The following is a 144179-nucleotide window of genomic DNA, read 5'->3' as shown; positions in this document are numbered from 1 at the left end:
CTGATACATCTCTGAAAAATGGGTAATCAATCAATCTTGAAACAACCAAAATTTAGGAAAAAAGCCTATCGTTGGAATCTTCTTCCTTCCAACCATTGAGCCCATCACTGCTGTTAGTTTCCTACATTGCAACAGTGACTACACTTCAAAAAGTACTTCATTGGCTGTAAAGCACTTTAGGACGTCCGGTGGTTGTGAAAGGCGCTATATAAATGGAAGTCTCTCTTTCTTTTAGTAAGGGAGGTTCACAATGTATCCACAAAGTAATGAGGCAGAACACCTTTATTCCGCACATGCATAGCACCAAATCACAGCTTCATTTAGAATATCTAATTTCCTTCAGCTTTTGCCCGACTCCAGTAAGGACTTTGCCGCTTAATGCTGGAAATAAGTCCTGTGCGAGCAATATCCAAAGTTGAATGCCATTTTCATTCTTAAGCAAAGTAACTCTCTGCTGGAAAAGGCCTAAAAACTGACAGCAGTATATAAACATGAACTGAAGCTCCCTTCAGAACTTTTCTTTGAAGTAAACTAGGGAATAGGGGATAACTAAGCATGATCTGGACTCAGTTCATAGAGTCACTTTGATTAAACGAATCTAAGCCCAACTTGGAACCTGATCAGAATCATTAAAAATTATATCCCCTCAAGGAAATCAGTGACATACTGAACAATTGTCTCAGATCCAAGTTTCTTGCCAAAACATGTACCTTTCTCCCATTGTAAAAGAAATCTAAATGTTTCCAAGTCTGAACTAAATAAAACTCAATTTAAGGCTGATCAAGCCAATCAAATTCACATAAGCTCAGTCTTTAAGACTAGAATTAGTTACTTCGCAACATGCTATTGGGTACCATAGCTTACAGAGACTTTGTGCTAAAGTTAAAACTAAAAGAGGTATGTGATAAATCCATGTAGTGGAACAAGAACTCGAAGAGGCGATATCTTGGAACTAGTACGAGTATTTTATTAAACAAACAGAGTAACAAACATCATGCCTGCATCCTGGCATTCCACCTGTGCTGACCTTGACAGGAAGCAAACCTCTGACCTTAGCAGCAGCATTGGCTACAGCACCACCTGGTGGATAACTTTAATCATAACATCCCAGATTACTATATCCCTCCCCCCTTAAGATTTCAGTATGAATTTCTTAACAGACAACCATTCCTGAGGGTCACATAAGGAGTCTCCATTCATCATGTTCCATACTTGACAAATCTAACAGTTCAGTATCAATCTCTCTGGTGGCTTGCGAGCCCTTTGTGAACGTCTAACAGTAAAGTCCTTGCTTGTTTGTGGTGAAGCCACCAGCTGCTCCTGAGCAGTGCTCAGAGTATCTGACTCTGCAACGATGGTTTCCTCTTGACGAATAGGTTCCTGTGGAATTGTCTCTGTCCCTGGGGGTGGCACCACAGATGCACTTGGATAACTGGGGGCAACCCTGTCTTCAGTTATTGCATCTGGAACCTTCATTTCAATTTCCCCTTGTCTGGGAAGTATATGATCTACATGTCTGCGTACTACCCTACCATCTCCCAACATGACCTTGTATGATACTGGACCTGTCATTGAGTCTATGAAGCCAGGAATCCACTTTGGTCCATAACTGAAATTCCTGGTAAGGACCGCATCTCCTTCTCCAAAACTTCAGCTCTTTGTTCTTTTGTCATGGTTCTCTTTTTGTTTGATTTGTCTGTTTTCCATTTTCCTTTTTAGGTCTGGGTGGACAAGGTCAAGAGTGGAGCGTAGTCTACGACCTAATAACATCTCAGTGGGAGAGAGTCCTGTGGTGGATTGAGGTGTTATTCTGTAGCTGAACAGAATCCGTGACACTTTGGCTGCTAATCTCCCTTCTGCACTTAATTTCATCATCTCCTTAAATGTTTGTACGGCTCTCTCCGCAAGTCCATTCGAGGATGGATGATATGGAGCCAAGGTCACCTGCACTATGCCATTTTTTCTCAAGAACACTTTTGTCTCTGTACTCACAAAACAAGTGGCATTGTCACTCACCACGATCTCCCTTGATTACTGAAGCTCCGACGCAGGCAGTCTATAGTAGTAGTGGCGGAAGCAGAATTTACAGGATAAACATCCATCCATTTGGAATGTGCATCAATGATTATGGTGTGGAGATGCCGGAGTTGGACTGGGGTGGACAAATGTAAGAAGTCACACAACACCAGGTTATAGTCCAACAGCTTTATTTGAAGTCACAAGCTTTCGGAGTGCTGCTCCTTCGTCAGGTGAAGTGGAAAGATACATAAAGACACAGCTTATATAGTCAGAGAATAATGTCAGATGTTTACAGGTAATCTTTCTAACTGCCATTTATCACACCTCAGCAGAGAGATAATCACAGCAATCAAAGGTGTGAACGGTGTCCAAATAGGTCAGTCAGGAAAACATTACATCAAAGAACAATGAGGTGGGGTCACAAGGGGTCAAATGTTGCAGATGCTGGGGTCTGTGTGAAAAACAAAAAAAGACAAAAAACATTTTTTTTGCTGGAAATCACAGCAGGTCCAGCCGCATCTGTGTAGAGAGAACAAGCCAACGACGACTCAAGTCTGGATGACCCTACGTCAGGTGGGGTTACATGTAGCGTGACATGAACCCAAGATTCCGGTTCAGGCCATCCTCATGGGTGCGGAACTTGGCTATCAGTTTCTGCTCGACAGTTAGAAAGATTACCTGTAAACATCTGACATTATTCTCTGACTATATAAGCTGTGTCTTTATGCATCTCTCCACTTCACCTGACGAAGGAGCAGTGCTCCGAAAGCTTGTGACTTCAAATAAAGCTGTTGGACTATAACCTGGTATCAATGATTATGAGGAACATCTTCCCCATGAATGGGCTCGCATAATCTAAGTGCAATCTTCTCCATGGTTTATCCGGCCACTCCCAGGGGTGGAGAGGAGCCGCTGCTGGTGCCTTCCAGTGTTCCTGACAAGTGCTGCATGTCTTGACTAGATTTTCTATCTCCTCATCTAGCTTTGGCCACCACAAGTAACTCCTAGCCAAGGCTTTCATACGCGAGACCCCAGGATGACACTGATGTAGTTGATCTAGGATAGACTGTCGTGCTGGCAGTGGAATAATCACTCGTGCTCCCCACAACACGCAACCATCCTGCACACTCAGCTCTGTTTTCCTGACACTGTGTGAAGTCAGCCCCTTCCAGATGCTGTGGCCATCCCCTCACCACATATTCTCGAACTCTAGGCAGTACTGGATCTTTACCTGTCCATGTTCTTACTTGCTCTGCAGTCACAAGTGCCATGTCAGTGTCCTCCAACATCAAAACTCTGTCCTCTGGAGCTGCACGGATAGGTGTGCCTGGCAGTGGAAGACGGCTCAAGGCATCTGCGTTCCCAAGGTACTTGCCCGCCTTGTAAACGATGACATACTCATATGCCCTCAATGTCACTGCCAACCTCTGGATCCGGGGTGACACCATCTGTGGAACTGCTTTCATTTCATTGAAAAGAGAGAGAAGACATTTATGATCGGTGCATATGGTGAACTTCCTGCCATATATGTACTTGTGGAACCTCTGTAACCCAAACATGACTGCTAACCCCTTTTTGTCTAACTGGGAATAGTTTTTTTCCGCTGGTGTTAGAGTTCGGGACATAAACCCTATTGGTCTTTCAGTTCCATCTTCCATGCAGTGTGAAAGAACTGCCCCCACCCCGTAAGGTGAAGCGTCACAAGAGAGAATGATGTCTTTCTCTGCATTGTAGTGAACCAGCACATCCGACGACAGCATCAGTTTCTTGGACTGTTCAAATGAAACCCCCTGCTCCTCTCCCCACTGCCACTGTGTCTCCTTGTGCAGTAGTTTGTGAAGAGGTGCTAACACAGTTGACAAGTTTGGTAAAAACCTGTTATAATAGTTCAGAAGTCCCAGGTAAGCTTTTAATTCAGCCACATTTGTAGGAGCAGGGGCATCCTGCAGTGCTTGTATCTTCTCCTTGAGTGGATGGAGCCCGGTGGTGTCCACTCTGTGTCCCAGGAACACTGCCTCATTCCCCAGGAAAGTGCACTTACTCCTCTTGAGCCGGACCCCTGCCCTCTCCAATCTCTGTAGTGCCTCTCTCAGAGTGCTCAGATGCTCCTGGTCGGTTCTTCCCGTCACCAGAATGTCATCCAGATAGATGGAAACATGTGGAATCCCTTGCAGTATACCTTCGATTGTCCTCTGGAAGATAGCTGAACTAGATGAGACACCAAACGGTAAGCGGTTATATGTAAACAAGCCCTTGTGTGTATTTATGGTGACATACTTCTTTGATTCATCATCCAGTATAATTTGCAAGTAGGCATGACTCATATCCAACTTTATGAATTTCTTTCCTCCAGCCAGGTTTGCAAAGAGATCCTCTGTTTTGGGAATCGGATACTGCTCTAGTTTGGACACCCGATTGACTGTCAATTTATAATCTCCACAGAGTCTTACCAAATTGTCCGGTTTCAAAACAGGTACTATGGGAGCTGCCCATTCCGAACATTTCACTGGCTCCAGTATGTTCTCTCTCAATAGACGGTCAAGCTCAGCCTCTACCTTTGGCTTCATGGCATAAGGCACAGGTCGTTGTTTAAAAAACCTTGGTGGTGCCTCCTTGTCTACATAAATCTTAGCTGGGGGGCCATTAAATGTGCCAAGTTCCTCCTTGAACACATTCTCATGTTCACTCAACACTTCTTGCAAAGTCAACTGTTTGCCCGCATCTATTTGATTTACTGCTCCCCAGTCTAATTTAAGTTCTTTTATCCAGCCCCGACCTAACAGGTTTGGTCCGGTACCCGATACTATAACTACAGGTAGCTGTTCCACTGTGTCCCTGTGTTGCACAGTTACATTAGCTGTACCTAATGTTGCTACTCGTTCACCTGTATATGTTTTAAGATGCAGGGGGCAAGGCTTTAACTCTGGAACTTTTGCACGGTTCCACAATTTTGAGTACTCTGCCTTGTTCATTATGGTCACGCCGCACCCTGTATCCACTTCAAAGTTTACCTTAGAGTCATTTACTGTCAGTTGCAATGTGATCGGAGCCACTTTTGGAATGTTCTCTAACATGCTATACATTATGAACATGTTTCTTCTTCCTCAGCTTCCCCACTGATGTGGTGTGCTCCATGTTTTTTCACTTCTCTCCCTTGGTTTTGCTGTCCTCCCCCTTTTGGTTTGGATTCCTCCACAGGTGATTTCGCCCTGCAAGCTCGTTTTATGTGTCCTTGTTTCCCATACTTGTAGCACTTTTCCTCCAGAAACCGGCATTCACTCGCCAGGTGATCACCCTTGCATCTACAACATGCCTTCACATGCTCACGTTGTGGTTTCTGACGCATGTTCAACTTGTGCACAACAACCTGACCTGCAACTTGCATAGCATTAGCCCTGTCTGAATCCTATATTTCTTTTACATCTTGGTTCGCTGCCTCTATGGCTTGAGCAAGTTACAATGCTTTTTCATAAGTAAGCTCAGTCTCGGATAATAATCTACGCTGCATTCGGTCGTCCATAATTCCGCAAACTAGCCTATCTCGCAGCATTTACTTCAGGTTGTTCCCATAATTGCAATCTTGTGCTAATTTATGCAACACCGCTACATAGTCCATTATGCTCTCTTCCTCTTTCCTGTTCCTTGAATTAAACTTGAACCGCTGTACAATCTCACTAGGCTTAGGGTTGAAATGTTCTTTTAGCAAAGCCACTAATTCAACAAATGATTTGTCTCCAGGCTTTTCAGGACTGAGCAGATTCCTCTTCAAACTGTAGGTCTGGCTTCCCACTGAACTAAGCAGAATGGCTTTCCTTTTTCCGGCATCATTTATTTCATTTGCTTCGAAAAAAATAACCCAACACTTCACAGTATTCTTCCCAGGTTTGTGCTTGACTATCAAAACCGGATACCATTCCTACCGTGGCAGCCATGCTCTCTTCCAACTGGTAGCTAACTTCAGCTCATGATTTTGTTGTTTAAAAGTCCTGGCAGACTTCTCTTCTTTATCCAGGGTCCTTTTTACCTCGTCACCAAATGTGATAAATCCATGTAGTGGAACAAGAACTCGAAGAGGCGATATCTTGGAACTAGTATGAGTATTTTATTAAACAAACAGAGTAACAAACATCATGCCTGCATTCTGGCATTCCACCTTTGCTGACCTTGACAGGAAGCAAACCTCTGACCTCGACAGGAAGCAAACCTCTGACCTTAGCAGCAGCATTGGCTACAGCACCACCTGGTGGATAACCTTAATCATAACATCCCAGACTACTATAAAGGTAGTTATTAAATTAGGCGATGAGTTGATAAGAATATCATCAGGAAACATACAGTTGTTATCAATGTTAACAATTCCACTTGGACAACTGTGATCAGCGGAATCTCCAGAGATCAGTTTTGCGGTCTCTGTAGTTCATAATATTTATTAACGACCTTGATTAAGATATTGTAAGTTTACAGATAGCCCTAATTTCATCGCCCACCCCCAACATGCTCAATGGGATAATCTAATCACAAGTGATAATTCAGGACATTTCAAGGTGAATGCTATTTACAGAGATCTGCAGATACCTAGAAACTGGCTAGAAGAGGAGAAAATTATATTTACAACAACATTAATTATATTTAATATTGACAAATACAAGTTCATGCAGATTGTTATCAAATGAAAGAAGATCGAACAAGAAAAGATTTGGGTGAGGCAGTTAACGGTATTGCCCTGTTACAGAGCAGCATTTGCATAACAAGTAGAATCTTAGGCCTAGAAATTCAGTTGGGCGCGCCAGCCGTTAGCGCCTTAGGAGGAGTAGATCTCGAGCGCTAGGCGCTTAGCGCCCGGGCGCAGCGCGATCTGCGCCTCGCCCCAACTTCAGTACACATTTAGCGCCGGCGCAAAGTCTTAGCGCGCGCCCTGCTGCGTGCGCAGATCATGACGTCATTTCCTAGTGCAACGCCCTTTGTGCGGCCCGAACCAGAACTTCACTCGCGCCGGCCCATTGTGCGCCGGGCGGCTCTAACGACTGTGAAGTGGAACGGTACACAGCCGAGGCGGGCCGCGGGGAGCGCTAATTAAAGGGCACTTACCCTGCACTATAAAGGCCAGCCATTTTGCAGCATTCACTCTTGTGCAACGGTTTTTTGGAGAGAGACCAAGGAGGAGAGCTTACTGGTTTGGACCAACACTAGGACAGGTATTTTTGGCTCAGGCCAGAGCTTAGCAATTATCTTTGCCTTCATTGAGAGCTCAGTGTTTGCCAGCATATAATGGGGGCTGCATTGGGTGCCAACGCTGACTTTCAGCCTTATGCCAGAAGGGCTTACAGACACCGTGAGAGAGTGGCAGCCCTGGCTAGACACAGAGGGGGCAACAGGCGTCGCCAACTGAGGCCTTACCCACCCAGGGTATACCGCCAGCAGTCCTCCTATCTGACCATGTCTGCCGCAATGTGTGTTAGGAGGCTGCGATTCAGAAGGGAGGTGGTTGCAGACATCTGCCAGCTGCTTCACAGAGATCTGCAGCCACAGCTGATGCGCAGGACGTCTCTGTCGGTGGCAGTGAAGGTGACGGTGGCTCTCAACTTCTATGCCACCGGCTCCTTCCAATCCGCTGCTGGGGACATCGCTAACATCTCCCAGTTCGCCGTGCATTGCTGCATCCGCCAGGTGACCGATGCCCTTTTCAGAAGGAGACATCAATTCATCTCCTTCCCCATGACCCTGGACAAGCAGCAGCAGCGTGCAGTGGGATTTGCAAGAATAGCGGGCTTCCCCATGGTGCAGGGCGCCATTGACTACACGCATGTGGCTTTGCGGGCACCTCTGGAGCATGCCGAGGATTACCGCAACCGGAAGGGCTACCATTCCCTCAACGTACAGCTGGTGTGTGACCACAGGCAGCGCATCCTAGCTGTCAATGCCCACTTTCCAGGCAGCAGCCACGATGCCTTTATCCTGCGACAGACAACTGTGGCTGACATGTTCCAGGCACAGCCTCACCCAAGAGGATGGCTTATCGGAGACAAAGGCTATCCTTTGTGTACCTGGCTCATGACCCTGCTCCGCACGCCCACGACCCCTGCTGAAGAGGCATACAACGAGAGCCATCAAGCGACTAGGAACATCATAGAACAAACAATCGGCGTCCTGAAGCAATGGTTCCGCTGTCTCGATCGCTCCGGGGGAGCCCTCCAGTATTCGCAGGAGCGAGTCTCCCAATTCGTCGTCGTTTGCTGCATGCTGCACAACCTGGCTATCCGCAGGACTCAGGCACTGCCACCTCACGTTGGACCACCACCTCAGGAGGAGGAGCAGGAGGAGCATGAGGAGGAGGAGGACGAGGAGTACCAGCCCAGGAGGGAGGCAGAAGGTCCAAGGGCCGCCCGTCGGCGGCTTATTGAACGTCACTTCTAGGCCCCCTGTCAGGGAATGGCTTGTGCCAATGAAAGAACATGATTGCAGCCGCTCCGCAAGCCCTCAGCCGGTTAAGGCAACAAACACTTCAAAGATCAAACATGGACAATGTTAATAAATAAAATGCTTTATTGTACAAACTCAGGGCCCTTCCCACATGAAAACCAAAAACAGACGAAACCCCCAAAAAACACTCAAACACATTACTCGCTCCCACAACCTGGAGAGGATTAACAAAACAGTGCAACTAAAATGGCCGTCATCCTCGGCCTTCGTAAAAAACAAACATCACATCCTCGGCCTTCAAAAAACAAACATCCAATTCTCGGCCTCAAAAAACAAACACAACTGGCCACACATTCGACTTTTTGGCCCGCTAGGGCGATGCCTTGGCCATCTTTGTGTGGCCCCTGCCCGCCCTGCTGCTCCTCCTCAAAGTAAGGCCATTGGCTGCTGCAAGGCTGGGGGCAGGCTCCTGAGGGGCACATGTCGTGATGGCAGATGCCCTTGGGGGTCGGCCTAGTCGAGGTCTGGCCGTCAAGCGGGCGGCTGTTGAATGCTGCAGCTGTGGCTGGCCAGCATCAGTCGCTGCAGCAGCTCCTGGCAGCTCCACTGGGGGAGTGGCAGTGGCGGCTGGAGGAATGGGGGCAAGCTGGCGGATGGCAGGTGCTCGCTGGTCGCTTGAGACACTGGCACTCGCCCGGGCCAGCACTGCAGCATGCGCACCAATCTGCCGAGGGACAGACCGCTGTGCTGCTGCAGCGCGCCGGGTGCCCTGGCGATGCCTGGCTGACACAGCGAGTGTGGCAGCAGTGAGTGTAGTGTCCGTGTGTAGATAAAGACACTGAAGACAGGAGTTGGTTCATAGGTATTTACTAAGCAAGTCTGGGGGTGGGGGGTGGGGGGTGGGGGGTGGGGGGTGGGGGGTGGGGGGTGGGGTGGGGGGTGGGGGGTGGGGTGGGGGGTGGGGTGGGGGGTGGGGGGTGGGGTGGGGGGTGGGGGGGGGGGGTTTCTAAAGGATATACACAATACACAGGCTTATATATAGCCCAAGTGGCAATTACCGGCATTACGCACACCTGGGGCTCTTAAAGGCACATACACCATAATTGCTCTTAAAGGCACATACACCACAATTCCTCCCCTTCTAGCTAACTAGTACATCATATTTTAAGTAATTATTAATTACATGTTATATGCAAAATAATATACATTGCTGTATTAATTAATTATAAGTTAGTCTCTCAGGAGGCTTCCTGACTCGGTCCGGATAACGCCTCGGGGGTGTAGTAGTTTCTGGTGGTGTAGTAGGTTCTTCTGGCAAGGCTGATTCGGCTTGAAGGCCAGTGTCGGGTTCATCGGGCTCCAGTATCACCGGATCGGAGGTAGATATGGGTATCTCTACTTCATCGTTAGATGTATAGAGTGGTGGTGTAGGTTGTCCCTTTTCGGATGACTTGATGATTTGGTCAGCATGGCGCCTTATTATGCTGTCTCTAATGTCCACGGTATACATCAGTGGTCCTAATCGTGTGCAGATAGTTCCAGGCTGCCATTTCTCGGTACGGTAGTCCCGGGCCAAAACCGGTTGGCCTATCTGGAAGACCCTAGTTGGCCTTTCATTCATGCCCTGAAACTGCCGGTTCTCCACGTCCCTTCGGATGTTGGGCTTGACCAAATCCAGCCGGCATCTTAGGTTTCTATTGTAGAACATCATGGCGGGAGTTTGGTTAGTAACCATATGCGTTGCATTCCTATATGCAAATAAGAAGTTATCCACCTTGTGCTGAAGTTTTATGTCTTCATTACCCATGGCCTTGATGGCCTTCTTGAAGGTCTGGACAAACCTTTCAGCCAATCCATTGGTGGCGGGATGGTATGGGGCGGACGTGTAGTGCTTTACCCCATTGTTCTTTAAGAACTTTCTGAATTCTTCGGACACAAATTGCGGTCCATTATCAGAACATATCTGCTCCGGCAGCCCATTCCTGGCAAATATGGTCCTTAATACTGTGATGGTTTTTTCCGTGGTGGTGGAGGACATCTTTATTACCTCCGGCCACTTGGAGTGTGCATCAACTGCGATTAAGAACATTGAGCCCATAAATGGACCAGCAAAGTCGATGTGCACCCTTTGCCAGGGAGATGAGGGCCACTCCCATGGATGTAGAGGGGCCTGTGGCGGAGCATTTTGGACCTTCTGGCATCCTAGGCAGCTCTTGGTCATGTCTTCGATGTCTCCATCGATACCTGGCCACCATACAAACGCCCTAGCTAGGTTCTTCATTTTCACTCCACCCAGATGCCCCTCGTGAAGCTCCTTTAGCACTTTATCCTGGAGTTTGGGTGGAATCACCACTCTGGATCCACACATCAAGGTTCCTCGGCACACTGACAGCTGTTCTCTTCTTTGCGAGAATGCTGGCAAAAGTGGTTCGCCATGTGCTGGCCATCCCTTCACTGTTAAATCGTAGACCCGTGAGAGAGTAGGGTCATTTCTTGTCTCCCTTTCAATGGCAGAATTTGTCACCGGTAGACATTCCACTATGGTAGAGTGGAATATCTCTACTGGGTCTACTGTAGGTGCCTCTTCTATCGTTGGCAACGGTAGGCGTGATAAACCGTCAGCATTCCCATGCTGTTTTGACCCTTTGTATTCAATGTTGTATTGGTGTGCCCCTAGAAAAAGGGACCACCTCTGTAGTCTTTGTGCCGTCATAATGGGGACACCTTTTTTAGGGTTGAATATGGAGATGAGGGGTTGATGGTCAGTCAGCAAGGTAAATTTTTGTCCGTGTAGGTAATGGTTGAATTTCTTCACTCCCCAGACCAGGCTGAGTGCTTCCCTGTCTATCTGGGCATAGTTACGCTCAGCTGAGTTCAATGAGCGTGACGCAAAAGCTATCGGCCGTTCCGAGCCATCAGGGAATCTATGGGACAATACCACTCCTATGCCGTAAGGGGATGCATCGCACGCCAGTCTGATTGGTAGTGATGGGTTGTAATGAGCCAAAATTTTCTCGGATGTGATTAAGTCTTTACATTTATGGAAGGCACGTTTACAGTCTTCGTTCCATTTCCAAATCACTCCTGTCTGTAGAAGATCATTAAGAGGGTGTAGAATAGTTGATAAGTTCGGTAAAAATTTATGATAGTAATTTATTAATCCCAGGAATGACCTTAATTGTGAAACATTTTCAGGTGCTGGGGCTTTTATAACTGCTTCAATTTTCTCAGGTGACTTATGCAACCCTTCCTTATTAATTATGTGGCCACAATATGATATCTGATTTTGGAAAAATTCGCACTTGGGGCGATTTGCCCGTAGGCCCCGTTCTTTCAGCCTAGTGAGCACCTGCTCCAAATTGGCAAGGTGCTCGTTGTCGTTTTCTCCTGTTATAAGGATGTCGTCTAGGTAGCATTGAGTCCCCGGAATCCCTTGCAGGACCTGCTCCATAGCTCTTTGCCAGATAGCTGGAGCTGATGCTATTCCAAAAACCAGTCGATTGTACTGGTACAGGCCTTTGTGTGTGTTTATTGTGAGATACTTTTTAGAGGTCTCCTCAACCTCCACCTGTAGATATGCCTGTGCCAAGTCAATTTTTGTGAAACGTTTCCCTCCGGATAGTGAGGCGAAAATATCTTCTATCCTCGGAAGAGGATACTGTACCGTGTGAAGGACCGGGTTTACAGTCACCTTAAAGTCCCCACAGATGCGAATTTTTTTCTGTTCCTCAGAGTTATTTTTCAATGTTTTTTTCATGACTGGAACGATGGGTGTTGCCCATTCGCTCCAATCTATTTTGGATAATACGCCTGCCTTTTCCAAATTCTTCAGCTCTGCCTCGACTGCCAGACGTATTGTGTATGGCACCGGTCTTGCCTTAAAAAATTTTGGAATTGCTGTATCTTCCACTTTTATTGAGGCGGTGATGCCTTTCAAGGTTCCTAGTTTCTCTTGAAACACTTCTTTGGCGTTGGCCAAGATGTCTTTTAAGCGTTCAGGTATGATGTCATCATTGTTTTTTTCCTTACTGGTCACCGTCAGTGCCTGAATGGAGTGCCAGTCTAAACGTATCTTCCTTATCCATTCACGTCCCAACAACGGTGGACCACCATCTTGTAGAATGTATAAATACAACTTTTGTATTTCTTTGCCGTTGTATACCACAGGCACCCTTATTTTTCCTTTGGGGTAGACTTTCTGCCCCGTATATGTTTAAGATAATGGATGTGTCTTTTAGAGGTATATGCGAAAATAGCCTCTCGTAATCTCGTCGATTTATTACGGTTAGAGCTGATCCTGTATCTAGCTCCATTTTAACTGGGGACCCTGCTATTGTGAGGGTAACCCAAATGGTTTGGTAATCCTCTTTGGCAAGTACATTATGTAATTTGAGACAGCTTAGTCTCTTGTTTCCGGAGTCGCCATCGCTATTCTGGTCTTCGGAGCTACTGTCCGCCATCATTTGTACCTTCCTGTACTTTTCTTTATTGATTTTTTGTTTTCTGTCAGTGGATTTATTTTGTCCAGATTGGCATACCCGTGCAATGTGTCCAATCTTACCACATTGCCTGCATGCTTTGCCCTTGAACCAGCAGTCCCTCTGGTTATGGGTGGATCTGCCGCAGCGATAACATCTTCCGAACTCCTGTGTCATTTTATGGGTGCCGAAGTCCTGTGTCTCTTGTTGTATCTCTGCAGCTCCTTTTGCTGCTGCTTCGTATGATACAGCCATACTGAAAGCTTTGTCCAATGTTAAATCTTTTTCAGAAAGCAGTCTTTTTTGTGTTGCTTCATTTAAGAGACCGCAAACAAATTTGTCTCGAAGATAATCCGATAGTCCTGCTCCGAATTGGCAGTACTTTGATAGCTTTCTTAATTCGGTTAGGTAATCAGCGTTACTTTCATTCTTGTGTTGATTTCTCTTGAAGAACTTGAATCGTTCCGCTATCAGCAGCGGTGTTGGGTTTAAATGCTCCTGCAGGGTATCAACAATTTCTTTAAAAGTCTTGTCCTTTGGTTTGGCTGGAGTGATTAAATTTCGTAACAGCCCATATGTCTTCGCGCCCATTAAGTTCAGAAGTACTGAAGTTTTTTTTCATCTGTTATTCCATTTGCAGTGCAATAAGCCTCTACTCTTTCCACGTATGTGGTCCAATCTTCTATTTCGCCATCAAAAGCCTCAATATTACCAGATTTAGGCATTTCAGAAAAGATATGGCGCTTCCCGTGCTTTTTTTTTTTTTTTTTCTCTCTTTCTCTGTAGAAAAGATATGGCGCTTCCCGCACTTTCCCGCCGCTGCTACCGATAACAATGCTGTTTTACTGTGGTTTCCGTTTATTCACAGTTGGAGACTCGTTCCCGACGGAGGTCTAAACGCTGACCTGCTTGCCGCGGCGGCCGTCTCTCGAGTGCACCCTCCCAGTCCGCTATTGCTTGCCTCCGATTTCGCTGCCTGTCTCAGCTGTAGAGCCCGCCGCTGGAGCTCCAGCATGACGCCCAGGAAGGATTAGCGCAGTACCTGTCACCAGCTTGGCCAGCTGGTGAAACCACAGTTTCTCTTACTTCCTTGAGTCTTCTGGACGCTGGAGGAATCGATGTCCTTGAGGTGCTGCCGAATTGCAGGTAAGTCCGTTTCCACTTCGTCGCCACTGTAGTGTCCGTGTGTAGATAAAGACACTGAAGACAGGAGTTGGTTCATAGGTATTTACTAAGCAAGTCTGGGGGGTGGTTTCTAAAGGATATACACAATACACAGGCTTATATATAGCCCAAGTGGCAATTACCGGCATTACGCACACCTGGGGCTCTTAAAGGCACATACACCATAATTGCTCTTAAAGGCACATACACCACAGTGAGTGCCCGTGTTGACCTGTTCAGTGACCTCATCAGAGTACCCAGTGACTGCACGGCACCACTGATCAGCTGCCCACTCGCTGCCTGAGCTGCCCCGAATGCCGTCCGACTCGCTGCCTGATCTGCCCCGAATGCCGCCCGACTCGCTGCCTGCTCTGCCCCGAATTCCGCCAAACTGATGGCCTGTGAGGCCCCGACGTCGGTCACACTCCGAGAGAGGGACTCGATGGCCTCAGGCAACCGTGCCACTACCCCCATGAGCTCCGTGTGCCGGCGCTCCGAGTCCGCGGACAAGTCCTCGAGGCGTTCCATCTCCTTGGCGAAGACCATCTCCGGACTGGAGGCCGGACTCTCCCTCTGGGGAGAAGGCCGCCGAGCTGGCCGACCCTTTCTGCGTTGCTGGACGCCGCTGGGCCCAGCAATTGGACTCCCCTCCGACCCTTCCCCCCTCTGGGGAGAAGGCCGCCGAGCTGGCCGACCCTTCCTGCGTTGCTGGACGCCGCTGGGCCCAGCAATTGGACTCCCCTCCGACCCTTCCCCCCTCTGGGGAGAAGGCCGCTGAGCTTCCACCCCCCTCCCGCGTTTCTGCAGGCCGCAGGTCCCATGAGCTCCCCTCCCCTCCGACACTTCCGCCACGCTCCCCTCCAGGGAAGATGTGTCCCCTACATTCGCATGGGTTGCCGCGGCTGAGGGTTCCCCTGATGGGCCGCCTTCCTCTTGCTCCTCCTCCTCCTCCTCTTCTGAGGGGCTGTCACTGGCAAGTTCAGGGACCTCCTCCTCACCATCTGAAAGCAGGAAGGCACAAGAGTAGCTTTAGAGTGAGGAGAGGGCGTCAGCGAGGGATGCATGAGTGGTGGCATTCAGCGCATTGGTCGGACAGTGGCAAAGGATGTAGATCTGATGCGCAAGTGGGACGAGAGAGGTCCAAAAGGTGATGTCCTTACCATTGGTGCCCAGAACAGGGTCGGCATCTCCACATGCAACGGGGCCAATCACCCGGCCACCCATGATGCGCTCCACGCGATGTTGCAGCTCGGTGAGCGGCTGGATCTGGGGTCGGCCTCCCCCGGTCGCAGTCCGGCTCTTGTTATTATTGGCCAGCTTGGCCTGCAAGAGAAAGGACGGCCTCTACGTACAGTGTGTAGCCCTGATCTTGTGTGCACTGCCTCCCATGGTGGAATAGCCTGGCCAGTGTGTCGCCCTGATCTTGTGTGCACTGCCTCCCATGGTGGAATAGCCTGGTCAGTGTGTCGCCCTGATCTTGTGTGCACTGCCTCCCATGGTGGAATAGCCTGGCCAGTGTGTAGCCCTGATCTTGTGTGCACTGCCTCCCATGGTGGAATAGCTTGGCCAGTGTGTTAAGTGCAGAATGTGCAATTGATGTTCATGCCTGTCCCATAGCTGCTGCATGAGGGCTGGCCATTAGGGCTTTCAGATCCCTTTGCCCATAATGTGAGGTGCACATGCAAGGATGAGGAGGACACTGGAAAGGGTACTCACCCTGACAATCCGAGTGAGGTCATTAAACTTTTTGTGGCATTGGACACCGCTCCTGGGGACCTCGCTGTTGGCTGACACCTTGCTGGCGACATGCCTCCAGGCTCTCCGGTAGACGCGGCCCGGCGCCTTCCTGCCATTGTCCGGGTACAAAATATGGCGCCTCTTCTCCACAGCACCAACCAGCACTCTCAGATCAAGCTCTGAGAAGCGCTGCGCTCGTTCACGGGCCTTCTGCATGGCTTCAGGCGCTATTTGGGTCCAGCAGCAGTGTTCAGGCCTAGCTGGAGGGCTCCACTATCCAGGGCGTGGCAGCAGACCAAGTCGACCCTTCCCCCTTAAGAGCTGGCCGGCACCAGGGTGTCTGCTGTCAATCACGAGATGGCCGCACCTGCGCTGCGCCCGGCCTCAGCGCTCTCGCTCAGCACCTCCGGCTTAGCGCCTAAAGAGAGGCGTGCAGCGCCAGTTTTAGCGCTCGAGCAAACTCTTAGGGCGAAGCTAATGAATATCGGAGAAGTGGCCTCGATTTTGCGCCGGGCGCAAACTTTAGCGGCCGCCCGACTTTACCGCCCCAAAAGTGGCTACAATGAATTTCTAGGCCTTAGAGTGCAGAGAATAAGAAACTGATGGGCCATCTCCTGCATTAAAATAATGGGCAGTAGAATGTGATAGAAAAACATTAAGGGCTGAATTTTGCCGGCGCTCAGAGGGCGGGTTCGGAGGCGGATCTGCTGTCAAAATCGAAATGACTGACAGCGGGTTGGGAGCCCGCTCCGAACCCGCCTCCATGTAAGTTCTCGAAGTGTCGGGTCTGCGATTTCAGAACAGACCCGATACCAAGCAGCGGGGGAGGCATTTAAGATAGTTAACTGCTTGTTAAGTGCTTGTTAACCACTATTTTGCCAGTCTATTTCTATTTTACCACATTTTTAACGGGGTTCACATCGTTCAGAGATCACGTCAGGTAAGTAGGTCGGGTTCTCTATGTCTCCCCATTGCTGTGAATAGGTGATAGCTGCAAAAGTGGTGTGAAAGCTGGTCACTTTCCAATGTCAGAAGCTTGAGCCTTCAGGACCTGGAAGACACTTTTGAGCTGTATCGAGTTTGGAAGTGTTTGGAGTAAACTCTCTATCCAGTGTCACCTCCTTGGAGCAAGCTCTCTCACCACTGACAGATCGCTTCTGTCATCTCAGCTTCAGCTGCCATCTATTCCAGCAACATTGGTGCCCTTGAAAAAATCTCACCTTGGTCCTCTGAATCCCTGTATGATCAGCCCCAACACCAACATCACCAGGCACACCAACATCACCAACAACAATACCAACCTTCTCCGCAATCACCTGTTGCTGCACGGGACACAGGGCATCAGCACCCGACAACATTGCTGCCTGGGAGGCCAGGTTTATTTCACTTGACGCTGTACACCCTGGCTGCCACATGATGCGCCAGGTTGACACCATCCCACACCAGCACCGTGAAGCATTCCTACAATGCCCAAGCCATTCCTTTCACACTCACCACCATTGCGGGGGATGTCTCATCATTCACTGCAACTCACTAAGACACTTCCAAAGGTGAGCACAGATCTGTACAATAAGGCAAAGTGTTGAAAATAAGGATTTCAATGTTTAACAACACATTAACAGAAAATTTACATGAACATTGTGTAAAACACCCAAGTGCCTACCCTTGTGTGTTGTTAGTTGTTATGATTGGACTAGGATGAGGATGAATGTGAGAGGTGGCTAGTGAGATGGGGAAGTGATAATGTAGATAGAGAGGGATGGGTGGAGGTGCAAGGTAAGTTGGTGTGAGTAAGGATAGGGAAGACAGAGTGATGGGGATGTGATAAGTGGCACAGCAGGATGAGATTGAGTGTGGCTTTGCAGTAACGTTTCATGATCTACTGAGATCATTGAAAGGTTTGCGCCACTGCAGCCTGGGACCCCTGACCACATCCCTGCTTGGGCCCACCTGTGCAATGTGCAACCAGGCTGCGTTGGTGTCCTGGGGAGGCCTCTTCTGCCCTTGGAGGGGACGAGAACCTCCCTGCATGCTGTGGCTCCCTCCATAAGCATTTGGAGGGAGTCATGTGAAAGCCTGGGTGCAGCCATGCACCTTTGTGCAGTTCTTGTCAGTGTTTGCAGCACCTCAATGCTACAGAACACTGACAGCACAACTGTCAAAATGAATGCGGTTATGGCCCCTTTAAGAACATGCATACGAACATACGAATTAGGAGCAGGAGTAGGCCACTTGGCCCCTCGAGCCTGCTCCGCCAGTCAATAAGATCATGGCTGATCTAATTACTCCACATTCCCGCTTACCCCCGATAACCTTTTACCCCCTTGCTTATCAAGAATCTATCTACCTCTGCCTTAAAAATATTCAAAGACTCTGCTTCCACCGCCCTCCGAGGAAGAGAGTTCCAAAGACTCACGACCCTCTGTGAGAAAAAAATTCTCCTCATCTCTGTCTTAAATGGGCGACCCCTTATTTTTAAACAGTGACCCCTAGTTCTAGATTCTCCCACAAGAGGAAACATCCTCTCCACATCCACCCTGTCATGACCCCTCAGGATCTTATATGTTTCAATCAAGTCACCTCTTACTCTTCTAAACTCCAGCAGATACAAGCCTAGCCTGTCCAACCTTTCCTCATAAGACAACTCGCCCATTCCAGATATTAGTCTAGTAAACCTTCTCTGAACTGCCTCCAATGCATTTACATCCTTCCTTAAATAAGGAGACCAATACTGTACACAGTACTCCAGATGTGGTCTCACCAATGCCCTGGATAACTGAAGCATAACCTCCCTACATTTGTATTCAATTCCCCTCGCAATAAACGATAACATTCTATTAGCTTTCCTAATTACTTACTGTACCTGCATACTAACCTTTTGCGATTCATGTACTAGGACACCCAGATCCCTCTGCATCTCAGAGCTCTGCAATCTCTCACCATTTAGATAATATGATTCTTTTTTATTCTTCCTGCCAAGATGGACAATTTCACATTTTCCCATATTATACTCCATTTGCCAGATCTTTGCCCACTCACTTAACCTATCTATATCCCTTTGTAGCCTCCTTATGTTCTCTTCACAATTTACTTCCCTACCTATCTTTGTGTCATCAGCAAATTTAGCAACCATACCTTCGGTCGCTTCATCCAAATCATTTATATAAATTGTAAGAAGTTGAGGCCCTAGCACTGATCCCTGTGGCACACCACTTGTTACTTCTTGCCAATCAGAAAATGACCCATTTATGCCTACTCTGTTTCCTGTTAGCTAGCCAATCTTCTATCCATGCCAATATGTTACCCCCTACACCATGAGCTTTTATTTTCTGCAATAACCTTTGATATGGCACCTCATCAAATGCCTTCTGGAAATCTAAGTACAGTACATCCACCGGTTCCCCTTTATCCACAGCACATGTTACTTCCTCAAAGAACTCAAATAAATTGGTTAAACATGATTTCCCTTTCACAAAACCATGTTGACTCTGCCTGATTACCTTGAACTTTTCTAAGTGCCCTGCTATAACATCTTTAATAATAGCTTCTAACATCTTCCCTATGACAGATGTTAAGCTAACTAGCCTGTAGTTTCCTGCTTTCTGTCTCCCTCCCTTTTTGAGTTATATTCGCTTTTTTCCAATCTAATGGAACCTTCCCTTAAATGTCGTCATCAGATCCCCTTCCTTTTAATTGGCTGGGAACCCTGCAGGGTGGGCTTAACAAGCCCTATTAATGGAAAATCCTTTTTACAGAGTGGCTGCAGCCAGGAAGGGGACCAGAGCCCGCCAACCACCTCTCCCGCCGTGATCCTACCTCCGCTGGCGAAATCGCGGCCTGTGTGTCCTTCCACTAATATTGCAGACTGTAAATTTTAGTTCAGAAAGGATTTAAAGAACAATGCTCCTGGGCCTTAGATAATTCATCAGTGAAATGAGGATTATGAAATAAAGAAGTGTGGCGACACGCCACCACTGGACATAATCCGCTCACGGCGGCACAGACAGTCTAAGCAGAAGCCCCCAGCCGGGGACCCTTTCCTCCAGCAACTTGTTTCCCGCAGGGACAGGCTGCCAGGAGCACTTCCTGTCTGGGAAGTATTTAAGTGGATGCGCGGGCTTTTCTAGTTCCTGTTTGTCATGTGGTTGGAATAAAGCAGTTGAGTTTTCAATAGCTCTGGTCTCGACTCCCACGTTTGCCGCGGTATCTCAACAGAAGCAAGTTAAACATAACTTAAATAATGATTCCTTTGTACATAAAGCTGTTACTTTAGGGAACAGACGATCAGGTATCATAGGGAATGTCAACTCACTTCAAGCATTAAGAAAGAAATGGATGGATTCAGCAGAGAGAAGAGATATACTAGACACTGAGCCAGCATTGATATGAATATAATATATGTTGGGCATATGCAGGCTTAAATGGTGAAGAAAGCTAGATGGGATAAGTAGTCCTTTTTAAAATTCTATCATCTTATGCTATCCCTTGCGCACAGTTTGGATCCAAACCCTGCAGGGACGCAATCAAAGTGCAGCTCAGACTCAAAGTAAAAAAGGAGTATTTCTTTGCCGTTGAGTTATTACAACAAAAATATTGTTTTGATACCTTTTTGAAAGTGTAATTTGAGGTTATTAATCACCTGATCCTACTGAGCAATTTGGTCCTGAGCCATACGAGATATCTTCGTTACCTGAAAATCCCACATCTTTTAATAGGAAGATAGCTTCAAGGACACTCTGAGGGGGGAGGGTGAACAGCCAGAGGTTGTTATCTATATCAGTACCAATGACATAGGCAGAAAGAGGGATGAGGCCCTGCCGGCAGAGCTTAGGGAGCTAGGAGAGAGATTAAAAAGCAGTACCTCAAAGGTAGTAATCTCTGGATTACTTCCGGTGCCACGTGCTAGTGAGTACAGGAATAGGAGGCTAGAACAGATGAATACGTGGCTGGAGAGATGGTGCAAGAAGGAAGGCTTTAGATTCCTGAGGCATTGGGACTGTTTCTGGGGAAGGTGGGACCTGTACAGGCCGGACGGGTTACACCTTAACAGAGCCAGAACCAATATTCTCGCGGGGAGGTTTACTAGTGCTGTTGGGGAGGGTTTAACCTAGCTTGGTGGGGGGATGGGCACCAGCATATAGGAGTAGAAAAGAGGAATAAGGTGCATAAAAGAGTATGTTGGATAGTACTAGAGAAGAAAGTAGTACTAGAGGCGGAAGTAGCACCACATTAGAAAGGAGCAGAGTAAGAAAGACTACGCAAAAATTCAAAAATGGATTTAGAATGCATGTGTGTAAACACACAAAGTGTGGTGAATAAGGTTGGTGAGCTACAAGCACAATTAACCATGTGGCAATATGATGTTGTGGTAATAACGGAAATGTCGCTTAAAAATGGTGAGGACTGGGCACTTAATATTCAAGGGTACAAGGTGTTCAGAAAAGATAGGGAAGGAAAAAAGGGAGGTGGGGGTATTCTATAGACCTCCAAATAGTGAGAGGGAGGTAGAGGAGCAAATCTGCAGGAAAATTGCAGAGATGTGCAAGAGCTATAGAGTGGTGATATTGGGGGACTTTAATCACCCAAATATCGATTGGGATAATGCTAGGGTAAAGGGAAAGGAGGGGGAGGAATTTCTGAAATGTGTTCAGGAGTATTTCCTTGACCAGTATGTTCTTGGCCCAACTAGGAAAGAGGCATTGCTGGATCTGGTGCTGGGGAATGAGGTGGGCCAGTCGACCAAGTGTCTGAGGGAGAACACTTGGATACAAGTGATCATCGTATCATAAGATTTAGATTAGCAATGGAGAGGAGCAAGGAACGATCTAGAGTGGAACTTTTAAACTGGAATAGGGCTAACTTCAATGGGATGCGAAAGGATCTAGCCAGAGTAAAATGGAACCAAAGACCGACAGGAAAAACTGTAATGGAAGAATGGGTGATCTTTATGGAGATGTTCCAAGTACAGGCTAGGTACATTCCAACAAGAGGGAACCAAAGCAAGGGCTCATTGGATGAGGAGGGAGATAGAGAAGATGATGAAACAAAAATATCAGGTGAATTCTTCAAGGGAGAACCAGACCAAATACAATAAGTTGAGTGGGAAGTAAAGATGAAAATAAGATTGGCAAAGAAAGAATATGAGAGTAGAATGGCGGTTAACATAAAAGGGAACCCAAAAATCTTCTACCGGCATGTAAACAGTAAGCGGGTAGTATGAGGCAGGACTATTAGCGACAAATAAGGTGTTATATGCTTGGAGGCACAGGGCAAGGCTAGAATACTCAATGAGTATTTTGTATCGGTGTTTACTAAGGAGGTGGATGCTGACAAAATATTGGTAGCAGTGGAAAAGGTAGAAGCAATAGAAGGGGTGAAAATTGATAGACAGGATGTACGAGAAAGGCTGGGTATGCTTAGAGTGGATAAGTCGCCTGGTCCAGATGGCATACATCTCAGATTGCTAAGGGAATTGGGGGAGGAGATAGCGGAAGGGCTTGCCATAATTTTCCAATCTTCCCTAGACGTGGGGGAGGTGCCTGAGGATTGGAAAGTGGCAAATGTGACACCTTTGTTCAAGAAAGGGTGTAAGGACAATCCTAGTACAGTAACTACAGGCCGGTCAGTTTAACATCAGTGGTGGGTAAAGTTTTAGAAACAATTAATGGGCACTTAGAGGCTTAAGCCAACACGGATTTGTAAAAGGCAGATCGTGTTTGACTAATCTTCTTGAATTTTTTGATGAAGTGAAAGGGAGGATCGATGAAGGAAATGCAATGGATGTTGTCTACATGGGTTTTAGGAAGGCGTTTGACAAAGTACTGTTGTGTATGTAATATGTGTGCTACTTTGAACCTATGGACAGGACTGCACTACTTGTTGGGCGTAGTGATACGCAGTACCACTCCTGGCCATAGGGGTATAAATAGTACTGTGGGTACTGATCCCCCTCAGTTCCCGCCTGTGGCATGAAGTAAAGACCTATGTATAGTCCCTACCTCCAACCAGTAAAGACCTGTTTGAGTTATACGTTTAAGTCTTTGTGTTAATTGTTCAATACAATACACATACTTAACACTGGCGACGAGTCGGTTCGAACCCTGCGGCAGTTATTCCACGGCGGCTTCGTCCAAAGACAGGACGTTGAAGAGAGGTTCCAATCCTCAACACCCCACTGAAAACTGAAGGGCAGCAGAAATCCTGACAGCTTCCAGCGACTGGAAGCGACAGGCATTAGGACCCTGAAGCCTCCATAACCTCGTGGGTAAGCCAGAGCCCGGGAGGGCGCGAGCGGGTAAGCCAGAGCCCGGGAGGGAGCGAGCAAGAGCCGCCGAGCGGGTGAGCCAGAGGCCGGGAGCCGCTTCAAGCGGGAGGCGCTTAGCGGGCCAGCGATCGCACCGGTGATAAGGGCTGAGAACCGTTTCGGGCGGGCGGCGCACCAGCGATCGCACAGGAGATAAGAGCCGCAGTCGGGCTGAAAGTCAGCGACGAGAAGCGCAGGAAAACCGCCATTGAAGTGGGCGGGGAGAGCGAGAAGCGCGGGAAAGCCGCCATTTTTCGCGGGAAAACCGCTGGGGAAGAAGGCAGAAGCGGGAAAACCGCCATTTTGTGGGCGGAGGACGACGGCAAGAGCGGGAAGCCGCCATCTTGGATAACAGTTAAAAAAAAAATCTGAGAAATTGCAAATCTGATAAAGTACTACAATGCCTAAACACGGGAATATTAGCAACTTTGATAGTGACATCGAAGATTGGGCCATATATGTTGAACGAGTTAAAAATTATTGTAAGGCCAATAAAATTCGTGAGGCTGATAAAGCACTAACATTATTAAATTTAATGGGTGCGAAGACATACGGGCAATTGAAACACCTGTTATCACCAGATGAACCGGCGGATAAGACGTTCGATGAGATTGTTACTGTCCTGAAAGATCATCTAAACCCCACGCCGCTGATGCTAGCGGAACGATTTAAATTTTACGACAGAAGGCAGCTACAGCATGAAAGCAATGCTGATTATTTGCTGGAATTGCGTAAATTAGCGAAATATTGCCAGTTTGGAACGGGATTGACAGAGGCACTTCGAGACAAATTTGTGTGTGGTTTATTTAAACAGGATACACAAAAGCGACTGCTCGAGGAGAATGAGCTGACGCTTGAGAAGGCGGTCACTATGGCAGCAGCACACGAAGCCGCAGCGAGAGGCACGGCAGTAATGCAGCTACGGTCACCGGAGCTCAGTGCACACAAATTGGGTGTGAGTTCTGGCAAATGTTATCGTTGTGGAAAGACAACGCATGATCAGAACCAGTGTTGGTTTAAAAACCAAGAATGTAGAACTTGTGGTAGGCTTGGACATATAGCTAGAGTATGCAGGTCAGGGAAGAAGACCAGCAACAAGAAGTCACCGCAAGGAAAATACGCAAAGGTACACAAGGTGACCGAACAGGAGTCCGATTCAGACGCTAGCAGTAATGAACTGGCTAGCTTAAGCTGTAATGAACTGGCTAGCTTAAGAGTACTCAACGCTGGTAAGGGTGCAGACCTCCAGACAATTTGGGTCACTCTTCAGATAGAAGGAGTCCAAGTAAAACTGGAATTGGACACTGGATCGGCATTGACGGTCATAAATAAGAAAGATTACGGAAAGTTATTCCAGCATATTCCCCTACAGGATACGGGGATTATATTGAAAACATACACGGGGCAAAGAGTGTACCCCATCGGGAAAATAGAGGTTGCAGTGGTCCACAAGGGCGAAGACAGTCAAATAATGGACTTATATGTGATATCTGAAGGAGGTCCTCCACTACTAGGACGGGAGTGGATTAGGAAAATGAATATGGACTGGCATTTACTACAAACAATAACGAGTGAGAACTCGGTGAAGATAGTCGGCCCAGACTCTGGAACGGATGATGGTAAGCCCAACTCAGGTGCAAAAGACAAAGTTTCAGCACAGAATTCCACTGAGCAACAACAACATAGTTTAACTGTGGATTCTGAGTCTGGCAAGTCTACTGATGTGCCCATTTCTGAGGGACACCGGGCTCGAACTCAACTCCATTTCAAACTACAACAGCAATTAGAACAAATGCTTCGCCGTTTTGAGCAAGAGTTGAATGCAACGAAAGAGTTCTTTGATATAGAGTTGGAGAATCTGGAAAGACAACAGAAGCAGCTGATGGAGAAAATGGAGCAGGAGCACACAAAACGTCTGATGTCAGAGGAGTTAACGGTCAGCCAACTCCTGCATATGCTGAAGGACAGGACTCTGAAATGGGAAAAACTTGAACATGAACTTCAATATTCAAACGAAAGGGGTTTGGAGCTCTCAAAGGTTATTGGAAGAGCTGAGGTGGCAACACAGACTGAGATGACTGCAACAGAGCAGCCCTTGGATGCCAAAAGTACGCTGACTCACGTCAACGTAGAACAACAGACCGCTGAAACAGCTGCTCCGGTAGAGGGATTGCATAGTCCGATCAATCAATCTCCAAAGGAAGTTGAAGTATTAAAATCACAAATGAGGTCACTAGTAAACGACTTGCTGAAAGCCCAGAAAAAGCTGGATGCAGAGGTACACATGAAGAAGTCTCTTCAGGAAAGATGTCTGGATTTGGAACAAGAGCTGGCTAACGTCCAGCTGGGTATGGAGGAAATAGACGACCCTCTCACTGGTCTAGCTCAGGACGACACCGAATATTACGATGTCCTGTCCTGCCCAGCTTGTAACTTCGACTCCCAAAGTGCAGAAATCATGGAGGAGCACCAAAAGTCTACGGAACATCGGGAGAAGCTGGCTCTACGACGGAAACAGGAGGAAGAGAAGGAGGAACTGCGCATGCAGCTGGCAGCTGTGGCAGCTGACAATGGAGCCCAGAGAGTCTCCAAGAAGCAGAAAAGGAAAAGTAAAAACAGAAGATGACCCATCTGAACCATTATCACCTCTACCAGATCACACACGTGGTCCCTCCGAACGGAGCCAATTCAGTTCGGAAGTTCAAACTGTTAAATCCATGGAAGGACTATTGAATGAGTCACTCCAGCAACGTGAACCGACTACACCACAGAGATTGAATCTGTGAACTGTTTTCCGCAGAGACTGAATCTGTGATCTGTTTTGACATGAAGTTATCTATGTATCTATGTTATTCTGTTATGTAAACCTGAAGTTATATATGTATATATGTTATTACGTTATGTTAAATGGGGAGATGACTGTAAAGCTAGGAAGGGAGGAATGTTGTGTATGTAATATGTGTGCTACTTTGAACCTATGGACAGGACTGCACTACTTGTTGGGCGTAGTGATACGCAGTACCACTCCTGGCCATAGGGGTATAAATAGTACTGTGGGTACTGATCCCCCTCAGTTCCCGCCTGTGGCATGAAGTAAAGACCTATGTATAGTCCCTACCTCCAACCAGTAAAGACCTGTTTGAGTTATACGTTTAAGTCTTTGTGTTAATTGTTCAATACAATACACATACTTAACAAGTACCACATAGAAGGCTGGTTAACACAATTGAGGCTCACGGAATAGGTGGGTCAGTGGCAGCTTGGATAAGGAATTGGCTTAAGGACAGAAAACAGCGAGTTGTGGTAAATGGCTGTTTTTCAGACTGGAGGATGGTAGATAGTGGTGTTATCCAAAGGTCAGTGCTGGGGCCACTGCTTTTTTTATATATATATATATAAATGACCTGAATATTGGAATACAAAGTAGAATTTCTAAATTTGCCGATGACACCAAACTTGGGGGTATGGCAAACAGTGAGGATGATACCAATCGACTGCAACAGGACATAGAAAGGCTAGCAAAATGGGCAGACAAGTGGCAGATGGAATTTAATACTGTTAAATCCGTGAATCTTGATGTATGGTGTCCTTCAGCAAATAGACAGAGACTGCAGAGGAACAATCAACAGGTGTTTACTGGATGAGGGTCACCCAAAAAACTAACAGTACAGATCCCTACTCAGGGTTTATATACAGGTGTGGTCACTGCCGGTACTACAGTATACAGGAGTTGTAAAAAGTAGTTCTCCCCTTAAAGGTACATACACTACAGTTCCTCCCCTTTTAGATTAACAGTACCATAACATTCATTTAACAATTAACACTTTTAACATGCAACATTAACTGAAAATAGTCCATTTATAAATTCAGTCTTTGGGGCGGCTTCCTGATCCTTTCTGGATAGCGCCTTTCCTGAGTGTCTTGCTCTTGGTGCGGAGGCGATTCTGCCCCCCTGTCGTCGGTTGGTTCATCAGCTCCCGATGCTACTGTTTCTGGGGTAGATGCTACCTGTATGTCGGGTTCATCACCAGGTACGCGAGACATGGGGTTGACTCGTTCCTGTGATGCTAGGATCTGATCGACATGGCGTCTCACAATGTTCTCCCCAACATCCACTGTGTACATTAGTGGCCCCTGCCGTGTGCATATCATTCCTGGTTGCCATTTCTCTGTTCGGTAGTCGCGGGCCAAGACTGGTTGCCCTACATTGAAGCTCCTTGTTGGCTTCTCATTGATGTGCTGGAATTGCTTATTCTCAACATTTCTTCGTACATTTGGTCTGAGCAAATCCAGACGAGATCTCAACCTTCGGTTAAAGAACATCATGGCCGGGGTCTGGTTGGTGACTGCATGTGTCGCATTTCTGTAGGCTAACAGGAAATTGTCCACCTTATGCTGCAGTGGAATGTCGTCATCGCACATGGCCCTTACTGCCTTTTTAAAGGTTTGTACGAACCTCTCAGCTAATCCATTTGTGGCTGGATGATACAGGGCGAATGTGTAATGCCTTACCCCATTCCTTCTCATAAATTTCCGAAACTCTTCGGACACAAACTGTGGTCCATTATCAGAGCAAATCTGCTCTGGCAAGCCGTTCCTGGCAAATATGGTCCGTAGGACTGCAATCGTTTTCTCCGTGGTGGTGGAGGACATTTTGATCACCTCAGGCCATTTTGTGTGCGCATCCACGGCTATTAAGAACATTGAGTCCATGAATGGACCAGCAAAATCAATATGCACCCGTTGCCATGGAGAGGAGGGCCACTCCCATGGGTGTAGAGGGGCATGTGGTGGTGCATTTTGGACCTTCTGGCATCCTGAGCAGCTCTTTGTCAGGTCCTCGATTTGCTGATCGATCCCTGGCCACCACACATAAGCCCTAGCAAGGCTTTTCATTTTCACTCCTCCCAGATGGCCTTCGTGAAGCTCATTGAGCACTCTCTCCCTTAACTTGGGTGGAATTACCACTCGGGATCCACACATCAAGGTCCCCTGGCACACTGACAGCTGTTCTCTTCTGGATGAGAATGCTGGCAACAGTGAGTCGCCATGTGTTGGCCATCCCTTCACCGTCAAATCATATACCCGAGACAGTGTCGGGTCATTTCGGGTCTCCTTCTCTATATCCGCGTTAGTTACTGGCAAGCGTTCAATTATAGTCGAATAAAATATTTCGACAGGGTCCACTGCTGGTGCTTCCTCCGCAGTAGGCAGTGGCAGGCATGATAGCCCATCAGCGTTTCCATGCTGTTTCGTGCCCTTATACTCTATTTCATATTGGTTCGCCCCTAGAAAAAGGGACCATCTTTGTAGCCGTTGCGCAGTCATCACCGGAACGCCCTTCTTTGGATTAAAGATGGAGACAAGTGGTTGGTGGTCAGTCAGCAAGGTGAACTTCTGTCCGTGCAGGTAGTGGTTGAACTTTTTCACTCCCCACACTAGACTGAGGGCCTCCCTGTCAATCTGGGCGTAGTTACGCTCAGCTGAGATTAGTGACCGAGACGCAAAGGCTACTGGCCTCTCCAACCTGTCTGGGAATTTGTGCGACAGCACCGCTCCAAAACCATAGGGTGGTGCATCACACGCCAACCGAATTGGTAGTGCTGGGTTGAAATGAGCCAACACCTCTTTTGATGTGATCAATTCTTTGCACTTCTGGAAAGCTCGTTTACATTCGTCATTCCACTTCCATGGTACCCCCGTTTGCAGTAGGGTGTTCAGTGGGTGTAGTACTGTAGACAAATTCGGCAAGAACTTATGATAGTAGTTCACCAGCCCGAAGAACGACCTCAGTTGTGACACATTTTCCGGTGCTGGCGCCTTGACTACTACCTCAATCTTTTCAGGGGACTTATGTAACCCCTCTTCATCAATAACGTGGCCACAATACGAGATCTGCTTCTGGAAAAACTCGCATTTGTGGCGATTAGCTCGGAGCCCATATTCCTTCAATCTAGTGAGCACCTGCTCCAGGTTGGCGAGGTGATCACTGTCATTTTCGCCCATGACCAGGATGTCGTCCAAATAACACTGGGTCCCTGGAATCCCTTGCAGGACTTGATCCATTGCCCTTTGCCAAATAGCCGGAGCTGATGCTACCCCAAACACCAGCCGGTTGTATTGGTAGAGACCTTTGTGAGTGTTGATCGTGAGGTACTGTTTCGAGGCTTCTTCTACCTCCATTTGCAGGTACGCCTGGGCCAGATCAATCTTAGTGAAGTATTTTCCTCCAGATAGCGAGGTGAAAATATCTTCAATCCGCGGAAGCGGATATTGTACCGTGTGAAGGACTGGGTTCACTGTCACCTTAAAGTCCCCACAGATGCGAACCTTCTTTGGTTCCCCAGGCGTATTACTCAATGACCTCTTCATTACAGGAACGATGGGTGTAGCCCACTCGCTCCAGTCCACTTTGGACAGTACTCCAGAACGTTCCAAACCTTCCAGCTCTGCTTTGACGGCTGGGCGGATCGCATAAGGCACCGGTCTGGCCTTAAAAAACTTTGGGCTTGCATTTTCCTCTATTTTGATCATCGCTGTTATGCCTTTTAGTGTTCCGAGTCCCTCCTGGAACACTTCTTGTGCGTCAGTTAGCATTTTTGACAGTCGACCAGGTGTGACGTCGTCATCCTTTTTGGCATCTACCATCAGTGCTTGTATGGAATGCCAATCTAACTGTATCTTCCGGATCCATTCACATCCTAGTAGTGGTGGTCCTCCATCTGGCAATACATATAGGTCCATTTTTGGTGTTTCCTTGCCGTTGTATATCACGTTCACCCTTATTTTTCCTTTGGGGTAGACTTTTTGCCCCGTGTACGTCTTCAAGACAATCTCTGTATCTCTCAAGGGTATATGTGAGAATAGCCGCTTGTAGTCCCTTCGGTTTATGACTGTTAGGGCTGATCCTGTGTCCAATTCCATTTTCACTTGGACTCCGTCTATCTTGAGCGTGACCCAGATAGTTTGGTGATCCTCCATTTTGATTACATTATGTAGTTTCAGACAACCCAGCTCCTTGCTTCCGGAGTCTGTATCATTTTTCTGTTCGTTTGAACTACTCTCCGTCACCTTATGTACCTTTTTGTACTTCTCCTGTGGAGATTTCTTGTTGCTGGTTTTCTTTCCCGACCTGCAGACTCTTGCTATGTGTCCTACTTTTCCACACTGTCTGCACACTTGGTCCTTGAACCAACAATCCTTATGGTCGTGTGTTGTTCTGCCGCAGCGATAACACTTCACTGCTCCATATGGCATTTCATTTGTGCCATATTCTTGTGGCCTCCGTTGTATCTCTGCAGCACCCCGTGTGGCTGCTTCATGTGATTCTGCCATGCTGAAAGCCTTGTCCAGCGTAAGATCCTTTTCTGATAGAAGCCGTTTCTGGGTTCCTTAACTTTGAAGCCCACACACAAACTTGTCCCTTAAGGTATCTGCTAGTCTCGTTCCAAACTGGCAGTGTTTCGATAGCTTGTGCAGTTCCGTTAAATACTCAGCATTACTTTCGTCTTTATGCTGGTTCCTTTTGTGAATCTTAAATCTTTCTGCTATCAGCAGCGGTGTGGGGTTTAAGTGGTCCTGTAGGATTGCCACTATGCTTTCAAAATCCTTTTCCACTGGCTTCTCTGGGGTTACTAGGTTTCGCAATAAGCCATACGTTTTTGCACCCATGGAATTCAACAATACCAGTGCTTTCCTGGCATCTGGCACTTCATTCGCCTTGCAGTACACTTCTATGCGTTCTACATATGTCGCCCAATCTTTGACTTCATTGTCGAATGCTGTGACACTGCCACTCTTCGGCATCCCTGGGTGTGGTTAGACTGGCTAAAAATGGCGTCTCCCGCGCTCTCCCTTCTTCTCCGCTGGCTCAAAATGGCGTCTCCCGCGCTTTCCTTTCTTTCCGCGCTCTCCCACGGATGCTGCTCAGCCCTTGAACACCGGCCGCACTCTGCGTGTTTTCCTGCGCGCCTCTCTCGTTGACGCCGCTCGGTCCTGAACCCCGGCTGCGCCCTGTGCGCTTTACCCTCGCTCTCTTTTTTTTTCTCCGTCGACGCCGCTCGGTCTTCAACCCCGGCTGCGCCCTCTGCGCTTTACCCTCTCTCCTCTCAGCATCGACGCCGCTCGGCCTCCCCCTGTGCCGTCGGTCGGCTCCAGCCGCCACTGTGCGGGAAGGGTCCGCGCCGTACCTGTTGCCAGCCCGCCTCGCTGGAGTCTCCGCTGGATGGTCGACGCCCGTGCCTCTGGACTCTCTGAAGAAACAGCAGCATCTTCTTCACTATCTCCTTGTCAAAGAGCCGTCCACAACAGAACCCACAGCAATTATGGAATTTCTTTCTGCAGAGTTGCAGGTAGGTTCGAATTTTCTCGTCGCCAATGTTAAATCCGTGAATCTTGATGTATGGTGTCCTTCAACAAATAGACAGAGACTGCAGAGGAACAATCAACAGGTGTTTACTGGATGAGGGTCACCCAAAAAACTAACAGTACAGATCCCTACTCAGGGTTTATATACAGATGTGGTCACTACCGGTACTACAGTATACAGGAGCTGTAAAAAGTAGTTCTCCCCTTAAAGGTACATACACTACAATTACAGTGAAGTGTGAGGTTATGCATTTTGGCAGAAGGAACAGAGAGAGGCAATATACACTTAATGGGACAGTTTTAAAGAGTGTGCAGGGACAGAGGGACCTGGGAGTTAATGTGCATAGGTCCCTGAAGGTGGCAGGACATATTGAGAGAGTGGTTAGCAAAGCATATGGGATCTTGGGTTTCATAAATAGAGGTATTGAGTACAAAAGTAGAGAATTTATGCTGAACCTTTATAAAGCGCTAGTTAGGCCACAACTGGAGTATTGAATCCAGTTCTGGTCACCACACTTTAGGAAGGATGTGAAGGCTCTTGAAAAGGTGCAGAGGAGATTTACCAGAATGATTCCGGGGATGGGGGATCTTAGCTACAAGGTCAGGTTGGAGAAGCTGGATTTGTTTTCATTAGAGCAAAGGAAGTTGAGGGGTGATTTAATAGAGATGTACAAGATTAAGACAGGTTTGGATAGGCTAGACGGGGAAAGGCTGTTCCCACTAGTTGATGATACAAGGACTAGGGGACACAAATGTAAGGTTTTGGACAAGAGATATAAGGGGGATGTGAGGGAAAACTTTTTTACGCAGCAAGTGGTGAGGACCTGGAACTCGCTGCCGATGGAAGTGGTGGAAGCGGAAACACTCAGGGCTCAATTTTGTCAATGGGGAGCTTTTGGAGGCGGGATTCCCACTTTTTGGGTTGTAGTCCCGCCTCCATCGACTTGTGGCCAACCCACGCTATTTTCCCTTGATTGACCTTGTTAAGCCCGCCCAGCGGGCTCAGCAGGCCAATTAAGGGACACCTGGTTACTGGTGACGTCAGCAATTGACATTTCATCTGTCAAGAGCTTTTGACAGATAAAATATGTGAAGCTGTCAAACGCTGACAATCTGTCTTCTAACTTGAGTCCTTCTACTCAGACTCAGTTAGAGAGCTCTCCAGACCAGAAAGCAGAGGCTGCAGCTTTTGACATTTCAGCGGCCATTCTGCTTTCTGTGCCGGTGAGCTGAGGGACTCCCGAGAACTGAAGGAAGCCTGCAGGAGAAAGTAAAGGTAAGTAAAACTTATTAAAACACTTTACACTTACCTCACACACTTACCTCTGCACACATGCACCCATCACTCTCCTGCACAACGGACATCTCGACCCCTCCAACCCCTGCAGACCGACGGTCCACCTCGCTAACTTGGCATGGTTCGGAGCCATCGGACAGCCCACACTTCAGGGCTAAAAATCGGGATTAGGCAAAAAACTGCCTGTTAACAGGCAGTTAATTGGCACTACTCCCCTTCCCGCCTCGGGGAGGAGGATCCCAACACAGGTCGGGTACCCGCCTCCTGGGACATTGGCACGGAGGTGGGTTGGGGGCGGGATGGGTTCCTGCCCCCCGATTCTGCAATTTTCCCACCACTCCCGCCTCCAAACCTGCCTCCTCGGGGCTTGGAAAATCGAGCCCACAATGTTCTCAAGGGGAGACTGGATAGGCGCTTGAGGGAAATAAACTTGCAGGGCTACGGGGATAGAGCGGGGGAATGGAACTGACTGGATTGCTCTACAGAGAGCCGGCACGGACTCGATGGGCTGAATGGCCTCCTTCTGTGCCGTTATGACTCATGACTCTGCAGCACCCTAGAGGTTGAATGAGCTGAGACTAAGCTACTAGGCGCCATAGAACAATCTGGTTATCCATCAGATAGGATTCATAGTTTTAGTTGGATGATATAAAAAGGCACCACAGAAGAGTACAACATACAGCTTGACAATCATATTTCTTTAAAATGACTGCTGTAAATGTTCTCTACAATGTATTTTGGAACCATACCAAAAGCATATTATAGCACAGTGCAGGTTTATTGTTGAAATACCTGTTTTATCTATTAGTGTGAGAGTGCCATAAGCAATGTATGTTCTACCAGACAATGTGATTCATCAGAAAGTATTATAGGCATTTCACCGCTGTGTTATATTTAGTTCAAAGCTCTTAATATTAACTTCAATTCTGGCTGTCACTGCACTGTATTTGAAGATTCTTTTTTTTACTATTTTACTCTCTGCCAAAACGAATTCTATCATTTTATGTAAAGTTTGTGTTTAATTCCAGCTCAAACAAATGGGGGATGGAATTGGTGGCTAGGGACCGGTGTTTGTGGCTTCGATCTTCCCAATGTTCAATTGTAGGAAATTGCTGTTCAACCAGGGCTGGATATTTAACAAGCAGTGTGACAACCCAGAAGCAGTTCGAGAAAGGTCATGGTGAAGTACAGCTGGGTGTCGTCAGTGTATATCTGGACGTCTTTGGATGATGCAGTCTCATCAGTGCCTACCAGACAAGTGGAGAGTATTCCATCACACGCCTTACTTGTGCCTTGTAGATGGTGGAAAGGTTTTGGGGAGTCAGGAGGTGAGACACTCGCCGCAGAATACCCAGCCTCTGACCTGCTCTTGTTGCCACAGTATTTATGTGGCTGGTCCAGTTAAGTTTCTGGTCAATGGTGACCCCCAGGATGTTGATGGTGGGGGATTCGGCGATGGTAATGCCGTTGAATGTCAAGGGGTGGTGGTTAGATTCTCACTTGTTGGAGATAGTCATTGCCTAGCAATTGTGTGGTACAAATGTTACCTGCCACTTATCAGTCCAAGCCTGAATGTTGTCCAGGCCTTGCTGCATGTGGGCATGGACTGCTTCATTATCTGAGGAGTTGTGAATGGCACTGACACTGTGCAGTGATCCGCGAACATCCTCATTTCTGACCTTATGTTGGAGGGAAGGTCATTGATGAAGTAGCTGAAGATGGTTGGGCCTAGGACACTGCCCTGAGGAACTCCTGTAAGGGTTACGGGGAGCGGGCAGGAAATTGGACATGAGTCTGGGTTCGGAATGGTCATGGCCCTGTGGGTAGTGGAGCGGGCCCAGGGGCCGTGTAGCCTTGTTCTGCTCCTACTGTGTTCTAATTCTGTTAGATTTCAGGAGATGGTTTTATTCCTGTTCCTGGCTGGGGTGGAGATCGCCTTTACAGAAGGTAAGTACTGTAGAAAATATAGGGACAGAGTGATCTCCTGGAAGAATTTCGATCGCCTAGATGGGTCGGAGAGGAATTTCCCAGATTTTTTTCTCCCAAATTGGCCATTGGGTCTTTATCTGGTTTTTCGCCTCTCCCGGGAGATCACATGGGTTCGGGTGGATGCAGAGTGATAGAAGATTTGAGGTTAGGATCAGATCAGCCATGATCTTATTGAATGGTGGAGCAGGCTCGAGGGGCCGATTGGCCTACTCCTGCTCCTATTTCTTATGTTCTTATGTTCTTATGTTCTTATGTAGCGATGTCCTGGGGCTGTGATGATTGACCTTCAACCACCACAACCATCTTCCTTTGTGCTAGGTATGACTCCAGCCAGTGAAGAGTTTTTCCCCCCGATTCCCATTGACTTCAGTTTTACTAGGGCTCCACACTCAGTCAAATGCTGCTTTGGCGTCATTCTCACCTCACCTCTGGAATTCAGCTCCTTTGTCCATGTTTGGACCAAGGCTGTAACGAGGTTGGGAGCCGAGTGGTCTTGGCGGAACCGAAACTGGGCATCAGTGTGCAGGTTATTGGTGAGTAAGTGCTACTTGATAGCAATGTCAATGACACCTTCCATCACTTTGCTGATGATTGAGAGTAGACTGATGGGTCAATAATTGGCCGGATTGGATTTGTCCTGCTTTTTGTGGACAGGACATACCTGGGCAGTTTTCCACATTGTCAGATAGATGCCAGTGTTGTAGCTGTACTGGAATAGCTTGGCTAGAGGTGCCGCTAGTTCTGGAGCACAAGTCTTCAGCATGATAGCAGGAATGTTGTTGGAGCCCATAGCTTTTGCTGTATCCAGTGCGCTCAGCCGTTTCTTGATATCACGTGGAGTGAATTGAATTGGCTGAAGAATGGCTTCTGTGATGGTGGGGACCTCAGGAGCCAGCCAATATGGATCATCCACTCGGCACTTCTGGCTGAAGATGGTTGCAAACGCTTCAGCCTTGTCTTTTGCACTCACGTGGCGGGCTCCACCATCATTGAGGATGGGGATATTCATGGAGCATCCTCCTCCCATTAGTTGTTTAATGGTCCACCACCATTCATGACTGGATGTGACAGAACTGCAGAGCTTTGATCTGATCCATTGATTGTGGGATCGCTTAGCCCTGTCTATAGCATGCTGCTTCTGCTTTTTAACTTGCATGTAGTCCTGTGTTGCAGCTTCCCCAGGCTGGCACCTCATTTTTAGGTATGCCTGGTGGTGCTGCTCCTGGCATGCTCTTCTACACTCCTTATTGAACCAGGTTTGGTCCCCTGGCTTGATGGTAATGCTAGACTGAGGGATATGTCGGGTTACAGATTGTGGTGGAATATAATTCTGCTGCTGCTGATGGCCCACAGCGCCTCATGGATACCCAGCTTAGATCTGTTCTGAATCAATCTCATTTAGCATGGTGGTAGTGCCACACAACACGATGGAGGGTGTCCTCAGTGTGAAGACGGAACTTCGTCTTCACAATGACTGTGCGGTGGTCACTGCTACCAATACTGTCATGGACAGATGCATCTGTGACAGGTAGATTGGTGACGACGAGGTCAAGTAGGTTTTTCCCTCGTGTTGGTTCTCTCACCACCTGTCGCAGGCCCAGACTGGCAGCTATGTCCTTCAGGACTCGCCCAGCTCAGTCAGGAGCAGTGCTACCGAGCCACTCTTGGTGATGGGCATTGAAGTCCCCTACCCAGAGTACATTCTGTGCCTTTGCTACTCTCAGTGCTTCTTCCAAGTGGTGTTCAACATGGAGGAGTACTGATTCATCAGCTGAGGGAGGGCGGTAGGTGGTAATCAGCAGGAGGTTTCCTTGCCCATGCTTGACCGGGAAACCATGAGACTTCATGGGGTCTGGAGTCAATGTTGAGAACTCCCAGGGCCACTCCTTCCTGACTGTATACCATTGTGCTGCCACCCCTGGTGGGTCTGTCCTGCCGGTGAGACAGGACATACCCAGGGATGGTGTTGGAGGAGTTTGGGACATTGACTGAAAGGTATGATTCTGTGAGTATCACTATGTCAGGCTGTTGCTTGAGTAGTCTGTGGGTCAACTCTCCCAATTTTGCCACAAGTCCCCAGATGTTGGTGAGGAGGACTTTTCAGTGTCGATTGGGCTGGGTGTACCATTTCCGTGTCCGTAGCCGGTGCCGAGGTCAATGCTGGAGTGGTCCGTCTGGTTTCATTCTTATTATTGCATTTCATAGCGGTTTGTTACAACTGAGTGGCTTGCCAGGCCATTTCAGAGGGCAGTTAAGAGTCAACCACATTGCTTTGGGTCTGGAGTCACACATATAGGCCAGACCAGGTAAGGATGGCAGATTTCCTTCCCTAAAGGACATTAGTGAATCAGATGGGTTTTGACGACAATCCGATAGTTTCATGGTTACCATTACTGATACTAGCTTTTTATTCCAGATTTATTTAATTAACTGAATTTAAACTCCCCAGCTGCCATGGTGGGATTTGAACTCACGTCTCTGGATCATTAGTCCAGGCCTCTGGATTACGAGCCCAGCAACATTACCACTATGCTACTGTTCCCGATATTTGCATTAATAAATAATCTTTTTGCTGATACAGTTTTAGATTAGATTTAAAGCTGAAAACATCAAGAATCCCAGGCTCAGTACTTTGCTTTAAGGAGAGTTGAGTTTGCTTCATTATCGTCTGATCGATATTTGTCTGCATTTTTTAAGCTTCGCACAAGATTAAGAAAAGATATGGTCAATCATGCTAGAAATATGTATGGGAAACCTTCATCTCAGTAATCACTGTGAACCAGTTCTTTAGCGTCTTTGGAGCTAAAGAACCTAATTTACAATTTAAGTCTTGCATTGCTGGTGAATAGGAGCTACACTGGAAGAAGCTACCATGTACACATTGCATAAAGTGTCCATGTGTGTGAGACCTTGCATTTGAGTATCAGTCTGAGTTATAGAGGATTACCCGGGTTTAGGTTACAATATGGTGCAGATTCCTACAGCACCAGCAAACAGGGGCCCATTGGTTAATGGTAATAATTAGCGAGTGGACTTTAACTAACGGCTGGAGAAGGGAACACCACATTGCAGGCCTACAAAATACAGCAGCATTTACTTTTGTTGCCAGGAGCAGTAGTGCTGCCAACAACAACAAAAGCCGCCCTTCTTCCCTGCTTCATTTATTTCCCTGCCTGTGTCAGTTATCGTTTCCAAAAGGGTAATTTAAATGTGGACGGCTGCAACCACCTTTGTATGGGTCAGAATCAATTGCTGGAGAAGTGTTTGCATCAGGAAGTTCCTGTCAATGCGGTTCACCCATGAATTTAGCCACAGGGTGGAAGAAATCATCATCCAGCTTATTTGAGCTTAAACTTAAATGTCAAAAGTATTGCCTCCGACAACCATTTCAGTGGGTGGTGTAACATTGTTCCTGCAAGTAATGAAATCTCAGTTTTGGATTTTTCAATGACTTTACTTTGAAATTGAATAAATATTTCTTCTTTTCACCTCTTTTCAGCAGGTGCTGCTCTGTAACCACAGTTATGTAAGAGTGGTCTGCCCTCGGATTCCTGTCTTCAATTGCTGTCACACTGTCATACCCTAAAACTCAATAGCACAGTGCAAGCACATTAATGTTCTGTGCAACCACACTTTTATCCCTTCAGTTCATTCTGGAAATGTAGCGAGCTGCATTCTCGTGACAGACAGGCTTGAAACATTTTGTTTATTGTACCCTGCAGTGCAACACACTGCTCTCAATCATAAAAATGTGAAAGTCATACAGAGCCTCTGCAGAACGGTGCCGTGCACACAATGTGCAACAAAACATTTTACTTACACGTCCCATTTTGTGGGTGTGGAATGGCCGATTTTTCTGAACAATATGACACATTGCCAGGAGTGTGCAGTTAACGGAAAGATGGAAGACAAAATCATTTTCAGCAGCCCAGGGGCTCATTTGAATATTTTCACCCGCTGGGGGAAAAAAAATCACGGCATTTTATGTGGAAAACTGGGCCTTTTGTGATGGATGTTGGTAGAAATATTGCTTTTCCAGCAGCTTGAATAGCACAGTTTGGCCCATGGCTGCACAACAGAACACTGACAGGTCTGTGCTGAGAAGAACAACTTAAGATAATCCACTACTGACAAAAATGCCCCAGGGAGCGGAATCAACAGAATGAGATAAGACTCAAGACACCCACTCATCTGCTGCCTGAAACTAGCTTAGAAAAACACAGACTTAACAGTATATTGACACCAGTTTTTCTATGTGGAAATATTTAGTCATTGTGCAACAGAGGTTCAATTTTTCATGACAATATTTTGTAATAAAAAGATATGCAGTTAGTTCTTTTTTTTTGCCAGCCCTCCTTTAAGCTATAAACTGAGACAATAATTATAGATATATGATATATTCAGATACAATGCGAAAGCACATTGAGATCTGACGGATGAAATACATTGTTTTTATTTCCTGAATCCAAAAGAATGAATGGAAAGTCAATTGTTTTCACTTTTTTTGAGCCTTTAATAGTTTGATAATGGAAGCAGTGTTGTTGCGACACATAATTAACTATACGACAAATATTTATGCAAAATTAACTTTAATCCACACGTAGACACAGTATTTGCAGTTTCTTCGCATAATACTGCAAATGAATAATGATATTATAGGGGGAATTTTAACCTGGAGGAGTGCGTGGGTTTTGTGTGCATGTGAGGGGGTAAAAGCGGTAAAAATATGAATGTGTCAGGAAGCCAGCTCCAACACACCGACTTCCGTGTTTAACTCGAGCGCATTAGGCTGGTTGCGTGCAACCCCCTCGTGAGAGGTGGGGATGCCTATTAACATATGTTAATCGCTCAATTGGAGCGATATTTCAACACACTTTTAAATTTAACATCGCATCCACGGGTTTCCCGGGCTTCCTGAAACTCGTCATTGAAAGCAAGGTGAGAACACAACAGCAATCAAGGGAGCTGATTAAAACTCATGGAAATACTGCAATAAATACTCAGTACTCACAGCTGCTTTCTTACCTACTAGTGGGAAAGGGTTTGTTGACGCGACTTTTGCAGAGAGTTTACATTCTACACTTTGGAGTTTCCCTGAATTACATCAAGATGGGTGGCGCCTTGACTGCCTTAGATTGGACCTCGGACAAGGAGCAACATGACCAGCACCAGCACCAGCAGAAGCAGCCTGCAGTTCAGAGACCTGCAGCTGGACAGCAGAAAGGGGAGCAGCAGAGAAGGGAGCTGTAGAGGGGTGCAGCTCCCAGGAGGCACTACCCACGACACAGGGTATCCAGGCAGAGGCCGAGTTTGCTTGACATGTTGGGACAGCAGTGCTTCAGGAGGCTCAGGTTCTCACGTCAGGTGGTGGCAGACATCTGCAGCCTCCTAGAAGAAGACCTGCTCTCTGCTGGACCTGGTGGCCACGCATTAACAATGGCTGACAAAGCGACCACCGCCCTTAGCTTCTTTGTCTCTGGGTCCTTCCAGGCCAATGCCAGAGACATATCCCGGATCTTCCAGTCAGTGACCCACAAACTTCAATATGTAAACGGTCAGGTAAATGACTTCAAACGTGACTGATGGGTTTTTTGCCAGAGCCGGCAATAATGTGAACTTTTCCTGCAATGATGCTAGTCAGAATAAGCGAACGTTCAGGCCTGCATCTCTGGCTGGCTTCCCACAGGTGCAGAGCGTCATTGACTGCACACACATGGCAAGCCGCACACCCCCAGATTAACCAGGCTTCCACTCCATCAATGTGCAGCTGGTGTGCAACCACGAAAAGATATTTCTGCAGGTGTGCGCAAGATTCCCGGGAAGCTGCCATGATGCTTTCGTCCTGCGCCAGTCCAAGCTCTCTGGTGTCTTTGGACCTGCAAGCAGACTAAAGGGGTGGCTGCTAGGAGACAAGTGATACCCACTTCAAATTTGGCTGATGACACCCATCAGAAACCCGACCAATGAAACCCAATAGCGGTACAATGAATGCCACATGACCACCAGATGTTTGATCGAATAAGCCATCGGCATGCTGAAGATGTGCTTCAGGTGCCTAGATAGATCTGGAGGTGTCCTTCAGTATGCACCAGCCAGGGTGTCCAGAATGGCTGCGGTCTGCTGCATTCTGTACAATATAACGCAGCAGTGAGGTTTGGATCTGCAGGAGGAAAAAGGTGCAGAGCACAGATCCTCTGTGGACGATTCCGAGGAGGAGAAGGAAGACAAGGAGGAGGAAGGTGATGAGGACAATGCAGCACCAGGTGCTCACGTTGTTGCCAGGCATACCTTTATTAATGCAAGGTTCACTTAGATTGCACCAGTGGATTCATGTCAGAAGCATATACAACAGCCACTCTTCCCGTCCACTCCAATGCCACTGACACAAAGCAGTTCTGCAAACAACCAACCACCCCTTGCAGATCCCTCCATTGGTCTCCGTCAATGCAAGTACTTCTTTCTTTCATCATCTTTATATAAGAGTGGGGTGAGACATCGTCCGGGACAAGTTGAGAGCATAATGAGTAAAAATGGGAAAAATAATTTCTAAAACATTGATAAATATCAAGAAAGCACTCCATCCAATTCCAAGGGAAGAAAGTGAATCACCTTAAATGAAAGATAATGTGCAATGGTCCAAATCAACGTGCTGCACAACAACGTTCCCTCTAAGCTGCATGGCCGCGCAGCTTTCTGTCGGTCCCGCGCAGCTTTCTGTCGGTCCCGCACAGCTCTCTGTCGGTCCCGCGCAGCTTTCTGTCGGTCCCGCACAGCTCTCTGTCGGTCCCGCGCAGCTTTCTGTCGGTCCCGCACAGCTCTCTGTCGGTCCCGCACAGCTCTCTGTCGGTCCCGCGCAGCTTTCTGTCGGTCCCGCGCAGCTCTCTGTCGGTCCCGCACAGCTCTCTGTCGGTCCTGTGCAGCCCGGGGCCAGCTTTTACAATGTTAAATTTTGTGCTGCACAATGAACGGGATATTTTGGCATCAATTCAATACCCAAGATTTGTGCTCAGGCTTCCTCGACAATGGGTTTCCGATCTTACCTGGGCCATGAGGTGCACCACTGAGTGCAGGTGAGGTGTTAATCATATCATACCTCTTGTTTTTCAGGAATATATTCTTAGTTGTGTGACGAAAGGCAACAATTTGGTAGCTTGAATGTTTCAATTTAAACCAAGTTATTTATTTTCAGGTATTTTGTATGCATTTGATTAACTGAAAAGTATTTCACTTGACCACTGACATAAACCGTGCCATTTATGTAGAAAGGACTTATGAAATATACTGGGCGGCCCGCTGGTGGTGCTGTCCAGGGAGAGTATAAACACTCGGGCACGGTCCAGCTTGCTCAGGGACATTTTGTAAACAGGAACTAGTGAAGGATAACTAGACTTCCATGTTGTGAAACAGTCGATTAAAGCCTTGTTTAATACTCTGACCAAGTGCCACATCAACCACCATAACAATAACAGCAAAATCTTGCATCTTTATCTATACAGCACCTTTAATGTAGAAAAACATTCCAACCTGCTTCACAGAAACATAATCAAAAAAACGGATGCTGAGCCAAAGAAGGAGATTTTAGGAGGGGTGACTAAAAGAGGTGGGTGTTAAAGAGGGCCTTAAAGGAGGAGAAGGAGCTGGAGAAATAGAAGGGTTTAGGAAGGGAACTGTTCTAATGCATGGTTCTAATGCAGCTGATGACATCAACGCCAATGGTGGGGTGAACTGTGGCGGGGGTGGGGTGGGGGGAGGGATTGCACAAGAGAACAAAGTCAAAGGAACGGAGATTTTATGGATGGGTTTATGGCTGGAGGAAATTACAGTGATAGGGATGGCAAAGTGAGGAAGGGATTTAAACCTGAGGATGAGAATTTTACATTTCAGGCATTGGGGGTGCAGGCGCCAATGTAGTTCAGTGACGACAAGGGTGATGGGTGAGTGGTACTTGGTGCAGGATAGGATAAGGGCAGCAGAGTTTTGGATGAGCTGAATTTACAAAGGATAGAAGTTGGGAGGGCGACCAGGAGATCATTGAAATAGGCAAGTCTGGAGGTGATGAAGGCAGGGACGAGTGTTTCAGTGACAGATGGACTGAGGTACAGGCAGGGGTGGGTGATGCTACAGAAGTGAAAGCAGGTAGTCTTGTGATGGAGAAGACATGAGATTGGAAGCTCAGTTCTGAGTCAAATAGGACACCATAAGGCAAAGTTCATTTGTGGAAGAAATGAGAGACCAAGATATAGAAAAAGGGTATGAATCAAATTCAATCTCTCATTTTGGCAGATATTGAACTAGACATACCAGAAGCAATACTTTCAACACATGTTCTTTGCAATACATGGATGGTAACATATGTTCATGTTTGATATTTTAGTAACAATCTGATCTAGAAGATGTTTGAACCTCTGCCACCAGGTAATGCCTTTAGCTTTAAATTGGGCCTTAAATTGCAGAACACTATATGACAATGTTAGTGCCTGAAGTTGTCAGAGAAAAACATAGGTGATAATGTTGCAATAAAATAATAATCAGTAGCAGTATGACAAATAAAACAAATGTTACCTGAGTTCAACCTGCTTCTTCAAAAATGGGTTTCCGTGGATTGTTAATCACGTGAGAACCACATAATCCATTGCGCTAAAATAAAAATGTATCAAGATTATATATTTTTTAATTTGATGCCATACCAAGGTTATAGGATATGATTGAGAAGGCTCTACACTGGGATAGGGAATAGATAACTGATAAAAGGATTATCGAACAGTCAAGTGCTGTAATCGGCTTGAAGTCCCCTATTGAAGAGTGACATCTACTCAATCACACAGCGTAGCCATCAGGATGAACGAATCTAACATTTTTTTTATTCTGTTTTTTTTTTCTGTTGGCAGGTTAAGAGTTTTAAGTTTGTTCTTTGAATATTACCTTTTTGTTCTGACTCTTTCTGATATAGGTTTGAAATTTAGAATTCATTTATAGCATATTATTTTGTTTTGATATTGTCCAGAATGTATTCTTAATTAAAATGTCTAAATCAGGAGCTAATAACTGTCAGCAAGACAATTAAAACCTGAAAACCCTAAGGAATGCACTGATCACCGTCACTCTTAGTTGATCTCGTATTTCAAGAATTGCCGAAACTCATAGATCATTTGCCAAAGCTTTGGAAGTGAAAATTAATCACACACAAGAGTACACCATCAGTATATAGGGTTATTTTGTCTTTTAACATTTGCTCCTTTAATATCCAAGTTGTCTTGCACTGAACAGTCAGAGCTTAATTACTGGAGCAAAGAGCAGGGGGATAAAGAGGGCCTGTGTGGTACCCCTACAAATGGCTAACCATGTCAAGCATCCCTATACTTGCCTTTCCAAAGTCAAAATCATCTTATTACTTCAGGATTATCCAAGAAAATTCAGCACGACTCGTCCCCTAAGCTGCTGCTGCAGGCAAGCCTGCCACATGGACAGCCCGAGCTTACTTTTTTGTGTACTGGACTTGGAAAATTGGAGCTTATTTATCTGACAAGACCTCTGAGAGTCAGGAAGAGGGTAATTTTATCTCTGCAAGACCTAGTTGGGGGGAATAAAATAATGATACATGTAGTGAGAAAGATGTGGCTCAGTCTTTCCCTCTTACATTATCTACTCTGAAATGCTACCCTGCCCAGCACACATTTTCTTCTCCCTGCCTCTTCTTTTCTCCATCTTTGTTTTTCTTTATTCCAGTGGATCAGTGTCCTCACTAGGCAAGTGTTCCTTCTCTCAGGCATTGGATGAATATTTCATATGGTGTTTTGTTCCATAATGATAAAATGCAATGGGCATGATCTTATTACAACAAAATCAGATTTTACTCCCCATCTACAGTACTAATTTGACTAACTAGGTTATGATCACATGTAGATTTCAATCATTCTAAAGTGCAGTTGCATGTTAGCTTATGGTGGATGGCAACCCTGGATTATAATAGCTAACTTAACATTATAGGGATAATCTCTTCATAACTATTTTGCCGACAAGGACTTTCAGCAGACCGTGTTGGTCTTGGAAAACCCTCAATGAATGTACAAAGATAAAAAGATTTTTAAAACTTGGTGCTTATGCATGTTTTATTTTAGCATTGTACAAGATATAGGGCAGATCTTTCTAAGACTCAGTGCCACTGGCTGGATCTTGTAAGTAGCTGGTAGTTTATTAAATTCAGTGGATGGAAAATCATGGACAAAGGTATCCATGATTTTCCATTAAATCACTTGATGCATGTGAGGTCCAGCCAGTGGCACAGGGCCTCTTGAGGATCCGCCCATAAACTTAAACAAAAAGTGCACTAGTGTCATCTGTTGTTTTCCTATATAAACTGAAAAGGCTAGCTTTGCAAAGCACGTAATGTAATTGTTTAAGCAAAGCACATACAAAACACTAGTTAGGCCACAGCTAGAGTACTGCGTACAGTTCTGATCACCATGTTACAGGAAAGATGTGATTGCACCAGAGAGGGTACAGAGGAGATTTATGAGGATGTTGCCAGGACTGGAGAATTTCAGCTATGAGGAAAAATTGGATAGGCTGGGGTTGTTTTCTTTGGAACAGAGGAGGCTGAGGGGAGACTTAATTGAGGTGTCTAAAATTATGAGGGGCCTAGATAGAGTGGATAGGAAGGACCTATTTCCCCTAGCAGAGAGGTCAATAACCAGGGGGCATAGATTTAAAGTAATTGGTAGAATGATTAGTGGGGAGTTGAGGAGAACTTTTTTCACCCAGACTTGGTGGGGGTCTGGAACGCTTATCACATTAAAAAAATTACTTGGATATGCACTTTAAGTGCCATAACCTACAAGGCTACGGACCAAGAGCTGGAAAGTGGGATTAGGCTGGCTAGCACTTGTTCGGCCGGCACAGACACGATGGGTCGAATGGCTTCCTTCTGTGCTGTAAATTTCTATGATTCTATGATTCATGGTTGATATGTTACATTCAATTGAACCCAGCTAAGGTTACAATACTGCAATGTGGAACTGAGTTAAGCTATGCTAAATTGAACACAGTTAATGTATTGTTATAATTTCTAAGGAAATTATTGTTCTATTTGTGATGATTAAGTTCACAATCATCTTATCCTTGACTACATAATAAAATGGTGATAGTGTAGGGACATCAACAGGGGGGAGAGGAAGAGGACTAGAAAGAGCCAAAAGGGAGTGGACTTAGTAGAGAGGGCTAAAGGAAAGAAGCGGAGGAGAGGACAAAAGCACAGTTGAGCAAAAAGGATGTGAATAGCAGGGAAGAAGATGACAAGTAAGAGATGCTGAAAGAGGAAATTCCAATGGTAAGATGGCCAAAGGACTAACTGGTGTTGGAGGACTGGAGCGTACACACAAGGACACAGAGCAGGAGGAGATCGTAGAGATAAGGAGGGTCGCGTCTGCAGAAAGATTTAAAGAGGATGATGAGAAAACATGTGATGTAGCACGACACATAAAAAAAGCATTTTTGCAAATATATGACATCAAAGTAAGGGCATACTATGAGAGTTGAAAAGACTCTTCAGTATGTGAAAGGTTAATCATTTTATCACATTTAACTTTTAAATATTAAAATCCTTCACTGTTCCTGCACTACTTTTCTGTCCTTGTCTCTGTTCTGTCTGTTGCCTGTAGGGTCTTTGCCTGAATGCCTATAATCAGCAATCACAATTTAAACAGAATAACTGATTGTAGGTTGTTTTCTGCATGATTTAAGATAGCTTCCGACATTAATTTATGCAAATTACAAGTGTCTAGATTACTCAGCGGACTAATAGATGCAGTGTTTTCCACTTCCTCCTTAGCGCACCACAGGAAATACATAATTGCATCTTTAATGGACACAAATGGGTCTTTTAGCGCTTTAAGGTGCTTACCTTAATGCACATCTATTGTTCTTACCCAACTAAAATTATTTTATTGAGAGAACATGCAACAAGTACAACCATGTACAAACTATGTGAGGTACTGATCTATGCATACCAGAAGGTCACAGGGTCAATTGCTTGTCTGCACTAAGTTAGCACATCAGGGTAATATGTTAATTACACAGCTGTATTTCCTCCTGCAGTTTTAGTTGTAACTAAGGTTTCAATGGATTATCTGTCAACACATATTTTACTGGGCTTTTTTTTTCAATGAAACTGTCATAATAATTGCACATAATTATACTGCTTTGCAAAGTAACATTCTTTCAGGAAGATAGTTAATTGCTGTGTGATGAAATTAAAAATTAAACAAACTGCAATACAGACATCCCTCCTGTCAAATAGGCCTGTCATAAAACCATTAAAAAACCCCCCAGCATATTAACAAACTCCTGCCATGCCTAATGAGAATATCAGAAACAGATCAGTTAATTGCAGCAATTACATTTTCTGACAGGAATAGAATATTTGGACCAGCCGATAACAATCAGCATTTCTGCAGATTCCAAATGAAATTCCTTTAGACAGAGTCTGGAATTCCTTCTTGGGTGAATTAACGTTGCTTTAGCTCTCATAATGGCCCAGTCTCCTGATGGTTAACTGCACTGCATGGTGGGATACTGAGCTATGTATACTAGAAGGTCACAGGTTCAATTGCTGCTCGACACTAAATTAGCTCATCTCAGCCAGAGCAGCAGGTGGGGCATTGCAATTGGTCTTGACAAAGAGAGGAGTTATATAAAAAAATCAGCCAGAGTTCCCTTTTCCTGATGCTTATCCAGTGACCTTTACTAGAAAGTTTGGCTGAGGCTCAGCAATATTATGTCCCCTATAGTGGAACTGTTTGCTGACATTCACTGTCTCACAGATAGAGAATGATCATTCTGCTGAGGTACTGGAGGGGTTGCCAAAACCTATTGGGGGTTTTACCCCAGAAAGCCACTGCCGTCAAGCGAGGGGTGGGTAAAAATGGATAGAAAGGGTCCGTAGCATCCACTAATCCTAACAGAAATATTCAACAGCATACAGTTACCTCTGTGCTGCAAATGAACAACTGCATTTTTAATGTTTGTTTTAAGCTCTGCTCTTGGGTAGGCTCTAAGGGGGTAGAAATTAGTTTGTGCCCTTTTCCAGGCACCAAATTTGCGCAGGGCATGGTGCCTGCACCCAAAGACGGAGGCGTGAGCATCATGAGAACTTGAGCTGCGGGCACCCCCAAGTAACTTTCCAACCCAGGCCTTCCCAATTTCCACAGGTAAGTCCGGGTTTGGGGAAAGCAATTGGGAGGGGGCAACCGTGGGGCAGCAGAGGCCTGCAGGTTGGCTGTGGAGCCAGGAGCAGTACTCCTGCTTCTCCTGCCTCCACATCATGTTAAGTAGAAACTAAAAAAAAACTTTTTCCACAGTCCCCCAGTGGTCCCTTTAAGAACCACCGTTTAGTCGCTTGAGAATTGGAAAAACTAGTCAAAGCATGCATAGCGCATGCTCTGCCTAGTTTAACACGAATATTGCAGAAGGGTCCTGAAACAGGCACTGGACCATTCTTTACAATATTTAAATTTGTCCAACGCTGCTTTTAGGTGGCTGCAAGGGATGCCTAAAAACAACGAGGACCAATAAGGCAGTAGCCATGCCTCCGCCGCAGATTGGTCACAGGACCTCACACCCAGAAATAGGTACTTGTTTAATGCCTGAAAAATGTGTGCAACGCATACCAATTTCTTGCCAATGAGTCCAAGAGGAAAAGGTTACTTGGTAGATGCCTTTGAATTGGCCTTAATCTCTGCTGCCCACCAAAAGGGTGAAGATACATTGTACCAGCAGAGCAACACAACAACCTCTGCCCCGAATGTTGAGTTTAAAATCTTACATAATCCTTTTAGTTAAAACAATTATTTGGAAGAGAGCATGCATAAATTTCTAGATGCCTTGAAAGCATATGGGGAGTCTGTGCATGGATGCTTTCTTTCAATGCAAATTATGGCACATCTATACCTGAAGTGATGATGCTTGCGATTTAGGCAGTTATCAATCAGATGGCTATAAATACACCACTCTAATCGCTAGACACCAAAGGTATCAATTACAGTCAGAAAATTTGACTGTTTATTGCCTGATCTACTTCTGATCTCCTGATTTGGTGAACTGGGAGTTTAGCATTTAGCATTATGTTCTAAACAAAGGTTTCCGGTTCCAAAAAAGACCTATCTTAGAAAAGGAATGCCAGTCCAACTATATACTGCTACCATCATCAGTGATTTTTTGATCTCATAAGAGAAACTAGGCAGCCCTTTGTCACAGGTTTTATTCATTCTAGCTTTAAGCCCCTGTTTCAAGTTGCACAAAGGCAAGAGTGCAATTTGGAGATAGGAACCCATAGATACATTGTTATGTTTTTAACAGCATCTCATTGTTGGCCGGCCTGCTTTAAACCAGTTCCATCTCTTGTGTTTGATTGATATATTTGGATGCTTCTTTCATCTTTTGGCTGTGCCAAATAAATACACGTCTCTGTTCAAAGAAGTAAAAATTGTACTTTGTATTGAAAAAATACAATAAACAGGGGCAACATCACTTTCTTAATACAACCATTAAGGATAATGCAAGGTGTATCCAATTTTCAAGATCAATTCCAATCTGGGTCAACTTGGTAGAGTGCCTGTCCTTAAAAGACTAAAATGGACGGGGTAATTAGAGTTATTCAAAGACTTGGAGCTACATATTAACTAGTTATACTTAGTTTGTTATAGTTGTGTGATAACACTGTTCCTCAACCTATTGAAAGACTTAAATATAAATGCCAACCACAAGCATTTCTTCAGCCTGTCAGCATGCCCAGTGGCAGGCCTCAAATCAGCATTTTGCAGCTTTGCCCTGGAATTTTATTGTGCGCGTGGACAAATCTGCAGTCTGTGCATATGTCAAAGCTGACAATTTGGCATCGCGCAATTTGTTGGCATTCGTGCGTGTGTGGAGTGCACAACTTCAAGCACGCATAAATCAGCAAAGCTGTGCGAAATGGGCAGGAGGGGGAGATTGGAGAACACTAGCAGAGATTCTGTGCTGGCTTAGTGGCAGACAGGTGGAAAACTTATGAGTGGGGTGAACCATTTCTTTACTTTTTGCCCTAAAGACATCAGAGGGAAAGAAATGATTGGAAATGGGTAAAACATGACAACACTCTGGTTCCAACCTTACCCATTCACGATCTTCTGTGATATGGATCCATTTTTTTAAACTATGCTTTACCAACGCATTCTTTGGACAACTGCAAGACTGTCTAGTCCAGAGACATTTCATTAGATCGTGCCAGTGCTATTCCTTGATCAGGTTGATAGGGGGGCACACTTGAGCAATGCAAAAAGGAATTCTTGGCAATTCTTCCAATTTTTGGTAGTATTCCCTCTCTGGCCAAAGGAATAACCAAGGCATGCAAATTCATCCCTAAGTGAAAGGCGAACTGTAGATACCAATCAAGGGTGAAAGTCAGGTTCCTTACTTACATTCTAATGCTTCACTATGGCTATCTTCAAAATTGCTTCACAAGGTGACTTGATAAGTAAGGGAGCCATCAATAAAACATTTTTCATCAGAGGTTCTACTATGTCAGAAAATTCTATAATGAGAATGCTTTATGGAGATGTTCTGCATAGCTCAGTGAAGAGGAACCTCAAATAGCGCTGGCCATATCAAGAGGGGATACATTTTCGGAGACTGTCCACCGCTAGCCGGGTTGCACACAGCAAGCACAGATTGGAAAATCAATTTTTCAAAAGAGTGCCAGCTTTGACCAAGAGAGCAGAAGAAGATTACCAGTGTAACTGGGTTTGAAGGAGAGTAGAGTGCCAAGGTGAACTGAGGGGAGACAGAGGAAAGACTGCCCATATGACCTGGCAGGATTAGCAGACAAGACAGTGGGACAGATGTGCACAAATGTTTGAAGGTGGCAGGACAGGTTAACAAAGCAGTTAATAAAGCATGTGGGATCCTGGGCTTCATAAATAGAGGCATGGAGTACAAAAGCCAGGAAATTAAGCTAAATCTATATAAACATAGAAACATAGAAGATAGGAGCAGGAGTAGGCCATTTGGCCCCTCGAGCCTGCTCCGCCATTCAATGCGATCATGGCTGATCATCCAAACTCAGTACCCTGTCCCTGCTTTCTCCCCATATCCCTTGATCCCTTTAGCCTTAAGAAATATATCTAACTCCTTCTTGAATATATTTAATGAATTGGCCTGTGGTAGAGAATTCCACAGGTTCACCACTCTCTGGGTGAAGAAATTCCTCCTCATCTCTGTCCTAAATGGCTTACCCCTTATCTTTAGACTGTGACCCCTGGTTCTGGACTCCCCCGCCATCGGGAACATCCTTCCTGCATCGAGTCTGTCTAGTCCTGTTAGAATTTTATAAGTTTCAATGAGATCCCCTCTCATTCTTCTAAACTCCAGTGAGTATAAGCCCAATCGACCCAATCTCTCCTCATACGTCATTCCTGCCATCCCAGATATCAGTCTGGTGAGTTTTCACTGCACTCCCTCCATGGCAAGAACATCCTTCCTCAGATAAGGCGACCAAAACTGCACACAATACTCAAGATGTGGTCTCACCAAGGCCCTGTACAACTGCAGCAAGACATCCTTGTTCCTGTACTCGAATCCTCTCGCTATGAAGGCCAACATACCATTTGCCTTCTTAACCGCCTACTGCACCTGCATGCTTACCTTCAGTGACTGGTGCACAAGGACACCCAGGTCTCGTTGCACTTCCCCTTCTCCCAATCTATTGCCGTTCAGATAATAATCTGCCTTCCTGTTTTTGCCACCAAAGTGGATAACCTCGCATTTATCCACATTATACTGCATCTGCCCAATCACCCAACCTGTCCAAATCATACTAGTTCAGCCCCAGCTGGAGTAATGTGTCCAATTCTGGGCACCACACTTTAGGAAGGACATGAAGGCATTGGAAAGCGTACAGAAGAGATTTACTAGAGTGGTTCCAGGGATGAGGGATTACAGTTACAGAGATAGACTGGAGAAGCTCTCTCTAGGTTGTTCTCTTTGGAGCAGAGAAGGCTAAGAGGAGATTTGAAAGAGGTGTTTAAAATCATTAAGTGTTTAGATAGAGTAAATAAAGAGAAACTGTTTCCAATGGCTCAAGGGTCAATAACGAGAGGGCACAGATTTAAGGTGATTGGCCAAAGAACCAGAGGCGACATGAGGAAAAAAATGTTTACGCAACAAGTGGTTAGGATTTGGAATGCACTGCCTGATAGGGTGGTGGATACAGATTCAATAGTAGCCTTCAAAGGGGAATTGGGTAAATACTTGAAGGAGAAAAAAGGCAGTGTGTATTTGCAACACCAAAGTTCTGATTGGTCCCCTTGGATGACAAGACCAGATTTCTGATTGGTCCCCTTGGAGGATAAGACACACCCAGCAGTAGTCTGGAATATATAATTAGATCCTGCCTGCCTGAGTAATCAAGTACTTTGTAATGTGTAATTTGATCCATTCATTCTGACTGCCAGGCTCCGGACAGAACTCACAGTTTTGCTTTCAGAGAACAGACAGGGCTCACTCTTGCGAGTTAGAAATATCTCCCCCCTGCCCCCATATGTTTCTGACCCCCCAACAAGTTCCTGACCTTCCCCCAAGCCCCTGAGTTCTTGATCTCCCCTCCCAACAAGTTCCTGACCTTTTCCCTCCCTAACATAGTCCTAACCTTCTCCCACCGCCCCCCCCCACAGCATGCCCACCCCCCCGAGTTCCTGACCCCCCCAACAATTTTCTGACCACCCCCCCCCTGACCCCCACCATAGATGGGGTACTGTATGTGGGTTGCTGATTGTTAACAGGTTCACTGGGCATGAAGTGAATAGTGACAGTGTCATGACTTCTGAATTTCGTGCAGTCCAATGATGATACTTTCCATACATGCTGGGCTTTCTGAGAAATCAACCAGGTCTAGGGGGAGGAGAGGGAGAAGGTGGTGTGGGTGTAAAGGGGTGGAGGTGGGGGTGGGGTTGGAGGGAGAAGAACATGATCCACGTCTAACAGAGGGGGGAGAACGTGATCTGTCTTCCCATCTGGATCACGTTCTCACTCTCCTCCCCCGCATTTAGACCTGGATCACGTTCTCACTCTCCTCCCCCGCATTTAGACCTGGATCACGTTCTCACTCTCCTCCCCCGCATTTAGACCTGGATCGCGTTCTTCCCCATCTCCAGTGTACTCTCCATGCTCTGCCCCCTCCCCTGAGCTCCTGACCTCCCCCCTTTGAACCCCGCTCTGCCCCACCTTCGATCCCCTCTCGTCCCCCCTTCCATCTGATTTCCTTTCCCCCATTCGATCCGTTCTCCTCTCCCCTCTTTGATCCGCTCTCTTCCCCCTCTTCGATCTGCTCGCCTCGCTCCTCTTTGATCCGTTCTACTCTCTCCTCTTCGATCCGTTCTACTCTCTCCTCTTCGATCCGCTCTCCTCTCCCCTCTTCGATCCATTCTCCTCTCTCCCTCTTCGATCCGTTCTCCTCTCCCCTCTTCGATCCATTCTCCTCTCCCTCTTCGATCCGTTCTCCTCTCCACTCTTCGATCCACTCTCCTCCACTCTTCGATCCACTCTTCTCGCCGCTCTTCGATCCACTTTCCTCTCCCTCTTCGATCCACTCTCCTCTCCCTCTTTGATCCACTCTCCTCCGCTCTTCGATCCGCTCTCCTCTCCCCTCTTCGATCCGTTCTCCTCCCCTCTTCGATCCGTTCTCCTCTCCCTCTTCGATCTGCTCTCCTCTCTCCTCTTCGATCCGTTCTCCTCTCCCTCTTCAATCCATTCTCCTCTCCCCTCTTCGATCCACTCTCCTCTCCCCTCTTCGAGCCACTCTCCTCCCCCTCTTCGATCCACTCTCCTCTCCCCTCTTTGATCCGTCCTCCACTCCCTCTTCAATCCGCTCTCCTCCCCCTCTTCGATCCGTTCTCCTCTCCCTCTTCGATCCGCTCTCCTCTCCCTCTTTGATCCGCTCTCTTCTCCCCTCTTTGATCCGCTCTCCTCTCCCCTCTTCAATCCACTCTCGTCCCCCTCTTCGATCCGTTCTCCTCTCCACTCTTCGATCCGTTCTCCTCTCCCCTCTTCGATCCATTCTCCTCTCCTCTTCAAGCCACTCTCCTCTCCCTCTTCGATCCACTCTCCTCTCCCCTCTTTGATCCACTTTCCTCTCCCTCTTTGATCCGTTCTCCTCTCCCTCTTTGATCCACTCTCCTCTCCCTCTTCGATCCACTCTCCTCTCCCTCTCCGATCCGCTCTCCTCTCCCTCTTCGATCCACTCTCCTCCACTCTTCGATCCACCCTCCTCTCCCCTCTTCGATCCACTTTCCTCTCCCTCTTCGATCCACTCTCCTCTCCCTCTTCGATCCACTCTCCTCTCCCTCTCCGATCCACTCTCCTCCACTCTTCGATCCACTCTCCTCTCCCCTCTTCGATCCACTCTCCTCTCGTCTTTGTCCGTTCTCCTCTCCTCTTCGATCCGTTCTCCTCTCCTCCTCGATCCGCTCTCCTCTTCGATCCGTTCTCCTCTCCCCTCTTCGATCCACTCTCCTCCCCTCTTCGTCCGTTCTCCTCTCCTCGTCAATCCGCTCTCCTCTCCCCTCTTCAATCCATTCTCCTCTCCCTCTTCAATCCGTTCTCCTCTCCCTCTTCGATCCACTCTCCTCTCCCTTTTTGATCCACTCTCCTCCACTCTTCGATCCGCTCTCCTCTCCCCTCTTCAATCCATTCTCCTCCCCTCTTCGTCCATTCTCCTCTCCTCTTCAATCCGCTCTCCTCTACCCTCTTCAATCCATTCTCCTCTCCCTCTTCGACCCGTTCTCCTCTCCCTCTTCGATCCGCTCTCCTCTCCATCTTCGATCCACTCTCCTCTCCCTCTTCGATCCACTCTCCTCTCCCTCTTCGATCCACTCTCCTCTCCCCTCTTCGATCCGTTCTCCTCTCCCTCTTCGGTCCGCTCTCCTCTTCCTCTTCGATCCGCTCTCCTCTCCCCTCTTCGATCCGTTCTCCTCTCCTCATCGATCCGTTCTCCTCTCCTCTTCGATCCACTCTCCTCTCTCCTCTTTGATCAGTTCTCCTCTCCTCTCTTCGATCCACTCTCCTCTCCCTCTTCAATCCACTCTCCTCTCCCTCTTCGATCCGTTCTCCTCTCCCCTCTTCGATCCGCTCTCCTCTCCTCTTCGATCCGCTCTCCTCTCCCACTTCGATCCGTTCTCCTCTCCCCTCTTCAATCCGCTCCTCTCCCCTCTTCGATCCACTCTCCTCTCTCCTCTTCAATCCACCCTCCTCTCCCCTCTTCGATCCACTCTCCTCTCTCCTCTTCAATCCACTCTCCTCTCCCCTCTTCGATCCACTCTCCTCTCTCCTCTTCAATCCACTGTCCTCTCCCCTCTTCGATCCACTCTCCTCTCTCCTCTTCGATCCACTCTCCTCTCCCCTCTTCGATCCACTCTCCTCTCTCCTCTTCAATCCACTCTCCTCTCCCCTCTTCGATCCATTCTCCTCTCCACTCTTCGATCCGCTCTCCTCTCCCCTTCGATCCGTTCTCCTCTCCTCTTCGATCTGTTCTTCTCTCTGATCCGCTCTCCTCTCCGATCCATTTTCCTCTCCCCTGTTCAATCCACTCTCCTCTCCCCTCTTCAATCCGTTCTCCTCTCCTCTTCGATCCGCTCTCCTCTCTCCTCTTCGATCCGTTCTCCTCTCCCCTCTTCGATCCACTCTCCTCTCCCCTCTTCGATCCGCTCTCCTCTCCCCTCTTTGATCTGTTCTCCTCTCCCTCTTCGATCCGCTCTCCTCTCCCTCTTCGATCCGTTCTCCTCTCCCCTCTTCGATCCGCTCTCCTCTCCCTCTTCGATCCACTCTCATCCCCCTCTTCGATCCATTCTCCTCTCCTCTTCGATCCGCTCTCCTCTCCCTCTTCGATCCGTTCTCCTCTCTCCCTCTTCGATCCGTTCTCCTCTCCTCTTCGATCCACTCTCGTCCCCCTCTTCGATCCGTTCTCCTCTCCTCTTCGATCTGCTCTCCTCACCCCTCTTCGATCTGTTCTCCTCTCCCTCTTCGATCCACTCTCGTCCCCCTCTTCGATCCGTTCTCCTCTCCTCTTCGATCCACTCTCCTCACCCCTCTTCGATCCGTTCTCCTCTCCCTCTTCGATCCACTCTCGTCCCCCTCTTCGATCTGTTCTCCTCTCCTCTTCGATCCGCTCTCCGCTCCCTCTTCGATCCGTTCTCCTCTCTCCCTCTTCGATCCATTCTCCTCTCCTCTTCGATCCGTTCTCCTCTCCTCTTCGATCCGCTCTCCTCACCCCTCTTCGATCCGTTCTCCTCTCCCCTCTTCGATCCACTCTCGTCCCCCTCTTCGGTCCGTTCTCCTCTCCTCTTCGATCTGCTCTCCTCACCTCTCTTCTATCCGTTCTCCTCTCCCCTCTTCGATCCACTCTCCTCTCCCTCTTCGATCCGCTCTCCTCTCTCCTCTTCGATCCACTCTCCTCTCCCCTCTTCGATCCACTCTCCTCTCCCTCTTCGATCCGCTCTCCTCTCCCCTCTTTGATCCGCTTTCCTCTCTCCTCTTCGATCCACTCTCCTCTCCCCTCTTCGATCCACTCTCCTCTCCCTCTTCGATCCGCTCTCCTCTCCCCTCTTCGATCTGCTCTCCTCTCTCCTCTTCAATCCACTCTCCTCTCCCCTCTTTGATCCGCTCTCCTCTCCCTCTTCGATCCACTCTCCTCTCCCCTCTTCGATCCGCTCTCCTCTCCCCTCTTCGATCCACTCTCCTCTCCCTCTTCAATCCGCTCTCCTCTCCCTCTTCGATCCGCTCTCCTCTCCCCTCTTCGATCCGCTCTCTTCTCCCTCTTCAATCCGCTCTCCTCTCCCCTCTTCGATCCGTTCTCCTCTCCCCTCTTCGATCCGCTCTCCTCTCCCTCTTCGATCCATTCTCCTCTCTCCCTCTTCGATCCGTTCTCCTCTCCTCTTCAATCCGTTCTCCTCTCCTCTTCGATCCATTCTCCTCTCCTCTTCGATCCGCTCTCCTCTCGCTCTTCGATCCGTTCTCCTCTCCCCTCTTCGATCTGCTCTCCTCTCTCCTCTTTGATCCATTCTCCTCTCCCCTCTTCGATCCTCTCTTCTCTCCCCTCTTCGATCCTCTCTTCTCTCCCCTCTTCGATCCACTCTCCTCTCCTCTTTGATCCGCTCTCCTCTCCTCTTTGATCCACTCTCCTCTCCCCTCTTCGATCCTCTCTTCTCTCCCCTCTTTGATCCACTCTCCTCTCCCTCTTTGATCCGTTCTCCTCTCCCTCTTCAATCTACTCTCCTCTCCCTCTTCGATCCGTTCTCCTCTCCCCTCTTCGATCTGTTCTCCTCTCCCCTCTTCGATCCTCTCTCCTCTCCCTCTTCGATCCACTCTCCTCTCCCCTCTTCAATCCACTCTCCTCTCCCATCTTCGATCCACTCTCCTCTCTCCTCTTCGATCCGCTCTCCTCTCTCCTCTTCGATCCACTCTCCTCTCTCCTCTTTGATCCACTCTCCTCTCCCCTCTTCGATCCACTCTCCTCTCCTCTTCGATCCACTCTCCCTCTTCAATCCACTCTCCTCTCTCCTCTTGGATCCACCCTCCTCTCTCTTCTTCGATCCACTCTCCTCTCCCCTCTTCGATCCACTCTCCTCTCTCCTCTTCGATCCACTCTCCTCTCCTCTTCAATCCGTTCTCCTCCCCTCTTCGATCCGTTGTTCTCTCCCCTCTTCGAACTGCTCTCCTCTCCCCTCTTCGCTCCACTCTCCTCTGTCGTCTTCGATCCGTTCTCCTTTCCCTCTTCGATCCGTTCTCCTCTCCTCTTCAATCCGTTCTCCTCTCCCCTCTTCGATCCGCTCTCCTCTCCCCTCTTCGATCCGCTCTCCTCTCCCCTCCTCGATCCACTCTCATCTCCCCCCTTGGACCCGCTCTCCTCTCCCATCTTCGATCCGTTCTGGTCCCCCCCCTCTTCGATCGGACGGGGTGTATAACGAGCGGACGGGGTGTATAACGAGCGGACAGGGTGTATAATGATCGGACGGGGTGTATAACGATCGGACGGGGTGTATAACGATCGGACGGGTTGCATAACGATGGGATGGGGTGTATAATGATTGGACGGGGTGTATAATGATCGGACGGGGTGTATAACGATCGGGCGGGGTGTATAACGATCGGACGGGGTGTATAACGATCGGACGGCGTGTATAATGATCGGGCAGGGTGTATAATGATCGGGCGGGGTGTATAAAGATCGGACGGGGGTGTATAACGATCAGACGGGGTGTATAACGATCGGACGGGGTGTATAACGATCGGACTGGGTGTATAACGATCGGGTAGTGTGTATAACGATCGGACGGGTTGTATAATGATCGGACAGGGTGTATAACGATCGGACGGGGTGTATAACGATCGGACGGGGTGTATAACGATCGGGCGGGGTGTATAACGATCGGACGGGGTGTATAATGATCGGACGGGGTGTATAACGATCGGGCAGGGTGTATAACGATCAGACGGGGTGTATAACGATCGGACGGGGTGTATAACGATCGGGCAGGGTGTATAACGATCGGACAGGGTGTATAACGATCGGATGGGGCGTATAACGATCGGACGGGGTGTATATCGATCGGACGGGGTGCATAACGATCGTGCCACAGAAGTGCCAGGCAATGACTATCTGGGCAGGGCTGGAGCTGATGTCCTAGGGGGAGTGTTTGCTAGTGCTCTGGGGGAGGGTTTAAACTAAAATGGCAGGGGGTTGGGAACCTGAGCAGGGAGACAGAGGAAAGGGAAACAAGGATAAAAGCAAAAGATAGGAAGGAGAAAAACAAAAGTGGCAGTCAGAGAAATCAACGGTTTAAATCAAACGTGGCCACAGTAAATAATAATTCTAATAGGTCTAAGCATGTCAAAAAAACAAGCCTGAAGGCTTTGTGTCTTAATGCGAGGAGCATTCGTAATAAGGTGGATGAATTGGCTGCGCAAATAGAGGTAAACGAATATGATTTGGTTGGGATTACGGAAACGTGGCTCAAGGATGGCCAAGACTGGGAACTCAACATCCAGGGGTATTCGATATTCAGGAAAGATAGGGAAAAAGGAAAGGGAGGTGGGGTAGCATTACTGGTTAAAGAAGGGATTAACACAATTCTAAGGAAGGACATTAGCTCTGATGATATGGAATCTGTATGGGTAGAATTGAGAAATACCAAGGGACAGAAAACGTTAGTGGGAGTGGTATATAGGCCTCCAAACAGTAAGGCGGAGGTTGGGGATGGCATTAAAAGGGAAATTAAAGAAGCGTGCAATAAGGGCACGGCAGTCATCATGGGTGACTTTAATCTACATATAGATTGGGCTAACAAAATTAGTAACAATACTGTGGAGGAGGAATTCCTGGAGTGTTTATGGGATGGTTTCCTGGATTATATGTCGAGGAACCACCCAGAGATCAGGCCATCTTAGACTGGGTATTATGTAACGAGAAAGGATTAATTAGCAATCTTGTTGTACGAGGCCCCTTGGGTCGGAGCGATCATAATATGATTGAATTCTTCATTAAGATGGAGAATGAAGTAGTTGACTCAGAGACTAGGGTCCTAAATTTAAATAAAGGAAACTACGATGGTCTGAGGTGCGAGTTGGGTAGGATTGATTGGGGAATGTCACTCAAAGGGTTGACGGTGGATAGGCAATGGCAAACATTCAAAGACCGCATGGATGAACTACAGAATTTGTTCATCCCAGTTTGGCATAAAAATAAAACAAAAAAGGTGACTCAACCGTGGCTAACAAGGGAAATTAGGGATAGCATAAGATCCAAGGAGAGGACATATAAATTGGCCAGAAAAAGCAATAATCCTGAGGATTGGGAGCAGTTTAGGATTCAGCAAAGGAAGACAAAGGGATTAATTAAGAAGGGGAAAACAGAATATGAGAGTAAGCTTTCAGGGAACATAAAAACTGACTGTAAAAGCTTTTATAGATATGTGAAGAGAAAAAGATTGGTGAAGTCAAGCATATCTCCCTTGCAGTCAGAATCAGGGGAATTTATAATGGGGAACAAAGAAATGGCAGACCAACTAAATACATAGTTTGGTTCTGTCTTCACAAAGGAGGACACAAATAACCTTCCAGAGATGCCGGGGAACATAGGGTCTGATGAAAGGGTGGAACTGAAAGAAATCAGTATTTGTAGGGAAATGGCGTTAGGGAAATTGATGGGACTGAAGGCCGATAAATCCCCAGGGCCTGATAATCTACATCCTAGGGTACTTAAGGAAGTGGCCCTAGAAATAGTAGATGCATTGCTGATCATCTTCCAACATTCGATGGAATCTGGAAGAGTACCCATGGATTGGAGGGTAGATAATGTTACCCCACTATTCAAAAAAGGTGGTAGAGAGAAAACGGGGAATTACAGACCGGTAAGCCTGACATCGGTAGTGGGGAAAATGCTAGAGTCCATTATAAAAGATGTAATAGCAGAGCACTTGGAAAACAGTGACAGGATCGGACAAAGTCAACATGGATTCACAAAAGGTAAATCGTGCTTGACTAATCTACTGGAATTTTTTGAGGATGTAACTGGCAAAATAGATAAGGGAGAACCAGTGGATGTGGTGTATCTGGACTTTCAGAAGGCCTTCGATAAGGTCCCGCATAAGAGATTAGTGTGTAAAGTTAAGGCACATGGGATTGGGGGCAAGGTATTGACTTGGATAGAGAACTGGTTGGCAGACAGAAAGCAAAGAGTTGGAATAAATGGGTCTTTTTCCGAATGGCAGGCAGTGACTAGTGGGGTACCGCAGGGATCGGTCCTTGGACACCAGCTATTCACAATATATATAAATGATCTGGACAAGGGAACTAGATGTAATATCTCCAAATTTGCAGACGACACAAAGCTGGGTGGATGTGTGTGCTGTGAGGAGGATGTCGAGAAACTCCAGGATGATTTGAACATGTTGAGTGATTGGGCAGAAACATGGCAGATGCAATATAACATGGATAAATGTGAGGTTATCCACTTTGGTGGCAAAAACAGGAAGGCAGATTATTATCTAAATGGCAATAGATTGGGAGAAGGGGAAGTACAACGAGACCTGGGTGTCCTGCTGAAGGTAAGCATGCAGGTGCAGCAGGCGGTTAAGAAGGCAAATGGTATGTTGGCCTTCGTATCGAGAGGGTTTGAGTACAGGAACAATGATGTCTTGCTGCAGTTGTACAGGGCCTTGGTGAGACCACATCTTGAGTATTGTGTGCAGTTTTGGTCGCCTTATCTGAGGAAGGATGTTCCTGCCATGGAAGGAGTTCAGCGAAGATTCACCAGGCTGATACCTGGGATGGCAGGAATGACGTATGAGGAGAGATTGGGTCGATTGGACTTGTACTCGCTGGAGTTTAGAAGAATGAGAGGTGATCTCATTGAAACGTATAAAATTCTGACAGGACTGGACAGACTAGATGCAGGAAGGATGTTCCCGATGTTCGGGGAGTCCAGAACCAGGGGACACAGTCTAAGGATAAAGGGTAGGCCATTTAGGACTGAAATGAGGAGGAATTTCTTCACCCAGAGAGTGGTGAACCTGTGGAACTCTCTACCACAGAAGGTGGTGGAGGCCAATTCATTAAATATATTCAAGAAGGAGTTGGATATATTTCTTAAGGCTAAAGGGATCAAGGGGTATGGGGAGAAAGCAGGGACCGGGTACTGAATTTGGATGATCAGCCATGATCGCATTGAATGGCGGAGCAGGCTCGAGGGGCCGAATGGCCTACACCTGCTCCTATCTTCTATGTTTCTATGTTTCTATCTCCAACAAGTGAGAGTTTAACCACCTCCCCATGACATTCAACGATATTACCATCGCCGAATCCCCCACTATCAACATTCTGGGGGTCACCATTGACCAGAAACTTAACTGGACCAGCCACATAAATACAAGAGCAGGTCAGAGGCTAGGTATTCTCCGGCGAGTGTCTCACCTCCTGACTCCACAAAGCCTTTCCACCATCTACAAGGCACAAGTCAGGAGTGTGATGGAATATTCTCCACATGTTTGGATGAGTGCAGCTCCAGCAACACTCAAGAAGCTCGACACCATCCAGGACAAAGCAGCCCGCTTGATTGGCACCCCATCCACCACCTTAAACATTCACTCCCTCCACCACCAGCGTACTGTGGCTGCAGTGTGTACCATCTACAAGATGCACTGCAGCAACTCGCCAAGGCTTCTTCGGCAGCATCTCCCAAACCTGCGACCTTTTCCACCTAGAAGGACAAGGGCAGCAGGCGCATGGGAACACCATCACCTCCAAGTTCCCCTCCAAGTAATACACCATCCTGACTTAGAAGTATATCGCCGCTCCTTCATTGTCACTGGATCAAAATCCTGGAACTCCCTCCCTAACAGCACTGTGGGAGTACCTTCACCACATGGACTGCAGCGGTTCAAGAAGGCAGCTCACCACCATCTTCTTAAGGGCATCTAGGGATGGGCAATAAATGCTGGCCTTGAAAGCGACGCCCACATCCCATAAACGAATAAGAAAAAAACTAACTCAGCACAGAGCAGGGATAAAGCCTATTTTGTTTTTTTCCTTCCCTACTCCAGGGACACTGAAGCTGTTGTAGCATCTTGGCTGATATTATTTAACTCAAATAGACCAGGGATTGAACCTGGGACCTTCTTCCTCAGTTCTACACCATGAAGTGACTTATCCACGTAGCCTTTAGGAGAGCTCAACAGTAATTACTTAAATTACTACAATCTCATTGAAAATGAAGCTCCATGGTTGTACCACATCTTTACTTTCGACACAATTATATTGTTTGCTTTTCTCTACAGGCTCAGAATATATAGTTGGAATATAAATGATTTTAGAAATGGATAAGAGATATGTTGATTTTTTAATTAAATCTTGATTTCCTTTACACTGCTGTGATTTTTAGCTGTCATTTTAGTAATCCACCGTGATGATGACTATGTTTTAATATGTTTCTGTGATGGAAAGGCTTAAAGAAGTGGCCTCTTTGTGCATAAACATTGCAATACCAGAGGGAGGAAAATATAATTGAGACTGCCCCAAACCAGCTACTAGACTGTTGTCAGACAAAAGATAAAAGCTTTATCAAAAGAAGCAAGCGGAACGTAAACAATCTGAACATAAGATATACAACAACAACAGCAATTTGTATTTATATAGGAGCAGGAGTCGGCCATACAGCCCCTCGAGCCTGCTCCGCCATTCAATAAGATCATGGCTGAACTTTTACATCAACTCCACTTTCCTGCTCTATCCCTATATCCCTGGATTCCCTTAGTGGCCATAAAATCTATTGATCTCTGTCTTGAATATACTCAACGACTGAGCATCCACAGCCCTCTGGGGTAGAGAATTCTAAAGATTCACAACCCTCTGAGTGAAGAAATTCCTCCTCATCTCAGTCTTAAATGGTCAATCCCTTATCCTGAGACTATGCCCCCTAGTTCTAGACTCTCCAGCCTGGGGAAACAGCCTCTCAGCATCTACCCTGTCAATCCCTCTAAGCATTTTATAAGTTTCAATGAGATCATCTCTCATTCTGTTAAACTACAGAGAATATAGACCCATTCTACTCAAATTCTCCTAATAGGACAACCCTCTCATCCCAGAAATCAGTCTAGTGAACCTTCATTGCACTCCCTCTAAGGCAAGCATATCCTTCCTTAGGTAAGGAGATCAAAACTGTACACAATACTCCAGAGCCCTATATAATTGCAGCAAGACTTCATTGCTCTTAGCCTTTATTGCAAGGGGGTTGCAGTATAACATACCATTTACCTTCCTAATTGCTTGCTGTACCTGCATATTAACTTTCTGTGATTTGTGTACAAGGACACCCAAATCCCTCTGAATCCCAACATTTACCTTTTTAAAAAATTCTGCTTTTCCATTCTTCGAACAAAGTGGATAATTTCCCACTTTCCCACATTATATTCCATCTGCCAGCTTCTTGCTCAATCACTTAACTGGTCTATATCCCTTTACAGCCTCTTTCCATCCTCCTCACAGCTTACTTTCCCACCTAGCTTTATATCGTCAGCAGACTTGGATATATTACACTCAGTTCCCTCATCTAAGTCATTAATATAGATTGTAAATAGCTGAGGCCCCAGCACTGAGCCTTGCGGAACTCCACTAGTTACACCCTGCCATCCCGAAAATGACCCATTTAGTCCTACTCTCTGTTTTCTGTCCATTAACCAATCCTCAATCCATGCTAAAATATCACCCCCAATCCCATGAGCCCTAATCTTGTGTAACAACCTATTGTGCGGCACCTTATCGAATGCCTTATGGAAATCCAAATATACTAGATCCATTGGTTCCCCCTTATCTAACCTGCTAGTTACACACTCAAAAATCTGTAATAGATTAGTTAAACATGATTTCCCTTTTATTAAACTGCGTTGATTCTGCCTAATCATTGTGATTTTCCAAGTGCCCTGTTACCACATCCTTAATATTAGATTCTAGCATTTTCTCTACTACTGATGTCAGGCTAACTGGTCTATAGTTCCCTGTTTTCTTTCTCCCTCCTTTCTTGAACAGCGGGATTACATTTGCTACCTTCCAATCTACGGGGACCGTTCTAGAATCTAAGGAATTCTGGTAGATCAAAACCAATGCATCCACTATTTCTGCAGCCACCTCTTTTAAAACCCTAGGATGTAGGCCATCAGGTCCAGGGGATTTGTCAGCTCTTAGTCCCATTAATTTCTCCAGTACTTTTTCTTTACTAATATTAATTACTTTAAGTTCCTTACTCTCATTAGACCCTTGGTTCCCCACAATTTCTGGGATGCTTTTTCTGTCTTCTACTGCGAAGATAGACACAAAGGGCTCAATTTTCCAAGCCCCATGGAGGCGGGACAGCACGTAAAATCGGAGAAATTGGGGGCAGGTGGCAAACCCACCCCCATCCCGCCTCTGTGCCCTTTTGCCAGGAGGCGGAAGGATGTGCAGCTTCGGGTCCCATCTCCTGGAGGCGGGAAAGGCTTTTAATCCTTTTAACTGCCTTGTTAACAGGTAGTTAACAGGCAGAAAAAAGGATTAGTGCCATTTTACCTTCACAGGTGAAGGCTTCCCAGCCTCGGAGAACCCAGTCGGGTTGGAGAAGACGTGGAGGAGGTCTGCGGCGGTCGGAGGCACCTGGAAGTAAGGTGTAGAGGTGAGTGATGGGTGCAAGTGTGGAGTGGCAAGTATGCAAGGTGAGTGATAAGTTTAAAAAAGTGTTCACTTACCTTTTTTTTTACTTCTGTAGCCTTTAGCCGTGCTGGATCAGGAGAGCGGCCATCCACCTTGTCAATCTCAGGTAATGGCTGAGGGACCCTCTGATCCATCAGACATCTGAAATTTACTTTTTTACAATGTTTTTTCAGTCCTCACCACAAAAATGAATCAAACTCAAGAGAATGTCCGTGTTTAACAGCTTCACAGAGCTGTCAAACGCTGTCATTTCTTCTTTCAAGAAGTCTTGACAGATAGCACGTCTGACGTTGACGTGATCTGTCAGTGACTTCTTCCCTAATTGGCTTGCTGAGCCCGCCGGGTAGGCTTAACAAGCTCAACCAGGGGAAAATCCCTCTGAATGGTCAGGCGAGGATGGAGGTGGGACATTGACACGACAAGCAGCAGTCCCACCTCCAAGTCGCCTCCATTGACAAAATCCAGCCCAAAATATTTGTTTAACATCTCTGCTAATTCCTTATTCCCCATTAAAATTTCTCCTGTCTTTGCCTCTAAGCGACCCACATTTACTTTTGCTACTCTCTTCCTTTTCACATACTTGTAAAAGCTCTTGCAATCTGTTTTTATATTTCTTGTTAGTTTACTCTCATTCTATTTTCTCCCTCTTAATCACTTTCTTGGTCATCCTTTGTTGATTTTTAAAACCCTCCCAATTCTCTCGATTACTACTCTTTTTGGCAACATTGCAATTTTCTTCCTTTTACTCAGTACTCTGCTCTACTCTTCTATTTAGAGTCTTCCTGCTTGACTTGGCTCAGATTGGGAACTGAACAGTGCAGAATTCTAACTCATTCTGTGGCACTAAACCGTGTGCCACCTGGGCACAGCTTCTTATATGACATCAAATTCAATAAAATTCATGCAATTTTACAAAATACTGTGGTTCAGTTGGTAGCACCCTTGCCTCTGAGTCAGATGGTTGTGGGTTTAAGTCCCACTCCAGAGACTTGAGCACAAACATCTAACACTCCAGTGCAGTACTGAAGGAGTGCTGCATTGTCGAAGATGCCATCTTTCGGATGACACGTTAACCCAAGGCCCCGCCTGCCCTCTCAGGTGGACATAAAAGGTCCTATGACACTGCCTCGAAGAAGAGCAGGAGTGTTATCCTCAGTGTCCTAGCCATTTTTATCCCTCAATCAACATCACTAAAAAAAGCCAGATTATCTGGTCATTATCACATTGCTGTTTGTGGCAGCTTGCTGTGCACAAATTTCCTGCCGCGTTTCAAAAAGTATTTCATTGGTTGTAAAACGCTTTGGGACACCTGGTGATCATGAAAAGTGCTATATAAATGCAAGTCTTTCTTTCTTTTAATCTAATACTATCCTTAACCTCTCTAGTTAGCCACGGTTGTACCACTTTTCCAATGAAGTTTTTATTCCTCAAGGGAATGCATATTTGTTGAGAACTATGAATTATTTCTTTAAATGTTTGCCATTGCCTATCTACCATCATATCTTTTAATCTAATTTCCCAATCTATCTCAGACAACTCATCCCTCATACCTTCGTAATTGGCTTTGTTTAAATTTAAGATCTTAGGGCTGGATTTTGCCAATGGGGAGCTTTTGGAGGCGGGACTCCCACTTGTTGGGTTTCAGTCCCGCCTCCATCAACTTCTGGCCAACCCACACTATTTTCCCATTGATTGACATTGTTAAGCCCGCCCAGTGGGCTTAGCAGGTCAATTAAGGGGAAGCTGGTTACAGAGAAAGTCAATGTATGACGTTTCATCTGTCAAAAATTTTTAACAGATGAATTGTCATCGTTTGACAGCTCTGTGACGCTGTCAAACACTGACATTCTCTGTTGTTTGATGAATTCTTGAATTCAAGACTCATCAAAGCTCTTTCTTTTGCAGAAATTAGATGGTTGTTGCATTGGAGAATGCAACGGCCATCTGTCATCGCTGCCGCGGAGGTGCGAGATTCTCCGCATACCCAACTCTTGAAGCCTGCAGGAAGAAACAAAGGTAAGTAAACTTTTTCTATCTCTTTTCACTTATCTCACATACTCACCTCTCCACACTTGCACCCATCACTTACCTTCACAGAACACTTTTGCACCCCTCCGACCCCCGCAGACCCACTACTCACCTCGGTGACCCTGGCGGGGTTCTGAGACTTCGGGAAGCCCGAATTTGTGTGGGTAAAATGGGGATAATCCTCTTATCTGCCTGTTAACTACCTGTTAACAGGCAGATGAGTGGCACTAATCCCATTCCCGCCTCCAAGGATACGGGACCCCGCGCTGGTCGGCTACCCATTTCCTGGCAAGATGGCATGGAGGCGGGTTGGGGGCGGGTTAGGCACCCACCTCCAGATTCTGCCATTTTCCCGGCAGTCCCGCCTCCATACCCGCCTCCCCAGGGCTGGCATGATCGCGCCCTTAGTTTCTGACTTAACATCACTCTCAAACTTAATATGAAATTCTATTATATTATGATCACCATTGCCTGGAGGATCCTTTACTATAAGATTACTAATTAATCCTGTCTCATTACACAATACTAAATCTAAAATAGCCTGTTCTCTAGTTGGTTCCTCAACATACTGTTCTAGAAAACTGTCTCAAATGCATTCCATGATCTCATCCTCCAAGTTACTTTTGCCAATTTGGCTTGCCCAGTCTATATGAAGAAAACACACAGGACACACGGGGCCACAAACGGGCAGATGAGACGAGATGAACGGTAAACCTGATAAGGCAGAGAAGGGCAGCGAAAAAGAAACGTTGGGGACGAGCGGGTACACACCCCGGCCTAATTATAAGCTGGCGTTTGAAGCATGGGTAGAAAAATCACAGTGACAATATAAACCGCCAACCGACCCCCAACTGCAACAAAACCATCGGCGACCAAACCGCCACCGGAAGAAGAACCATTGCTACAAAGTAAAGTACCCAACGAAGACTTTAACTGAGGAAAAGGAGGGTATTTTGCACAGACGACTCCATCGCTGCGCCCTGTGACCATGTGACGATGGCAGGCCCCAAAGGACAACAAGAGCGAACCCCAAGACCACAACCAGCTCGATCAACAGATTTTGAATTGTCAAGGAAACCCCATAGGTGAGCATAAATCCCTGGCCCCTCATAGCTTAATCTAGTTAGGTATTGGGGGTGAGACAAGGGTAGGGGGATTTTTTTTAAATGTGTTTGTTCCCTCGATGTGCCATGTGTTCCCCATTCCCAAATAAGTGTAACTTTGTATGCCTGTAATGATTCTAGTGATTTTTCCAGTATTGTAATATTGTTGTGCCTTTTAATAAAATTACGGTTTTCTTGTGCCAAACCAGTTGTCTACTCTATTTTCTGTATCGCCGCCTGTACCTAAGTCCGGTGTCTAGAACCCAGGGGTGTGGGAGCAATTCGAACCGCTCAGAGACAGTCAGGGGCAGAGCTGACTTGGCACACACCACCCCCTACAAAGTCCCTCATGATTATTGTATTACTCTTGTTACATGTTCCTCTAATTTGCGGATTTATACTCTGTTCAACACTATGATTACTGTTAGGGGGCCTATAAACTACTCCCACCAGTGTTTTCTGTCCTTTGCTATTTCTAAGCTCTGCCCATACTGATTCTACATCATGATTTTCTGGGCTAAGATCCTTTCTCACTACTGCCTTTATCTCATCCTTTTCTATCAGGGCTACCCCACCTCCTTTTCCATTTTGCCTATTTTTTCAGACTTATAGATTTACCCTTACCTGAAACCTCCATCCCCCTTATTAGTTTAAAGACATATCTACCACCCGAGTTATTCGATTTGCCAGGACACTGGTCCCAGCCCAGTTTAAGTGGCGTCCGTCCACTTAGGTGTCTCAGCCAAAGAGATCCCTCAGGGTTATGATGGACAAAGTAGGCCAAATGCATGGATGAGTTAAGGGAGAATATGCTATTTTAAATTTATATAGCAATTACTGGAAAGAAGTAAGCCGAATGCAGAGGAGAATAGATAACATTCAATTTTGTAGAATGTGTGCTGAGGCCTGAGGTAGCTGGGGGGGCGGGGGCGGGGGTGGGGGGGGTGCGGGCGCAGGGGTGGAATTGATCTTGGGTGTTAGCACAAATTGAGCGATAGGGAATTGGCGGCCCGTTTTACACCCCTCTCGATTATCTTTTCCATGTAAAAAAAAATTGAGCGGATGTAAAACAGGCGACTGATTCGCTATCGACCATTTTGGGCTACTGCCCAAGACCAGTTTCACCCCCAGCCACTCACTTTGTGATGTTATACTCCATGAATAAGAAAGGGAAATGAAAAGGCAATGGAGTGGCAGGATTTTGATTTCATAGAACGTTACAGCACAGAAGGGGGCCATTCGGCCCACCATGTCCGCGCCGGCCAGCAAAGAGCTATCCAGCCTAATCCCACTTCCCAGCTCTTGGTCCGTAGCCCTGCAGGTTAGAGCATCCCAAGTGCACATCCAAGTACTTTTTAAATGTGGTTAGGGTTCCTGCCTCTACCACCCTTTCAGGCAGTGAGTTCCAGACCCCCCACAACCTTCTGGGTGAAGAAATTTCCCCTCAAATCCCCTCTAAACCTTCCACCAATTACTTTAAATCTGTGCCCCCTGGTTTTTGACCCCTCTGCTAAGGGAAATAGGTCCTTTCTATCCACCTTATTTATGCCCCTCATAATTTTATACACCTCAATAAGGTCTCCCCTCAGCCTCCTCTGTTCCAAAGAAAACAGACCCAACCTACCCAGTCTTTCCTCATAGCCAAGATTCTCTACTCCCGGCAACATCCTTGTAAATCTCCTTTGTACCCTCTCTAGTGCAATCACATCTTTGCTGTAATGTGGTGACCAGAACTGCACGCAGTACTCTAGCGGAGGCCTAACTAGTGTTTTATACAGTTGAAGCATAACCCCCCTGCTCTTGTATTCTATGCCACGGCTAATAAAGGCAAGCATTCCGTATGCCTTCTTAACCACCTTATCTACTTGGCCTGCTACCTTCGGGGATCTGTGGACATGCACTCCAAGTTCCCTTTGTTCCTCTACACTACTCAGTGTCCTACCATTTAATGTGTATTCCATTTCCTTGTTAGCCCTCCCCAAATGCATTACCTCACACTGCTCCGGATTGAATTCCATTTGCCACTGTTCTGCCCACCTGACCAATTTATTGATATCTTCCTGCAGTCTACAGCTTCCTTCTTCAGTATCAACCACACAGCCGATGTTAGTATCATCTGCAAACTTCTTAATCATACCCCCTATATTCAAGTCAAGATCGTTGCTATATACCACAAAAAGCAAGGGACCTGGTACTGAGCCCTGCGGATCCCCACTGGAAACAGCCTTCAAGTCACAAAAACATCCATCAACAATTTTACCCTCTGTTTCCCGTCTCTGAGCCAGTTTTGAATCTAGCTTGACACTTTGCCCTGGATCCCATGGGCTTTTAACTTCGTGACCAGCCTGCCATGTGGATTTCCATAATAGGACAGGCTAGAATGTGACAAGAGTGTAAAAGTTGAAAGGATCTTGGTTGTACTGTTGTTTACACCAAGACTGAGAAGAAAAGTGACGGAACAAGGTCTAACATCCCCCACAGGAGCACATCAGCTCAGAGGATGGCCAGGATCAAGATAATTGGTGATGACAATTGGCATTTTAGGATTTGAGTCAGTATTGATAGAAAAATCAAAAATGAGGATATTTTTTGAAACTTTTCTTTAATATATTTCTATTATTATGCTTACAGTCACTAACAATGACATTCCACAACAGTAAAAATAACATTACACATGAAAATATTGTTGATTCTTCCTACATGTCTTATACTCCACATGAACCAGGAGAGTAGCCATATGATAATCAAATCATCTGATTTATAATCCATGTATATTATTAAAGTTGCTATGTCCTGTCACAGTTCATTGGAAACACTTTTCCTGTGACACCTGCAGGTAATGTTGGCTTAGTTGGACTTTACAAAGTTACGGGACAATTTGTGACATCGATGATGCCTTCCCACTATTGTAGCAGCTCTCTAACTGTTGAAGTTTTATACTCTAGCCATCAGGTGGCACTGCGGAGTCACATTTCTCAACGTTCTCTTTCTTCTGTACGCCATCTTGATTTTTTTTTAAACTGCTCAGCTAATTTAAAATTTCAAGTGATTTCGATATTTTAATTCTGCATTTTCAGTTTTTTCTGTTCAATATTTATTTTCCAACTATCCTTTACAGATTCCTATTCTGCTCCCTCTATCACTGTTCTGATAAAGTACTGAGAATCCTGCTCTGGATGCCACTCTGGCTCTCTCCACCCCTGCTCCTTCACTATCCTGGTGAGGTTTCCGTTGGCAGGACTGCTCTGCCACCTCCACTTGCCCTTCTCTTTACCTTCTTCTCTCTGTTCCCAGGTCCGCAGCCTATTCTAGGGCCTTTCTCCTTGGCATTGATCTGCCCATGCTGGTTGGTGCTCGAATGGCCTGAGTTCAGAGACCTAGCTGCTTTGGGTGCATTAAGAATCAACCATTATGTGGGACTGAAGTAAGCCAGTCTGGGCAGGAGTGGCAGGTTCTCCATTCTGGAAGACATTAGTAAATCAGTTGAGTTTTAGCACCAGTCTGGCAGCTTTCATGATGATTTTTTCTGGTGCCAGCCCACAAATTGCCTAATTCATTTAATTCAATTTTCACAATTTGCCATGATCCAATTTGAATTCACCACATCTGGGCTGCTAGGCCTAGAAATTCAGCGGGCCTTGCGCCCACTTAGCGCCTAAAGAGCTCTTTTGCGCCGGCGGGGTGGTAGCGCGGAAATTGAGTGCAGCGGTATTGGCGGCGGTAGCCGTTAGCGCTGCGCCGGGACCGATGACGTCATCGGTGTGCGCGGTGGCCCGTAACGCCCCGAAACCGCGCCGATCCCCATATTTATTTGCGCCCGCCTCCTCCGAAGCGGGCGCAAACAGCGACCAGAAAACGGGGCCGTCCTGCTGCCATAGTGGGGCGCTTTAAAGCTGAAGGTGCGGCCGGCCGCTTTTTCGGCGGCTGCCTGCCCGCACCTCCTTCCCCGGCCTCCTCCACCCCCCCCCGCGGCATTGCCGGCTGGTTTCCGTGGAGCCTGGCACTTCTCCGTTGTGCCGGGCTCTTTTGCCGGCACTCGCGATCGGGGCTCCGGCCGTTGCAGGCACCTCCCCCTTAAGAGGAGGAGGCCTGCAGTACCGCAGCCTGCCGCACCGCATCGGGTGGCGCTGCGGCAACTAGCGCGCCGATATTCAGTTGCAGCGCCCCAAATGGAGGCGGGCACACCCTGGTATAGCGCCCGCTTCCGAATTGGGGCGCAGAAGACGAATATACGGCGTGCGCTAATGCCTCCCCGCCCAGCGCTAACTTTTGGGCGCGAGCGAGCTGCCCGTGCCCAAGTGAATAACCATCCTCTACCTTCCGCTCACTGACCCAACTCCAGCAGCTGCTTCTCCCCATTGCCTGGCACCTCATCTCGTGGCCCAAGTCCCGCGGCCACTTCTCCCCGCATATTTTGCCAATTCAGCCCTCGCCTCCCTCTGAACGCTTTTCATCAGGCCAATTAACGCTTTCTGATGCTCTCTGCCTGCCCAGATTCACTCCGCTAAAGGTTAGGACCTGCTCTGTTTTTCAGTTGCTTCCACAGCCTGCACTGTGCTGCCAAGCTTCAGTCGTAAAGCTTACTGGACTCAGAATGGCATATCAGCAGGTAAGGGGGAATGTTTTAAGGACTGATGGGGAGGATGATGTTAGTAAGTGAGGGCATGACAGGTGTTAGGAAGTCAATTGAAGGGGAAGATATTGGCCACTCACAAAGGAATCTTTGGACTGCTGAGCTTTTGCTGATCCTCACCTGCTCAGATCTGGTCCATTGCATTTGGGAACCGTACATGTTTCAGCCTGCTTCCCACTGCCCAGCTTCAGCAATAAAGCTAACTAGACTGAGGGAAGCATATCAGGAGATAAGAAAAAGAAAAAAAGAACGCATTTAAATAGCGCTTTTCACGACCTCAGACCGTTCCAAAGGATTTTACAGCCAATGAATGGTACTTTTAAAGCGAGGTCACTCTTGTAATGAAGGAAACGCGACAGCCAATTTGCGCACAGCATGGTCCCACAAACAGCAATGTGATAATGATCAGATAATCTGATTTAGTGTTAGAATGTTGGGATAAATATTGGCCAGGGGACCAGGGAGAACTCCCCTGCTCTTCTTTGAATAGTGCCGTGGGATCTTTTACGTCCACCGGAGAGGGTAGGCAGCTCAGTTTGACATCTCATCCGAAAGACAGCGCATCCAACATTGCAGCACTCCCTCAGTACTGCACTGGGAGTGTCAGCCCGAATTATGTGCTCACGTCTCTGGAATGGGACTTCAACCCATGACCTTCTGACTCATAGGTTTGGGACTGATGGCGAAGAGGATGTTAGCGAGTGTGGGTGAGGTAGATGTTAGGGAGCACGGACTAGAGGGAGATATTGCAAGCCCGCAAGGGAACATTAAGTGGGGTAATGGATCACAAGAGGCGCGCATTCTTATGTTAGGTAGGCAGGGGCTTACAGACAATGATATTAGGGATCAAAGGGGCACATTATTCAAATGAGGGTAATATTAGAGGGCTAAGCAATAGTTAGGAAGACTACCAATAAAGAGCGGGTCACATTTTAGGGAGTAAGCAGAAGCAGAAGAAATATTGTACGTTCAGGACTACTGGGATATTAAGGGCAACAAAGCACCAGAGGGGCATATTCGGGTTCTTGGAAACAGGTATAAGGGCAATATCGAACAAGCAGACAGGGCTGTTATGTGATTGATTGTGTTCTGCAGCCCTGGGGAGATTTTACAAATTTGATTGAAAACAAAGGGGAACGTTAGTCACCAGACAACAACATTAAGGAGCCAAATGTAATATGAACAGGGAAAAACCAGCAGGGGTCAACAGCAACGTTCCCGCTAAGCTGCGCGGTGATCTGGAGGTCCCGCGCAGACCGCTCACCGACTTTGCAATGGAAATAACCGCGAATGCGTGAAAAATTTAATGGGCTGCACAGCCAGTTAAAGGGTCCGTGCACCAAAAAAAAAATTACAGGGAACATTGGTCAGGAGCTAATTCCCTTCTGCCCTCCTCCTCCAGCCCCACTCCCATCTTGTAGTAACAAAATAAAAAATTGATTTAAATATAATCACACCTGCAACTCAAAAGAAAAAATACTTAAGTATTCCCAGCCTATCCTGGCAATTTCATAATTAATTTGATAATATTTGCTCATGCTGTTTCATTAATGCATTTTGCCTGACCACATTCTGTTTGTTCCTTTTATATATTTTATTAATACATTTTAATGTAATCCTTTTTGGTTCAACCTCTGGTCCATTTTCTTAATTAGTAAATGTTCAGGCCGTATACATTCAGGCTGTACTTTCTTTTCCTTTTATTTAATTCACACATTTATAGGAATTCGCTTCAAATAAATAGCCACTACTATTATTTGATTATTAAGCTCATGCCTGCATACTGCATTAAAAGCCCACGCCGATAATATCAAATTACCACTATCTTTATTTAATGTAAATTTCTTTCACCACACCCGTGCCATTAAATAAACAGTCCTATTTAATTTATACGTTTTGGTTGAAAGCTCCATTTCAGTACATGCCCACTATTTTTATTTAATTAGTCAATTTTCAGGCTTTCCTCAATTCCTCCAACTTTCCAAAGCGAGGGGAAAGCCGCCAGTAATCTTAAAAAAATCTCTCACTGCATCAACCCTGACTCTTCTAGTAATTGTAGAAACGAAGTAAAGTGGATAACTTGTCGAAGAAAGGCTATCAGTCGACACAGAGTCCAAGACACTGAAACAGAAGAGAAGGGCACATTCGATGGAAAGCTGAAACACACGTACACAGAATTCTCAGCCCCCTGAGAGTTGGCCATCAGCTTGCCGGCGGTTTTTATAGGAACCTATTCAAAAAACAATCCTAGTTTCCTTCGCAAGCTCTTCCAAAGAAATTAAAATTGGCAGTTTCGTATATGCTACTAGGTGTATTTTTCTCAGACAGAATCCAGGTCATCATTTTTAATAGATACGGGTATAGATCAAGTCACAAAAAATAACGAATCTGTAGGAAATCTTAGGTTTGGTCCACAAACAAAAATACTTCTGGAACAACAGACAGCTGACAATATGAAGGAAATGTTAAGAGTGATATTTATCATCAGCAAAGGTGACAGAGACTGCAAATTCATTCAAAGCTTCAAAACTACATTTATTTTTTGGAATGACTGTCATCAAAACAGGTTACATTAATAAACCAAAATGAATGATTTATCACTGTTAATGAGTGACACCGGACAGATCTATGAGCAGCGAACCTATACCCTGCTGTGGGAAGATGGAATACATGCTATACAAACCAGTTTTAAACTGCTAACTGGAGAGGAAATGATCAGTTTGCTTTTCAATGATGGCAATTAAAACTGAAGGAAGATTCTTTTTCACATTTAGACAGTAATCAGTCAGTATGCACAAAGAAGACGATTTAACCGATCATATCTCTTCCATCCAGAAAAATCAAAAGTCTCCTCACGGCGTGCACTGTCTCTTCAATTATTCCAAGGTTATAGCCTCCCATTACCCTATCTGGAAGTCAATTCCAAATATTAATCACTCTTTGCATGAAGAAGAACTCGGTGCAAAATTTCCCTTTTACCACTTTGAACTTGTGCCCTTTTGACCTACTATCTTGAAGTAGTACTCCAGATTTACCTTTTCTGTACCATATCATCTTATATGCTTCTATAAGATTCTCTTTCAGTTGCTTCATTACAAGGCTGAAGAGTTCATGTTTCTCCAGTCTTCCTTCATTGTTCAACCCTCTGTCATTAGGAGGGAAGGAAGGAACTTGCATTTATGTCCTAGGACATCCCAAAATTATTTTGAAGTGTAGTCCCTGTTATGCAGGCAAACATGTGCACAACAGCAGTTAATCTGTTTGTTTTTGTGATTTTGGTTGAGGGACACCTGAAGAACGCCCCTACTCTTCTTCAAATAGTACTATTGGATCTTTTCCATCCATTTGAACAGGTAGATGGTGCCTTGGATTAATGTTGCATCAAAAGATCCGACAATGCCATTATTCAAGAAGGGTAGTAGGGATAAACCAGGGAATTACAGGCCAGTGAGCCTAACATCAGTGGTAGGGAAATTATTGGAAAAAATTCTGAGGGACAGAATTAGTCTCCACTTGAAGAGGCAAGGATTAATCAAGGATAAGCAGCATGGCTTTGTCAGGGGGGGATCATGTCTAACCAATTTGATTGCATTTTTCGAGGGGGTGACTAGGTGTATGGATGAGGGTAGTGCAGTTGATGTGGTCTACATGGACTTCGGTAAGGCTTTTGACAAAGTCCCGCATGGGAGACTGGTCAAGAAGGTAAGAGCCCATGGGATCCAGGGCAACTTGGCACATTGGATCCAAAATTGGCTTAGTGGCAGGAGGCAGAGGGTGATGGTTGAAGGTTGTTTTTGTGACTGGAAGCCTGTGTTCAGTGGTGTACCACAGGGATCGGTGCTGGGTCCTTTGCTGTTTGTAGTGTACATTAATGATTTAGATATGAATGTAGGAGGTATGATCAGTAAGTTTGCAGATGACACAAAAATTGGTTGAGTGGTAAATAGCGAGGAGGGAAGCCTCAGGCTACAGGACGATAATGGCGCGTTGGTTAGATGGGCAGAACGGTGGCAAATGGAATTTAACCCTGAAAAGTGTGACGTGATGCATTTTGGGAGGACTAAAAAGGCAAGGGAATACACAATGAATGGTAGGACCCTAGGAAGGACAGAGGATCAGAGGGACCTTGGTGTGCATGCACATAGATCCCTGAAGGCAGCAGGACAGGTAGATAAGGTGATTAAAAAGGCATATGGGATACTTGCCTTCATTAGCCGAGGCATAGAATATAAGAGCAGGGTGGGTATGATGGAGCTGTACAAAATGCTGGTTAGGCCACAGCTGGAATACTGTGTGCAGTTCTGGTCGCCACACTATAGGAAGGATGTGATTGCATTGGAGAGGGTGCAGAGGAGATTTACCAGGATGTCACCTGGGCTGGAGCGCTTCAGCTATGAAGAGAGACGGGACAGGCTGGGGTTGTTTTCCTTAGAGCAGAGAAGACTGAGGGGGGATCTGATTGAGGTGTACAAAATTATGAGGGGCATAGATAGGGTGGATAGAAAGGAACTTTTCCCCTTAGTAGAGGTATCAATAACCAGGGGGCACAGTTTCAAGGTAAGGGGCAGGAGGTTTAGAGGGGATTTGAGGAATAACTTTTTCACCCAGAGGGTGGTTGGAATCTGGAACTCACTGCCTGAAAGGGTGGTAGAGACAGGAACCCTCACAACATTCACGAAGCATTTAGATGAGCACTTGAAACGCCATAGCATACAAGGCTACGGACCAAGTGCTGGAAAATGGGATTAGAATAGACAGGGCTTGATGGCCGGCGTGGACACGATGGGCCAAAGGGCCTCTTTCTGTGCTGTATAACTCTATGACTCTATAATGCATCACTTGCTCAGAAGTGCATTGAAGTGTCAACCTAGATTATGTGCTGAAGTCACTGGAGTGTGGCTTGAATTTATTGACTATCTGATTCAGAGGTGAGAGTTCTATTACTGAGCCAAGCTGACACTTACAGAAATCAGGCTTGTGGCTTTTGTCTACACCACTTCCAGGGCTTAAATGTTTCCCTTGTTGCCCTGATGACTAAAACTGGACACTGTATTCAAAGTGCGTTCAGGCACTGCACAGTTTTGGTATGGCATCCTCTGACCTGTACTCTACTGAGTTAGCAATATAGTACAGCATTATATTTGCTGAGCTGATTGTTATTCCATAGTAGTTGGACATGCCTAGTCTATTAAAATCCTTAAATCTCTTTCAACTTCAACCTTAGTTAGTTAAACAGCCTTCATACAGCAAGTATGTTGCCCATTTTGTCTTTCAATGTGAAGTACCTTACATCTATCCATGTTGAATGTCATCTGTTCCATCCATTTACAGAATTTATCTGGCTCCTTTTGTAAGTCTTTGTCTGTTTCATCAGACTAAATTACCCACCACCCCCTGTTTGACGATGTATTGAATTCTGAATCCAAGCAAATCAGGGTCTTAACATTGATCCCTAGAGCATTTTAATCAGTACTTTGCTCCCATCCCAACATCACTCCTCTAAGTACTCACTGCTTTCTTTCCTTCAGCCAATTTCTTACACATTTCCAGCTTTTACCTCAAATTCTCTTTGCTTTAAGATTATGTCGTATCTTTTCATGAGTGACCGTCAGAGGCTTTGTGGAATTGTACGTTCACTGTATCACAAGGTTTCCACAGTCCACTCGGGGAGCCACTTGCTCAAAAAGTCTCAGAGGCTCGTTAGGCAGGATTTTCCTCTAATGAATGTATATTAGATTGAATGTTGCACCAGTAGCCATGCAATATCCTTTATACATCCACTATTGTCATTGCTTCTCTATAGACATATGTTTCATTGAAAAAACATTATCACTCGGGATAAGTGTTATGCAGTTTGTAGGAACACAATTTACGAATGTCATTCAACTGGAAACAGTTTATTAAGTTGCAGATATCCACTTATTTCTAACATATCACATTTAGCTGTTGCAAGTCATACCACAAATTTCTGTAATAATTGGGATACGCATCAGCATGCTCACATCATGTATTGTGATACCCAATTAGCCAGCACATTAGGGTCGATTTCATTTTCATTTGTTTTCGGTTTGCATTTATTTACTACTAGTTATGCATAGTAAATTTTCAATAGAACATTTAAAAAGTAACTAATCTTCTCTGGCACATTATTGTTCTATGGCTTAATTTTTGGGGACATTAAATGAGTTCCTAACACTTACTGCTTGCCGAAAAATATTTCAGTACACATCCCCTTCATGTTGCTGCACATCCTAGTGCTTGCTACAAGTACTGTAATTATAAGATTTACATTTATGAATGTCTGTGACACAGCCATCAAAATAAAGCAGCAAAAAAAAACCATGAGCATATTAATGCCTTTGCTAGAAGCTACCAAACAAAACAACAACCATCTATTGGCTCAATCAAGTTGCCATTAATTTTTGCAGCCCTACCATTGCAAAGTGATTGAGTGTTTATATTCAGAAAGCTAATTTCACTCTCTTGTAACTGTTAAGTATGTGAAGTTTTATTTACTTCAGGCATGCTCAGTAAGATTGAAAATTTACAAGATACTTTATGAGGAGCATTTTTCCATCGTGGTCACTGTTAAATTGACACTTCAGTTACAACATGCCATATTTCTGCATTGATAAAAGATACCACCAATGTGCTTTATACAGCTTCAGATAAAAGGAAAACTGGAAGAACATGATCAAGTTATTTCAATGACAGCAGATCAAACTCAGTTTTGGATTCCTGGATTCCTTATAGATAAAAGAAGAAAACAGACATACATATATCTTACTTATTGCCAGTTGACTTCAATGCAACCTCTACAATATAAATCAGGATGGCGCTGCATTATAAGGCAACACCTTCTGTTGTACAAATTGAGGACCTTCCACACCAGTGGCTGTTTTGATGCGGTCTAAATGAGAAGACAAAGCTGAAAGGTCTTAGTCATAAATCACCGGTGGGGATGGTTCCTCCAGCTGCTATGGGTAGCAGCATCACAGACAAATACAAGAAGTTTGCTCCTGTTCGTGTCAATATGAGATTTTGAACGTGTCCAAGAACAATGTGAGGGAATTTGTGTGTGTGCTGCAAAAGAGGCAGGGGGCAGTGAAAGAACGGCGCCAGCCATTCATTATACTTACACTTGTCCACAGACTTTCTATGGGCTTTTTGCACTGGAACTTGCTGTGATTAGAAAGCCCTTTCAGCACGGCACCCTCTAGAGGGGATCTGGGACCTGTGTGAGCCGGGCAAGCAACAGTGTATCTCCTTAACCAATCAGATTGAAGAATCGTTACTGAGGAACACAGAGTCTGAACCAGGAAGGGTATGTTAGAATATTTAATGTCAAATGTCAAATCATGTACAGAAAGCAAAATAAAGATAGGGAAAGAAAGATGGGATTAAGAGAGAGAGATAAAAGAGACAGAAAGAAAAAGTTAAAAAGAAAAAAAATTAGATTTTAAATTTTTTAAAAAATCTCCAACAATAATTAAAATCTGAAGGAATGAGACTCCACACTTCAGTGCTAGAGAGGTTGTTTGGCAGTAATTAAAATTTATCATGTCATTAAAAATGTACTTATGCTGGAATGGACAAGTCTTAACCTTTTCTGGTGTGTTTAGTGGGTATCAGTCACGCAAGTATTGCAATGTCACACTGTTTCATGTGTTTCAATGCCGAGTCTCTCAGTGAGATACTATTATAGCGAAGCTTCTGGAGGAGCAGGGCAACTCGGACAGCAACTTCCTGATTTCCGCGTTAAACTGCGCATGTGCGGTCACCGGAAGTCGCGTTCCGATTTACACGTTAATAACCGTGAGCAGTGATAGATTCACCATTATTTTTACTGCAAAATCCGGGCCAATAAATATGGTACACCTGTCCTGTGGAACAGCTTGAATTCTTGAAGTCTACGCTGCTGCATTGGCTCTAGAGGAGGGGGGGGGGGGGTGGCGGCGGAGGGTGGATGTCTTTGTAACATTTTAGTTTGATTGCCCTGGATATAATTATGTGTTTATATGACATATTGTACCATCTGTCTGGAACCCTCAGTGCTACTATGCATCTGGAATAATGAGCTACCAAGGCTGCATAATATTATGGAAATGTGTGACTTTGTGGTACAATAAGAAATCATATCATGTGGCTTGGTGCAAAGAAGAAGAAATGCATCTTCCCAGAGAACATTCAGGAAGGTCCTGTTTAAACTGACAGGCTGACAGATCCAGAATGATACCAATGTGCACTTTACAGAACAGTGTTTGCCAATGCTTTTTTGTTGGATTTTGATGTCTTTGACAGTATGCAGTAAGAGAAACATAAATAGTTTGGTAGCTCTAAAAGAATAGAGGAATAAACAAAAGATTTAGATGTTTCACAATTTCAGAAATTCAGAATTGGTTCCATATTTCATATTTTAAATGTGCCATCCTTAATTTTTTTGTTTGAATGTAATATAAAGGTGGGCTGTTTGTGTAAAATATTCTGACTTCCTTGTTTAAAAAAATACACCAAAATAGAGGTCATTTTAACACCCTTACTACTTGCCCTTAAAAGGCAGTAAGCAAACTGTGTAGTTTTTCTACTTACAATGGAATTCGTTAGCCTATTAACCTGCAGTTTACTGGCCAATAAATATCAAAATGTCCCTAATTACAGAGTTTTCAAATTAAATCATAATCTGTAGAAACTGTACTGTTCAGGTATATGGTTCAGGACACCTCTGGAAAACAATCATGAGGTTGTTTGGCTTATCAATCTCTGCAACTGCTTTTGCAGTATTAGTAAACTTACAACTTTACTGGATTTAATGATCAAGTTGTAATGTATTCATCTAAATTTTCCATTGGCTCAGATAGGTGTCAGTCAAATGTATTCATTCACAAGTATCCGAGGTGCTTCAAGAGATCGCACACCAACATATGGACTTGTTCCACTCACGGACTTGTCAGGAGCTCCATATGTTGCAATGTACGCTTTTTAAGCAGCTTGAATACTGCGGGAAAAAAATAGCTGAATTAATAGTGTCAGAGTCACAAATGTTCCTGTGTCGAGGGAGATTTAAATGAATAGGACTATAACGATGCTGTTGATCATTACGTTCAACAATTCAATAGAAATGGATGCTAGTTTGTACTTAGTACTGTAGTGCCTGAGGAGTGCATCGTACACTGAATCCTAATTGGCACTACAACACAAATTAATTATAAAAAGCAAAAATACACGAGCAATTTATAAGTGATGACTTAATGATGTGAAACTACTTGTAATGGCATAAGAAAAATGAACTGTTACCGTACACAGTATACACCTGCCAATGAGTGGCTGTGAACAATCACTGTCACAGTAAAGGCAGCAGCGGCAGTAATCTCTCCACAGCGATCACTCCTTGTGGCAGCAAAAAGAAGGCAGAAGGTCAATTTTTTTTAATTCGTTCCTGGGATGTGAACATCGCTGGTAAGGCCAGCATATATTGCCCATCCCTAACTGCCCTCGAGAAGGTGATGGTGAGCCGCCTTCTTGAACCGCTGCAGTCCGTGTGGTGAAGGTACTCTCACAGTGCTGTTAGGGAGGGAGTTCCAGGATTTTGACCCAGCGACGATGAAGGATCGGCGATATACTTCTAAGTCAGGATGGTGTGTGACTTGGAGGGGAACTTGGAGGTGGTGGTGTTCCCATGAGCCTGCTGCCCTTGTCCTTCTAGGTGGCAGAGGTTGCAAGGTTTGGGAGGTGCTGTCGAAGAAGCCTTGGCAAATTGCTGCAGTGCATTTTGTAGATGGTACACACTGCAGCCATGGTACGCCGGTGGTGGAGGGAGTGAATGTTTAAGGTCATGGATGGGGTGCCAATCAAGTATCGTGCTTTGTCCTGGATGGTGTTGAGCTTCTTCAGTGTTTAAGGATTATTGGGTCTGGTTCTAATTTTCCAGTGCTAGATACAGTATAATGTGAACCATGCTTATAGCGAACCCCTGGTTTTAACAAGCCCCACATCAACACCCGATATATTCAATGGAAATCAGCCCTACTACAACCAATACTTAAGCTGGATCAGCCCTGACTGATCCAGAGACAAGAGACAATGATGGAATTCAAGTTGAGGCTAATTGAAAAGATAACCTATTGTAATGCAAATCCTGCATGATGTACAGTACGTGCGAGTACATTCACTGGTTGGCAATTGTAAGTTTTAAAATTGTCTTTTAATGCGAATCCAAAGTATGGCACTTATCCAAACTGCTACGCCCATCAGGCCAATCTCCTCACAGTAGAATCGATCGGCCTGCTTCCATTTAGAGCATATCATGAATTTGAGTGCGGAGATTCCACGGGTGAGTTGAACCTGTTCCCTGGCCTCAACACTGGGCCAGAAATTCGGGTTGGAGGCTTCCCGCGGGTGAAAGCCCCCGACCTGCACTTACTTAGCGCACCTCCCGTTGTGCTGTGGACCCGCGTGGGATTCCGATTCTGGGCCTCCTCCAGCTGCCGGCGCGCAGTGCTTGCATATACCAGGGGCGCAGTTAGTTCTAAGCGTCCCCTGGGATCACGTGGGCCATGGAGAGCCAATGGTAGCAGGGAATCTCTATTCATAGATTTGACAGGAAGACCTGTCAAATCTATGAATAGAGATCGCCCCAAAACATCACTAAAACTTCAAATACATTTTTTTAAAACATCACATTTTTAAAATAACTATAAATTACATAAAATAACTATTTTAAAGAATAATTTAATTTTTTGAAAAAATTAATTACCGTTTTTAATGGGGCTAAAAATAAACTTACCTTTCTTTAAAGTATTTAAAAATAATAAACCTGTGGAAAAAATGTTTTAATTTTACTTAATTCACCACTTACCTTGTTAAAAGCAGGCCTTGCGACTGCTTTTTAAATGCACAGCTGCTAGAGACTTACCCTCCCGGAGAAAACTGCAAAAAAACGGAAGTTCCAGGCGTACGCGCTGCCTCTCCGGCGTATGCGTTCGACCTGTGAACCCCTTCCTTCAAGGGAACAGAAGTTCCGGTTTCCAGCACATGTACAGTGCATGCAAGAAACCGGCACTTTCGTTGGGCCTACGCATGAGTACCCAGCGCGTACTCACCCGTGGGGACCTGAATTTCTGTCCCAATGATTAATTATTTAGAGATTTTTTTAAAAATCAATCTATTAGCTACAAAACATGCCGCTGCCTGGCCGCCAGCGCCATTATTTTTAAGTTTAAGGCCGCGAAATTAATAGAGGAGGTGGGTTGGAGTTGGGTTGCCTAGTGGGCGGGTTCCGGTCCCGCTTCCAGTTTCAGCCGCTCTTGATTTTTGATTTTAGTTTATGTGCCCTAATTAGTCCCGTCATGCATGCTGCCTGGTCCACTGAGTGGGAGCGTGTCTGTTGCTCTCCACTGATTATGTCATTGCTGCAGTTGTTTTTAAGGAGCCCATGTAGCCTCAGCCTCTCATTTCTCCTTTCTGCTGCTGTTTGAATGGGCCCAGGCTACAATGACTGCTGCCAAAGCCAAGGCTGCTCCATGATTCAAGCTCTTGTGGAGGGAGTGAGAGGGCGCAGGGAGACTCTGTTCCCTCCCGATGGTCGGAGGAAGCCTCCTCAGCAAACAAAGGCAGCCTGGCTGCACATTGCTAAGGAGGTCAGCGCTAGGTCCGTGTGTTCACGCACCTGGGTCCAGTGCCGGAAACAGTTTAATGATCCTATGTGATCATCAAAAGTGAGTATCACGTCACACTTACCTTCAATCTGCTTCCCTTCTCTTCTTCATCACCAGCACTCTGCTTTGTAAGCCTGCTCCTCCACATCACACCTTGCCCTTACTTCCCTTGCACCCTTACCTATCCATCTCTCTCTCTGTACTGAATCACTTCACCATCCTACTATGCACCCCTCACACTCGCTCCCACTGTTATGCAATAACAACAACTAACAACGCACAGGGAAGTAGCTTCCTCTTGGCACCTCACTCCATCTTGGCTTCCCTCTAAGTTTCTATGTTATGGATTCTTCACAGTCACTCCATCACTCTCGCTGAAACTCCACTTGTGTCCCTCCTTGCAGGAAAAGATAGCCCACAATAAGAGGGAGAGATTGTTGACAGGAGGAGGCCCACCATCCCTGGCAACATTGACAAGTGCTGAGGAGGCTGCACACGAGATCGTGGGAGGTGGCGAGGAGCTGGAAGTGGGAGAAGGAGAGACGGGCGCACTAGACAAAGCTGGTGACAGAATGGATTTTCAACCCTCGCATTTAGATTTAATGATTAACTGCAATTGCATATGATGTTCATAGAGATTGACTTTTGATCATCTGCACAATAGGATGTGTCTGCTACCTAAAAATCAGATCTCCAACTCATACGTTTACTCTCCCACAAGACCATCGAGAGCCCCTCTCCCCACTGTCCAGGAGGAAGAGCCGGACGACTCCTCAGAGGAACCTGGAGCCTCTGAGGGAGCAGCGTCACCAGGACTCAGTGCACCCAGCACCAGCGCAGCAACGCACTCCTCGGCAGGGCCTTAGTGACATAGAGTAGTGTTGTCACCTGGTGTATCACAGCTCACAAGTGAGCATCAGTAGATGGTGGAGACAGCGACAGCAGTGCAGAGTCCTCGTCGGAGGTCGCAGGACTCTCCTAGCTCTGCTCAGCTGCATGCAGACGCTGTGCCTCTGGGGCCAGCCAGAAAGAGACGGTGCTGGAACTCCAGGAACAAGTGCAGGAGTCTCTGACAGGGTTTGCATCCATGGTAACTGCGAGTGTGCAGAGAATGGAGGAGTCCATCTCAAACATGAGCGCTGCCTTGGCAGAGGCAATGGCGCATGAACGTACCGCCATGGAGAGGGTGGCAACCTCCATGGAGGAGATAACTCGCCAGGTTCAGGAGAACATGGTGACTCTCCTAAATAGATGGTCTGCTATGGAGGATAGATGGGCATCTATTGAGGCGAGACACCAGAGGTACATGGACGTCCCCATTATGAGGATTGTCAGTACAGAGACGGGTCCTTATGGCCTCACTGATGTGCAGCAAGGTGCTAGCACTGAAGTGCAGGTGACCCATGAGAGGGATGTTGGTGGCAGACAACAAGGAAGTGTGGGCTCCTCTCCAAGCACTCACACGACCATGCCACTGCGGAGCCCTTGGTCAGAGCCCCAGATTCCTCACCTAACTGAGATGGCCGTCTCAGCCCCTGCACAGCCGCAGGAAGAGCAAACTGTGGAGGAGCCCTCCCAGGCTCCCAAACCCAGAGGACGCCCACCAAAGGTGTCTAAGCAGGCACAGCACCAAAGTGAGCAAGGTGCCTCTACAACTGCTGAAGCCACAGGGGAAGCACCACATAGAAGCATGCGTAAGAGGAAGTTAACACAAATAGTCACAAGGGTAGTCACTTGGGTGTTTTGTTCTGTTGTAAAGTATCAATTGTCATCCTTTGGTGATGTGATTAAACAAAAGCAATGGCAAAGAGTTGAAGTTCTGGCCTATGTGTTCTGGGAAATTTAAGTTGCACAATGAGGGCTTAGGGCGACTTGCATTTGTAATGATGGCGCTGAGAGTGATAGGAAAGCACCGTGTATTGGAGAGATGATGTATGATGTGTTAAGAAGGTCATCCACACATTCATAGCCATCTGCCAGCCACCTGTGGTTGAAGCGTACGCTTACGTGAATCTGGCATGGATGAGTGCATCCCTTGCCTGACGGCCAGCAATGTGGCCGTGTGCTGCTGCATTGGCCACATCTGGCCCTTCAAGACGTGCCTCCTCCTCCTCGTCCTTGTCCTCGTCCTCGTCCTCCTCCTCGGCCGCCTCCTCATCCTCTTTCTCCTTGTCCTCGTCCTCTTCTTCCGAGGAGGCTCTGCGCTGAGCCATTTGTTCCTCAGGCAGTGCCAAGCCATGCTGCTGTGCGATTTTGTGCCGGGCACAGCAGACCACGATGATTCTGGACATGCTGGCTGGTGCATACTGCAGGGCTCCACCAGATCTGTCGAGGCATCGGAATCGTATTTTGAGCAAGCTAATGGTTTGCTCTATGATGCGTCTGGTGGAAATGTGGCTCAGATTGTACCGCTCCTCAGCATCATTTGATGGCCTCCTCTTCAGTGTCATGAGCCACTTTTTCAGGGGATAGCCCTTGTCGCCAAGTAGCCATCCGGAAAGTTGGGTTGATGGATTGAAGAGCTGAGGCACAGTAGACTGCCGCAGGATGAAGGGCTCATGGCAACTGCCAGGGTACTTTGTGCAAACATGCATGATAATCTTCCTGTGGTTACACACCAGCTGGATGTTAAGGGAGTGGAATCCCTTGCGGTTGACAAATACAGCTGGGTTGTAATACGGGGCCCTAATGGCCACATGTGTGCAGCCTATGATGCCCTGCACCCTTGAGAAGCCTGCCATATTTGCAAAGCCAACTGCACACGCAGTCATGCTCGCTTCATCCGTGGAGAAGTGGATGTAATTGTGCGACTTTGCAAAGAGGGCGTGATGCAGGTGTGTGCGGCCGACTGGGAGATGCCGCTAATATCTGCAGCTGATCGCTGGAAGGAGCCTGAAGCAAAGAAGTTGAGTGCGGTGGTGACTTTGACAGCCACTGGTAAGGGTGCCCACCCGCTCCTCTGGGCTCCAGGTGTTGGTGTAGCATTGCGCAGATGTCAGCGACTACCTCTCGCAGAAGTCTCAGCCTCCTTTGGCACTGCTGCTCACTCTTGTTGAGGGAGCTCATCCTCTGCCTGTAAACCCTGTGTTGGGGGTATCTCCTGCAGTGTAATGGAGGTTGTTTGGGCTCAGACAAAGTGGCCAGAGGCTTTTCCAAGGAGGTCACACTGCACATGGATTTCAAGCTTGAACACTCACAAGATTAGTAGATCTGCAAAAAGTGTCCCAAACCTCAAAGCACTAAATTGTGGCATCCGAGACTCAGAGATGTTGCAGGACCGCTTTTAAGCTGTTCGAGCAGCTGCCAACAATTCAGGTCCTCGCTCAACCTATTATGTCCGTGTGTAATTGAGACACGGACTGCAGGAGTTGGTTATAACAGGTCTTTACTGAGTGGGGACAACCTGGAACTACTATGCAAAAGTTACTACGCAGGCTTATATACAGGGGTGGTCACTACTGGTACTGCAGTATACAGGGGCTGCAGAATATAGTTCCTTCTGCAAAGTACATACACTACAATTCCTCCCCTTTTAGCTAAACAGTACATAACATTCGATTAATAATTAAATAACATATTTACAATTACAGTTGCTAGATACATTAGTTGAAGTTAAGCAATTATAAGTTCAGTCTTTGAGGAGGCTTCCTGATTCTGTCCGGATAATGCCTCTTTGGGGTATCAGGTTCTTCTGGCAAAGTTGATTCGGGATCAACGTCGTTGTTTGGTTCGTCTGCTTCCAATGTCACCGATTCTGAGGTAGATGCAATTGGTACTTCGGTTTCATCACCAGGTGTATCGGATCGTGGTGTGGAATTGACGTTTTCCAGTGACTCTAGAATCTGGTCAGTATGGCATCTTACAATGCTCTCTCCAACGTCCACGGTATACATTAGAGGTCCTTGCCATGTACAGATCGTTCCTGGCTGCCATTTCTCTGTGCGGTAGTCCCGGGCCAAAACTGGTTGTCCTATCTTAAAATTCCTGGTCGGCCTTTCATTCATATTCTGAAACTGCCTGTTCTCCACATCTCTTCTGATGTTTGGCTTAACCAAATCCAAGCGACATCGTAGTCTTCGATTGAAGAACATCATGGCTGGAGTTTGGTTGGTAACCGCATGTGTCGCATTCCGGTTTGCAAACAAGAAGTTGTCCACCTTGTGTTGTAGGGGTATGTCTTCATTACACATTGCCTTGATAGCCTTCTTGAATGTTTGAACGAACCTCTCAGCCAATCCATTGGTGGCTGGATGATATGGGGCGGATGTGTAATGCTTAACACCATTGTTCTTTAAGAACCTCCGGAACTCTTCAGACACAAACTGTGGTCCATTGTCGGAGCAAATCTGTTCAGGCAGCCCATTTCTGGTGAATATGGTTCATAAGACTGTGATAGTTTTTTCTGTGGTGGTTGAGGACATTTTTATTACCTCTGGCCACTTTGAATGTGCATCCACCGCAATTAAAAACATCGAGTCCATAAATGGACCAGCAAAATCAATGTGCACCCTTTGCCATGGAGATGAGGGCCACTCCCATGGATGTAGAGGGGCTTGTGGTGGGGCGTTTTGGACCTTCTGGCATCCTGTACAGCTCTTGGTCATCTCTTCGATTTCTCTATCGATTCCCGGCCACCACACAAACGCTCTGGCTAAGTTCTTCATTTTTACCCCTCCCAGATGACCCTCATGAAGCTCATTGAGCACTCTATCCTTCAATTTGGGTGGAATTACTACTCTGGATCCACACATCAAGGTTCCTCTGCACACTGACAGCTGTTCTCTTCTCGGCGAGAATGCTGGCAGCAGTGGTTCGCCATGTGCTGGCCATCCCTTCACCATTAAATAATAGACCCAGGAGAGTGTCGGGTCATTTCGTGTTTCCTTTTCTATGTTTGCATTCGTCACAGGGAGACATTCGACTATGGTCGAGTGGAATATCTCCACTGGATCCACTGCAGGTGCTTCTTCCACCGTCGGCAACGGTAGGCGCGACAATCCATCAGCATTCCCATGCTGTTTAGTTCCTTTGTACTCGATGTCATATTGGTGTGCCCCTAGGAAAAGGGACCACCTCTGTAGCCGTTGTGCTGTCATTATCGGTACGCCCTTCTGAGGGTTGAAAATGGAGACAAGAGGTTGATGATCAGTTAGTAGAGTAAATTTCTGACCGTGCAGGTAGTGATTGAACTTCTTCACCCCCCACACCAGGCTGAGGGCCTCTCTGTCAATCTGGGCGTAGTTACGCTTGGCTGAAGTTAACGAGCGTGACGCAAAAGCTATCGGCCTCTCTGAACCATCAAGGAATTTATGTGACAGTACCGCTCCAATGCCGTAGGGAGATGCATCACATGCCAGTCTTATTGGTAGTGATGGGTTGTAGTGAGCCAATACTTCTCTTGAAGTGATGAGGTCCTTACTCTTCTGAAAGGCCCGCTTACATTCATCGCTCCATTTCCATGCTACTCCAGTTTGTAGTAGGGCGTTCAGTGGGTGCAGAATTGTGGACAAATTCGGCAAAAACTTATGGTAGTAATTCACCAATCTGAGGAATGACCTCAGTTGCGACACATTTTCAGGCGCTGGAGCCTTAACTACCGCTTCAATTTTGTCAGGGGACTTATGTAACCCCTCTTCATCAATCACGTGGCCACAATACGATATCTGTTTCTTAAAAAACTCGCACTTAGGGCGATTGGCTCGTAGCCCATGTTCTCTTAGTCTAGTGAGCACCTGCTCTAGGTTGGCAAGGTGTTCACTGTTATCTTCACCTGTCACTAGGATGTCGTCCAAGTAACACTGAGTCCCCGGAATCCCTTGCAGGACTTGTTCCATCGCTCTTTGCCATATCGCCGGAGCTGATGCTACTCCGAATACCAGTCGATTATACTGGTAAAGACCTTTGTGAGTGTTTATCGTGAGATACTTCCTAGAGGATTCTTCAACCTCCATCTGTAAATATGCTTGTGCTAGGTCAATTTTTGTAAAATGCTTCCCTCCAGATAGTGAGGCGAAAATATCTTCTATCCTCGGAAGAGGATATTGTACTGTGTGAAGGACTGGGTTCACCGTCACCTTGAAGTCCCCACAGATGCGACCTTCCTTGGCTCCTCAGACTTATTGTTTAACGTTTTCTTCATGACAGGAATGATGGGTGTCGCCCACTCGCTCCAGTCTACCTTAGATAACACGCCTGCATTCTCCAGATTCTCCAGCTCTGCCTCGACGGCTGGGCGAATTGCATATGGTACCGGTCTTGCTTTGAAAAACTTGGGAATTGCATTCTCTTCTATTTTTATCGAGGCGGTTACGCCTTTAAGAGTTCCCAGTTCTTGTTGAAATACCTCTTTGGCGTTAGCTAAGATTGTTGACAATCGACCAGGAGTGACGTCGTCATCCTTTTTACCAGCCACCGTCAGTGCCTGAATGGAGTGCCAGTCTAAACTTATCTTTCTGATCCATTCACATCCCAATAACGGTGGTCCACCATCTTGCAGTATGTACAGATACAATTTCTGTATTTCCTTGCCATTGTATTCGACAGGCACCCTTATTTTTCCTCTGGGGTATACTTTTTGCCCCGTATACGTCTTCAAGACAATGGATGTCTCTTTCAAGGGTATGTGTGAGAATAGCCGCTCGTAGTCTCGTCGATTCATGATGGTCAGAGCTGATCCTGTATCCAATTCCATTTTGACTTGGGACCCTACTATCGTGAGGGTGACCCAAATGGTTCGGTGATCCTCTTTTGTGATTACGTTGTGAAGTTTGAGACAGCTTAGTCTCTTGTTCCCGGATTCACTATCGCTCATCTGGTCTTCGGAACTACTGTCCGTCATCTTTTGTACTTTCCTGTACTGTTCCTTAGTAGCCTTTTTGTTGTCATTAGTCTTCTTCCCAGACCTGCAAACTCGTGCAATGTGTCCCATCTTTACGCGTTGCCTGCATATTTTGTCCTTGGACCAGCAGTCCTTCTGGTCATGGGTTGTTCTGCCGCAGCGATAACATTTTTCAAATCCCCATGTCATTTCGTGGGTGCCGTATTCCTGTGGTTTTTGCTGAATTTCCGCAGCTCCCCTTGCTGCTGCTTTGTACGATACTGCCACGCTGAAAGCCTTATCTAGCGTCAGCTCTTTCTCTGAGAGTAACCTCTTCTGGGTTCCTTCACTCAGGAGTCCACAGACAAATTTGTCCCGTAGGGTATCTGCCAGTCCTGCTCCGAACTGGCAGTGCTTTGATAGCTTGCGTAGTTCCGTAAGGTAATCAGTATTGCTCTCATCTTTATGCTGATTTCGCCTGTGGAATTTAAATCTTTCTGCTATCAGCAGCGGTGTAGGATTTAGGTGTTCCTGTAGGATATCAACAATTTCGTTAAAACTCTTCGCCTTCGGTTTGGCTGGAGTAATCAAGTTCCGCAATAGGCTGTACGTTCTTGCGCCCATTAGGTTTAGTAGTACCGATGCCTTTTTCTCATCGGCTACTTCGTTTGCCTCGCAATATACCTCGACTCTTTCCACATACGTGGTCCAATCTTCCATTGCATTATCGAAGGCAGTGATATTGCCAGTCTTCGGCATCTTGGAAATCTAAGATGGCGCCTCCCGTGTTTTGCCTTCTTCCCCGCTGGATTAAGATGGCGCCTCCCGCGCTTTCTGTCTTCTCCGCTGCTGCTAGCGCTGTTGCTGGTGTTTTATTCCTTGATGGTGACGCCCTATGGTCTTCGCGCACTTCCCCCCGCGCTGCTGCTAATGCCGCTCTCCGCGGTTCCCGTAGCAAACTGCAGCTCCTCGCGGCTTTCTGCGCTTCTAATTTTTATTATTTCCCCGTTGTCGGAGCAACCCTGCAGGACACTTGCCTCCCTCTTCGCGGGTCTGTACGCTGCCCGGCATCGTAGCACCGGCCGCGCCCTGTGTGCTCCACCCTCTCTCTCGCTCCCTTTCCCGACAACACTGCTTGGCCCCGTTGAAAAGCCACCCGATCGAGCTCTAGACCGCCGCAGCCCAGGAAGGATCAGTGTACTACCTGCCACCAGCCCGATTAGCTGAAACACCATCGACAGGATAACCAAGCCCCGCTCTCAACAGCCTCTCCTGCAAATCTTCAACTCCGATGAATCAGAGGCGGATGCCCACGGTCAACGCCCGTTTCTACTGGTTGTTTGATTTTTATTTTATTTTTTCTTCTGGCCTCGACCTCTGATAACTTCGCTTCAGGGATGGATCCCCATGAGGTGGTGCAGACTGTAGGTAAGTTCGGATCTGCTCGTCACCAGTATTATGTCCGTGTGTAATTGAGACACGGACTGCAGGAGTTGGTTATAACAGGTCTTTACTGAGTGGAGACAACCTGGAACTACTGTGCAAAAGTTACTACACAGGCTTATATATAGGGGTGGTCACTACTGGTACTGCAGTATACAGGGGCTGCAGAATATAGTTCCTTCTGCAAAGTACATACACTACACAACCCGGCTCAATGCAGCTGGTGTGCTTTTCTGAAGTCGTGCAGCACGCAGAAAAAGCTGCAAAATCCAAACAGGCAGTTAAAATAGGATTAGTGCCTCTCCCGCCGTTTGGGAGCCGCTGACCCGACACTTGCCAAAGTAACGTGGAGGCGTGATGGTGGCGGGTTCACAGCCCACCGTCAATTTTTCCGATTTTTGCTACTGACCCGCCTCCAAACCTACCCTCTGAGCGCTATTAAATTCGCGGCCTAAGTGTCAGTGGCGAGAAGAATGGCGAGAATCCAGCAAAATCGCGATCGCCATTGTTTTCAGTGGGGGGGAGGGGTAGCCAAGCTGTGAAAATTAGTTTCCAACTGTTCTCAAAGTGGGGTAACGGCGGAGCAGTGCAAAGGTCACAGCAAAATATGGAGCACCATAAGTGATGACGTAAGTCGCTTAACTCCATAATTTCCTCTTTCCTCTTCGCCGTTCAAGGGTCCCGACGACATAAATGTGCAGTCTCCAAGTAAATCTGGGCCATTGTTTTAGTGCTGCAAGGTAGAGTGCCACAGATTGGTAGGACCTAGGGTTGCCACTATAATTCCTCACATGATGAGGTTCTGATCTCAGCTGGACCATTGAGGAAGGTCACCAAGCAGAGGCCTACTAGTGCTTTACCACTGGGCATGAGGGTAACACCCCAGCTATTAAGCCTATTAAGCAGCTCAAGAGTAGCTTTGACAAAAGCCCAGAGGAGGAAAAATTTGGTTGCGTTGCACCTCCCATTAGTGCCCTAAGAGCTAAGAGGGTGCTAACAGGGCGCAAAGCAACTAACGCCCGGGTGCGGTGATGTTTGCGCTGCTTGCGAAATTGACCAGACATTTTGCGGTGGCACTAAACACTACCATCACGATCTCCTGCGCCCGCAGATCGTGACGTTAGTCGAGCGTGCAACGCCCCAGTAGCGCCCCGGACTGGATATTGAGTGGCGCCCCCCGCTAGCAACGACAGGTTGAGGGGAGCGTTTTGCAGTCGGGAAGGGACTGGGGGAAGCGCTATTTAAAGGCGACCGCTTCCTGCCTTTTTTTGTCAGCGACTTTTTTGCACCATGCATTCTGAGAGAGAGAGCGACTTCTGGAGAGAATCAACACTGTGTGAAGGAGTTTTGGGTACTGAGCAGCAGGTTCATTTTGATTTGACATTCCTTGCATCGATTGAGAAGAGACTGTGGGGGCTGCACTCTGAGCTCTTTTCCTGGGCCTCTCCATTGTTCTTTCCAGCAGATTTGATGTACAGGTCTCTCCAGGCCGAGATTCAAGGCTGCAATGAGCAGGGTGTGGATGGAGAGCAAGATCGACCCTCCCCTTTAAGAACTGGCCAGCACCAGTGTGTGTTCCATTGCCGAGTGACATCACCTGAGCTTCGCCAGCGTTCTGAGGTAGCGCCTCGCTCCTCAGCATCAGTGCCTTAAGAGAGGTGTGTAGCGCCTGATTTAGCGCTCCAATCACCTCCAGGGGCGATAGAAGCCAAGTTTGCAGTCGGAGGTGATAATTAGCGCTAGGCGCTAAACTTTGCGCCCGGCCGATAATTGCGCCCCAAACGGGGCGATACCAATTTTCTCCCCCCAGGTGTCTTCATTCATATTGTGCCTGGATGTAAAGAGACAGCCACTCAGACAAAAGTACTGGCACATCCCATTAATGAGCTATTAATTTAATTGTCCATTTAAAGAAGGGCTTGCTTTTATATAGGCCCCTGTTACATTTCTCAGAAACTTCTCAAAGTGCTTCTCACAATGAATCACTTTAAAATTCAGTGACTGTTGCCATGTGCGTAAATGCGACAACCATTTTGATCATAGCAAGATCCCGCAAACGCAATGCAATCTATTTGTTTTCTTTTTTGCGGGAGGAATAGTGGCTTAGATACGATGAAATCTCCTTTGTCTCTTTGAATAGTGTCATGAGGCCCTTAACATTCATTTTAACCACCGGTCAGGGCCTTGGTTTAACATTTCAGCCAAATAATATCTCTGAGAATTCAGCACTCCCTCAGTACTGAAGTGTCAACTTGTATTATGTTCTCAAACCCCAGTATGGGGCTCCATCACACAATCTTCTGAATCAGTGCTGAATGTGTTACCAACTGAGACGAGCTGGCACTTAAGTCCTACCACAAGAACAAGGAATGAATTATTATATTACTCTCAACTTGCAAACAAACTAAGATAAGGCTGCTCTTGGGGAAAGTCTCATCAGGCTGAGAATGCTTCACTCCTTCACTCAGGTACCTACTTGCATGGGGAACCTTTTGCTTATATTGTGAAGGACATATTGATTAAATAGCTTCCACATTACAGTAACATGCCAGATGGCAGACAGAAGAAAACAGACAACACAACCTGTTCACAAACATTAAAGAGTCAAAATCATATTGTGCCTTGTATGTGAGGGAAGCCTGCCATGCACACTTCAAAACACAATACAAAGTGCAACATACTCCACTTGCCATATGTCTTATTGCTATAAATCCGCAATTTCTATTTTCTTAAATTTCAATATAAAATACTTTAAATGTACAGCAGGCCTTCAGAACTATCTTTCAAATGCTGACAGACCTGTTGTGCATTTTTATTTCAGATTTCCAGCATTTGTAGTTGTTTTTTTTATGTGATCTGCCCATTTTTTACAAGGTTCTGAACGCACTCTCTCTACTCCCTGTTTGGGTCCCTCTAATGCAGTTTCTGACCAACCCACATCACTAAGACTGCCCTGGTTCAAGTCACTAATGACACCTTGGCCCTGGAATTCCATAACTGTGGCAGGAGGCTGGTAGAACCCCCCCACCCCACCTCCCCCTCCCTCCGGGTGGAATGGCTCAAATGCCCATTTCCAGCTGTTAAATCATTTCCCCTCAGGATTCCACTGATCTCCTACCAGAATCACATTGGAGACTGGGAGAACCATCTCCGACTTTCTGGACCCTTGCGTTGCTGCCACTGTGACTCACTGTCCATCCTTAGCCCCTTGGTTGGCTTTGACATTGTTGAGCACTCCATTTTTCTCCATGGTTCAGGTCCCGTGGTTACACTCCAACCAACCCAATATATTAGATTTTCATCATTCATTAGTGGCTGGTTTAGTGCATCTTCTTCAGAAGCAGAGCTGAAGGTTAGGTGGAGATGCTGCAATTTTTTTAATGTTTACTGCTCAATGACTCACAATATAGTATTATTGGATGGTCGTGTAGGTAGCACTAAACGGGAGGTATTGAATTGGCCGCCCATTATACTCCCCGCCCGATATTCAGTTTCATTGACTTCAATAGAACTGAATATCAAATGAAGCGTATAACAGACGGCCAATGTGATACGGCCCATTTAGTGCTGCTGCCCGAGATGCTTTTCTACCCCACCATCAGATCTTTATGTAAATGGAACAAGTAATTCAACCTTTGCTGCAATTATAAAGATTTTTTAATGACTTTTTTTTGTACGTTAGATTGTATAGATTGTTGCAGAATGCTCCCTTCATTCAAAATCCAAAAACTACTCGTAGCAGCATGCTAGCAGTTTAAACACAGAATCATTGTTGCTTTTGGAGAATGCTTCACGTAAACAAATATTTAATCTTCTAATTTACAAACCACTTCTATACTTGTGTTTGGCTCTGATTGTAGCCCAAGAAAAATTCCCTGTGGATGCCATGGCATTTATGTCAGAATATAAGCATGGGAATGGTGTTGATACAAACAACAGCACAACAGAATGGAAGGTGATGTAGAGTACTAATGAGAGAGGGATGGTCTCACATCACAGCCACCCAGATGGCTCATTCTGGCAGTGGAAAAATTCAGAAAGCTTCAAAAACACATAAAAGTCTGGATACTGAAAGGTCACAACAGAATGGAATTGTAGCCTAGAAATAACTGGTGATGATATTAGAGGATGGACACTTGATGGGTGGAATTTTTTTTCAGACTCCACATCGCCGGCAGGGTCTCGCACAAAGCAGATGCTTTATTGGAAAATCACAGATGCATTGCCTGCAATTTTCTGTCCATTGATGCTGAACGCCCAATAATGTCAATGGACAGGAAATTGTCCAATTAGATTCTTTTGTCCAGTATTCCAACTCCTGCAATTCCTAGCTCCACATTCAGGTCTATCCGGGGCTACAGTAGCATAGTAGTTATGTAACTGGACTAGTAATCAAGAGGCAATGACAGAAAATGCTGGAGACACTCAGCAGGTCAGGCAGACCGGCTGTGTGTTTCCAGCATTTTCTGTGGTTGTTTCAGATTTCCAGCATCCGCAGTATTTTGCTATTGTATTAGTAATCCAGAGACGTGAGTTCAAATCCCACCAGGGCAGCTGGGGAATTTAAATTCAGTTAATTAAATAAATCTGGAATAAAAAGCTAGTATCAGTAATGGTGACCATGAAACTACCGAATTGTCGTAAAAACCCATCTGGTTCACTAATGTCCTTTAGGGAAGGAAATCTGCCGTCCTTATCCGGTCTGGCCTATATGTGACTCCAGACCCACAGCAATATGGTTGACTCTTAACTGCCCTCTGAAATGGCCTAGCAAGCCACTCGGTGTACCAAACCGCTGCGACAATATCAGCACTGTGAGTACCTTCACCACAAGGACTGCAGCGGTTCAAGAAGGCAGCTCACCACTACCTCCAGTGGCCCCTTTACGGACTGCCGATTAGGCCACCAGGAATCTGATGCCAGCTTGACAGCAGCAGTCACTCTGATCCTGATTTACCAACTTCACTCTTTGTACCTATGGGAGTTAGACAATTAATCCTAGGGCTCTGGTAATCTTAGAACTTCTCAATTTATATTCTTCTGTTTGATCAGGTAACCTGAATCCCATAATTACGTAAATTGCCTTAACTTGCAATTCATTAGTAGGACATTGCTGTGTAATCTTCCAAGACATTCTAAACAGTGAATATCTGACGTTAAAAGTTGACCTACATGAGTCTCACTCCACAAAATCGATTAATAGAAAATCTCTCGTCTACGTAAATAGTCATGCTAATTGCACTGAGTGTCCTCTCTAAAATAATAATGATGATGAAAAGCATTCAGCTACAAAAACTTCTCTAAATTCAAAAGCTTCATTTTTCACCTTGGGCGACCGGAAGCAACAAGACATCTAAGTAATGTTTCTTCAGAATAGTTAATCATTTTAGAAGAAAAGCACGAAATAAGAATGACAAAGAGAGGAAATGCAGAATAGAGTTAATAAACCCACCAGAGGCTCATCAATTTCTTCCGCTTCTCTGAAGATGCAAAGAAGGCAACTAAAGATAACTCTGTCATTGTTTAATACTGAACTTTAATTGTTCAGCTTGGCCTATGTTATTAGCGAACAGAATATTCAAACAACACACACTAATCTGTGTAGATTAAGTACATTTTGTAAATGTTGCTGAAGATGTTTATTTGTTAACAGTACTGATTGCCTTCACAGCTTTAAAAGTATACTGATTTTTTTTCAGCCTTTAACTGATTTCAAGTTCACATGAAAAAAAGCATGCAGGATTCTTGAATGTCAGAACTTCAATCATCCACTGTGACTATAAAGATATTTCTTTAAGTATTGGTAGCCATTATTTTAGCAATTAAGGAAATTATATTGTTCATCATTTGATAAGATTAAACATAAAAGTACAAAAATAAAATGTACTTTTCTTTCTTTAATGCGTGTTTTTTCAGCCCTCATATTCACATGCAGGTTAATTGCAAGACAGAGGCTCTCAGTTCAAGCATTGCAAACATCACAGTGTGTCGGCAACAAAAAACAATGCAGTGTAGCAGCATTTCACTGTAAGGAGGAAGAATATCACAGTAAGTATGTTAACTCCCTGCAAACAGAATACTTTAGCCAATTACAGCAAGCCTTAATTAGAGAGCTTTGCACCAAATTGCTTCAAGAATCTAGAATACTGTATTGAATCGTGGTATGAAACAAGAGTACTTTTATCACGCCCTGCAAGAAACGATAGTGTCCCAGTAAATCAGGGCAAACTTTGTGTGATATTTCTGAATTGCTTCAAGAAATAGGATGTCATTTTCAGTTGATGTTAGAAATTGGAATGCCAATGACAGTGTTGGGACAACAATCATGTGACAAACTGTTGCAAGAAGTGAGTATCGCGGTGAACTCCAGTGAGAAATGAAACAATTGCAGAAAATCCCCATTGGAACGTGCCAGCACAGTGTGAATTCCCTGCAAAGGCAAAGACATCATTGGAAATCTGTGCAAGAAATCAATGTATTACAAAAAATCCCTGCAGCAAATGAAAAAACACCATGGTGAATTCCTCTGAAATTAGAGACGAATAGATACATTTCTACTCAAAGATCTGTGAGTGGAACGAAGTAATAATACATTTTACAGAAGTTATATATAATTGAAGAAACAAAGTCAATAGTTGGCCTAAATATCCCATGAAGATTTGAACCTCCCAACAAGATTTAATAGAATGATTTATTTCAGGAACTATTTAAACATAATGAAATAGTTACAAGTAATCACTATATGTGATTTATGTACTTCAGGCCTCCACAGACACCTTTGCAGGTTGCAGAGCAGAGCTATATGAATTAGCCTACAACAGTATTTGAAACATTGATTTTTTTTTTATATTAAGGGACTTGCAAACTCCTGAGGATTTCAACAGTTTCTCTCATCCTCTTATACAATGATGCATTTTATCCAATGACACAATCACTGAGGATTGAGAAAGAGCTCCCCCCTCCCTCCCTCCCTCCCTCCCCCCTCCCCAAGTATTTTAATATAACTCGTGTCTTCTTTTTCTGCCCCTCTCCAAATCCCAAGTTTTGGTCCTGATGTTCCCTATATATATGGATTGCAGCTCTGCCCAATCAATGTCCAAATGCCAGAAATAGTTCTAATAAATGCCTTTTTCCACGATAGTACAAGAGTCGCAAAATAGAATGAAAAATTGAAAACCTTGATACAACAAAAAGGATTCTGTCTTCACCAAGTCATATGAAAGCAGCACTTGGCAATGTCTCAGAGTTCAGCTACCAAGTCTGATTAGTAAGAATGAATTGGCAATTTCTAGCTCTGAATTTTCAAGTACATTGTGTTCATCATGGGTCACTGGTTAAGCACTGTGTATCGGGTCATCGATTCCAGTGCTGGAAAGGAGAAAGGCAAGACTATGAGCAACAATTGGCAAGTCTGCTTAGTACCATCTGACTGCCTCGTGTTTCACTGAATGCCAGCTAACAGAAAATACTTCCACGCTCGGCACACACCTTGTACATAGAATTTTTAGGAACAGCTAAAACTGTTGCATACACAATATGCAAGATATGCTGTATCCAAAATTCAAATATGAAATCTGTATTAGTGAAAGAGTATCAGATGAATCTCTCCCCCCTTCCCTCGCATGTACAGATTGAAAAAATTGATTGAATCTACTATTAACAGAAAATGCTGGAAACACTCAGCAAGTCCGGCACAGCATCTGTGGAGAGAAGTGACAAGTTAATGTAACCCTTTCTAGGCACAAAAGGCATCAAGGGGTATGGGGAGAGAGTGGGAATATGGTATTGAGATAGAGAATCAGCCATGATCATATTGAATGGTGGAGCAGGCTTGAAGGGCCGAATGGCCTACTCCTGCTCCTATTTTTCTATGTTTCTATGTTTATCAGAACTAGTTCTCTCCACAGATGCTGTGCCTGACTTGCTGAGTGTTTCCAGCATTTTCTGGTTTTGTTTCAGATTTCCAGCATCTGCAGTATTTTGTTTTTTCGATCTACCATTCATATCTAAGGTTTGTAAAATACCTCGATTGTCTTTGGACTGTCCCACAAAACTCAGTCAAAATTATATCGATTGTTACCCAAGTCAAATCAATCACAACAGGAGTGCTGTACAACACTTAGTGAAGTGCAATTAATTCCTACTTCCCAGAGGCATCAAAATTGAAGTTGGACACCAAGATGCATTAACTAACACTGCTTATTGATCTATGATAACACATAACCATCAGGGAGGCACCGTGGCTGCAGTATCTCACCAAAGTTACTTCGATAGCATCTGCCTCCCCTGCAATCTTTACCACAGAGAAGGACAACAGCAGTAATTGCATGGGAACACCATTACCTCCACATTCACCTCCAAGTCACGTGCCATCCTGATTTGGACCTATATCTCCGTTCCTTCACCGACACTGGGTCAATGTCCTGGATCTCCCTGCCTAACACCATCGTGGGAGCACCATCACCACAAGGACTGCAAAAGTTCAGGAACGTGGCCCACTGCCACCTGCTCAGGGTAACTAGGGGTGGGCAATAAATGTACCCTTTTCCAAGCACTGCCCACCTCCCAAGAGCAAAATCCAATACAATTGATACCATCACAAAATTAGGCATTGAGGAGTATTATTATTGAGGATCAGGGGAAAAAATGTCAGACCAGAAACTTAACTAGACCAGCCACATAAATACTGTGGCTACATGACCAGGTCAGAGGCTGTGTATTCTGTGGCAAGTGTCTTACCTCCTGACCAACATTCCCTTTAAGCTGCGTGGCCACGCAGCACTCTGCAGGTCCTGTGCAGCCGGTAAGCCGGATTTTAAACAGAAAAGCCGCGCATGTGCGGAATTTTGAATGGCCTACACAGCCCGTTAAAGGGGCCCGCATAAGCTCAATAGTAACTCGAGTGTGCTTCAGCATTAGCTGGGTATTGCTTCATAGCATTATGGTAAGATTACTTGCATTTATATAGCGCCTTTCATGACCTCAGGACACCCAGACGTGTTTTACAGCCAATGAAGTGCTTTTGAAGAGTGGTCACTGTTGTAATGTAGGAAACACAGCAGTCAATTTGTGCACAGCAAGCTCCCACAAACAGCAATGTGATAATAGCCAGATAATCTGTATCAGGTTTTGGTTGAGGGATATATATTGGCCAGGCCTCTGTTTTTTGAGCAAACCATTAGAGCTGGGGGACCAATTTCCGAGCACGATCTTGTGCGCTCGATCTCCGCCAGAAGTGTATCGATTGCCAAACGCAGCCGGGGACTTCCAAAGGTCTGGAGTGTCCACCTAAAAAATGCATCATGAATATGCGAATCAGGGGCCTAATACCTGTTTTAGGACCTCACTGCCAAATTTGGCATAAACTGGACTGAGCATGCGCCGCAGAGTGTTTCCGGGTCTACAGCGGTCTAACTGGCAGTCCTTAAAGGAACCACCGGAGGACGCTGACAGAAAGGTAGGTAAATTTTTTTAGTTAAGTTAATGTGGAGCCAGGAAGAGCAGGAGTGCTCCTCCTGGCTCCACAGCAATGCAGCGAGTCCCTGGCAACCTGGGCTCTTCCCCTCCCGTTTGCCTCCTCCTCAGGACATACCTGCTGGCCTGGCTCAGCATTGGAGCCGGACGAATTTTCCAGGGCCCCAAGCCGCGAACTGCATCGGGACGCCCCGCCTGATGGCCACAGTTTGTTGGTTTGATGTGGATAAGGCCCAAGGTCCGAGGCCCAATTCAGAGCAGGACTCAGGCCGACGTCCTCGGGTGTGGGTTCCAGGCGCCCACTTCAAGCCGCTTTCCAATGCAAAACTAGTTTCTCGGTCAATTTTTTTTGCTCACCTCTGAACTTTCTAAAGAATAATACCATGAGCAAAACTGCACATAATACTACAGGTAAGGACTGACTGGCGCCTTATACAGCAACAGTGGAATCTGTTTTGATTCGTACGCCATCACATTGCTCCTATGATATTAATGTTGCGAATACATTTGGAAAAACCAATGTAAATTAAAGCTTGAGGTGTCTATTTAACTACAGGAAACTCTTTGGTATCCGGCACCGACAGGACCGGCGTGTTGCTGGTTGATCAAAAATTCTGGATGACGGAGAGGGTTATCTACCGAGGCTATTTTTAACAAAGAAAAATAAAAAAATCAAGAAATGTGCAGTATACAGTAATTGGGTACTCACCTACAGAATGTTGTGTTAAATGGATGGTGGAAGATGCTTGATTAAGTACAGTACTGCCAGTTGAGGGTAATGCAATGCAATGACTACCAGCAGCATGGGAGACACACAGTACCCCTGTAAAATAGCGGATCAGAAGAGACTACCGACAGCGCAGGAGAGTCAGACTCCTGTTATTGAGGTGTTCCGACTTCCGACAGCGCCAAGAAGCCAAGTAGTGGCAGTTTGGAGAACTACCCCCACTGACTAACTCGGCCACCGCGGGAGACTCGGACTCGGACTCGGCAACATTGCCGGTTATTGAGGTGTTGTTTTCGGAGTGAGAATTTTGCCGGTTAATAGAGAATTCCAGATATTTAGCTGCCGTTTAAACGAGAGTTTCCTGTATTAGACTAATAACTGTTGGTAAGCATTCACCTAGTTATTTACTGAATATTAATTCCTGCCATTGCTTAAATTGGGCCAGTTTTAAATTTTCACTTGCGAATCTAAACTGAACCTTCGCCACACAGGTATAAGGGATATTAATACCTAAACTGTTAGGTAGCTTTTAAAATATAAATATATAAGCCTGAAATTGCAACAAAAAATTGTTGTGTTCCATTATTTTCCCAGATCTGCTGCTTGCATTGTGGAGATTTTGCAGGCAACTGCAAGTTTGTCATTCATAAAGCACATGCTTTAAATTTGCATATATAATTATGCCCAAATCACATATTCATGCCCAGAAGAACTTGCAAAATCTCCATCTGTTCACATCTAAAGGCTTCTATTCAAAAGGATGCTGTAGAAATCGACTTAATGGGTGATGGTTCAACAAAGGAAAGGGAAAAAAAACCCACAGTGGCAGTTCTCTGAGGAGTTTGAAACCCTTAACTTAGCAGTAACTCGCCATGATCTCTGACCCTCTCAACTTGGGTTGTACAGGAAATGTCACACAAAACTGCTGTGATCCGCAAGGAAAAGAGGTCCCCCATAAATATCAAGAACAAGTGGCTGATGTGAAGTTATACATGAGGAAAGGGGGGTCCCTCCAGACCAATCACTACCGACATTGGAGAGGACGTGCTCAACAGAGTATCACAGAGTGTACACAGGTCATGCACCCATACAAAGCATTGTAGGAGTACGTTTACACTTAGCGTAATAGATTACATACATATTCATGATATGAAACCATGTCCCATTTCAAAGGACGCCCTATGCCTATGAGGACAAAGTCAGAAACACAGGACTTGGAAAAGCTGCAATTTGGTAGAGTTGATGTTTGGTTTGTTTTCACTCCTGGATTGTGAAAAAAATAGATTTGCTCTTTCTGACAAGACCATTAGTCACCTGAAACAAGCAACGTGACAGGCATGTGCCTGGCCACATATCTGTCCTTGAGCTCCTGATAGAGTCCAGCATCCTTGCTTTATTCAACCAGTTCACATTTGCTGATCTCCAAGCCCTTTGGTAGAGCATATGATTTCTATCATCCGACAATAAATATTTCCTACAATAAGTATTTTCTGTGATAAATATTTTCAAAAAATTTCCATTCTTCATATTTAAAATAAAGAAAGACTTGCATTCATATAGCGACTTTTACGAACTCAGGACGTCCCAAAGCACTTTACAGCCAATGAAGTATAGTCACTGTTGTAATGTAGGAAACACGGCAGCCAATTTGCGTACAACAAGCTCCCATAAACAGCAATCTGATAATGACCAGATAATCTGTTTTAGTGATGTTGATTGAGGGATAAATATTGGCCAGGATAACGACCCTGCTTTTCTTTGAATAGTGCTATGGGATCTTTTACATCCAGCTGAAAGAGCAGACAGGGCCTCGGTTTAACGTTTCATCCCAAAGACGGCACCTCCAACAGTGCAACATTCCCTCACTACTGCACTGGAGTGTCAGCCTAGATTTTTGTGCACAAGGTGCTGGCATGGGACTTGAACCCACAACTTTCAGACTCAGTAGATGAGAGTGCTACCAACTGAGCCACAGCTAACACTTTAAAAAAAATCGAAATCATTTAATAGTTTCAACCATGTTGAATGGTTTAATAGGTTAAAACATTGGAGCGAGTTCTCCCATCTTGTGCTCCCAGTGGGGAGCTGCACTCAAAAGGAGCGCGAATCAGTTATAAGGACAGGAGCATTATGCCAGTTACTGTACACTATTATTCGGCTGCTAAAGTGTAGGGGGAAGAATATCTCCCAATCTACTGCCGCAGCTTTGATGGATCCCCTGGAGAAATAGCGTAAGTGGTGATGTTTAGCCACTTACGCCATTTCTCGGGGGTTCCACCTCAGGAGAGTCCCCGCAGAAGTTCCAGGTGATGGTGTTTATCACTTTAGGACTATACGATCTGAAATGAAAGGTGGGGTCACACACAGGTCAGGCTGCAGATCAGTAGACTTTGTTTGACAGGTAAATTAAGAAATTAGGATGTTCTTCGCGAGAGGGAGCTGAAATACCATTTTAAGAATGTTTAGCATCTTTAAGAAAGAGAGCTGAGTGCAGGAGGCAGAAAATGTAACAGATCCTAACTACAAGAACCTTTATTTAAATTTGATTAAAGTTTCCTACATTTAGATTTAGTTTGTTTTAACTTTTAACACAGGTTGCTGATTTAACTCAGATTAGGTCCGGCCACAAAAATGGCACCAGCCCCATGCTGATTCCTTTAGGTGGGCACAGCACATGCCCGGCCCACTTCCACCCAATTCACGCTCCAAATCAAAATCACCACCAGCCACCCCACCACCACACCCCCACTCCCCCACCCCCCACCCCCACAACACCCCACCCGCAATGCTCTCTCAAGTAAAGATGAAGAATTAAGACCAGACATAACTCGGTCTGCCCCGTTTTCTTGGGTGATCTGCCACTCTCCTGACAAAATTAAGACAGGAGTAGAAGCCCCGTTGAATTTCAGAGCCTAGAACCTTACACCAACATTAATATCTAAGCTTGTGTATCTTTTATTTTGCGGTTTTTTTGTTTAAAAAAAGGAAAGCCTTTCCCGCTCAGAATAGTTAAAAATGCCCATCACATAGTTCTCCAGATCAGCAAAGGTTGATTCAATTTTTTGTACCTAATTATGAGATTAAAATAAGATATTAGTAATGAATGTATTACAAAATTCCTCAATTCACTATTTTAAACAAAGTGCTAACCATTTATTATTTTAAACACAGTAGTGTCTTTTTCTTAAAGAATGTATATTGTTTGTGTGTATATCTATATATATAAAAGGATACATCTGTCTGTCTGTCTGTCTGTCTGTCTATCTGTCTGTCTGTCTGTCTATCTGTCTCTCTGTCTGTCTGTCTGTCCTTCGGCGCGTCTGTCCGGCTATACACTCAAAAGTTATAGAGCGTACCTACACGTGCGTTACATCAAAAGAAAGCTTACGATTCCGGAACGGTCGTAAGCGTATTTACGTTTCGACCAGACAAAAATTGCGCCCGCGGTATCCAAAAAACGTTCCAAATTCCACTCATTAGCATCTCATTATCCGCTCATCAGCAATAGAGTGACGTCGAGGTCGACCAATCGTACGGCGGGTTCCTGGCACGTGCGGGCTGGCCCTCCTACAGTCGAGTGATGGGACGACTGACCAATCCTACGCTTCGGTGACCTGACGGTCGACCAATCAGTGCGTGTGTGGGCGGGCCTTATCATTCTGAACCGAGGTGAGTCGCCGCCATCTTGATTCCAAACTTTTCATTTCTTTTTCCCGCTTTCTGCGTCTTTAAAAAAAAAGTTGCTTTTAAAACACATATTGTTTTTAAAAAAAAGTTAATTACTTTCTAAATCTTTTATCTAATCTCATTAATTTTCCTACCTTTCCCCGTTTTTGCAGGTAGGCCTCGAAGCCTGGGCGTCTGTTGCCAGCCATGCTGGACCCTAGGCAATTGTTTTGTGGCAAGCTCCTCCCCCCCTCACCCCCCACCCCCCCCCGCTGGGCCCGATTCCGAACCAGCGGCCAGCCATCTTGGTAAAGGCTGGCTGGGCTCACTGCAAGCTCCTCGCGCTGCACGGCGCACGCGCACCTCCACACAGAGCGCGGTCAGAGGGAAGCGAGAAGGTCAGCGGGGTGGGCTCGGGGGGCGGGGCGGGGCTTGGGACGGGAGGGGAGGGGGAGCAGCAGCGGAGAGGGTTACCCCGGCAACCGGGCTCGCCAGCCGCAATCGGCCGTCTCAAGCTGCTCAGGCCCGGTCGGCGGAGAGGGGAGGAGGGTTACCAAGGCAACCGGGCCCGGGGCTCGGCTGACCGGGGCACTGTGCTCGGCATGTCAGTGCGTGGGGCGGCACGGAGCTCAGCGGAGCCATCGCTGGCAGAGGGGAGAGGGTCTGTTGGCTCCCCCCTCCCTTTCTCCCCCCCTCCTTCCCCCACCCCTCCCCTCCTCTCCCCACCTCCCCTCCTCTCCCCTCTCCCCCTCCCCTCCTCCCCTCCCCCTCCCCCTCCCGTTCCCCCCTCCCTCCCCCTCCCCTCCCCCCCTCTCCCCCTCTCCCCCTCCCCTTCCCTTCCCCCCTTCCCTCCCCCCTCCCCCCTCCTCCCCCCTCCTCCCCCCTCTCCCCCGTCGCTCTCTCTCTTCCCCCCCGTTGCTCTCTCTCTTCCCCCCCATCGCTCTCTCTCTTCCCCCCCGTCGCTCTCTCTCTTCCCCCCAGTCGCGCTCTCTCTTCCCCCCCAGTCGCTCTCTCTCTCTCTTCCAACAACAACATGCCCTCGAAAAAGCCTCGGCACTGCCGGGCACTCCAGCTAGTTTATGTATACATGGGTATATTTGTCTATACACTGTATGTCTAGATTTGTGTTTATGTGTTCAATTATATATGCTTTTCTGTGCTTTGGCAACATAAAATGTATCTTGTCATCATGCCAATAAAGCAATTTGAATTGAAATTGAATTGAATTGAATGGACAGGGAAATTTCATGACATGTTTGTGACTGGTATTGCACAGCATAATGTTAATCCACATGAGATCAATAGATTTTTGCTAGCCAAGGCTATAAAGGGATGTGGAGCCAAGGCAGGTGGATGGAGTTAAGATACAGTTCAGCCATGATCTCATTGAATGGCAGAACAGGTTCGAGGGGCTGAATGGCTGACTCCTATTTCTATGTTCCCATATATATCCTAATTCAGCAACGTCCCACAGCTGGTTTGTAAATGAGATAGCTGGATTGATCAAAGCCCAGAGTCACAATGATGCTGCACATCTGATGAAGACTGCAGATGAAGAGGGAGGTGAGCTTCTGACTTAGGCCCTCCAAATACAAACAGACAGGCGTGGAGAAATTAAAAGCAAAAGATTTTTTTTTTAATTTGAAAGTTATATTGCATTAACTTTGACAGCGATAACACTTCATTCATACTGTGAAACGTGAATGTTTTAGATTCATTATGCCAATGGACCATTGTTATTTTTGGCGCTTTCTTTAAATAGAACTAGGTAATAGGCTGAACATGCAATTGTTTGGGTCAACAATGGTTGTAGAAAATCAGTTCCAAGGATTAATTATCACTACTGTAATATAATATTGCATTTCCAGTAACTCGGTACATATTCCTAGGTGATCAGCATACAGATATCGGACAGTTTCCTGTCTGGCAGCATTTCTCAATCATAGACTAAAGTGAGACACAAGCTCCAGGGCCCACACTCTGGCATTACGTTTAAGATGTGCCTGCTCCTCCATTTAACCTTTTAGTTATAATAGAGTTTTATTTTCCTTCCTCAGGACCAGTGCCTGAAACAGTTCTATGTCCAATGAAAAACTGATAATCCAATAAAAAGACCAAATCAGGATCAGGATAAAGGTGACCTCAATTGCACAATGTGAAAAACAGGAGAACATTTTCCACTTGGTCAGGCCCCAAAAAATAATCTTTAACATTTTCCAACCACTTCAACCCTTTAGGCTAATAGCCATAAACTGACCTCATGCAGTAAGGATAATTTTAGCATCAAACAATAAAATAATAATAAGGTTAGCACAGTTTAAGTATTCCACCAATAATTTAAATACTGTTTCTTGCATCTACGTTTGACCTAATTACAATCCCAAGTGAGGTAATGGAATATGATCCTGTTCCATAATGCTTCTATAACAAACGCATCGTCAATCCCATTCTGAGGTATTAAAAAGGCCAACCCAAAAGCTGAGCTTATTGGGAAATATTCCCCTATCATATAACCACATGAGGTGGAGAGGAGAATATCTGAGTTTTCCACCACAATCTGTAATTTCATGGCTTGGCGTATCCCTCTATCATTACCATCACGCCAGTTGACCAACCCTGGTTCAATGAGAAGTGTAGAAGAGATGCCAGGAGCAGCACCAGGCGTACCTAAAAATGAAGTGCTAACCTGGTGAAGCTACAACACAGGACTACATGCATGCTAAACAGCGGAAGCAGCATGCTATAGACAGAGCTAAGCAATCCCACAACCAACAGATCAGATCAAAGCTCTGCAGTCCTGTCACATCCAGTCATGAATGGTGGTGGAAAATTAAACAATTAACGGGAGGCGGAGGCTCCATGAGCAATCCCATCCTCAACGATGGCGGAGTGGAAAAGACAAGGCTAAAGCGTTCACAATCACTGTCAGCCAGACGTGCTGACTGATCCATCTCGGCTTCCTCCTGAGGTCCCCACCATCACAGAAGCCAGTCTTCAGCCAATTCGATTCACTCCACATGATATCAAGAAACAGCTGAGCGACTGGATACAGCAAAGGCTATGGGCCCTGACAACATCCCGGCTGTAGTGCTGAAGACTTGTGCTCAAGAATTAGCCGCGCCTCTAGCCAAGCTGTTCCAGTACAGCTACAACACTGGCATCTACCCGACAAAGTGGAAAATTACCCGGGTATGTCCTGTCGACAAAAAGTAGGATAAATCCAATCCGGCTAATTACCGCCCCATCAGCCATCATCATCATCAGCAAAGTGATGGATGGTGTCGTTGACAGTGCTATCAAGCGGCACTTACTAACCAATAACCTGCTCACCGATGTTCAATTTGGGTTCCACCAGGATTACTCGGCTCCAGGCCTCATTACAGCCTGGGTCCAAATATGGACAAAAGAGCTGAATTCCAGAGGTGAGATGAGAGACACTGCCCTTGATATCAAGGCAGCATTTACTAGTTTCAGCCTTAGTAAAACTGAAGTCAATGGGGATCAAGGAGAATCTCTCCACTGGCTGGAGTCATACCTACCATAAAAGAAGATGGTTGTGGTTGTTAGAGGCAAATCATCTCAGACCCAGGACATCGCTGCAGGAGTTCATCAGGCCAGTGTCCTAGGCCCAACTATCTTCCGCTGCTTCATCAATGAACCATCATATGGTCAAAAGTGGGGATGTTCACTGATGATTGCGCTGTGTTCAGTGCCATTCACAACTCCTCAGATAATGAAGCAATCTGTGGCCACATGCAGCAAGACCTGGACAACATCCAGGCTTGGGATGATAAGTGGTAAGTAAATTTCATGCCACACAAGTGCTAAGCAATGACCATCCTCAACAAGAGAAGGTCTAACCAACTCCCCTTGACATTTAATGGCATTACCATCACCGAATACCTCACCATCAGCATCCTATTGGGGGATCACCATTGACCAAAAACTTAACTGAACCAGCCACATAAATACCATGGCTACAAGAGCAGGTAAGAGAGTAGGTATTCTGCAGCGAGTGACTCACCTCCTGACTCTCAAAAGCCTTTCCACCACCTACAAAGCACAAGTCAGGAGAGTGATGGAATACTCTCCACTTGAAAAGAAAAGAAAGAAAGACTTGCACTTATATAACACTTTTCACGACCACCGGACATCCCAAAGCGCTTTACAACCAATTTGAAATGTACTCACTGCTGTAATGTAGGAAACGCAGCAGCCAATTTGCATGCACTCAAACAGCAATGTGATAATGACTAGATAATCTGTTTTGGTGATGTTGATTGAGGGATAAATATTGGCCAGGACATCAGGGATAACTCCCCTGCTCTTTCACGTCCACCTGAGAAAGCAGACGGGACCTCGGTTTAAAGTCTCATCTGAAAGACGGTGTTCTGGACTTATTACATGCAGCTAGCACCCTCTAGTGGTAGTTAGTGTATAGCAGAGTTATTGTATAGCAGGGTGTTATTTGACCTTCTTCCTGTTTGCCCCGGAAGTAGTATTCCAGGAAGTACTTGCTGAGTTGTGAAGAAAGCTCACATGAGGCAGACATTCTCAATCCCGTTCCATCCTTCTTATACGCTAGGCAAGACGCAATGTCTGTGAGTATCCTTGTTTAGTAACATGATAACAACCTTGTCAGTGTAGTATTTTGACAATACTTTGTCGATAAGAAGTTATTAGCTGTTAGCTACCGAGGTTTAGCTTCAGTGCTATTTAGTTATACAATTAGCCTATTCTGTTGTCATAAACATGTTTATATCTTATGTAACATCTAATATATAGTACTCAGCTCTATGTACAAAGCATACTTTGTTTTGTTTACAGTTTCACAAATTTATTCAAGTAAAGCTTCAAAACTGCACCCTGTTTCTCGAGGAGTTATTTGAATGAGTGTTTAGCTGACTGGATAACTGGATAAGAGTACGCCTAGCGAGGCCAGTACAGACGGCACCTTCAACTGTGCAGCACTCCCTCGGTACTGCGCGGGAGTGTCAGCCTAGATTTTTGTGCTCAAGTCTCTGGCGTGGGATTATGAACCCATAACCTTCTAAGTCAGAGGTGAGAGTGCTACCAACTGAACCACATCTGACACTTGCCTGGATGAGTGCAGCTCCAGAAACACTCAAGAGGCTCAGCATGATCCAGGACAAAGCAGGATGCTTGAATGGCACCCCATCTACCATCGTAAACATTTACTCCCTCCACCACCAGAGCACCATGACTGCAGTGTGTACCAACTACAAGATGCACTGCAGCAACTCGCCAAGGCTTCTTTGTCAGCACCTTCAAAATCCAGGACTTCTACCACCTGGAAGGACAAGGGCAGCAGACACATGGGAACACTGCCACCTGTTATACTGCTAGATGGTCATCATCAGCTAAGTACAGTTTTTGTTACCAACTCAAGTATCCAATACACTAATTGTGTTGCACTCCAACCTTTCCGATACTGCCAGAGATCCTCAACTTTTCTGATTTTTAAAAACTTTAAAAAAATGTATTCATTCACAGGATGTGGGTGTCGCTAGCAAGGCCCGCATTTATTGCCTGGAAATTGCGGTCGGAGGCTTAACGCCCACGTGCGCCTCCGAACCGCAAGAAAACTCCGTACTTACCTGATAGCTCCGGAGCTTTGGACTCTTGCGGTCCTGGGCCTGCAGGCATACAACTGCGTAAAGGCCCACGCATCCCAGGGGCGTGCACGGTTCGGAAATGTCCCTTGGGATCACGTGGGCTGGCCCGACCAATGACAAGGGGGATTCCTATTATGCTTATGGGGATCCCATTTACGTATGTAGCATAATAAAAATGACCCAATAAATAAAAGTTCACAACACTGAAATAAAAATAAATAATCACAGGTTCAAAATTAATTAAAATACCCTTTAATAAAACATTTCAAATAAAAATTTAACTTTTGGAAAAATAAATGTAAACATTTTTAAATGGGACAAAAATAGCCTAAACTAATTTTAAATATAAGTGAATGTTTAAATCATTTTTTAAAATGTTATTTTAACATTTATTTTAGCCCTTACACCTATCGCAATCGACTCTGTCTTGCACCAGTGCTTTGACCTTTGGTGTAAGTGATAAACATAGCCATGTTTGCGATAACTGAACCCATCAGTTTAGCTACATGTAACTTACTTTGCTTAAACCACAGGTTTTCAAATGGAGGTCTCCAGATTGTAGATAATCTGTGAGGAGATCTCGGGGGAATCCACAGCTCCTCAGATTTCTGAATTTCTTGACTCACTAGCACATTATTTCTGTTGCTGTATATGAATAAAAAGATTTTTCTGCAATGATAGCACTTTTTCCTTTGGGTAGTTATTGTCTTTTGGAAATGAGGACAGGCCGCTCCCCCGCCCCCCCCCCCCCCCCCACCCCCCTGCCTTCCCACACCTCCAAATGTGTGCCAATATTTGGAGGAATTCCTTGCATACAAAAAAGTTTGAAAACATTTGAAATGAATTGGGAGTCAAAGGTTCCAATATCAAACTCCTTTACACCCCATGTCAGCTAGTTTATGGGCTGTAACGCAATAGAAAATTCGGCAGAGATTTTGCTCTGCCAGATTGCTGCTGAGTTTGCATTCTGTTTACTTCGACAGTTATTTTTTTTTCAAAAAGGAAGTGACATGAATCAGTCATTCATGAAAGAAAGATTTATGAAATAATACTGAGCAGCCTACAGGTGGCGCTGTCCAGGGAGAGTATAAATACTCGGGCATGGGCCCAGCTCGCGCAGGACATTCTTAACAGGAACTAGTGAAGGACACAACTAGACCTCCATGTTGTAAAACAGTTGATTAAAACTTTGTTTAACGCTTAGACCAAGTGCCTAGTAGTTTTCTTACGTCAGGAAGTTTCCACCTTCACAGTAATATTTAAATTAGGGTCAGGTAACATCATTTTGATGCGCACCTAATTTCCCAACATTCCAGCCTGCAGTAGGCACAGTATTCTTTACTTCCTTATATAATGAATACCCAGGGTTGCTAGGCACTGAGCTTACAGGGAAATAAGTTTAAAGAGCCCAATACAAAGATCAAGTGAGCAATTTACAGGCCATTTCTGAGCAGATTTTCTTGCACATTGGGTTTTCGCTCCCTAATCTTCTTAGCCCTCTTCCATTTCAGTCTTTTGAGCCTTTCCAAAAGCCACAAGGAATATTTGTCCCCCTGTTTTGCCACTTCCCTTTAATTGTCTACATCCCTTTAAATTTCACCTATACATAAGTTTCCAGTTCCGCCATTAAGCAGACCTCCCTGCACCATCCAAATCTATATAATTAGGCTGATCCTGGAAAATGGAGTATTATTTAGCATATTATCATTCTAATAAGATTTGCACCAGTTCTTAATAATTTAGAACTGACTTGCACCAACACAATTAAAATTAACCCAATTATAATTTGTATTTTTCCTTGAAGTGGATAATTTATTTTATTGATGAGCGATGTGGTTCATTTTAGCTGTGATTGGTATAACACTAACTGCTTTATATTATACTGAATTTAATTATTAGTAGCATCTAATTTAAGATGGTATGGTGGAACAGTTAATGGTGGGATTGATAACAATGGATTCTATCATAATCAGCCTGTAAAACATATTTTTTAAATAAGAACATCGCTTAAAGCAGAGAGTACTTTTACAATAAAATATTTCTTCTTTCTAGTCAGGTAAAACAAACTGTAAAGAGATAGTTTAGATGTAATAGTATTTTTCCAGCTCTATAGAGATCTGACGTTTTAGATCTCCAAGATGATCAGGAAGATGTTCAGCTGATATCAGCTATAGACTGCATTAGGGAGCAGCTTCATAGGATCCAGGGCAAACCAGTTCTGTCTATCTATAAGAACTTACCCTGCAAACTTTATTACCCACTGAAAACTTTTCAGATAGGTGCTTATTCACCAAAGGATTTATCATGTGCTACATCCACCATCCCCAGTTAACATGTACTGCGCTAACAGAGAATAAATTTTAAAAAAAGAACTGTTGTGGGTCTCCAATAGACCCTGTAATGATCAATAACATGTCATTTTAGAGTGGTACACTAGATGGAGCCGTAGTGCTGTATAGAGCTGTATATTTAGTTGTATGTGTTTAAGACTACACTACCCACGATGCACTAGGCTACCCACAAGGCAGTAGTCAAGATGGCTGCCTGCACACAGAAGTAAACATGCTGAATCGCTACAGATGCTGTACCTAGAGAACGTGTACTGAATAAATGACTAGCTAGAAGCTAGCTGTTCATAATAAGAATGTCTAGTTATTAATGAACATAACATGGTACCAGGATTGGTGAAGATCTGCTGAATATTGTGAAACGCGACATGGAGAATTTGAAGCCACCGGAGTTTTTGAATCTCACGGGAAATGTCGACTACAATTGGCGGACTTTCAAACAACAATTCGAACTCTACATTGCTGCCATCAGGTTCGGTACAAAGCCAGACACAAGGAAAATAGCGTTGCTGCTCACGGTTGCAAGCCCACAGGCGATAGAGGTATTTAAGACATTTGTATTTAATCCAGAGGAGAACAGAAACAAATTAGATGATGTGCTAAAGAAATTTGATACACATTGTTCTCCCAAAAAGAATGAAACCTATGAGAGGTATGTGTTCTGTTCAAGGACACAGCAGCAAAATGAGACTTTTGATAGCTTTGTGACTGATCTGAAACTGAAAGCACAGACATGTAATTTCTCTGAGCTGAAAGCATCCATGATTCGTGACCAAATTGTGTTTGGTATTCATGATAAAAAGGTCAGGGAACGTCTGTTGAGAGAAACCGAACTAACATTGGAAAATGCTGTGATAATATGCCAAGCCAGCAAGCTAGCTCAAAAGCATGCGAAGACTTTCTGTGAAATCAATAATGATGCAATTGTAGTAAGTGCTGCTGTCGGTGCTGTGTCCTACAAAGGGAAGAAACATGGGCAGAACAGAAATGAAAAGCAATCGGAGGAAGGACTTTTTAATTGTAAACGCTGTGGTTACAAACACCAGTTAAGACAATGCCCAGCGTTTGGAAAAATGTGCACAAAATGTCATGGAAAGAATCACTTTGCCAAACAATGCTTTTCAAAAGTAAAAACAAAGAAAGGGCAACAAGTCCAAGTCAATGTGATTGAGGACACTGATTTAAGTGAGACATTTTTTGTAGGAATGGTGTCATGTGACAATATAGAAAAGGATACAGAAAATGTGCAGCCCTCAGGAATAAACAATGCTGAACATAAAGTTAATGCAGTAAAAGAGGACAAATGGATGATCCCACTGCAGGTAAATGGAGCATTAGTTACATTGAAACTAGACACTGGGGCAAAAGCAAACTTAATCAGTATGAGTGACATTAAAAATATGAACAAAAAGCCCAAAATACAGAAAAAGTCAGTACTACTGAAGAGCTATAATGGACAGAAAATAGATAACTTGACAGTCAAAGACAAAGTGCATCATCTCATGTTTTCTGTTGTGGCTGAAGGACTTGATTCACTACTAGGTGACAAAGCGTGTGAAGACTTAGAACTGGTCAAGAGAGTCTACCGTATAAACTGTGCCATAAGCAGACTAGATGACTTGGTGGATTCTGTAGTAAATAATTTCCAGGATGTGTCCAAAGGATTTGGAGTTCTACCATTCACTTACAAGATCCAGCTAAAGGAGGATGCTCAGCCAGTGGTACATGCTCCACGAAGAGTTCCAGCACCCCTGTGTGACTGGCTCAAGAATGAACCGGACAGAATGACCACACTAGGAGTCATCAGGAAAGTCGAAGAGCCAACAGACTGGGTTAACTCCATGGTATGTGTAAAGAAAAAGAACAATGATCTAAGAATATGCATGAATCCAAAGGATTTAAATGCAAACATAAAACGTGAACATTACCAGATTCCCAAGCGAGAAGAAATCACCAGTGAAATGTCAGGTGCCAGATACTTTACAAAGCTCGATGCCTCACAAGGATTTTGGCAACTAAAACTGGATGAAGAGAGCACCAAATACTGTACCTCTAACACACCATTTGGCAGATATTGTTTCCTCAGAATGCCTTTCGGGATAATATCTGCATCTGAAATCTTTCATAGAGCGATGGAACACATAATTGAAGGTCTGGAAGGAGTTCGGGTCTATGTTGATGACATCATCATCTGGGGCTCCACACTGAAAGAACACAATGAGAGACTGACTAAAGTGCTACAGAGCATACGCCAGAATGGACTGAAGCTCAACAAAGCCAAGTGTCAGTTTGGCGTCCAGGAAGTCACTTTCCCAGGAGATTATCTATCTGGTAAAGGAATAGAGCCAGATATGGAAAAAGTAAACGCCATACTCAAAATGCCCCGACCCACTGACAAAAAAGGAGTGCTACGCATCATGGGGATGATAAACTTCATTGGAAAGTTCATTCCTAACTTGTCAGCCAAGACAACCTGTCTGCGAGACCTGCTACATAAAACAAATGAGTCCGCATGGACAGAAAGACATGAACAAGAGTGGATGAATCTCAAAACAGTGCTGACAACCACACCTGTACTCACCTTCTTTGACCCAACAAAGAGAATCAAAGTGTCAATGGATGCATCAAAGGATGGCCTAGGCGCGGTCTTGCTACAAGCAGAGGGTGAAGATTGGAAGCCTGTTGCCTATGCCTCCAGGTCTATGACTGATGCTGAGTGTCGATACGCCCAGATTGAAAAGGAATGTCTAGGCTTGGTAGTTGGATTAGAAAAGTTCCATGGCTACATATATGGACTTCCCACCTTCACAGTTGAGACAGACCACAGCCCACTGGTTGCCATCATTAAAAAAAATCTGAATGAGATGTCTCCAAGGATTCACCGACTCATGATGAAGCTGCAAAGATATGACTTTGAACTGATCTACACACCAGGTAAATACATAGTGTTAGCAGATGCACTATCCCGAGCACCCACAATGAGTCATGTGAGCTCTACTGAGGAAGACGTGGATGTTCATGTGAGTATGGTCACTGCTGCACTGCCTGTGTCAGACACAAAATCAAAGCAAATAGCAGAAGAAACAGTGAAAGATACAGTGTTACAAACAGTAATAGAGAACATTCATCATGGTTGGCCAAAAGGTTCCTGTCCAAAATACTTTCACATAAGGTCAGAATTGAGTGTTGCAAGTGGACTATTACTAAAACAGAACAGAATAGTCATTCCACAGGCTCTACATCAAGACATGCTCAAAAGGATTCATGAGGGACACCTCAGAATTGAAAAATGCAAAAGGAGAGCAAGAGACACTGTTTATTGGCCTGGCATAAATAAGGACATTGAGAACATGATAGGTAAATGTGAGACATGTCAGAAACACCAAAACAAACAAACAAAGGAACCAATGATAGTAACTGACTTACCAACAGCACCATGGCAAAAGGTTGGTATGGACCTCTTTCATTTGAATGGTAAAGAATATCTAATAGTGATTGACTACTATTCTAACTATCCTGAGATGGCGCTGCTCTCAAGCACCACAGCAAGCAGTGTCATAATGCATGTGAAATCCATCTTCGCCAGACATGGAATTCCCAGGATTGCCATTAGCGACAATGGTCCGTGTTTCAACTGTAAGGAGTGGCAACAGTTTGCAGCACATTATGACCTTCAGCATATCACATCCAGTCCTTTGTATGCTCAGTCGAATGGTAAGGCAGAGAAAGGTGTTCAAGTTCTCAAGCAACTACTGAAGAAAGCGACAGAAAGCAAGCCTGATCCTATCTCACCCTGCTGAGCTACCGAGCCTCACCTTTAGACTGTGGTTCTTCACCTGCTGAACTACTAATGGGTCGCAAGTTGCGCACCACGCTGCCCTGCTGTGCAAATGAAAAGCAAAGTAAGGAACTAAGACAGAGACTTCAACTGTTAAAGCTGAAACATAAATCATACTATGACAAGTCATCCAAAACTCTAAAACCATTGACAAGGGATGATGTTGTCAGGATTGAGGATCCAGGTGCATGGAACAGGAAAGCTACAGTTCTTGAGGAAGTACGACCAAGGTCATACACTGTTAGAACTGAGGAAGGACAGATTCTCAGGAGGAACCGCCGTTCCCTCCTGAAAACACAAGAAACTATCCAAGAGCAGATTGATGACAATGCTGCAACTGAATCTTGTCATTCACCACCAGAACAATCTCATGAAAACACATCAGACTTACCCGTGCTGAGAAGATCCACACGTGTAGTAAGAAAGCCTGATAGACTTAATCTTTGAGTACAAAGAAAAACTACATTGAAAATGTATTGACTGTTGTGAAAATGTTTATGTTTATAGAGCACTAACAAAAGTGTTACTGATATCATCTTTATCGTTTTTCTTGAAAGTTGATTGATATTGATTTTGTTAACCTTAAAGAAAGGGGGTGTAATGATCAATAACATGTCATTCTAGAGTGGTACACTAGATGGAGCCGTAGAGCTGTATAGAGCTGTATATTTAGTTGTATGTGTTTAAGACTACACTACCCACGATGCACTAGGCTACCCACAAGGCAGTAGTCAAGATGGCTGCCTGCACACAGAAGTAAACATGCTGAATCTCTACAGATGCTGTACCTAGAGAACGTGTACTGAATAAATGACTAGCTAGAAGCTAGCTGTTCATAATAAGAATGTCTAGTTATTAATGAACATAACAGATCCATTGGCCAAAATTTTCCTGTTGCCGAGCGTGTGGGCTTGGGGGCGGGTGGGCAATAAAAATCCTGGAAATAGTGAGTGCGTTGGGAACCCGCTGTCATCCCGCTGCCTCGCTCGGGTGGCTTTGAAGGCGCGACACGGACCCGATTGGCAGAGGCGGGCGACCTCACTCAAGTCACTAACTGCTTGTTGAGAGATCTTTAAGAGGGTTTTTAACACCAGCTTTTTACATTTACTGCAGGAGCACAGGATTCACGCAGCTCAGGTACCTCGGCTGTGAAGGGGAGGCGGAAGCTCAGTGGCCATTGGCAACTTCCATTCATTGACAGCTCCAATAAATACTCCAACATGAGTGGTCTGCACAGAGTGATCTTAAACGGAGTGCACTTAAACAGAGTGTTAAACTTGGGAATTTGGAGAGAGTGGGAATTTGGAGCAGAGCGGGAAGGTGCAGCTGCTTTTGCCTCCACAGGATAGCAGGTAGGCGATTGGTTGGTGAGTATTACAATGTTTTTTTTCTCTAAGCTAGGCAGTGTTTAAACGAAGAACTGGGGAACTATAACTAATACTTTATTAAATGAATAACTTAACTAGATACACTAATTAGTTAATATAACTATAAATAATCATTTGAATAAAAACTTTAACTAATTAAATTAATTCAGGCTATCAATAAGCAAGTAAATAAAAAAGACTATAGATGGCAGGGCAGGCTATGTGTCGGGACTGTAATACGTGGGAGTTTGTGGACAGCGAGACTGTCCCGGATTCCCACATCTGCAGAAAATGTCTCTGCCTTCGGTCACTCTGGCTCAGAGTCCTTGAGCTGGAGTGCGAGTTAGACACACTCCGAAACATAAGGGAGGGGGAGGAATTTCTGGATAGTTTTATCCAGAAAACAGTCACACCCCAATGGAAAGCACAGGTTCAGGAAAGGGAGGGTGTGGCTGTTAGGGAGCCGAGTAGTGGGGATTTAGGAGAGGTTGAGAAGGAGGTCCCGCAGACACTGGTCCTGTTCAACAGGTACGATGAACTCGCCACCTGTGAGGACAAGGAGAAAGACTGCTGGGAGGACAGCCACAATACAAACCAAGACACCGTGGCTCAGAAGGCTGTCCAAAGGGGGGAAGAGCAAAATAGAAGTGTGGTAGTGATAGGGGATTCTATAATTGGGCAGATAGATAGCGTCCTTTGCAGCCACAAACGAGAATCCCAAAGGGTGTGTTGCCTACCCGGTGCCAGGGTAAGGGATATCTCGTGGCGGCTGGAGAGGAATTTGGAAAGGGAGGGGTAAATCCAGTTGCCACAGTCCATGTCGGAACAAACGACATAGATCGGAACAGGGAGGAGGTTCTGCTGAGGGAGTATCAGGAGTTAGGAGGGAAATTAAAAAGCAGGACCTCGAGGGTAATAATCTCTGGATTACTGCCTGAGCCACGTGCAAATTGGTATAGAAACAGTCAGATCAGGAGAATTAACATGTGGCTAAAGGGCTGGTGTGGGAAAGAGGGGTTCATTTTCATGGGAAACTGGCATGAGTACTGGGACAGGAAGGAGCTGTACCGATGGGACAGACTCCACCTGAACTGGGATGGGATCCGTGTCCAAGTGGAAAGAGTAAATAGGGAAGTGGCAAAGACTTAAACTGGTAAGACAGCAGGGGGGGCGGGGGGGGGGGGATCTACACGAAATTAAACCAGCCTAAATATAAACAAAACAGGAAAGGAGAACATAGGAAAGAATAAAGTAAGGGGGGGACATTGATGGCCAGGGAATAAATAGAGTTATAGAACAGGAATGTAAAAAGATGGTTAACAATAAAGTGAGAGGAACTGCTATTGAAAATGAGTTAAATTGCCTGTACAGCAATGCACACAGTGGCCAGAATTTTGTTTACCTGGGCGGGTTGAGTGCGGGCGGTCGGCGTGGCAGGTCGCGACCCCGTTGTTGATTCCATCCCGTTCCATGCCTTTGTTACCTCTAGACTTGACTATTCCAACACACGCCTGGCTGGCCTCCCACATTCCACCCTACGTAAACTCGAGGTCATCCAAAACTCGGCTGCCCGTGTCCTAACTCGCACCAAGTCCCGTTCGCCCATCACCCCTGTGCTCGCTGACCTACATTGGCTCCCGGTTAAGCAGCGCCTCGTTTTCAAAATTCTCATCCTCGTTTTCAAATCCCTCCATGGCCTCGCCCCTCCCTATCTCTGTAATCTCCTTCAGCCCCACAACCCCCCGAGATATCTGCGCTCCTCTAATTCTGCCCTCTTGAGCATCCCTGATTATAATCGCTCAACCTTTGGTGGCCGTGCCTTCTGTTGCCTGGGCCCTAAGCTCTGGAATTCCCTGCTTAAACCTCGCCTCTCTACCTCTCCTTCCTATTTTAAGACGCTCCTTAAAACCTACCTCTTTGACCAAGCTTTTGGTCACCTGCCCTAATTTATCCTAATGTGGCTCGGTGTCAAATTTTTTTGTCGTCCTATAATACTCCTGTGAACCTTGGGATGTTTTACTACGTTAAAGGCGCTATATAAATACAAGTTGTTTTTGTTGTTGCTGCTCCTGAAATCGACTTTGCGCTGATGGGGCCTATTAAGCCCACCCTGCGAGTTAACCAGCCCTATTAATTGGTGCGGTTCTGATGATATCATCGATGACTCGTTTTCAGCTGGGATATTTAAAGGAGCCATGGTCATATTGCATTTGAAGGTTCATCTAGGAGTGTGCAGGCAGCACACTGTATAATTGGACTGCTGCAAACAGTTCCACAGATGACTGCACAGAGACAGAGGGCTGCACCCAGGTTCTCCGATGATATGCTTGTGGAGAAGGGAGTCAGAGCATGCAGGGAGGTCCTCTTCCCTTCTAATGGGCGGAAGAGACCTCCGCAGGAGATCAAAAGAGCCTGGCTCCAAATAGCAGAGGAGGTAAACAGCAGGGATGTTGTAAGGAGGACCTGGCTGCAGTGCCGGAAACGTTTCAATGATCAGGAAAGGTGGGTGCAAAGCCACACTCAACCTCATCCTGCTGTGCCTCTCATCACATCCCCATCACGCTGCCTTCCCACCTCTACTCCTGCAGATCCTTACTCACACCAACATACCTTGCACGTTCTCTCATCCCTCTCTCTCGACCCCATCTAACTAGCCACCCCTCACACTCAGCCTCATCCTAATGAAATCATACCAACTAACAACACACAAGGCGGCCACTTGGCTTTGGCACCCCACTCCATCATAGTCTCCCTCTAAAGATGTAACCTATCCATTCCTTACACTCATTCCATCACTCTCACTCAACCTTATCTTCTTTCCCTCCTTGCAGGAAAAGAGAGCCCACAATAAGAGGGAGAGGGAGAGAACCGAAGGTGGAATGCCATCATTGGTGACCCTACCAACAGCAGAGGAGGCTGCCTTAGAAGTTTCAGGAGCCGCCAAGCAGCTTGAGGTGGGAGACGGAGAGAGGGGGACATCTCAGCAACCCGGTGACAGAATTACATATCATACAGATACATGGCATACATCAGTCTCTCATATGGGGACTGATGTCAGCAGCCAGTGAATGGTCATCATGTGAATAATGGTACCTGATGTAAGAAAAAGGAGGCTTACCATCAAGTAACTTTAAAGTAAGCTTTAAGTAACTTATAAACACACTATATACAAGAGAGGTCTTTACCATGCCTCTGGTAGAAGCCTCTTACAATACTGAACAGACCAGTATTTATACCAGTCCAACAGGAAGTGACACATGACAGGAAGTGAGGTATGTACACAGTTCATAGTTCATAGTTCACAGTTCACAGGAAGTGATGACATAACTTCCCGGAAGTTATTATTTTTATCACAGTACCTGTACCCATTCTTGATATGACATATTTAACTCATCTCTTTACTCTCCCACAGGTCCATCAAGAGCACCCCCACCCCACAGTCCAGGAGCAAGAGGAAGATGACTCCTCAGAGGAGCCTCCAGCCTCTGGGGGTGCACCATCACCAGACATAAGCGCACCAAACACCAACGCACACCTTGGTGAGTCCCACGCGAGATAGAGTAGTGTTGTCACCTGGTGTCTCACAACTCACAAGAGCAGATGGTGGAGACAGGGACAGCAGTGGAGACTCCTCGCCAGAGGGTGCAGGACGCTCTCAGTTTTGCTCAGTTGCATGCAGATGCTGAGCCTCGGGGGCCATCCAGAAAGAGGGCGATCCTGAAAGTACAGCAAGAAGTGCAGGAGGCTTTGACAGGTTTTGCGAGCGCGATGTCTGCAAATGTGCAGAGAATGGAGGAGTCCATCTTCAACATGAGCACCACTGTGTCGCGGGTGATGGCGACTGTAGGCTCTTCCATGGATAGGATGGCCACCTGCATGGAGCAGCTAATGCGCCACTCACAGGAGCACATGGTCTCTATGGAGAATAGATGGCAGAAGCTCATAGACCTCCTCTCTAGGAGGGATGTCAATGTAGACGTGGGTCCTCATGGCCCCACTGATGTGCAGCAAGGTGCTCTCCAGCTTCTTGCTAGCAGGGAAGTGCGGGTGGCCCATGAGAGGGTGACGGTGAGAGGGTACATGGAAGTGTGGGCTTCTCTCAAAGCACTCACACTTCTCCCCCATTGCAACCCCCTCAGTCAGAGCCCCAGACGCCTCCTTGGACAGCGATGGCTGAGTCTGCTGCTGCACAGTTGCAGGAGGAGCAGGTTTTGGTGGGGCCCTCGCAGGCTCCAAAACCCAGAGGACATCCACCAAGAGTGTCTAAGCAGTCGCAGCAGGGAAGTGAGCAGGCTGCCTCTACCTCTGCTGAAGCCGTAGGGCTAGCACCTTGTAGAAGCACGCGTAAGAGAAAGATGACACATAAGTAGATTGACAAGGGTAGCCTCTTGGGTGTTTTATTCAATGTTTGTGTAAAGTTTTCGTTATTGTGATGTCATACATAAAAATCTTTATTTTCACCACTTTCCAATCTTGGGCACATTTGTGTGCACCTTTGGAAGTGGCTTAGTGAGTTGCAGTGAATGGTGAGACATAATAGTACCTCCAGCAATGGTGGTCAGTGTGAAAGGAATGGCCTGGTCATTGTAGGGATGCTTTATGGTGTTGTTGTGGTATGGTGCCAACCTGGTGCAGCATGTGGCAGCCATGTGGGTGTACTGCGTAAAGTTAAGTAAATCTGGCCATGATGAGCCCATCCCTGGCCTCCCAGGCAGCAATGTGCTCGGGTGCTGGTGGGATCTGGGCCACAGGTTCCTCCTGCTCCTCTTCCTCCTCTTTGTCTTCCAGCTGATGCTCCTCCTCCTCCTCTGAAGAAGCTGTGCACTCAGTGCCTTGCTCATCATGCAGCGCTAATCCTTGCTGCTGCACTATGTTGTGCAGGGCACAGCTGACCATAACAATTCTGGAGATCCTGGCTGGTGCGTACTGAAGAGCTCCTCCAGATCTGTCAAGGCATCTGAAGAGCATTTTGAGCATGTCTATTGTCTGCTCAATGATACATCTGGTGAAAATGTGGCTTTCATTATATTTCTCCTGGGCCTCAGTACTTGGCTTCCTCAAGGTTGTCATGAGACATGTCTTCAGTGGATAACCCTTGTCTCCAAGCAGCCAGCCGGAAAGTGTGTTTGGAGGAGCGAAGAGCTGAGGGAGGGTGGATTGGCGCTGGATGAAAGTGTCATGGCAGCTGCCAGGGAATTTTGCGCTCACATGCATGATGATCTTCCTATGGTTGCAAACCAGCTGTACATTGAGGGAGTGGAAGCCCTTGCAGTTGACAAAGACTCCTGGGTGATGATAGGGTGCCCTGATGGGTACATGTGTGCAGTCAATGATGCCCTGCACCTGTGGGAAGCCAGCCAGAGCAGCAAAGCTGAGCAACCGCTCAGTAACACTGGCTTCATCAGTGGCAAAGTTGATATAATTGGTTGACTTGTCAAACAGGGCATCTGTGGGTGCCCGACTGCGAGATGCTACAAATGTTTGCTGCAGATCCCTAGAAGAAGCCTGAGGTGAAGAAGTTGAGGGCGCGGGTGACTTTGACAGTCACTGGTAAGGCGTGGTCACCCATTCCTCTGGGCTGCAGGCCTTGTTGCAGCAATGTGCAAATGTCTGCGATGACCTGGTGCAATAGCCTGAGCCTCCTTTGGCATTGCTGCTCAGTCATGTTGAGGAAGCTCATCCTCTGCCTGTATACCCTGTGCTGGGGGTACCGCCTCCGGCAGGGTACAACCCTGTGCTGATGCCCTCTGTCCTGTGCAGCATCAGGTGGTTGAGGAGAAGGTTGGTGTTGGTGCTGCTGGTGTGCCTGGTGCTGCTGGTCTTGAGGCTCATCGTGTTCCGATTCTGAGAACCAAGGTGAGATAGTATAATTGGCACCCATGCTGATGGAATAGATGGCAGGTCAAGTAGGAAGCTAAATCTGTGCTGGCAATGCAGTCAGCAACAGCTTCTGCCTAAGGAAAGTGGTCAGCTGTAAGAACATATAAATTTAAGAAATAAGAGCAGGAGTAGGCCATAAGGTCCCTCGAGCCTGATCCGCCATTCAATAAGATCATAGCTGATCTTCAACCTTAACTCCACTTTCCATATCCCTTGATTCCCCTAGAGTCCAAAAATCTATCTGTCTCAGCCTTGAATATACTCAAAGACTCAGCATTCACAGCCCTCTGGGGCAGAGAATTCCAAAGATTCACAACCTGCTGAGTGAATAAATTCCTCCTCATCTCGGTCTTAAATGGCCTACCTGAGGTGAGTTTTTATTGTACTTTCCACGCTGTGCACTAATGAGGTGAATCAATGGCCATTCAACTTCCACCTCCGCTTGACAGACGTGGTTCCCGAGCTGCGTGATTCCCATGGTCATCCAGGGAAATTTGAAAGGTAGGGTTAAAAAGACTCTTAAGGGTCTGACAAGTAGCTGATAATGATTAATGAGTAATTAGCTCGCCCGCCTCTGCCGTTCGGGTTGCTACCATGGTGGCAAATGCGTTCGAGAGAAAGGAGCGTGGGAGCGGGATGACGGCGGGTTTCCGACTCACTCCAAGATATTGCAACTTTCCCACCCAACCCGCCTCTGATCACGCCGGCACGGACCCCAGAAAATTCCGGCCAGTATCCATAATAAAACAGGAGAATTTGAGGCAATAATACATTGGGAGAAACCAGGCAAAGTAGGGATTACTGAGACACGGCTACAGGAAAATCAGGACTGGGTATTAAACATTGCAGGGTATAACATATTTAGAGAAGATAGAGAGGGAAAAAGGGGAGGTGGAGTAGCTGTACTTATTAGGGATAACATAATGGCAGTAGAAAAAAGTGACGCAGCTATCAGCAAGACAAAAATAGAATCCATGTGGATAGAGGTAAAAGATAATAATGGATCAATCACACTAATAGGGATAGTCTGCAGACCACCTAAAAGTGAAAAGGAGGTGGAGGAAGAAATATGCAAACAAATTAGGGAAATGAGTAAAAAACATAGAATAATAATCATGGGGTATTCAACTACCCTGATATTAATTGGCCATAAGAGGTAGGTAAAGGGGAAAAGGGAATGGAGTTCCAACAATGTGTACAGGACTCCTTTCTAGCCCTATTTGTAAGAAGCCCAAAAAGGGAGGATTCGCTATTGGATCTAGTAATGGGGAATGAACCATAGTAGATAATATAAGTAAAAGTAGGGGAACATCTAGGCAATAGTGACCATCATATAATATGCTTTAAGATAATAATTGAGAAGGACATAAGTATGACGAACAGCAGGGTAATAGATTGGAGAAAAGCCGATTTTACGAGGCTGAGAATAAAACTAGGGAAAATAAAATGGACAACAATATTGGCAAACAATGGTGTACAACAGCAATGGGAAATATTTAAAACAGTATTCAACAGAACCCGGGAAAAATATATTTTGCTAAAAAACAAAAATACTTTAAACACGAATGAGACACCATGGATGAATAACAACATAAGGGAAAAATTGAGGGTAAAGAAAGAGGCATACACTCAGTACATGGACAGTAGGGGAGAGCGTGACAAGAGAGAATATGAAGAGATTAGGAGAGAAGTCAAAAAAACAATTAGAAAGGCAAAAAGGAACTATGAAATTAAATTATCAAGGAACATAAAACAAAATAGTAAAATATTTTACAGGCAAATAAATAAAAAAAGGAAAGTCGGGATGGAAATAAGGCCACTAATGGATGGACAGGATAATATCACAGGCAGCGATAGAGAGATGGCAGAAATATTAAATAATTACTTTGCTTCAGTATTTACCAGGGAGATAGAAAAGGTAGCCATGACATTGGATGATGAGATTAGAAATGAGATAACTGCATTTAAAATAAAAAAAGAGGACGTCGGGAGAATTCCCTGCTCTTCTTCAAAAAGTGCCACAGGATCAGTTACATTCATCTGTATAGTTTAACATCTCATCCAAAACACACCACCTTTGACAATGTAGCACTCCTTTAGTACTGCACTGAAGTATCAGCCCAGATTATGTGCTCAAGTCCATGAGCGTGACTTTAACCCGAAACCTTCTAACTCATTGGAAAGAGCACTATCACAGAGGCAAGCTGACACTTGAGTGGAGTGAATGATATTTGGTGACAAGCAATCCATAGGTCACATTTTGGCAGCATCTTCTAGATACATTCTGCAGGCAAATTAAATCTTATGCAAAGCATTAGAACTGATCACCAAAAAAATTCAACCAAAAGAATGGTAACTAGGAGTGAGAGATAATGCTGAGAAAGGGACATTTCTCTGACCATGAGGTCAACTTCTCAAAGAAGAGGGCATTAAAAATGTGAGTTTTGGACAATGTCTGAACCATCTAATTAAACTGAGACAGCTTAAGTCTGGTCAAAAATTGCAGTCACAATCGAAATTACATCTATCTGCAGAAACTCAGAAGAGCAGCTAGAGTTAGCATGCAGCTACCCACAGCTACCTTGATTACACTTCCTCCTGCCCCCACTTCCGGTAAGGACTCTATTCCATTCTCCAGTTTCTCCGTCCCTGTCACATCTGTTCTGACGATGCCACCTTCCACACCAGTGCTTCCGATATGTCTTCCATTTTCCTCAGCCAAGGATTTCCCTCCACCGTGGTTGACAAGGCCCGCGACCGTGTCCATCCCAATTTCCAACACTTCTGCTCTCACCCCTTCCCCTCCCACCTAGAACCACGATAGGGTTCCCCTTGTCCTCACCTTCCACCCCACCAGCCTCCACATTCAATGGATCATCCTCCACCATTTCCGCCACTTGCAGCGCGATGCTGCCAAAAAATACATCTTCCCCGCCCCTCCCCTTTCAGCACTCCGAAGGAACCGCTCCATCCACAACACCCTGGTCCACTCCTCCATCAACCCCAACACCCGCTCCTCTCCCGCGCCACCTTCCCGTGCAAGCGCAGGAGATGCAACACCTGCCCTTTCACCTCCTCCCTTTCCACCATCCAGGGCCCCAAACACTCCTTCCAGGGGAAACAGCGATTTTCTTGTACTTCTTGCAATTTAGTATACTGTATTCGCTGCTCACGATGCGGTCTCTTCTACATTGGCAAACGCAGATAGGGTGATCAATTTGCTGAACACTTCTGTTCAGTCCACAAGCGTGACCCTAAAGCTTCCGGTTGCTTGCCATTTTAATTCTCCGTCCCACTCCCACTTTGACATCTCTATCCTTGGCCTCCAACACTGTTCTGATGAAGCTCAACAGTAGCTCGACAAACAGCACCTCATCTTTCGATTAGGGACTTTACAACCATCGGACTCAACATTGAGTTCAACAAATTCTGATCATAACCAGTATGATACTGTTGCTATCACGGAGACATGGTTGAGGGAGGGGCAGGACTGGCAGTTTAATATTCTGGGGTATAGAATCTTCAGGCGTGACAGAGGGGGGTGTAAAAGAGGAGGGGGTGTCGCAATATTAATCAAGGGGTCAATTACTGCAGTAAGGAGGGATGATATCTTAGCAGGTTCCTCTAATGAGGCCATATGGGTAGAACTTAAAAACAAAAAAGGGGCAAGCACTTTGCTGGGAGTGTACAATATGCCCCCAAACAGTCAGGGGGAGAAAGAGGAACAGATATGTAGGCAAATCTCAGAGAAGTGTAGAAATAATAGGGTAATAATAGTAGGGGATTTCAACTTCCCCAATATTAACTGGGATAGTCAGAGTGTAAAAGGCTTAGAGGGTGCAGAATTCTTAAAGTGCATCCAGGAGAGCTTTTTGAGCCAGCATGTAGAAAGTCCTATAAGAGAGGGGGCGGTACTAGACCTAATTTTAGGGAATGTAGCCGGGCAAGTGGTAGAAGCGTTAGTAGGAGAGCATTTTGGTGACAGTGACCATAATTCGGTGAGATTTAAGGTAGTCATGAAAAAGGACAAAGATGGACTGGAAATAAAGGTTCTAAATTGGGGGAAGGCCGATTTTAATATAAGGCAGGGTCTGGCCAAAGCGGACTGGGATGAGCTACTTGTAGGAAAATCCACATCAGAGCAGTGGGAGTCATTCAGAAAGGAAATAGAGAGTACAGCGCCAACATGTTCCCATAAAGGTCAAGGGTGGGACCAACAAGTCCAGGGAACCCTGGATGTCAAGGGATATACAAGAATGGATTAGGAAAAAAGGGGAGGCTTTTGGCAGATACAAAAGACTAAAAACAGTGGAAGCCCTAGAGGAGTATAGAAAGTGCAGGGGGGTACTTAAAAAAGAAATTAGGAGAGCGAAGAGGGGGCATGGAAAAACACTGGCGGGCAAAATAAAGGAAAATCCCAAGGTGTTTTATAAGTATATTAATGGTAAGAGGATAACCAGGGAAAGAGTAGGGCCCATTAGGGACCAAAGTGGCAATCTGTGTGTAGAGCCGGAAGATGTAGGTGAGGTTTTAAATGAATATTTTGCATCTGTTTTCACTATGGAGAAGGACGATGTAGGCATAGAAATCAGGCAGGAGGATTGTGATATACTTGAACAAATTAGCATTGAGAGGGAGGAGGTACTAGCAGTTTTAGCGGGCTTAAAAGTGGATAAATCCCCAGGCCCAGATGAGATGTATCCCAGGCTGCTGTGTGAGGCAAGGGAGGAAATTGCAGGGGCTCTGACACAAATTTGCAGAACCTCTCTGGCCACAGGGGAGGTGCCAGAGGACTGGAGGACAGCTAACGTAGTACCATTATTCAAGAAGGGTAGTAGGGATAAACCAGAGAATTACAGACCAGTGAGCCTAACATCGATGGTAGGGAAATTATTGGAAAAAATTCTGAGGGACAGAATTAGCCTCCACTTGGAGAGGCAAGGATTAATCAAGGATAGTCAACGTGGCTTTGTCAGGGGGAGATCATGTCTAACATACAAACATAGAAACATAGAAGATAGGAGCAGGAGTAGGCCATTTGGCTCCTTGAGCCTGCTCCGCCATTCAATGAGATCATGGCTGATCATCCAAACTCAGTACCCTGTCCCTGTCTTCTCCCCATATCCCTTGATCCCTTTAGCCTTAAGAAATATATCTAACTCCTTCTTGAATATATTTAATGAATTTGCCTCAACTGCCTTCTGTGGTAGAGAATACCATAGGTTCACCACTCTCTGGGTGAAGAAATTCCTCCTCATCTCTGTCCTAAATGGCTTACCCCTTATCCTTAGACTGTGACCCCTGGTTCTGGACTCCCCCACCATCGGGAACATCCTTCCTGCATATAGTCTGTCTAGTCCTGTTAGAATTTTATAAGTTTCAATGAGATCCCCTCTCATTCTTCTAAACTCCAGCGAGTATAAGCCCAATCTCTCCTCATATGTCAATCCTGCCATCCCAGGTATCAGTCTGGTGAATCTCCACTGCACTCCCTCCATGGCATGAACATCCTTCCTCAGATAAGGTGACCAAAACTGCACTGATAACCAATTTGATTGAATAACCAATTTGATTGAGTTTTTCGAGGGGGTGACTAGGTGTGTGGATGAGGGTAGTGCAGTTGATGTAGTCTACATGGACTTCAGTAAGGCTTTTGACAAAACCCGCATGGGAGACTGGTCAAGAAGGTAAGAGCCCATGGGATCCAGGGCAATTTGGCACATTGGATCCAAAATTGGCTTAGTGGCAGGAGGCAGAGGGTGATGGTCAAAGGTTGCTTTAGTGACTGGAAGCCTGTGTCCAGTGGTGTACTGCAGGGATCGGTGCTGGGTCCCTTGCTGTTTGTAGTGTACATTAATGATTTAGATATGAATGTAGGAGGTATGATCAGTAAGTTCGCAGATGACACAAAAATTGGAGGAGTGGTAAATAGTGAGGAGGGAAGCCTCAGGCTACAGGACGATATAGACAGGTTGGTCAGATGGGCAGAACAGTGGCAAATGGAATTTAACCCTGAAAAGTGTGAGGTGATGCATTTTGGGAGGACTAACAAGACAAGGGAATACACAATGAATGGTAGGACCCTAGGAAGGACAGAGGATCAGAGGGACCTTGGTGTGCATGTTCATAGATCCCTAAAGGCAGTAGGACAGGTAGATAAGGTGGTTAAGATGGCACATGGGATACTTGCCTTCATTAGCCGAGGCATAGAATATAAGAGCAGGGAGGTTATGATGGAGCTGTACAAAACGCTAGTTAGGCCACAGCTGGAATACTGTGTGCAGTTCTGGTCGCCACACTATAGGAAGGATGTGATTGCATTGGAGAGGGTGCAGAGGAGATTCACCAGGATGTTACCTGGGCTGGAGCGTTTCAGCTATGAAGAGAGACTGGACAGGCTAGGGTTGTTTTCCTTAGAGCAGAGAAGGCTGAGGGGGGACCTGATTGAGGTGTACAAAATTATGAGGAGCATAGATAGGGTAGATAGAAAGGAACTTTTCCCCTTAATAGAGTGGTCAATAACCAGGGGGCATAGTTTCAAGGTAAGGGGCAGGAGGTTTAGAGGGGATTTGAGGAAAAACCTTTTCACCCAGAGGGTGGTTGGAATCTGGAACTCACTGCCTGAAAGGCAGGTACCCTCACTACATTCAAGAAGCATTTAGATGAGCACTTGAAACACCATAGCATACAAGGCTACAGACCAAGTGCTGGAAAATGGGATTAAAATAGACAGGGCTTGATGGGCGGCGCAGACACGATGGGCCGAAGGGCCTCTTTCTGTGTTGTATAACTCTATGGGGAAAAATTCAGTTGGTTTGCGCCACCCCTTAGCACCTTAAGAGGGCGCTAATGGGGCGCAAAGCAACTAGCACCTGTGCGCGGCGATGTTTGCGCCGCTCGCGAAATTAACTAGACATTTTGCGGCGGCGCTAAACACTACGCCACGATCTCCTGCGCCAGCAGATCGTGACGTCAGTCGAGTGTGCAACGCCCCAGTAGCGCCCCGGACCGGATATTGAGTGGTGTCCCTTGCCTTACCGCCTGCCGCAAGCAACGACAGGTTGAGGGGAGCGTTTTACAGTCAGGACGGGACTGGGGGAGCGCTATTTAAATGCGACCGCTTCCTGCCTTTTTTTGTTGGTGACATTTTTGCACCACGCATTCTGAGAGAGAGAGAGACTTCTGGAGAGATTCAACGCTGTGTGAAGGAGTTTTGGGTACTGAGCAGCACTTTGCAGGTTCATTTTGATTTGCCCTTCTTTGTATCGATTTAGAAGAGACTGTGGGGGCTGCACTCAGAGCTCTTTCCCATGGCCTCTCCATTGTTCTTTCCAGCAGATTTGATGTACAGGTCTCTCCAGGCCGAGATTCAAGGCTGCAATGAGCAGGATGTGGATGGAGAGCAAGATCAACCCTCCCTTTAAGAACTGGCCGGCAGCATTGTGTCTGTGTTCCATTGCTGACTGACATCACATGAGCTTCGCCAGTGCTCTGAGGTAGCACCTCGCTCCTCGGCCTTTGCGCCTTAAGAGAGGTGTGTAGCGCCTGATTTAGCACTCCAATCACCTCCGGGGGCGATAAAAGCCAAGTTTGCAGTTGGAGGCGATAATTAGCGCCAGGCGCTAAACTTTGCGCACGGCTGATAATCGCGCCCCAAACGGGGCGATACTGAATTTTTCCCCCTGTGGCTATAACCACTGCTCCCATTTTTTTCAGACAGCAGGTGCTGGTAATGATTCTGCTGTCGCCATTTACAGCTCCTCTAGACCCATCTTTTGTTTCTTTACTTGTCCCATTACCACCCCCTTTTGCCTTACACCATCATCCCTTTCGTCATTTAATCACTCCTGTCTTCCACCCTATCACAGGCCTTCCCTTTTATTCTTTCCTCCCCTTCCCCCATTCCCTGCCTCTGTACCTGCTTGAAAACTGTTACATCTCTAACTTTTTCCAGTTCTGACGAAAGGTCATTGACCTGAAACGTTCCCTCTCCACAAATGCTGCCTGACCTGCTGAGTATTTCTAGCATTTTGTTTTTATTTCAGATTTCCAGCAGTATTTTGCTTGTAGATACTTTAATCAAAGAGACGTTACTCAAATACAGGAAAAATATAACAAGTGTCTACAATACATGGGATACTGTCTCTTTTTGTCTTGCTTGTGGGGCTACATTTGTGCCAAGGAGCAGCTGTCCAGTTGGAGAAACACCACCTTAACCATTATGGCAACCTGTCCAACCTGCCCAATGGCTGAGATTTCAGCAGTGTAAGACTTCTCTCTGAAGTCGCCTTCAGCCCAGCTGCAGTGATATCAATCCATCTTGAACATGATTCTATGGACTTGCAAAGTAAAAGCGTGTAGATACAATTTGTGAGGGCACACAGAGCCTGATAGACTCAGTTAATTGGGTAAACATTCAAACCACTTTGCTATGCAAACAGGATTGTCCCCTCAATTTCACCGTTAAACAGCCTTATCTGGAGTGATGTGAGCAGAGTATCTTCACAAAAGTCCGAAGAACACTGAATCATTTGAGAAACCAACTCCTGTTTGTGAGCTGTAAGTCTTTCTTTGTTAATTAAGAGTGAAGGGAACTCTAGCTCATGTATGTTTGTAGGTTTGTGCCTTTTCCTTTTTTTCTCTCTCCCACATGGCAGCTGTCTTTCATTCTGCCAGCACATTTCACACTTCATCTAGAGCCATCCTTTGTTTCTTTACCTGCCCTATTACCATCTCGTCTCGCCTTGAATATCTCTTAATGTCTCTTCACCTCTCCCAGTCCTTCCCTTTTGTTCTTTCATCCCCTCCCCCATTTCCCAGCCCCCAAACTTGCTTTTTCATCCGTTTCATTTCCTGCTTTTTTCTCAGTTCTTACGAAGGGTCTTTGACCTGAAATGTTAACTCTGTTTCTCTCTCCACGGATGTTGCCTGGCCTGCTGAGTTTTTCCAATGTTTTCTGTTGTTATTTCTAGCTCATGTATTGTGTCCTTTGTGCTTGATGTTTACATGGAGGGGGTGTACCTATTGACGTTTTCAAACAAAAACTCATGCTTCTTATGCAAAACTTAAGTTGCAACATTTCCAGTGCTCAGAAGGGGCATGTTGGTGGAAACAGTGGCTCCAAAAATGTTGGAAAGCCAGCAATGAGACAAACGCTCCAATCTGTCTTTGGTTGCTCCTGAGGAATTGAAAGTAAAGTATGTAATAGAGGATCCTGTTCTAACTTTGACATTGTGGGCTAACTGATGCCTGTGGTGGCTGGAGCTGTGCTTTGAAATGTGCCGGTGGCACCGCAGGCAAATGCTGCTTCCACCCTCAGTGGCATTGGTGAAGCCAAACCTCTGGCAGCCTGACACTCCTAATCCTCTTGCAACTTCTTGCACAGGTCTTAGCACATTTGCTTAAAAGCTCCAAGGTGCTGGAAGCAATAAAACTTGAATCAATCCAAAAAAAAATCACCATCTATAAATCCTGGCGGAATATACTTTATATCCGCTCAGCCTTGCGTATTCTGTGATGAAGGAGCTTTCAGTAATCTTGCGATAAATTATGCTCTGGTCTGACACATTCCAGTCGGCAGGTATTTTATTAACACTGTTCTAATTACTTCCTTTATCCACTTAATTAAACAACACTAGCTGGGACAACATTAGTGGTTTTACAGTTAGCCTCAGAGATCCTGGTCTAAGGAGGGAGTAAAAAAACAATCAGCCAAGTACCCCTGCTGGAAAGTGGACATTGAGTCAGGGCACAGCATGGCTTGATTGTGAAGGCCACTATAGTTGAATAGCCAACAATCACTGTCTAAACTCACGCACACAGAATGGTCACGTGAGAAGGCTGCTGGTGTCTGCAGAACTGTACCCCAGCGTGAGTCTACGTTAAAGGCGCTATATAAATACAAGTTGTTGTTGTTGAGTCAGCTACTTCAGGAGAGGAGTAAAGAAAATGAAAAAAAAACTTTAAATTAGTATTTCAGTTGCAAAAGACACCACCACAGTTAATTTACATGCACATGCATTGCACTGTGCCAGCAGATCACATTCAAATAGCAAATAATGCCAGCACTATATTCCATTATAAAATATGGTATCGCACACTACATAGCAAACAATCTTATTTGCATCATATCAGAATGTCACGGTGCTATCAGAGGGTATGTAATGACACATTCTTACACCATCAGTCCAAGTCAATCTAAATCTATTTACACACAACTAGCATTTAGATAAAACAACAGTTTACAAATAGAGCGTAGGGAGGCTTGTGAACAGCATAAATTGCAGACAATAATTTGAAACAGTGGTAGTAGCTGAACCTATTTTATTGAACACTTAGCTGAACCTATTTTATTATTTAAATCCGATGGAAGATTGTCAAATTGACTCTTCAGCGTGAGGATGTTTGCAATGAGTTTGGCAGTTTAAGCAGATAATATACCAGACTAGGCAAAGGCATGTAAAAACAAATACTGCCTGCTTAATGTATTCAAAGGCATTTCCAAAATGTATTCAACTACAGCAAGTTAAATGTACTTATGGTATGAAACAGTATACATCGTGGAACGTTTCAGTTACAATTAAAACTGTACAAGGAATCACAAACGTAAAAACTCTCTCAATTCTTATAGAGTCATAGTCATAGAGTCATAACGACACAGAAGGAGGCCATTCGGCCCATCATGTCCGTGCCGGCTCTCTGTAGAACAACCCAGTCAGTCCCATTCCCCCGCTCTATCCCCGTAGCTCTGCAAGTTTATTTCCCTCAAGTGCCTATCCAGTCTCCCCTTGAAAACATTGAGTGTCTCCGCTTCCACCACTTCCGTCAGCAGGGAATTCCAGGTCATCACCACTCGCTGCGTAAAAAGTTTTTCCTCACGTCCCCCCTGGATCTCTTGCCCAAAACCTTAAATCCGTGTCCCCTAGTCCTTGTAGCATCAACTAGTGTCTTAGATCACTTAATTTCAGTGGACCACACTGATCTGAGGTCAACACACTAAAATAAAAGATTTTGAGTCCGGTGGTAAGTTTTAAATAGTCAATTTATTGCAGCACTGACTTACATGTTTGACTTTCCTTTGTCCGACTAACAAGCATGTTCAAAATGTCTGGTTTTTATACAGCAGCAGATCACAGCAAATGTACCCACCCCCTTTATTATCATTGGCTCAGCAGTATGCATGCAGAGCCATGGTTGATTCAACTACATCGGCCGATCTGACATTATCACACTGATTGGATCTCTTATACATCACTCATTCCTTTGTTCTCTTAGTTAAGCTAAATCAGCACTTTCATTGTTCACAGTTTAAGCTAAATCAGCGCTTTCAATTAAGCTAAATCAGCACTTTCATTGTTCGCAGTTTAAGCTAAATCAGCACTTTCAATTAAGCTAAATCAGCACTTTCATTCATTAGTTTAATCATATTAAAATCTATGTTATTAAAATATATATATATATATATATTCCCTAACACTCCCCCCTTTGATTCTTTCAAAAATTGAATCATAAAAATAAAGAGCCAGATTAAAAATATAATCAATCATTGCTGTGTTTTGCCACTGTCCGGATCAGTGGCTTTTGCACAAATTTACATCAACCAGGATTTTACGTGGCCACAGTAAAAGCCCGGTTTTAATAAGTTAATTGATTTCATGATCTTAAATTGATTAGTGCATCTTAAAAGGGGGAGGAGCTCCCCTCAGAAAAATACATTCAGGTAAAAATTAAAAAGTAAAAAAGGTAGAAAAATTATAAAAAGTAGAAAAGGTACAAAATGATCTAGCAGCTAAATATAACATGCCCCTTTAAGATGTAAAAACGCTCTGCGGCGACCTGCAAGGCATCTTGCCCGCAGGGTAGCAGCCGCCTGGTGGCAAGCACATTTAATCAACAGAAACACACAATTTGATCCCCATCCTATTGTACAAGGCCTCCCTCTTATCTTTCTGAGGAATGTTTTGTCAAGATTCTTCAAGGGCATTTTATGGCTTCGTGGCTCCTTGTTATCTAGCAGGTGCTATCCTCCCTGTTTCCTTGCATTTTACCATTCCCTTATCATTTCTATTTGTCTTTTGATGCTTGATATTCGACCTTGCTGGTATTTATGCTATCTTTTTCCGCTTGCCTGTTGTCAGTCCCTGGTCTAAGAATTAAAACCCATCTTTGAATCTAACAGCTATTTCTTACATAGTGGGAACAGCCTTTCCCTGTCGAGCCTATCCAAACCCATCATAATCTTGTACACCTCTATCAAATCACCCGCAACCTCCTTTGCTCTAATGAAAACAAACCGAGCTTCTCCAACCTGTCCTTGTAGCTAAGATTCCTCATCCCCGGAACAATTCTGGTAAATCTCCTCTGCGGCCTTCACATCCTTCCTAAAGTGTGGTGACCAGAACTGGATGCAATACTCCAGTTGTGGCCTAACCAGCACTTTATAAAGGTTCAGCATAACTTCTCTACTTTTGTACTCAATACCTCTTTTTATGAAGCCCAAGATCCTAATATGCTTTGTTAACCACTGTCTCAATATGTCCTGCCACCTTCAGGAGCCTATGCACATTAACTCCGAGGTCCCTCTGTCCCTGCACACTCTTTAAAACTGTGCCATTAAGTGTATATTGCCTCTCCCTGTTCCTTCTGCCAAAATGCATAACCTCACACTTCTCTGTATTAAATTCCATCTGCCACTTGTCTGCCCATTCTGCTAGCCTTTCTATGTCCTGTTGCAGTCAATTGATATAATCACACCCCCAAGTTTGGTGCCATCGGCAAATTTAGAAACTTTACTCTGTATTCCAATATCCATGTCATTTATATATATCAAAAAAAGCAGTGGCCCCAGCACTGACTCTTGGGGTGCACCACTGTCTACCATCCTCCAGTCTGAAAAACAGCCATTTACCACAACTCGCTGTTTTCTGTCCTTAAGCCAATTCCTTATCCAAGCTGCCACTGACCCACCTATTCAATGAGCCTCAATTTTGTTAACCAGCCTTCTGTGTGGTACTTTGTCAAACGCCCTCCGAAAATCCATGTGGACAACATCCATTGCATTCCCTTCATCAATCCTCTCTGTTACTTCATCAAAAAATTCAATTAGATTAGTCAAACACGATCTTCCTTTTACAAGCCCATGTTGGCTCTCCTTAATTAGTTTAAACCTCTCCAAATGCCTGTTAAATTTTTCCTTGATTATTGTTTCTAAAACTTTATCCACCACTGATGTTAAACTGTAGTTACTAGGATCGTCCTTACACCCTTTCTTGAACAATGGTGTCACATTTGCCACTTTCCAATCCTCAGGCATCTCCCCCACATCTAGGGAAGATTGGAAAATTATGGCAAGCCCTTCCGCTATCTCCTCCCCCAATTCCCTTAGCAACCTGGGATGCAAGCCATCTGGACCAGGCGACTTGTCCAGTCTAAGCATACTCAGCCTTTCTAGTACATTCTGTCTATCAATTTTCATCCCTTCCATTGCTTCTACCTTTTCCACTTCTGCCGATATTTTGTCAGCATCCACTTCCTTAGTAAACACCGATACAAAGTACTCATTGAGTATTTTAGCCTTGCACTGCGCCTCTAAGCATATATCACCTCCTTTGTCTCTAATAGGCCCCACCCCACCTCTTATTACCCACTTACTATTTGCATGCCGGTAAAAGATTTTTAGGTTCCCTTTTATGTTAACCGCCATTTCTACTCTCATATTCTCTCTTTGCCAATCTTATTTTCATCTTCACATTCCCTCTCAACTTATTGTATTTGGCCTGGTTCTCCCTTGAAGAATTCACCTGACATGCATCATACACCCACTTTTTTTGTTTCATCAACTTCTCTATCTCCCTTGTCATCCACAGGACCCTTGCTTTGGTTCCCTTATCCTTCCTTCTTGTTGGAATGTACCTAGCCTGTACTTGGAACATCTCCTCCTTAAAGATCACCCATTGTTCTGTTACAGTTTTTCCTGTCAGTCTTTGGTTCTTTGGTTCCATTTTGCCCTGGCTAGATCCTTTCGCATCCCATTGAAGTTAGCCCTATTCCAGTTTAGAAGTTCCACTCTAGGTTGTTCCTTGCTCCTCTCCATTGCTAATCTAAATGTTATGATACGATGATCACTCGTACCCAAGTGTTCTCCCACAGACACTTGGTCGACCTGGCCCACCTCATTCCCCAGCACCAGATCCAGCAATGCCTCCTTCCTAGTTGGGCCGAGAACACATTTGTCAAGGAAATTCTCCTGAACACATTTCAGAAATTCCTCCCCCTCCTTTCCCTTTACCCTAGCATCATCTCAATCGATACTTGGGTAATTAAAGTCCCCCAATATCACCACTCTATAGCTCTTGCATATTGCTGTGATTTCCCTGCAGATTTGCTCCTCTACCTCCCTCTCACTATTTGGAGGCCTATAGAATACCCCCAATAGCGTGATCATACCCTTGACTACTGATTAACATTTAGTGATAGATTGTTCAATAAATATGAATGAATTGCTTAACAATGTTTTTAAACTGTTGAAATGTCCAGGGAGAGATCTATTAATCCTTGCGACTGTTACTGCAGTTCCAACACACAACAATATGGCTCCACAAGTAAGAAAAGGCTGCAATAGATGGTTATTTTAAATCTGATACATGCTCATTTTAAAACACAAGGAAACTTGCATTTCTTCTTTCACCAGACCTGTACAAATACATTTATTTAATGTGTGTCACCTCAAAATGCTTGAAAGTGAGATAGCACGCTTTGTGTCACATTGCGCACTTCTGCCACATTTCATTATCTGCTTAATTGTATTTGATCTTTTTCAGCCAAACTAAATATGTATTTCAACTCTGATAACAAAAAAAATCAATCTTTTCTAACACTGGGAAGATACAATTGCTCAGTTGGTGACAAAAAAGCAATTCTAAAGTTTTACAGCAATCAATTTTAAGCAGATTCTTGATTCCTGTTGCCCTAATCTCCTACACATGCCGCACGTCACTCTTCTGTATCTAAAATTCTTCCTAGTGAAAGCAGTCTTGTCAAAAACCATTAAAAATAATTTTAAGTGAACAGCACGCGGATGCTTATACAAGGGAAGAATATTATTTTATAAAGTTCGAGGAACAGGGGATGCTTCACACTCTCATCTTGGGTTTATAGGGGCTGTTTTATTCTAAGCCGCTTTGGATTTTCTATTCAGGTTTTCTATTTTCTATTTAGGTTTCATTCCAATATATCAAAGTTCTTCATACTTCATGAATTTAATATGGTAAATTTGCAGAGGCTGTGATAAACATCCGATTTTCAAAATGACAAAACTTTGGAGCCCACCATTGCCTGTCAGATGTCTTGATATTGCAAGAAGCTATGAAATTTATCTTATTTATATTTCATTGGTCCGGATGACCTCATAAATCGTAATCTTGCATATGGGAAACTGTGTTCGCATCAAAGTAGCTTTGTGATATCCAGAAGAAAGCAATTTATGTTCCTTCTGAAACATTGGGCTGAATCTTAACCCCCCAAAAACGGGTGGGTTGGGGTCAGGTGAGATGCTAAAACTTGAAAAATCTCAAACCCGACCCCAACCCGCCTCCATCCCACCCACGTCTGGGTTTAACGGAGGCGGGACAAGAGGCGGGCAGCCAACCCGCTCCCAGGAGGCAGGTTGGCCAATTAAATATTTTAATGAGGCTGGTAGCTTCAGATGTATCCTGCTCTGCAGGTTTAACTTTGGCCGGCCGGGTTTCCCAGGCCTCGGGAAATCCGGCAGCTGAAGGGAGGCGAGGACACTTTCAGGGAGAAGGTAAGTAAACCAGGAGTGCTTCTCCCACCCAACCCCCACCCCCCATACAAAGGCCCTCAGGGTTGGGGATTGGATCCCCCAGGACCATATATCCCCCGGGTTCAGGGATCGTAAACCCCGGGGTTGAGGATCGGAGCCCCCCTCGGGGTCGGGGTTCGGACCCACCTCCCCACGCTCCCAGTAACAGTTGCAGGCTCCCTACCTGCTCCTGCAGACTGCTCTGGAGTGTTCCCCACCCAACTGGAAGCCAAGCCTGTCAATCAGGCTGACATCCGGGTGGGGAACCTACAGAAAAAAAACTACGCACGCTATGGTGTCAAAACTCCACAGCATGCAGGGAGACCCGAACTTCCAGTTTCCCCCTCCCCTCTCAATTGGCTGTGAGAGTGCTAAATGGAATCAGTTTCAACATTCTCATTCCGGTCTCCAGTGGGTGCAGGCTCACAATACAAAACGGCTCATTATTCTGCAGCAATTGACATGAAATTGACCAGCTCACCTCCGCCACAAGGACAGCTCGTGTGAGAAATGGAAATGTCACATTTGTGCAGCATTGGATGTTGTTCTGAGTTTTTGGTTAAGGTATGATGGTGGGGCAGGGCTGAGACACCTTGGGCTGGATTCTCATTCGTGATTCTGACCCAGAATAGGCCCAATATGGGAGAGAATGAGAAAGAATGCAGACGGTGAGGCCTGTCACCACCTCACCGATTGACCTCTATTTCCCACCGTGTGTAAATGGCAGCAGGGGCCAGGGCTCGGGTCCCCAGCACATTTCCCTCCTGTTCGCCTGTGTTAGAACAGCTTAAGGTGCAAAACTGAAATTTTAGTAATATTATAACTTAGCAAAAATACAGCCAAGTGGGCCAAATGGAATGCTTTTTTATTTTAATGTCTTTAAAATATAAATAATGGCTATTTTTTTAATATTTCAACTCACCCACCTAAGTGAAGCAATAAGTTAAGTTGTGACCTATCCCTATATCAGAAAGAGTACCAAAGGACTCCCGCCAGATGTGCGATGTCAAATGACCTTATTCAGCACTGCTATAGTAATGACGTCACCAATTAGTGAGCCTTTCTTTGGTAAAATTGATGTATTGTAAACCATATTATTCCACCACCTTAAAACAGTTCAGTTAAAGTGCTTTCATATCGTCAGCAACAGTGGCCAGATACCAGGATATAGGTCTGAGACACAGAGTAGCTTCGCTCACACATCTTCTCATAGCCCTCATTATGCGAGCCATGACAACAATAATGATGTGTACTATAACCCACTAATGCTCAAGTCCTAGTATCTCCATAAACTCATTCCTTTGGTGTGTAATTCAGAATTGCATGATACCATGATCAGCTTAGTTGTTATTTGTATAGATTAACTGAGATAGATGGATACTAATTATATAAGATTACAGTCATAACATGGAAACATTTGTTTAAGCTTTTCTGATAAGGCAACCTTTATGGTTGAATACCAAAGATATAAGTTTGACTTACATAATGCACTGAAAGAAAGAACTTGCATTTATATAGCACAATTCACAGCCTCAGGACACTCCAAAGTGCTTTAGAGCCAATGAAGTATCTTTGAAATTGTAATGTAGGAAACGCAGCAGCCAATTTGCGCACAGCAAGGTCCCACAAACAGCAATGAAATAAATGACCAGGTCATCTGTTTTAGGTGTTGGTCCAGGGATAAATGTTGGCCAGGGCATCAGGAGAACTCCCCCTGCTCTTCTTTGAATAGTGCATGGGATCTTTTACTTCCACCTGGAAGGGTAGATGGGCAAGCTCTCTCTTAATGGCGGGAGCCTGCTGTGTGTGTCCAATGACCCAGGAAAATGGGTTGGAGCTCGGGTCGACATGGAAGCGTGGGTGGAAGTACCGTCCTGCCAAAAGAGCAAGTGGCTGCGTTGGGGTCAGATGACAGATCCAATCAATCATTCATTTGTACTGCTTGTGAAGCGAGCTTAATTAATTTTGCCACATTGTTGGCATATTGTAGATTATATGTTCAAGTCTCTGGAGCAGGCCTTGAACCTATGACTTTCATGCTCAGAGCCGAGTGCCACTGAGCCAAGGCTGTCCATCAGAGCAACAGAAAGTTTGGAGTTTTGGGGTTTGTAGGGCTCGTGGAGGTTACACAGATACAGAAGGGTGAGGCTATGAATAAATTTTAACATGAGGATGAGAATTTTAAATTTGAAGCTTTGTTGGGGGGGGTGTGGGGGAGATGGAATTCGGTTAATTCAGCTTCTGAACGGTGTTCATGTTTAGTTCATTTGATATCGGGGAAAACATTTAGTTGGTATCATTGGAGAGAGGCAGATTTCACTTAGAACAGCTGGTGTTTGCAACCAACCGGCCTTGGATAGAATAGAATGTTTAGATTGGAAATATTATGTTAGGATAAGGAAAGTCTAGAGACTAGTGGTTTATGCCTGCACAGCAAGGCCACGATGTTTTGTGTGCCTCTAACGTTGTTGATGTGTGTTGAAGAAGATGCAGACTTGTCTCTCTGGACTATGCAGTAGCCAGAGACTACCACATTAGGCAATGCCTGCTCCAGTTTGATAAGAAAACAGTGTATAAATGTAAGTTTTTTCCTTTGTTTGGGAGCACGGAAAAACCCGTGCCTAGGTTTGCACGCTCCATCTGTGACTGTACTCCGCTTGTAAATTGCTTTTTATGCTGAAGTTAAAGAATAAAATGATTAGAACCAGAAGGC

The sequence above is a fragment of the Somniosus microcephalus genome, chromosome 19 (assembly GCF_052327205.1).
Source record: "Somniosus microcephalus isolate GS21.2 chromosome 19, FLI_Smic_1.0, whole genome shotgun sequence".
NCBI classification, from domain to species: domain Eukaryota; kingdom Metazoa; phylum Chordata; class Chondrichthyes; order Squaliformes; family Somniosidae; genus Somniosus; species Somniosus microcephalus.
The sequence above is the reverse complement of the archived record's forward strand: the minus strand, read 5'-3'. Positions refer to the sequence as shown.